Consider the following 110976-nt stretch of genomic DNA (forward strand, 5'->3'; position numbering starts at 1 on the left):
AGCTGGTTGGTTCCCAACTTCGAGGGGAGCCAGTACGAGTCGATTTTCCCGTTAAAACGGCTCGCCACAGAGAGCAACAGGCCTACGACGGTACAAATATTCACTCATAGCACTTCACTCATCGAAATTTAGATGGCAGCACTGAAAAAAAAATCAGACACAGCACTGGATACGTACTCTCAGACTGTTAGTCACATACACTCACACTTCCGGTTCATGCCCGTGGAACGGATTTGTGCTCGGTTTGAAAAAAAGAAAGTACATGGCCCCTCGTTATGGTGACCATCTGGTCCGTATTTTTCGGAATATTATCGAATTTTCCTGTAATTTTTTAGCCACCCCGACTCGTTTTTTTTCGACAAAGCCTACTTGAAATTCATCTCAAATATTTGTCATGTAATTTTTCTTTTGTGGAATACATTTTAATCCACTGTAATTAGTAGTAGCATTTCATTTACCACCATTGGCGATTTCGCAGTGATTTGAGTGAAAATAGGCAACTTCGCCAACATTTGACATCACTTTTTGCTAGAATTGTCATTTCCCGTAATTTATAGCCCAATTTATCGTATTTTTTTCGTGGAAATATAGAGATCCTGATCCTGAACCTCATAAACGTTGGTCTTTGGGGAATTTCTGACGAACTGGTGCAAGCCGGAAAGTGTGTGCGTATACGACCAGCACTTCCTAGAGAGATAGGATATAGCATCTGCTCTATCTCTAGGAGGTGCTGATACGACGGGGTCCCTAACGTATTTATGATGTCAGATTATTGATGATTTTTTTCAGGGATTTCAAAGTTTTGCATGTTTCGTCTCGCGCCATCTATCCACCGGAGTAGCAGTGAAGGTAGAAAATGCCTAAAACTTCGTGTTTTAAACTTTAGCTGACCACCACAGAACCGACAGCGGGCTACGAACGTGGATCATCTCGATGAGAGTCAATCACGATGGACCGTACAGTGGCAACAGTACAGTTGGAAATGTCAGATTCCTATATGGTCGATACGCACAGCAAGTAATCTTCGTTATGAAATCTGACAGCCCTGATATGACCGCAATGAATGCTCATCTCTATCCACAGCGTAGATGAGAACAGTGTGTTATTCTTACTCTTTCTTACTTTCAAACCGAACACCACTCTGATCTATCTCCAAGGACAATTTACTACCAAATGAGTTATACCGGAAGTATGCATGTGTACCTAACAATCTGAGTGCGTATTGTGTTGCGCGTGAATTTCAGTACTGCCTCCATCTATTTTTGGAACTGTACCACATGTAACTTAAGTGATGTGTAGCTGTACCGCAGGTCTCTTCAGTGATCTGTAAATATGCTGCAGTTTACGTGAAAGATCAGTGAATGTTCCGTCGGCCACCTAAGTGATATGGAACTACACCATGCCGCTCAAGTGCTCTCGGACTAAGTCGCATGTTTCTCAAGTGTAAGTATGTCACTTGCCACTCAAATGATGTGGAACTACGCTGGTCACATTAAGTAAATGTGCCGCTTAGTTGAGTTTTACAAAATTAGGTTTGAGGTCACGGGCCGCATCAGATGATTTCAAGGGCAATATTTGGCCCACGGGTCACGGTTTGAGCATGTATGCTCTAAGGCAGCGGTTCTCAACCTTCCTTGATCCGCGGAGCCTTTTTTGGTATATAATTTCTATGGCGGAGCCCCGGGTAGGCCTATTTTCTATTTATTCATCAAAGTTACTGACTTATTTTTTTTTTAATTCAAAAATATTTGTAATTATTTTTTTTTCAAATTTACTTTTTTTAAAATTTTCCTTAAGCGGCCGCGGAGCACCAGTTGAGAACCGCTGCTCTAAGGAAATATAGAATACAGCGAAGCCCATTTTTGAGTTTTTAAAAATTGCCAGTGATGAGAGGTTTTAATTCTGAAGTTCCAAAGGTACCAAAGAGCCACGGATTATAATACACAGGAAAAATGATGATTCAGAGCTTGAGAGAGAAGTTTTATTTTTCGAATATAGTATATATATACATCATATGCGGTGAGATGATATGAAGAACTTTATCGACTGACATTCGGGGATATGTCACTCTGGTATATCGATTAAACGGCTAATTACTTCGGCGGCAATGGCAAATGAGAGAGAGAGAGAGAGTTGTTGGTTGTAGGGCGATTAATTTATGATCTGAAGCACCTTGAAGCAGAAAATGACCTTCCGGAGAAGCTTTGCCATCATCGATTCGATATTTGAACCGTGATGAGAGCAAGGAAAAAAGAAAAATGAATACAGATGATCACAGAAATGTTTGTACATGCGTAACAAGTCCCTGTAAGATAGATAACCGGTTTCCGTAAATCGTCCGCGGGAAAATCTCTGTGGTTTCGATTAAAGTATATATAAGTTTCGGTATTCGTCTCAAGTTTTTCCAATAACTGTAGTATTAGAAAATCGTTCCAGTGTTGTCGCTAAGAATATACAGCAGGGGTGCACAACCTATTTGACCCGAATGGTTCCATCCGGTACGCGAAAGGTGCGGCTGTAGAAAAGTATCAGTAGTAAAAGCATGCTGATGTGAGATCGTGAGCGCATGGTGCTGGACTCTTATCGTGAAGACCCAGGTTCCAACCAGTGTGAGAGTATGTTAGTGCTGCTATTAATGAGCAAACATGTGAAAATAAAAAAAAGTGATTCGGAGTATGAAGGACCAGATCAGTGAACGACGAAAAGGGTCACGTAGAGAGTGTGTAAGCATGTAAGTGACCTACAGGTGTGTGAGCATAGGAGTGACCAAGAGAGCGAGGGATCAGGTCAGTGAATGACCAAAAGAGTCACTGAAAATATCCAAGAAAGTGTTCATGGAGCGACCAAAAGAGTTACTTGAAGACCGCGGCGTATTTGCAGGGATAAGCGAGTTTTCGCTCATGTCTGAAAATTTAAGAAATAAGTGGTCAAGAAAATTAGACTAGAATGGGAGAAGGGCGGCAAAATTTGTGTAGCCCGAAAGTGGCGAAACCATAGATAGATCCGTCTCTGGGACTTGTCACTATCAATGTCTTCCTAGAGAGAGAGAGAGAGAGAGAGAGAGCGAAAAAAAAAGATGGCGAATGTAATGGTGGTTAGACTGGAAACTGGGTCACAGTAAACGAGATAATCTCCTCATGAAAGAAAAAACAAAAACAAAACACAAATTTGGTATGAAATTGGGAAAAAACAAAAGCCCAAAACATCAACGTTCTTTTACAACTGGAGAAAATATTCGGTTTCATGCTAAACGGGGGAAAACTACACAAACATACGCCACGGGCGGGATTCCTTTTTATGCAGTTCCTATTTTTTCGTCTGTGTGCTTGTGTAACCCTTTCCAGGTTTTTCTTTTTTGTTTTCCGCTGGAGGTGTTGCCACCATAATCAAGTGAATACATTCACGCTGAGGAAAAAACTAGGACTGACATACACACAAACATAAAGGAAGTTTGCACGTATTTTATTTTCAGCATGTCGCGTCCAAACCGAAACAGCTGTTCAACGGACTTACATGCGAATGTGCAGACAGAATTTAATCCGCCTCAAGAAAGTAGAAAAAGAATTCGAATCCACAGGGGTAGAAAAAAATATCGATGTGGTGGTGGCTCTGACAGAAATATTTTGACTGTTCTGGAACACACGGAAGAAAGTTTTTCAACAGTGTAAAGCAATAATTGTGCATATGTGTGGAAGGAAGGAAACGTGGAAATTGATCTGGAGATGGATGGATTCGGTCTGTGTTTAAAACAAGTGAGCTTAACCTTCTGGAGAATGCGGGCCAATGAAGTGACATGGAACTGTGTCGCGAGTCATATTAATCAGGAACAGCACCGGTGGTCACTTAAGTGATCTAAAAATGTGCCGCAGACTGCTTAATCGTTCTGAAACTATGTCACGAAGCACTTGAGTGATATGTAAATGTGCCGAGGGTCACTTGGAACTGTACATACATACATACATACATACTATTCAATAGGTACACCACTTTTAGGTCCGCGAGCGACACTCATATCACACATCTGTCCCGTGGACTGAAAAGGTTGGCATCCCTTTTCTAGAGCATATAATTTACAGAAGAGCGTTAGGATTTATAGGGGAATTTGTCTATTAGGAGTATCACAAGCCATAAAATCTAAAAATTCATAATTTATGGTATATTCACGACAGTGTTCGCCATATAGCATCTGCATGCGTGATTCAAGCATCAAAATTCAATTTTGCTCCTCCGATATTCATTAAGCAGTGAACTCTCCTTCAAATTTTAGGTAACTTTTTTTAATAGAGTTATTTCTCACTGATAAAAAAATACCCTTTGAAATTTTTGAGAGGTGTGAAAATTCAAAAATCAACACAAACCATAAACTTTAGTTTTTTGGACATCTTCCTTGTGTGGAAAAAGTAGAGGGGTGCGTCCGGTGATTCTCGGCGATATTTTCTGAGAAAACATTATGAACATTAGTTGTTATATTAGGTGAGCACACTAATATGGCATCAGCGAAATTCTTTCATGAGTTTGAGACGTTTCCTGAATTTGCATCTTCTGCGACCATCTGCACAATCATCATTGAGTAATAATAATGCTTGAGCTATAAATGTTTGCATAAATCCTGAGCAGCTGAATGCTAGATCGAGATGCAGCTGAATGCTAGATGGAGATGCAGCTGAATGCTAGATGGAGATGCAGCTGAATGCTAGATGGAGATGCAGCTGAATGCTAGATGGTTCGGCCTCGTAGGAGGAGCATAGAGCATGGGTTTCTAACTGGTGTCCCGCAGAACCCTGGGGTGCCGTGACAACTTTTTCGGGGTTCCGCTTGATCAAACGCCACAGAACTCTTCAAAAACCTGAAACCCGGAGAGCTTTTTTTCAATGAAGACACCTTTCTGTTACTAACAGTCACAAAGCTGTAGATAACGTGGGGGAAAAAAATCAACATATATATTGAACGAACAGCACAAAACATGGGAAAGGAGCGTTATCCGTTAGTTTTTTTTAATGCTATTATTTTCCCAACTTTCCTCTGATTTTTGAATCATTTGATCGTTTTTTGTCACACGAGGGCTGATTAGACCAGGACCTACAATTTATTGCTGATTCCGAATGGCACCTTTTTTTTTTATACTCACCGAAAGGATGGCGCGCTAACCCTTCGATGTGGGACTTCTCCCTGGAGTAGCAATCTTTTCCTGTGGTCATGTCACTGATTGTACCCCTGTGTCAGGAACGTTTCTGACAAGGACGAATCGGATATCGAACTCGCGAAAGCTCTAAACATCCTTTGGTACTTCGGTATTTTAGGAGAGTATCTTATCGAGCTGGGCTACCGTGCGCCTAATTTTGGAATTTAAATATCTCTGCGGGCATGGCATTTAGAAACGTGGAAATTTTTTTTTGTTCGCATCAGGAGAGACGGGGCAACAACTTTTTAGTTGGATTTTCAAGGGCAGGGTGCTCGCATAAAAAATATTTTTTATTTTGATAACTATACAACTCCTTGCAATATGAATGACGTTATTTGAGTTTTACACGTTACTTGGATAACTTTTCTTATTGGAAGTATGTCTCTAGGATCAATGGTTCGCCGGTAAAGTGTGGCAAGGGGAATAAAGTAATCATCCTGTATATAGTATGTAATAAAAATCTCTGTGCTGCCGCCTATCAAATAAATAAAAAAACTATTGTGATACTTCGATTGAAATTGATGACCGGTTTTTAATTAATGTGCCGCATAGAAATGTCCATGTAGTATGTTATTAATAAATATTATTTAAACAATAATAGTAATTGAATTCTAAATTGTGTTTCAAAAATTTTAACAGTTAATGTTTGTGAACGGTAAAATAATATTAGTAGAATCACAAAATTAAAATTGATTGTTATCTATATTGCTCCTAATTGCAGTTTGAAAAGCCCAGTAGGATGTTTCGGACTACTCTTACGCATTTTACTAACGTTACCGCACGCAACCAAACAAACGAAAAAACAGCTGTTTCGAAGCAAACTTGAAAAATTCAACTAATTTTATTGCTCAGAAAATATTTGTCAATATCATACTATATCGTGTTTTCAATGTGGCACACTAATCAAAAACCAATCATCAATTTCATCGGAAGAAACAAAAAAGTAGCATTTTTTATTTCATAGGTGACAGCAGTGGTTCCAGTTCAATAACGCTTCATATTGATTTTTTGTGTGTGTATGTTCTCTATACAAATCTGCAATTTTAGATCGATCGTCACCAAATTTTACATATATACCAAACGGGACCCGACTTGAACGATAGGCTACTTTAAAAGTTCGTCAGAGCAGAACAAATGCCCGAAATGGGCGAAAACAGTCGGGCAACAATGGTTTCTGGACCTCAACAATCACTTTCGGAATGTTTATTTTAGCTTCCGTTGTTCCCTAGGAATGCGTTTCAAACGTGTATACCTTTACAGTGGTTTGCCACTTGTTCCAGACTCTGCCGCGAAGCTGGGTTGGAAGAGATCTCGGCAACGGGATAAGTCCAGTGGCAAAGTTCTTGCGTTCATTCATTCAGTGCTTTGCAACTTCTTCAGTGCTGCCAGTATATGTATGATATATTGGTAGCATTGGCGTACGCAGAGTTTTCTCAAGGGGGGGGGGGGTTCAATTTTTTTTCTTCTCAAGGAGGGGTTTACGTTTATTCCTGCTAAATAACATTATATTACCAGTAATGAGGCTTTTTGAAAATAGACGTCAGAATCATCATCAGCATCACTTTGAAGATCAGGCAAATGATGAACCTCATAGAAATCATTGTTAAAATTTCCGATTTTACTGTAGAAATGCGGATATTTAGTGGGGCTTTCTGCCACATCAATAATTTAAACAATTGTATTGAATGCTCGATTTTTGAATTTACGAAGCCCAAAAAAATTAAATATGAAGTAATTATCCGGACCTACTTTTGAGTTGAATATCCATGCAATAACATTGTGATTTCAACTTTCTAGTTCTATCTCCTCAATCATGAAAATTAATGTCTCCGTATTGCCTTTTAATATTCAACTGCATAAATTCATATAGTTTAGGATGTTTTAAAATTAATTATGGGCCCGTAATGTACATCGATGGGCACGGTAGCCCAGGTTGATAAGATACTCGCCTAAAGTACCAAAGGATGTTTAGAGGTGTCGCGAGTTCGATACCCGGTTCGTCCTTGTCAGAAAACTTTCCTGACACAGGTGTACAACAAAAATGGCAACATGACCGCAGAAAAAATAGCTACCGCCATATCGAGGGGTTAGCGCACCAACCTCTGGATGAGTATAAAAAAACAAGCCTTCCGTTCGGAATCGGCAGTAAATTGTAGATCCCGGTCTAAAAAAAAAATTAGCTCTCGTGTGCAGAGAATGACCGTGGTGCGACAAAAACGATCAATTAAAGTACACCGATGAAATTTCACAGCTTCAATTAGGCATTTTTTGAAGCGGAAACAGGCAGATGGATAACTTGAAGTTCAAGGGGGGGGGGGGAGGAGGAAATCGAAATACCTAGCGCCCCTTAAAAAATGAAAAAAAATACAGGGTGTTTCAAAAAGACCCGACGTATATTACGAAAAAAATATAACATAGATATTTAAGAATAATTTTATGGCTAATCATAAAGTTTTTTCAAACCAAATTAAAGGTGCTCAATATCCCACCTTGGGATGCACGCCATTTGTCTATACGTAGTCAAATCTGTCCCAAACTTTTGCGAGCATGTTTGCATCCACTGCTTCCACCGCTGCTGTTATATGCGTATCTTCAGTTCGGAAAATATAGCAGGACGGAGAGTCACACACACACACATAAACGTAGTTTTTTATAAACCCCCACACAAGAAGAAATCGCACACTCTTAGGTCCGGTGATCTTGGAGGCTAGTGATGTTTAACTGAATCATTAGGTTCCTTATGGCCGATCCATCATTTAGGAATGCGATTGTTCAAAAATTCTCGAACGTCCAAGTTCCAGTGTGGTGGTGGCCCGTCCTGCTGGAAAATGAAGTCATCCGAATCGGTTTCTAAATGTGGGAAAAGCCAATCTTAACAAACACTGAAGTGGCGGCCGAAGGAAGAGCGCTAGCGCTACCTGTCGACAACTGCGTGAAACTCGATATTTCCCTCTTTCTACTTATACATTATTCGATCAAAACGGATTAAAAGCTGAATAGTTATGATATTTATAAATCGGATGATTCTTTTTGAAACACCCTGTATATTCATTTCTACGTTTCTTTAAATCTAGATTTGTTTCTTTCATGAGTCGCGCAGGATTGGTTAACTTAAACACGGTTTGCATGTCCATCAAAGAAGAAAACCCGGGCAGCGCCGGGTATTATAGCTAGTGTAATATAATATATATACATGCACGGTACTCACTGTACACGTATTTTCGATATTTTCTAGAAGACGTATTTTTACTGATAAAATTTTATTTTTACCCATTTATTGGTTATGGACAAAAGTAGCAAAGAAAGACACAATTCTTTCATGCTGAATAAGTTTACAAAGTATGGACGTCTATTTTTAGAGCATGAAAGTGACTGAGAATGCTTTCCCGTATAGTGAGCGCTTTTGCTGAACAGAGGAAAATTCGATGACACTCACTCATTCCCCAACAACCTAGAGCCAGGATCCCTGGACTGAGATATTTTGTGGGCCTCCTCTTTAATGAAAATTTATAGTGTAAGAAAACAAAAGTAATAAGATTTGTCCCGGGTCCCCGTGCTAGAGCCCTGCCAGGCATACCCTTGATTGAGGGGTCATGGTGCTCACTTAAACCATTGAGTATGTATGCTTGATTTTGTACTCAGAAGATATTCAGCGATAACTCGGATGAACAGTCTATGATTCAATTATTAGCATCATAATTATTTCTGTTGAAGAATATGTCAGAGTTCTCGTACGGGAGCATTTGTTCTGTGGGGTGATGGTTGTAATCGAACCTCTTGATTCATTTTTTGGAAAGTTTTATCCACTAGAAGTGAAGTTCTGATTGCAGAATTTACGTGTATTTTACGGGACATCCAAAGCCACCTAAGTGACTGAGAATGCTTTCCTATTCACAGAGTTCTTTTGCTGAACAGCAAAAGAACTCTCGTCTGTGCACAGTACGGGGGAACCCATGGCCTCCACATCCTGCTGTCGGAGGAACCCTAGACTGAGATCTTCAGCGTGTCCCCAGGTCATACTATTAACGGGTTCATCTATTGTGAATTAGTAATGGGAAAAACAAAAAATGATGAGAGAGAGAGAATCATCTCGGTCATCCAGGCTGGACCCCTCCTCCACCTTGTGAGCGCAATGCTGGGTCCTCATAGCATAGGAGATTTCCACGATAGGATCTGGCACAATGATTTATGACAATAAATATGTTTTATTAGAGGTGGTGCCTAAGTCCTCTTTCAATATATATATTATATTATTATAACTATTATAAAGAGTTTCGCGAGGAACTTTAGGTTGGAAACCCCTGACATAGAGAACTTCACCACCACAATATTCAGGTGCGTATCCAGTATCCCAAAACCTTTAAATAAAACCATGTCAAGGCACCTTCAGACGTCTGAAAAAACACTGTTTAAACTAATCCAGGAAAAGTGTTTTCATAGTCCAAGATTTTCTATTATTTCTACAAAATACTGGGGGATCTGACTTATTTTGTCCCTTGAATGCTCGTAAATTTGCAGAGTTAAAAACGATGGTTATCGTATGCAAGTTGTGCAACATACAACTTCATAACTTTTTTATCGCAACCACAGAAGAACAGCATTTTCTACGTGAGAGAGGTGGATGTCGATGTACAGTTTTGGCTCCCACAGGTACAGCATCGCCTGACCGATGTTTGAGTTATTTTTTCTCGATACATCTGATTGTCCATTCATTGATGCAGTAAAAACAGGTAACCGCAGCAATCAAGCTAACCGTATATATAGTCGATATTTCGATTTCAAGTTTTTACATTTAGAAACATTTAGAATCAGAAAATGCCCATGCTAGAATCCATAATTTCGCTCGAGACAAGAATTGGATGCGAAATAACTTCACGCGTGCGAAAATAACAATTTTCATTATTATTTTTATCATTTACTCACAAAAAGATACACAAAAGAAAGAAAGATACGAATAGACATTTAAATGGGGACATAACAGCATATAGATACATTGGAGTTGACAAAGGGTGATGCAAAGTAAATAAGAAATGGATCCGACAATAGTAGTTTCGGCACTCAACGTTTTCAAGGAGACAATTGCAATTCACAAAAGAGTACCCGTGCTATATATGTTGTTCACTTGTAAATAGCTCTGACTCAGCATACTCTTACTCATTCTAACGCTATTTCCTCTTTGAAAACGGCACCCATGAGTACCGGAACAATCGCCCGATCTGAATTTATTCGGTATCATTTGTAAGTGTGTGATGTTGTTTTTTCAAGTCCATTCCCTTTTCCCCCTGTATTGGCACTGGCGGCAGCTTAATAGAAATGGCAGTTATGTACAAAAGTAACAGAAAGTTTTACTACACATTCTGTGTACAAATACAGTCAAACTCGGTTTTTACTACATCGAAGACTTCCTGAATGTTTGTCGTTATAACCAAGAGATGGCCGTTTTCGAGACCTTTTTGACGAAAAATGTAATCAAATGCTGTGCAAGAAGCTGTTATTTTGTTATGATTAGGGGTGACCATATTTGATCGAGAAAAGAACGATAATTTGGTGTCTTAAACACGAGATACAGTGGAACCTCCCAACTCCAGAATTTCCAACTTTATTTGGGAATTATGCATAATTGCTGGTGAAAGTGGTAAATGTAGTGAAATTTAATCAAACCTTCTTTATCGAGAAGATTGGTGATTGTGCATAACCACCGGTGTATCACTTTCACAGTAGCACACGCATAAGCAGTTTAATATTAAAATGTATTAGAACCAATTTCGACCGAAGCCAAACGTCGTATAAATGTGAAACTTGTATAAACGAGGTTCCACTGTGTATCGTTCCTCTCCGTTAACGGACAAAAGTTTTAGTCCTAGGGTGTCCGTTATCGAGTGTTTCTACTGTATCACTAATTCTTGCCAAAAATATTTCCAAATCTCAGAGAAATCGAGAAATCACCAAATTTTTGGCTAACGAATAACCCTTGAAGAGAAATATAGTAAGTTCTAGAAAAAAAAAATATGCAGTGATTTTTGAAATGTATTTCACATGGGAAAAAGTTAACATGGCAAATAAGTGAGCTGAATTTACAGTCATTAATTTTTACACAATTTATGAATTACGCGAAATACCATATCTGATTCGTCCGAAAAATTCGAGGAAAACGGGACATTTATATTATGAAATGGAAAATGTCGGAAAGGACGAAAATAACGTGAGAATACGGTAATGTCCCGTATACAGATCATGTTAACTAAGAGCACGTCGGAGCCCTGAACTTCTTCAAAATCCTTTGTTTTTCTATTGTTAAGTATCAAAAACGATATAAAGAGATGAAAAGATGTTTTTTTAAGCACCAAATATGGTAGCGCTAAAAAAAAGAAAAAAAAAAAAAACAGACCGATGACGAAAAATATGTCGTTATATCCGAGTTCATGGACATTTTCATTGACGTTATAAGCAGGGTCTATCAACAATATTCTCTATGGGGATCAACCTGGAAAGTCAATTATTGACGCTATAACCGAGACGTCGTTATAACCGAGTTTGACAGTACAACAAGTTTGAGTTGTTGTCGTTTTCGTATTTATTTTACAGGAGATAGAAAACAAAAATCTAACAAAAATCCAAAGTATATACCACGTACTTTGGTTCTTCCAAAGGATGGAAATGTGCTTTCTCATCGAAAAACAATGGTGTGCGTAGAAAAAAACACCGAGGAAAAAGTGGATTCGGACTGTGTTAAGGAAGAGAATCCTGAAGAGAGGAAAAATGACTGCAGGCCGAGAACTTGACGTGTCTGTCTTCTCCTTTTCAAGAAGATTCTGCCCTGATCGATCAGTTTAAAATAAGAAAACGAAGAACAAAAGCCCAGTCGATTGAGTTATGATTGGATAATGCCGATTCGAATGCCGTTGAAACAAAGATTAATTCACACATCGATCAAAATGCCATTTTCTTTTCCTTCATATGTCTTCAGTGATGAATGATGGTTCCATTGATGAATGAAAAATCAACCCCTTTGTAAAAATATCCCTGGATCTGTAACTACCAGTGGCATCTCAACGGGTGGGTACATGCGGGGCATTCGTGATTTTTCCCTTCTTACCTCTTAGAAAGGAAAAAACGAACATCACGAAGACCCCGGTACATGGCCCACAACCTCATAGATTATACTAGGTTATCTAGGACAGACGTTTCCAACGTTCTACCTCACGCGGAACCCTTGATAGTACCGAGACGGTTCCACGGAACGTTTTATGATTGCAGAACTGTACCACGGAACGTTTTATGAATACAGAACTGTACCACGGAACGTTTTATGAATACAGAACTGTACCACGGGATCCTCAATGATTACAAGCTTGCAAAAGGGAAACCTGGATGATGAAGAGACTGATCTATGAAACCCTGGATGAAGAAGAGACTGTTCTATAGAACCCTGGATGAAGAAGAGACTGTTCTATAGAACCCTGGATGATTACGGGACTGCTACGCGGGACCATAGATGATTACAGGATTATACCATGGAATTCTCGAAGATTACAGGATAAAACTGTAGCATGGAATCCTCGAAGATTACAGGATAAGACTGTAGAATGGAATCCTCGAAGATTACAGGATAACACTGTAGCATGGAATCCTCGATGATTACAAGACTGTTACAGGGAACCATGGATGGTAACGGGACTATTAGAGAGAATCATAGATGAATCATCTATGATTCTCAGTCTGTAACAGTCTCAAAATCATCTGAGACTGTTACAGGGAACCATGGTTGATTATGAGACTATTAGAGGAAACCATGAATGATTACGGGACTGTTACACAGCACCCTAGGCGATTACGAGACACGCGGAAAACAGGATGATTACAACACTGTACCACGGAATCCTCGATGATTATAAGGCTGTTACAAGAAATCCTGGATGATTATGAAACTGTTCCATGGAAATTTGTCTTAAAATATCAAGTATAGCTAATCAGAATATATTCTGAATCCAAAATCATTTAAATCAAAGTACGTCGCCTGATGTTTTTAGTTCACTACACAGAAAGAGCTGTTTAAAATACAGTGGGAAAAGTTTCATAAGAGATATTTTGAAAAATGCTTGAGAAATGAAGTGAAAAAGCGAAAAAACGCAAATATTTCGGGAAACGCATTCGAAGATGTCATTTTTAGATTAACAGCATTAAATTTGAATTAGTTTTACTTGATTCGCAAGAACTTTGCTTCTAGATACAAAGTTATAGATACAATATAACTTTGTATCAAGTTCTAGATACAATATTTAGGGAAGAAAATATTCAAAAAATTGATCGAAATTCAAAGCAATAATTCCCCAGAATATATTGATGAAAATTCAGAGAAAGAAATAATTTCAGAATTGATGTAAATTCAGAATTAACTCCAGAATGGACGGAAGTTCAGAATTTACAGTAGAAAAAAAATTCCAGAATTGATGGAAATTCAGATTTCAAGCAAGGAATAATTTCAGATTTTGGGAAAGCCTCCAATAATTTACCGTGAGTGTGGCGCCCGCTGCGACCTCACACAGGTAAGGACACTTCTGTTGTAATCCTTTTAAATAAAAAACATCTCGCAATTCATGACGTTTATGTAAAAAGATATTTCAATTAAATAAAAGATTTAAACAATGAGGATTCTCTCTCTCTCCGTTAAATGTAACAATACAATATGGTGCCCGCACACGTGTGAAAAATTCCCCATTTCTCGAACATCTTCCATCGCCGGAAATTTCGCCGAATATTCAAGACCGTTAAACGAACCAAAATCCGAGTGAAATCTCCATATAAATCCATTATTTCCGGTAAACAGAGGCGTATGCGTATATAAACACGCACGCAACAGCTGACCTGTTTGTATTGATAGTTCGTTGAACTTTATAGAATACGCCACTGAAAAGGGGAGAAAATAATAATAATAAAGAGTTAAAAACGCGCGAACCCCAGACAATGCAGAAAGATTATCCCCGGAATTCACTTTTCTTCTTTTCTCATCAACCCCGGGCACGAGCCCCGAAAAATCCCCAGCCAAAGATTGAGCTGCTTCTTCCAGTCCCAGACATAGCTGAGCGGGGGAAAAAGTCAGGGGGCCCACCTGTGATAGGGCCCCGGGAAAAAAAAACAACAACCACGCTTTACCGGGCACGGTATGAATCCCATCACTAGAGCATTCATTCCCCGTGACCATATGTTAATCGAATTTGCACCTTGGAGAAATTGATAAAAGTTATTCAGGGCACCAATTAGGGTCTTCTGATTGAGGAAGGTTACTTTACTGACTCTCTAATTTATTTTGAATAAAAACCGTGGGTGATTTCACGCACCATCTGGGTGCAGGCCCTGGAATTATGAAGTGTCGGGGGAGGCGGAAAAAATAATAATATAAAGAAAAAGTTGTAACTCTTATTATTTACTACGCCACTGTGTGTGTGTGCGTGCGTAGTAAGCATTGAGCGAGAGCAAGAGAAGCGGCGGCAGCGGCAGCAGTTTCGCCACTGTCACGGACAATTTCGGTGGGGGCGCTCCGTGGTGGGCGCTATAGGTGTGCGTGTTGTAGCTGGTGGGAGGAAAAGGGGGGTGGGGTGGATGTGCTGCTCGTCCAATGGAAACGCGGCGTAAAGGGTCTCTCTCTCTCTTCCTCCCACCCCCGCTCTCACATTGACGTCATCAGAGGAACGGATATGGCGGAAACAGCGGTCGTCGTCGTCGTGGTCGCTCGCTGCTGCTGGCTCTCGCTGCGGGTTTGTTCCTTCGCTGAGGGGCCGCCGAGTTTTTTGTTGTAACGGTGGTTGTTGTGTGTGTGTGTGTGTTTTTTAAAGGGGGGCTCTCACAACACCGGGATTACCATTGGTCTATAAGATAAATACGATCCTAATTATGTGATTGGATAATTAATCTTCACAGGTGTGCTTACATTTGTGTACGTGGTGTGTTGTGCGTGTGTGTATATGTGCTGGGCCGCCTTTTTCATTTTTGCCACTCTCTCCACCCAAACTGTGTGAAAAGATGTCCCTACTATGCGTGAGAGGTGAGTAAAATATATTTCATGATATTAACAAGAAAATCAATCATGTTGCGCAATGTTGACATGAGAAATTTCTATCCTTTAAGTTGTTTTTCTCCACCGAAGTGATATATATGTATGTTTTTTGTTTTGATCATGGTTTTGGTTTCATTGTCCTAACCGGCATTGTTTTTATACATGTGGTTATGTGTGTGTGTGGGGGGGGGGAAATATACCCCGGGGGGAGGAATGTTTGTGCCATGATTCATGATTATGCATGGTAATGTTTTTTCCCGCGTTGGCTCAACTCCCATGTTGAGGGAAGATAGATAGAGGGAGAGAGAGAGAGAGCACAATAGGTGTTGTGGGAATTCCTCCAGATGTGGAGTAAATGCAGTTGTGTAGATATTGCCGTATAAGAATTTTAGTTGATAAGATTGAGTAATGTTTACTTGCTTGCTGTGGATGTTCGTAACCCGGATGTAGTGCCGGTGGGTGCCGGGTTCGAATCCCGCCGAAGCGGCATCGTTATTAGCCCCGTGGCCTTTAGGGGGAACTGATTTCCCCATGGGCAAGTTGGGCATTTTCACAGGACTTTATAAATTTAGGGCTCTTAAAACTACGATCTGGATTCACTGATCAATCAAACACCTATGACCCTAGTTGCAAGGATCCCCGAAATCCTGCTTTGTGCAGGTCCCCCCCCCTCCTTCATGTCAGAGTCGTGCCCAGTTTCATGTGCGATGAAAGCATCTCAATCCCACAAAAATATTGATAGAAAAGTCCTCCTGAAACATGTTTCCTCATTTTTTGGCAAATTTCCACGCAAGATGTAAATAGAATGAAATTTGTCAGAACGATACTCTGAGGACCAAGAAAAAATATCTTTTGTAGAGGGATTATATTATTATATTGAGATGTAGCGTTATCATTGATAACCACCCAATCTATGCTGTTTTGTTGGCATCCCTTCTGAATTGCTGTTGTTAGAACCATTATAAAATTATAAGTGTTTATTCGCGGCAGTAAAATAGTTCAATTAATTAGTTGATAATGAAATTTAGTTAGTAGTAAGTCACGCAGTAAAGTAAGTTAATTCAGTAAAGTTGTTTACTGTGCAACACTATCATGTACTCTACACAGTAAACAACTCTATAAGTACTTCCCGAGGCTAGATAGTGCGCAACACTGTTGAAAGAATAGAAATTGCCAAGGAACTTTTTTCAAATTTTTCAGTCGTCAACTGATTACCTTGGCACTTTGGTTTTTCCGGAATTTTTCATTGGTAACAATAATGTTTTACAAGCCAACACGCTACCCTTTTTTGTGCTATTTTCATTTCTGTCACCAGCGTCGTTGTTATCACCAGCAACTTAAGGCTGCTATACATTACAGTCTGACATGATGTGGTCTTATGTCACGTTAGAGTAGTGTGTAGAAGACTTTAGGTATCGTTATAATATTCATTATCGTTGGAAATTTATTGAGCAATAGGTCAAAGCCCTGTCGATCCTTGTATTTAGAGGTGTTTAACATTAGACTGTAGGCAATTTCAAACTAAATCTTAAAAATATCATTGTAGAAGGATTTGTCATTATATGGAGTATTCAGGGTCAGAAAATTTTCAGCGTTCAGCGCCAATAAAATTTTATGGGTCACAAAACGTTTTTAACAAGGCGAAAAGTTTCTGTCCAAGGGTTCTAAAATTCAGACATAGAATCCTCTGGCCTAGGATTTTTGCAGAACCCCTACCCCCCATGCCAAGAGACTGATGCAGGTTGATCTTGTGGCCTGGGCACTGGACCAGAGGGGGTGTTAGATTCTTTTGCATTACTCAATATTACACGAGGGAGTCATAATGCATGTTCCCGCGGGGTACAATTGCAATTTTTTTGCTGGGCAGCGGACACTATCACCAAGATTTATTGTTGAATAGGTTTTTTATGACTATTAAATAATAGTTTGATATTCATTCTCGGATGCCAATGTAAACCTGCCATACACTAGGGTGATCACGGTTACTGTAAAACCCCATTTTAGAGGGCCACAAAGCTGTTTTTGCCACAATATATTCACACATTCATGACCACAAAATATTCAAGTCCGTCCTTGGAAGTATTGTTATAGCTAGATTTCACTATAATAATTTTTTTACTGATTTTTTTTAATACTATCAAAACCAATGTTTGCATATCATTAAAAAAACCATTTTTAAACATAATTAGCCTATTGATAGTTACTTGTTTCACCCGCGGAGATGGCGATTTGCTCAATGCAAGGCTTTTCGCATGCTTGTTCACGAACTTGAACAGTTCTTGTAGAGATGGAAGGCTGTCATCCTCCTGAGCAAGGCCATTGCGAGGGGGACTTAGAGGTCAGGTCCCCTTTTAGCTACTACTAAACCAGACATGCACCTCGTCCATGTTCCTCAGCGGAACTTCTGATGAATTGGTGAATGTGTGTGTATACGTATAGTGAACCTTTTGTGAAGTTTGTTTCTGTGTAATGCTTTTTATGTGTAGTGCTGCCATCTGCAATTAATTTTTTAACTATGAGTTTTTCTCAACTCATAGTGAGTAATGTGTAATGAATGAATAATTATACTGTTGTAGTCCCGTTGCTCTCTGCGGGGAAATCTGCTCAAATTCGGAACCTGCAGAAAATCAACTTCAGCTGACCACCACTGCGGTGAGGTCCTTTTTCGGTTACGGGCCTGCTTCTGAGACATCTCCCAACAGTTTCTTGTTGATGAATCCATCTTTTTTTTGTTCTGTGAATAGGATAATTGCATTGGCAATGTCAGAAACACACTGTCTTAGTGTCCCTAAAGACCAAACACATTCGGTTGCTGAATCAGTCAAACTCAAAATAGCTGTTGATGATTCACTCTGCACTTGTGGTAGACACATCAGCTTTCTCGAAATGGCAAATACAAGCTTTGTTTTGTTGAAATATCTCTCAAACACTATCCCGAACTGTCTGAAAATTTCCAACTAAATGAGCTGAATCACAGAAGCACTGAACTCATCAGAGAAAGACTGCTCTTTCCATTTTTTTCAACTTGCGCAAGAAGGTTGGCAGCATGAGCTTTGGTAACTTGATTTCAATTCTGCCTCTGTACAATTGATGAGAATCCTCCTAGTTATGATGTCTTCTCCTTTCTTCTATTGGCTTCACATTGAAGATAAAAAGCATCCATTCCACATTCCCCCAAGAACTAAAATAATAAAAGAATCGAGAGCATCGGGTGCTGGTGCAGAGCACCCAAAAAATAAAAAATATCATTTAATATGGCTCTGACCACAATATTTGTAAGTTCTAACGGATCATCTTCATCCATTGTTGCGAACGATATGAGCTTTAAAAAGAATGTCTCTGAATGCCAAGTACATAAAAAAAATGATTACTATTATTTTCCAGCAGGTTACGTCTCTCCCTCCATTGATTTGAATAGAGTGTAGCGTACATATGTCAGTTGGGCTTGCCTCCATAAAAATTACCCAATTAGCATCTATACTTAATCACTTATCGTGAGGACATTTTTTTGAACAATCAGTAACTTAAAATTTAGTTAAAACGTGTGTAAATGGGCCTTTATTATAAAACAAGCCAGTTTATTAGACATATTTGCTGTATCAACGCAAAATGAATAATGACAGATTCCCAGCTACGCAAAACGAGTACCCTGAAGTACACTCACACGTTCACATTGATGAAGAGCAGGCAATAACAAAAATAGCATATTTATTTATGCTTTAGTATGTGTTCTGTATTTCAGACGTATTTCTCTTAACATTTTTGTTGTCACCTACTCTTCATAGCAAATGTGTATGTGCTTAAACAGAAACACAGTAGTTATAAAAAATAGTTTTTTTCCTAACATAAATCTTTTTTTTCTAAACAATGTCTTGGTAGGCTCTAACATTACTATTGTATCAGGACTTGACAAATCCCAGGTCGCCATGGCGACTAAAAATATGGTATTGATGCTTGGGTACCTATATTTAATATACAGGCATCCCCCCCCCCCCCAGGGCATCATTTCAACTTTTTCCAGGGGGGAGAGGGGCAAAGAAAATATACTCAATGTGTGGATATATATATACCATTGCTAGTGTATTTTCTAAAGCCCGGGACTGACTCCCCAAATGACGGGCCTGCATCCCTCGCCTTATGCGATTTTGCTATAATACGATTTTGAAAAGTTAATTTTAGAAAATATGACACGCAAAATGTTTGATTCTACTCCTGAAAATGTGCTTGCAAATGATCAATATGACACAATTAAAATGACAAAATCTGTTGAATTTGCAGATGAGATAAATATGGGAGAACCGTTAAATCCATCTCGACCAGATCTTATTTATACAAATACAACGCCACAACAGGCAAAATGCCCAACGAGGTGGCCGAGAAAAAGATGCCCATAAAAATATGGATGTCATATATTTCAAAAATACAGCAACCCAATTGAAAATGCAATTAACAAAAATTATACACAAATATATACACATGACAAAATATTATACAATGCCCATAAAGAATACTTATGGTTGTCTGATTCTAAGTATGGATAGCTTCTCGATTTACCCCAACATGTTTATCGTATTTCTTTTTGAACGTGTCAATCGTGTTACAATTTACTACCTCGGGGGGTAAGCTATTCCATTTATTAACAACCCTATTAGAGAAAAATTCCCTGCAACACCATAACCTTGCATTGCCCCTCACCAATCGATACTGGTGTCCCCTTGTAAAAGCAGTCGATTGGCGGTGTACTAAAAGTTCATGGTCCATTCTATCCATCCCATTGAAAATTTTGAACACTTCGATCATATCTCCTCTACACCTGCGTTCATCCAATGTGAACATTCATTACTTATTTATGAGTATCTTTTGTTAACAAATTGACAAGGCTATCAGAATTTCAATCAATGAAAATTATCCTAATGAGTCTAGGATTGCCATATTTGAGAGGGATGTTCAGAATTCTCTAGCTACGCCTCTAAAGATTTTATAAAGAGACAAAGACTGCTGCCTGTCAGCTGGATCTTGACTGCTTTCATTAAAAAAGTTATGTGCCCCCATGATATCAGGCTTTTCACAATTAGAAGTAATGAAAAGCAGAAGTAAAAAAAATGAATAAATGTATTCATATAAAGCCTAAATTTATCCATTTGGAAAATTAAAAAAAAATAATTTGTTGCTGGAAGTTTAGTTTACCTTTCCTTATCCCCTTATCCTTCTGAAGAAAGCCCCATCCCTATGTTACCTATGTTAAATTTAATTCACTTTACGTGATGATTTTATGGAACTAATTAATAACCTAAAGCGAGGGTAATACTAGCATGTATGTAATTACTAGCTCGGGCAAAAGAAATAGTAGTAGTATAAAATATATTACTCCTAAAATACATTGGAACCTTGATAAGTCGACAACCCAAGGAGATAAAAAAATATGTTAAATTAAGTAGATGTCAAGTTCTTCATTTCATTAAAGTTTTCTTAGTCTTAATTTCATTTCACATTAAAATTTTGAATTGGTTATGTATGCATACGTGCCCGTATGTTGAACAATTCTATATTCCATCACCTACAAATTCATCAAATGTTTTGATCTGCAATTTTTATGAAAAGTTTTGTATGCAGAATAATATTGAATTAAGTGGAGAAAGCATATTTTGATTACGAAAGATCTGTTATTTGTGAATGAGGAGAACAATTGTCCGAAACAAGTTTTCTCTCTCTCACTTGAAACATTTCCATCTAGCTCTCTTGACCATCTGTTGCTCGAAAATTACAGAAATCATTTGCGTCAATCTGTGGCTGTCATAGGTTCAAAGGTTGAATTTTGAATTTTCAGGTTCCAAATAGAGGGGGGGGGGGAAGTAACCCTACCCAAAGATGTGGGGGAAAATCTTTGACGCATATCAGTCAACAAACAAACGGCAGAAACAATGAAACAAAATTTTTAAAACACACAAGAGTAATGTACTTTTTTTCAAACTGATTAACACATTGATGATTTAAATTGATTTATGATAACAGTATAAATCATACTCAACTTTAGTGGGATATGGTCATCATGTGCCAAGTTAGAGAGGTTCTTCCCCATTGAATTTAGTACTATGCCAACCATTGGAATAATAAAAGTCTTGATTTATATGTATCTCAAATTCATGATTTGCTTTTTAAACTAAAAAAAAATCTTGTTGTAATGTTTGATAAGATCCCGTTGAATATCAGAACTTTTGAGTGTTCAAACTACACTAATACATTGCTAGTGCATTAAATTAGAACACAATACTAGGATTACATGAGTTAAACCAAGATTCGATATAATGCTAAACGTGTTATAATGCCAAAATTCTGTGAAATAAAAGCAAGTGTTAAATCGGAGCTTGACCGTATTTTACAGTAGAGGCCATTTTTTACAGAGAGAGTTGTTAGAATCATAGATAATGTTATTATTTGGGTGTTGTTATTACTTTTGCAAAATACAGAACAGACCAGTATCCATTTAAATGGGGAAAAAATTGTTTGTAGTTATCAGGATTTTGGTTTATGTTATCAGTATTTTTTATGCTGAAATGATTTTTTCTTCATATTTTGAAGTTGAAGTTGAACCAGACTTATTTCCCCCCCCCCATAAATTATCGTTATCAACTTGCGAGACTGTAGAAGGTCAGAAGGTGTTTCCCATTTCTTGTTTGCAAATATTTATTACTTGGTTCATTATGTCGTAATCTGGCTGTCGTAGCGACTATGATCATATATGTATGGTGCTGCTCTGACAATGACCTTCTTATAATCAGTTTCTTTCGGTTGACCAGATCCACAGCTACTCGGTCAAACTACTTTCTCAAAGGCTGTATGGAACGCACTGTACATTAAAAAAAATTTTGTGATCCGTAATACACCCCATTGAACAGCTCCATTCTAACTCCTCACAATGGTTAAATAATGAATTTATAATAAATGTATAATTTTTAGCTGGGGGGGGGGGGGATATCCCTTGAGAGAAAAAAAAATGCCACAATTGAACATTCTTGCTACCAGTTATGTGAGAAAGAAAAAGGGATCATCTCAGTTTTTCATACATCCCACTCAATCAAAAGGGACATATGGTCATCATAAGTACTTGGATTGGTTTTGGGTCAATCAGTCATTCTTATCAGAAACCGCGAGTCCAAATGTAATCACATTAAGATCCATGTGCTGTATTATAAAAATTTGCACTCAAACTTTGATCAATTCAAGTGAGGATCCAGAGAGGGGCGATTGATCCTTCCTGGAGGTGGATAGCATGGGGAACAGTGACATGTTCTGTGAAATACATGATGACCCTATGAACATACATGATCATTCATCCCTCCCTATATTGCCTTGAATTTGTACCTGGAACAACTGAGGCAAGTTTTTAGATCAAGGTTGACCAAAATCACATTTTTGGGCTATTGAAATGCCAGTGCGTACTTCTACACCATACATCAAAATATCTAATTAAGCTTTGTATGAGGCGACAGATAATTTAGTGCTGAGTCGTCTATATATAAAATATGAGTCTGGCAAAAATCAGCTCCTTCACCCTCAACAGGGATGTACTATTAGATGATGATTGGTATTGAGACAAGAACTACAAGGAATGAGATGTGTCATGGTTGTTCCACCCAAATATCGAGCTACAAGAAAGACATGGGGAACGCTATCAGAGAATGGATAAGGGCCAACCAACCATACTAGTTAACTTATACAGATGGCTCCAAAAATTAAGTAGGCATAGCTGTGGTTATTGTGCAGTTTATCAGGGAGGTGAGGACATCATACACAAATGGAGCCCAAGGTTTGGACAAAATAACTCTATATTCCAAATGATGGCAATAGCCTTACTCAGAGCTACTAAGTAGCCCGAGCGTCTGGTCTATCAACAAGAATATTCACAGATAACCTGTCGGCACTGCTAGTGGTTAAAAATGTTGGGAGTCAGCATCGAATGGTGCGACCTATTAGATCTATTCTGTGTAAATGTAGCTTCATAAAGGTCTCTTGGATAAAGGCGCACATCAGAGTCAGCAGCTATGAAGAAGCTGATGAGTTAGCCAAAGAAGCCATACACAGTCTGCTCAAAACTATGATGGCGTTACCGAAAAGTCTCTCTCAAGGTGTATGAAATCTCAAGTCCTTATGGCAAGGCAGAATGAATCAGTTGCAGCACAAAGATGCATTCAAACATCAAAGGTGAGTCAAGCAAAGTATGAAAGTATGGCAGCGATGGAAGATAATAGTGCTAATTGAACATGGGCTTCTGCTGGCCTACTTATTCAGATTCACTGTCATCTAATGATACGTGCATGTGTGGGAATGTTGGAACTCTATTACACTATGTCACTGAGTGCCAAGTTTCATTTTGGTAAGATACAAGAATGAAACAAGCATATCTGCAAAAACAGGGCTATGCATAGCTCCATCAACTTGCAACGTCTGGCAAACCTCATTACATACTTAGAAGAAAATTTTCACAATCTTCACAACAAAGTGTTAGCGCAGCCGAGAACATGGACCTTACATGCTTACCATTGCCTCTTAATAGCAAGACACTCTCTGCCAGCGACAAGGTAAATGGCCAGGAAGGGTGACAGCACCTCAGTAAAGTCAACAAGTCAGAGACCACGACAAAAAATAAAGTAGCCGATGGCTCTGTGAACTGACTAACTGTGTACTGACGTGCACAATGGACTCTTTAAAAACGAATCCACGATTTCTGATTTTATCTAGACTTCTTATGTATGACATTGACCATTTTTTAATTTATGTATTCAAAATTTATTGCATTTGAAATTTATGTTTTATAATTGAAAAAAATTAATAAAAGTTCCAGACACACCCATCCTTTGGGACTGCTTTGATATCTCTTTAAGATGTGAAGCAGAGTGTGTCTGCTCGTTCAGTGTTGAAATGCTAACAAAAATGAAACTTTGCTTGTCATCAGCAGATCTGTGAATCCAAGAGCTTTGGAAGATTAAAACATCTCAATACTGTTTCAACACACATGATCAGTAGGCCTGTAGATGAATTTTATAGGCCAGCAAAAATACCTGCCACTGCCCGGGTTTTCTCCATATAAGGACTAATTGGAATATTCTGCACAATGTTTTGGAAAGCATTTTGCTATATTGTTTCTGCGATCCTCATAACCACATCAAATACATTATTGCTGGCAGTAAATGGTCTATCAGAGTTGTTTTGTTCTGGCCAGTTATGGGAATGATTCTTAGCTCAATTTAGAGAAGATTTTGATGGTAATTATTCTCCTACATGCTTGTGATTTAAGAGGGGTAGTGTTTCTTTTATTGCCAAAACATTCCACGTAAGGCTTGAGATTGGCGTTTTTCTAGGGAAAAACCCCTACAGGTTGTTTCTCTGCATATATTTCAAGATTTTTAGCAATAGTTTAAAATCTCTGCTAGTGGAATTTTTCACCTTATTTTTTTTTTGTAGTATATGTTGTCAAGATGAAATTTTCTTTTCAAATCCTTGTCACCATATGTTATATCAGTTGTTTCCTCAGTATAATTCCTATCTTTATTTTCTAATGTATCAGTGCTATCATGAAATAATATATTGTGAATATATTATATTCCATGCAAATAATATTATAGATATTGGAGTCGAGGGAGTGTTAACAAGATAAACAACATCAAAAGTCATCATATAGATGAAGCCAGAGTAAAAACTTATTACTGCCATTCATTTTACGGTTTATTAAATAAAGTAATACTGAAAATTAATTTTTGCAAATAAATTTTAATTTACACCTTCCAGTTGCCATAAATTTCACCATTGTTTAATCAAATTACCGGAAAAGGTGAAGTTATTTTAGATTCTAGCACTAAGCTTGTTTCAACAAGAATTTATCGGCTTGGTTGAAGTGTGCAGATGCTTCTGTAATGCTTACCCGTGGCATTGAAATGGCAGTAGAACTCTCTCACCATTGTTTAAAAAACATTTGGTGTTTGTGGGAGAGACAGGATAACGTATATATATGAGGAATGAGGACACACATAAAATATACCAAGAATAATTGAATTAAAGTACCGGTTATACACATCGTTTATACAATGCTTCCCTTTTATGTTGTTAAGATGTCACCAGGACTGCAACTAGAGACAAAAACATACTAATCGCCTAGGACAAATATCTATTTTAGTGTCTTGTAATTTTGAATGAGTAATTTCCCCAATTTTGATCCAGAATGCAGGTCACCAGTTTTAACTTCTTTACCCTTGTTACAGCCTGGCATGACATTAAACTTAGAGAAATAATAGGTAAATTTTCACAGGGAAATATTTATTGTCTATTAATATTTAATTTGTAGTATATTACAGTATTTTAACAATATACACTCATGTCCATAAATTAAGGATAATTCAGAATCACACGGAAATCAAAATCTAAAGTAAAAATTTCACCTGTAAAATTATCACACACATCTGCAAGAATGATATGCAAATTTCAGAAATCCACCAGATGATGCCGATAGTACGTCACAATGACGAGAGTGTAAGAGGGGGGGGGGGTATTTAAGGAATGGTGGCAAATTAGTAAAATTGTTCACAAGAGTTCTGTAAGGCGCTCAGTGCCATAAGCGAATAGTTATGACACAGAGGACGCATGTGGATGATTTTTTACGTGGTAGAATTATCGGTCGCCTGGAGTGTGGGCGTACTCAGATGGAAGTATCCGAGGAACTTGGAATTGCCCAAAGTGTCATCTCTAGGCTTTGGCAATGATTCCAAGATAACTGAAATGTCAGTAGACGTTACAGTACAGGTCGCCCCCGAGTTACAACGCAGAATGAAGACCGGTATTTGGCAGTAACTGCCAAAAGAAGCAGACAGAGCACAGCATCCGACCTGTCTCGTCAGCTATCTGCAGCCACGGATACCACAGTTTCAAGGCAAACCGTGTACAGACGTTTGGGAGATATTGGTCTATATGCTCGCAGGCCTGTCAGATGTGTTCCGCTCACGACAACTCACTGTCGGCAGCGATTAGCCTGGAGTAGAGAACATGCAATGTGGACATCGTCACAGTGGGCTTCTGTGATGTTTTCCGACGAGTCCGGGTTTAGCTAGCAGTCTGATTCACGTCCGACTTTCATATGGAGAACGCCAGGTACCCGTTACCACCCAGACACCGTTACGGTGGTGCAGCATTGCTCGTTTGGGGTGGAATTATACTGGGTTCCAGAACAGATCTGCATGTTCAAACCGGAACCATGAAAGTCCAAATTTATCGGGGCATCATTCTGGAACAACATGCACGTTTCTTTAGGGGTGCTGTGGGTGCAGAATTTGTGTTTATGGATGAAAACGCCCGTCCTCACCGAGCAAACATCGTAAACGAATGCCTTGAATCTGAGGATATAACCCGTATGGAATGGCCAGCATTCTCACCTGACTTGAATCCGATAGAGCATGTTTGGGACATGCTTGGCCGATGAGTTGCAGCCCGTCAACCACCTCCTACATGTGTACCGGAACTTCGGAGAGCATTGCTTGCTGAGTGGAGTGATCTTCCCCAAGATCAGATCGATAATTTGATACTCAGCATGCCTAGGTGTTGTACGGACTGTATTTCATCACATGGGAGGCATACAATGTATTAACCATCATACCAACCATGTAATAGTAAGTTTTTGTAAAGGAGATATTTTTTACAATTGCTCCAGGGAGCAAAAATCGTAGTTTTTATGAATGGTATCATACATACACCATCGTTTTTGTTCTTTATCTTTTGTTTAATAAATGGGCTTTATGAATAAGTAACGTTTGTTTTGTTTCTGAACCTTTATTTGCCGGAGCTGGCATTATCCTTAATTTATGGACATGAGTGTATATAAGGAATTGCCTGATTTATTGGGCTTAAAATTTTAAAAAATTGTATTTTAATAAAGATATTTGTTATTTTAAAATACAAAAAAAATATTTTTATTCATCGTAGAAACCATTAAATTCCTCATCACTGTCATACGATACATCTCAATCAGCTGCATCTTAATAGTTAGCTACTAGTTAATTATCATCATCAAAAGTCATTCTCATCATAAATTGCAAGGAATTGAATAATGTGTAAATACCCATAATTTTTGTTATAATCTGTGTGTTATATCTACAAAATATAAGAAACCCCTTTTTTTGGCAAAAATGGGTTCTTTATACATGTTAAACTATGATATTTGATTTTGTTACAAAACTTAGATTTGATTGTCGCAATTTTTTTTTCTGAAATAAATTTTATTTATTTTGTTTCAGTGAGGAGAGCTGCGTTGGTAGGACAAGCAAGTATGTATATATTGTAATTTTGTACTTTATATTAAGTTTTTTTTCTCGTAAATTTTTTCCCCTTCATATTGATTCATCTTTATTAATAGTTATAATAAAATATATTTTGTAGATGATGTCACTCTTAACCATTCATACAAGGGTTTAGACAACTAGCTAATGTGAAGATGAACTTAAGAAAGAAAATTCAACTGCCTTTCCTGGGAATTGAACCACTATCTCTTTCAGCATACTCATTCAAAATGTGAGAGGACAGTGGTTCAATTTCCCTCTACATAGGCAGTTGAATCTTCTTTCTAAAATTCATCTTCACCATAGCCATTTGTCTAAACTCTTGTAAAACTCGCCTTGAAAACAATACTTGATGAACGATGAAAATTCTTTTTCATTGAAATGGAAGGTTCATCAAGAAATTTTTTATTTTATTTTTTAATTTAATCAAATAATTAAAAAAAATTTGTTGTATTTGTCTTGATCCAGCTTGAACTTGTTCTTGAATGTTGGCCACCTTGCAATTTCCATTGGTGTGCAGTGAAAACAGATTGCAGGGTTGTTTTGTTTTTTTTTTGCTCGCCTTATGATATAACTTACGAAAAATTTTATTTGTAAGTCATTGATTAACTATACAGGAATGTTAATTTTTAATTTATTTAAAATTTAAGAAAATTATTGTAAGTAAAAGTATTTATATATGGATCAAGCAGAAACAAGAATTTTCAACTAATACAGTTGATTCCGCTTATAACATTTTTCAAAAAACCATCATAAAAATATTACAAGCAGGAAAATTCTTTAAATGGGAAACCTCAATGAATATTAGTAATAGTTTGGACCACGAAAGTGAATCATAAGTGGGAAAACATTCTAAATGGGAGCATAATAGTGAGATCCATTGCATTATATATTTAACTAATATTTAGCTCAAAATATGTATAAAACTGTAAATTGTGATCACAAATTGCCTTGATCGAGTGTAATATAAATTAACAGAATGTTTTAGTAAGTAATAACAATGATGAGAGAGAAATACTTATTCACAGATACTATGCATGTGATATTTCATTGAAGTGACTTCTACGCTATAATCAAAATTCTAAGTCAAATTCATGTTATAGATATTTCACTTTAAATAAGCATTGCTTTTTTGCGCTTTTCCATTTGTCATTAATGGAATAACATTTTACACAACGTTTCCTGTTTCCTTCCTGTAAATAACAACTTTTTTTTTATGAAAAGGTTTGAGTCATTTTCAAACTGTTCTTATTTCGTCCAAGTCATGGTTTGGGGACATTTTTTTGTCTAGCTACTTGATATTGCCTCCAGGCTGTGGGACTCCAGTTTCATATCATGATTAAAAATGTTAAATTCTCAGTGATAATCTTTTGGAGAATATTTGAGAATATTCTCCGGGCTGAAATAAGAAATAACTTCATTTTAAGGATTTTAACTTTGAACTAATGTCTAAAAAATGCTAATAGAATGCCACCTGTTTAGAGAATAAATTTAAAAAAAAAATCCATAGTAAATTGTAAAAAAAATAAATATCTTGCTTGGTTTGTTTGCAAGCAAAAGTGACTGTATAGCAAAAGTCTCCCTGGGCGGTCAGCGATCATGTCTGTCTGTCTGTATAGCAAAAGTGAATGATATTTAAGTTGAAGATTGCCATTCTCAAAGGAGACAGAATTGTTCTCAATGGGCAATCTGACTCTAATTACTATATTCACAATAGTAATTAATTCTTGTTTTCTAGATTAAGATATATTTTTGCCATGCGTCTAAAACAGTGGTTCTCAAACTTTTTTGACTCACAGAGCCCTTTCTGGTATATAATTTCTATGACGGAGGCCCAATGGCATGTTTTTTATTTATTCATCAAAGTTACTGATTTATTTTTATTAATTAAAAAGTATTTATAATTATTTTTTCTTCAAATTTACTTTTTTTTTATTTTCATCGAGCGGCCGCGAAGCCCTTGGGAAGTGCACACGGAGCACCGGTTGAGAACTAATGGTCTAAAACATTCATTATTTGTTGTCTAATTGTGAAATGTATTAGAATCTGCTAAACTGACAATCAATATGGTTGAGGAAGCATTTTTTTTTTAAAATCATCAAAAGCTTGGAAAGCTTCCACTAACTTCACTCCTGAAAAATAAAAATAAATAGTAAAAGAAAGTAAGAAAACAAAACCAACAAGATTCAGTTGAAAAGAGATTTGAGTAATACAGAATTTAAGCGTACATATATTGAAGAAAATAACAGCTTTGTATCTTAGAATTAAGGTGATTATATAAGAATTGGCTTCCTTTGTCAATCAATACTTTACTTTGAATTGATTTCCGAAAATTTATCTAATTTTAAAATAATTTTTTAAGGTTTTAATTTTTAAAGGCTTGCAAAATCTTTTGAAATCTCTCACCATGACCGAGAGAATACTCTGAGAATATTCTCACACTAAAAGTTGCCATTATGAGGTGATTATGCAAAAAATTGTTTTGCTTTAAATGTTCCAGGCAATGAAAACTGAATTATATTTTCATAATATAAAATAAATTAATAATTTGCTTTCATTGTATAAAAGAAAAAAAATATTATAGATTATTATCTGATTTTCGCATCCAGGAGAATATTCTCGTTATCAGAGTATGTCTAATGATGATATTGTAATGCATTAAATGGTTGATGAAAAAACATGAAAATGAAAGAAAACTGACTATTTTGTAAAACAATGCTTTTCTCCTTTACTCTGAAAATTTAAGAAAATTTCTATAATTTTACTAGAAATTTTCTTCCATGTTTGGAGATATTGGTGTAATAAATAACATGGAAACTCATGAAAATGTGATTTTTGTTGTGTATAAGTGCAGCATTAGGCAGTTTAAAATGATTGTATCTTAAAATGCGATGATGGATGTGTTCAAACAAGTACTTATTTTTCAGGTCAGTTCAACACTTATGTCACACTGAAGCTCCAAAATGTAAAGTCAACAACAGTATCAGTGAAAGGCAATAATCCAGTTTGGGAGCAGGATTATGTGTTGTAAGTTTTTTTTCTTACTCTGATGGCAACAGTTTTTTTACAATGATGGTTGCTGTCTTACTAATTACAGTGGTCTCTCACTTATACATCATCTCACCTATAAGTTTTTCTTAGTAATAAGATGGTTTTCTGCACTCCTCATCAAAATTTTATGTAAATAATGCTATTCAATTATACGCCTCTCTTTCACTTATGTATTTTTTCCCCTTATTCTCTTTCACCGATGCATAAGTGAGAGATCACTGTGTATGAATTGCAATACTGATAATTTAAGTATACAGTAGTATGCCTATTACCAGAGTTAAGGACTTATGCACTGATAATAGACGTTACAGAATTTTGAGGTCAAGTTAAATTAACAAAGCTATATTTATACAGAAGTTGGAAGTTCTGCAGACTCCATTGCTAAGTCAACTCATAGGATTCAGTGTTGTGCTGTTAGCTGCTACCCTGGTTTGTCCCGTTCCACTTTTGGAACTGGAACCTGCTTATGGAACTTTTCTTTACTGCAGCTGAGCTGAAACAAAGAGTGTTGCCAGACAATCTGCCACTCTGGATCATCAAAAATATATCGCAGGCATTTGAGAATTCTTATAATACTCAAACTATTTTTTCCAAAATTATTTTATGTGCATTTATTTATTCAGCTTTCCAGCTCTTTGACCTTTCTGGTCTCTCTGTGGAGAATAAAGGCAGACTTTCAACATGATACTAAGGCCCTCCTCACACGGGGAAACTAAAGTTCGGCAACTGATAAGAGAAACCGTTTCCTGACGACCAGTTCGTATATCGCTCTAGACGCCCTCACACGAGGAAATTAACGTCTTGGCAACGAAATATCGAACACGACTCAGTCACTTGGCGACTGGCATGCTAGTCGCCGCCAGCTTTTGCTGAAGAAACTAGAGAAACTGCCTTTAGCATTCCTTCATATTTTCGTCATGCGAGTTTGCACCCAATCCAGAGTATATATATAATAAATTATCACTTGAGAAAGGATATATTGAAATTTCGACTGAATTTCAGTTCACGGGTAAATACGATTTCTTTATTTAAATTGATATTTTGAAATTATAATGAAATCAGGGGCGTCAGAATTGTTTTTGAAACTGTGGGTGCTTGTCTTTAGTTTTATATTGGAAAAGTTTAATTTCTTAATCAATTCTGGGGTACTCGGATCCATGCCATAAATTACCGTGTGCGCTTGAGCTTGCGCCCCTGGCTCTGACGCCACTGAATGAAATGGTAAACCAGGACTGTCATTGCAACTTTTTTTGGGGGGGGGGTAAAGAACATATACTCACTGTATGTACATATATATATACTATTTCTAGTGTATTTTTGAAAGCCAGGGGCAATAGCCCCCTGATCCCCCTAGATGACGGGTCCGTGGTAAACACGTGGGCCCACCCGGGCACCCCCGCTGGGGCGATTTAAAAAGAAGATGGAGCGTCACGAAAATTAGATCTGGTAAAAATTTCAGTAATAACTGAATGAATTTGCCAAGTAGGGTCTCAGAAAAAAATACATGGCTGGGCCCCCCCCCCCCATAATGCTCTTAAGACTGCCCTGGATAAGAACCTGCAAAAAATTTCAAAATACTGTCTACTTTTACATGTACCTAAACAAGCACGTGTTCCATAGGGATGGTCCCTGATTTTCCCCCTTATTTGGAATGTCTGTAATCTAGGTCACGTACACGCACATCTGTGTGTGAAAGTATTCAGGGAAAATCATTCCCTGAAACATAAACAACAATTCATGTGTTGTTTGTCTCTAGTTTTGCCTATAGTTTATTTTTTGCCTCTGGGAACCAGCTTTCGTCGTTTCATCTCATGAAACTACTTGAAATTCTGCGTGACAATATTTTAAGTAATAAACAATAAAAATATATTAAATCTCACATATATAGGTACTGAAAGGCACATTTATAAATGAAAAACAGACATTTTATTGAGATTTTTTTTTTCCCAAATGAAACATGAAATTATACTAAAAATTATCTAATTTTTACCATTATATTTTGTCATTTCTCAAAATGATATCAATTTAAATAATGAAATTTTGTATATACCCGTGAGCTGAAATTCTGTACTGATTTCACGTATAATAGAAATTATTTTTCTTATTTGTTTGCTTCGATTTTTCCTAACCCGATTAACAAGATAGTACGGGAAGATAAGAAGGAAAACTATAGACTATGATGTTTTTATACTCAGTTTCCCGGGCTTTGAATATTTTTTTAGTAGCGCTGTGTGAGGGAGAACAAGCGACTCGACTCGTCCTAGTCAACTCAACTCTCAAGTTGAAGCAACTCAAGCTCGATTTTAGTTTCCCGGTGTGAGGAGGGCCTTACACAACACAAAAATTCAGACATCATCTGCTTTCACTTCTAATGAAATCAAGCAGTAGTAGTAGCAGCAGCAGGTCTTTTTTAGTCTACAGATCGTAAAAAAACAGCTTGCTCTCAAAATTCGTTAGGAAAAATTTCATGCTAATTGTGCTATTTATGCACATGTAATAATGATGATTACAAAAATAAACATAAACAAATTGACATTTTTTGTAACCCTCAAATGGAAACACTGAGAACACTGGAGAACAAAGTTTTTGTTTGCAATTATACAAAAATTTGATCTTACCTAATTTGAGTATGCTGATTTCAAATCAGAATTTAGTTTTCCCTGTAAGATATAGATTTTTACAAAACATAATTTTTAGTTTTTTCTGAATTTATTTTTTCTGGCTCTTTATAGGCAAGAATTTATGCTTTTAGCTCTAGCATTTGTGGACTTTATGAGGGCAATTTCGTTTGATGCTCTAGCAGTAGTCTGCTTCCGCTCTGGTGGTTGAGTGGTCATAGTGATGGACTCGCATCACGAGGATCCGGGTTCGAACCTCATTGTCGCCACAGTGGTGGTCGGCTGAAGCTTGTTTCCTGTGGTTCCCAACTTCGAGGCGCAAATGCGAGCCGATCTTCCCATCCACAGCGAGCAACAGGCCTAAAACATATACAATTATTCCATCATTACACTTCACTCATAGTTAGAAAAACTGGTGGAAGATGGCAGCACTACACATAACAAGCATTACACAGAAACAAACTTCACGTTAGGTTTCACTACACGCACATTTCAGCATGTACTGATTCGTTAGAGGTTCCGCAGACGAATATGGACGAGTTACATGTATGGTTTAGTAGTAGTAGTAGCAGCAGCAGTAATCTACCATCATATGTTTGTCTCAGTGGTCTTGGTATCACTCTTACATTGTCTTGAAATCTTGATGAAAGCGTTCTCCCTATTCATCACTTACAGCCCCAAGATTCTTGGGGAATTGGTCAAGGTGACTAGACAGGAAATGAAGCTTTACACGCATGTGATACCCGAACTCACAAAAAGCCAACAGCATTCTAATAACCAGAATTTCATAGTTACCTGTCTTTCTGCTACCAAAAAATTTTTGTATAATTCCTACTGACGACTTTTCATTCATCTTCGCGACAAATTCATGATCATGCATGACACAAATTTGAGGTCCATCGAACACACCTGCTTTGATCTTCTTGAAAGACAAAGCAGGAAAAGAAGAAACTATATATTGAAAACATTCAGCATCAATATTCAATGCCTTGACAAACTGCTTCATCAATCCAAGCTTGAGGTGAAGTGGAAGAAAAATGATCATCTCTTGGCTGACAATTAGATCACTCAAAATATTTGACATGCCTGCTTCCAGAGTTTTATGGATAAGCCACTTTTTCTGGATGCAGTGTTTGTCTCGAGCTCAGCTGTCCCACATACAAAGAAAGCATGGAAATTTTGTGAATCCTTTCTGTCGGCCAAGTAGCATGTTAACCATTTTCAGGTTTACACAAACAATTCTTGATATTTCAATAAGTCAATGGCCATTTTAATGTTGTCATGCACTTCTCGCAAATACACTGAAGGGCCTAGTAGTACTGTTCCATACACATTACCATTATTCAATAGTAAACATTTTAGGCTGCGCTTACTGCTATCCAAAAATAACTGCCACTCTGCTGCATTTTAGAAAGTGACACCTAATTTTTCAAGAAGACCTGGGATATTGTGGCGATAAGCAAACTATTTATCTTCTAAAAAGAAAGCCAGAAATCTTAGTTGAAAACTGGTGCAGAAAATAACTTTAAAGAGAAAGAAAAATGACATTTTCCTATCGCATTTGCACCTGAAAATATACTGTGGCCATCTTCCTGATGCCACGCCCTATATACTAGAGAAGTGCTGCTTTCTAGTAGCCACTGGAGTATAAAACTGTTGTTACAGACTAATAAATTGACATACTAGTGAATCGGTATAGTAATACACTTAAGCTAGCATAAGTTGTCAGTTGATAGCCTGGGACCTTTGGCCATGTAAGACTATATAATGTCAAACTGCATCAAAACTAGAGCTTGTAGAAAGAAATCAATTAAAAATTTGAAATCAGCAATAAGAAAATAACTTAGATTAATTGAAAAATCTTGTGCAACATAAAACCAAAAACATATACCCTATGTAACTTTTTTAAGGTTGTTGATTGTTTATTGATTTAGAGTATTTTGATTATCATGCAGTGAAACGAACAGAATGGATATAGGACTTGTGATTGAGGTTTGGAACAAAGGGATGCTGTGGGACAAGTTGCTTGGTACCCAGTGGATGCCGCTGACCAGGATAAAGTATACAAATGAGGTAAGCAACTTATTTTGTCATTAATTTAGCTTTTGTGATTATGAAATTTCCAATGAAAACACATGCCAGGAAGTATATCAGTTAACTAATTGGTGGTCTATATATCCAGCTTCAATTTTCTTTCTTCTGAATGAGTCTGCATGTAGGTACGAAAGGAGAAAGATTTGCATTTCGTAAAGGTCTAGTACTAAAACGTTAAACCACACAAAGCAAATTTTGGTATCTAGCATTTGTATAGGAAAAAGGAAGAAAAGAATTAAGAATTACTGGAGCCATTTTGAAGGATCCTTTACTCCAGCTATTCAAGGATATTTGTAACAATACATTACACTTTCTTTAACAAGGCTTTTATCAGAACTTTGAACTGCCAGTCAGTTAGTGAAAGTGAGGAAAGATGCCAATGTTATTGTTTATCCCTTTGTTACAGTTTTAATAGAATTTAAGAAAACCTTTTCCTGAAAGATTTTTTTTTTCATGAGATATTGTTATCAACAGTTTTAACCAGATGAACCTATTAGATTTTTCCATTTAAATTGATGAGGGAAATTTAAAGTAGGCCTATGTTTTTTTGTTAGGTCGTAAAACTTCAAATCATCACCTTAGCCAAAGTATTGAAAATTCTAGAAATGTTTTGAACATATTAGTAGGTGGTACTTTACGTATTAGTGAAAAGAAGGAACCCTGACCATCTATGATTCTGCGGTTTCAACGTCATCACAATAACGAGAAAATGATGAATTTCTTTCTTTGTTTTCTATCAATTTCAAGTATATAGGCTACTCTCTTACTTTTTTAATCATGACCAAAACAAATGGGCAACATGAGGCTCAAACTTTTCAGATTAAAGTTCTTCATTTGAAAAACATGATTTTTAGCGAAGTTTGGGCTTTTTTTATGGAGAAAAATGTGAAGCTTTGCTTCTATCTATGAATATTATTTTTATGATTTGATTTGGTTTAACTAGTTGCGGCATGACATTTTCTCCACCTGTCTTTCCCACCACCACCAACAATTATTGAATAAATACTGTGCATTCATATTTTTGACACTCTTTTTTCCACCCTGCACTGTATTGTGAGACAGATTTTTCTCAAGCCTTGAACTGTAATAAAGTGAAACTGTGTTTTAGGAGTGCAGTGTTATACTAGGGGAATAGCAAAGTATTGATAATTCGAGGTTCCATATAATCCTAAGGTGCTGGAATTTGTCAAAACTCTTCTTCTCAGATCCATACTTTCTCTGTTTTTCTCAAAGAACGTGCTTTATTTAATTTTTTCTATGAATGCCAGTAATTTTAATTTGAAGAGGTCTCTTCTTGCCAGGGACTGAAGGAGTCTTGATCCCTAGACTAGGTTTTCAGTGGGTTTAAATGAAAGTTTTTCAGAGGCTCATCTATAGTAAATTTGTAGTGTAAAAGAACAAAAAAAAATTATATTTTCATATCCGGTCTCCAGAGCTGGAGTCACTGTCAATCCTAGTTATAAAGAAGACGGGACTTGGAAGTCTAAATTCAGCGAATTAAGCCAATGAACCAAGAACTATAAATTAAAAAGTAAGAGCGAGTACAAACACGTAGGTCCAAAGAAAACAAGTTACAACATTTTCATCACATGCAAATGAGTTTCCCCAACTAACCCAATGGCCCAGAAATTGGTCTTGTATTTTCTTAATTTTCTACTACACATTATATACAGCATATTTATCATAACATAAATGTATAAGGAGATCTCCTCTACCCCCGAAAGTTATCATTGGTTATTTTGGATAATCAGAGTTTTCAGTAATCTGAGGTATTCTTGGTCCTGTTACCTCAGATTATCGAGACTACTGTACTGCGCTAAAAATGGCACAGGCATATATCTCTCAAATACTTATTCAAACATGTAACACTATTTTGACATGGTAGTTCAGGTCCATAACATACTCCCCTATTGTAACAAAGGATGTTCACATATGTTGCAAGTTTGATGCCTGATTATTCCTGGCCAGAACCTTTCCTGACCCTCTCACAACAGAAACAGCGATAAAATGACCATAGAAAGATCTTAGTGAGTAGCTGGTGTATCAGACTCTCAGCAGGACATAAGAAAAAAATCCAGTGCCAGTACCGCCATAACACATGGGCTCAGCCGGGCCACCTAGAGTGCATAGGGGTCCCATGAAAATGATATCTGGTCAACATTTTTGAGAGTAAGCATGCAAATTGAAAGGCACAAATTTATAGGAAAAATTAGTTTACCCTGGGCCCATGATGCTCTTAAGACGGCTCTATCAAATGTTGCCATTCAGAATCTGCAATGAACTGTAGAAATCGCTGTCTAATTAGCTCTCGTTTGTGGAAAATGACATTGGCACGACAAAAATGATCAATGATTTATTGCCATAAATTGAGAATAAAAAGTAATTAATCTGTATTCTTAAAATTTATTTCTGTTGCTGCAAAGTATAGTGTACAGCTAATTCATTTGAAATTCAATACTGCAGTCAGATTTAAAAAATGTTAAAAATGCGTTCTCATTAATTTTATTAATTTTTTATACATTTTATTAAAAGTTTTTTTATATTTAAATCTTGGTATGCTATATATAATTTTCAGCCTTATGCTTTTATATGCATATGAAATTTTAAATTTGTATTAATAAATGTGCCTTAAGTTGACATTCTTACCAAAACAATATGCATTTGTGTCTTACAGCACTCCTTCTATGATTGCAATCATGCAGAAGTAAGTTACTAACAGTGGATGTACTAGCATGATTATACACACTTTTCAGTTTCAGTACATTGAGTAGTTTGGTGTAGTCACAAAACTTTTTTTTTTTTGGCTAAAACAGTCACAAAGTTGCATCTAATTCTTATTCTTGGATGGGATTTTTTTTTGGCAGATATTACCGACAGAGTTGAACAATAAAGATTTTTTTTATTTTATTATTATTATTAGTATTTTATGCTCTAGGAAAGTGGCAAAGTTTCAAAAAAATTTGAAAATTATTTCTTAGCTTATCCTTTTCTGTTTCCCTGCTTGAAATGCATTTTTCTTGGAAAACTTTTAACACACAAAATTTTCACTGTATCGCTGCATGTTACACATTATGAGATAGAAATATTTGCTTATTTGAAGCATCTATAATCCGTTTTTTTTAAACCATTATTATATAAGGGTGGATCAAATGAAAATGCAACAGTTATAATTTGGTTTATTTTTGTATGAGTGTGGTGGCATTTTTGTGTAGACATAGAGCAACTTCTTTTACCAAAGTGTTTGTGATGACGAGGTGAAACTTTATTAGGCCACGTTTCGTCTTCACAGATTCCTCTCTCTCGTGGAAATACTCATGCCATTCCTGCATATGAGTCAATTACAGTACATATACTCCATACACTGTCTTCATTCATAAACTCAAACTACTTTGACCATTATAAAACAAATAATACCACGTTGCCCAATCTTTACCCTCCAACATTACACAGATGGAGGTGAAAAAACAACAGATTTCCTGTTAGACGATACTGTCAGCTGACCGCCTCACATGGTTCCACGCAACTACCTAAAGCAAGTCCATTCTGTAGTAGAGGGTTGCCTTCCTTATATCCCACTGTACTTTTACACAAAGTTTCGCCACACTCATGCAAAATTAAACCAAATTATAACAATTGTTCCATTTTCATTTGATCCATCCTTTAGCTTTGGATAGTAGCTTCCATATATATTTTTTAATCAACTATAGTTAACTTGCCTATTTTATATATTAATGTTGTAGACACTGTTATTGCTTCAAACTATGATTAAAGTAAAAAAAAGTCAAGTCCAAGTTATGAACTTAGAGCAAAATTTTGCGGTATGATGGCAAATTTTATCTTATCAAAATTTGATGCAATCATAAGGATAAAAAAAAGAGACGGGACTCTTCAGAAACTGATAAATAAATATGGGTGCCATTTGTTTCCCCTACATACGAACCAGCTCTGACCAGATTGTTGCAGCCTCTGGCCATATGAGATCCTGGAGATGTGGTGCTAATCTTTTTGATTCATCAGCCTCTAGGAACACAAGAAGTGTTTCATACTTGTGCAGTTGTGGGGGTTGTGTGCTCGGCTTGAGCTTTATGTAGAATATTTATATAGTCCCATGTGCTATTCTCATTTTCAGATGGTCTCGATTGAATACAACATACTTTGGTGATATTTTGCCCAACTGTTCATAATTGGCTCTGGACTGCAAGCCTTATAATTTTATTTTTATGTAATGCTCTTGAATTAACCTGCACTTCAGCTTACAAATTAGTTAAATTATAATTTTACATTTCTGAAAAAATCTTGTTTCTCCACTTAAATTGCTTGTGATTATGCATGAGCTCTCACATGAAATTTATTGCATTTTCTCACTTTTATACAGTTTTAATATGTGTATTTGTTGTTAATTTTTTTTTTGTAAAAAATGATTCTGAATAGAGTTTCTGCCATAATTTTCTTGTGTATAATCCATAAACTACAAATTAATTAAATAAACAAACAGAATTTCTTAGCACAGACTATATACATTTTCTTAGTTTTCTGTGACTTCTGCAGGTTTTTCCTTAGGTCAGAATGGAAATGAAGAAATGAATATACAGTGAAAATTCTATATAATGATAACAATAACAATATTAGGCCTTTGTGCAGTTGTGTGGGTATTGTCATGGACCCACATCGCAGAGAGATCCGCGTTCAAACCACAGAAACGACATGGTGGTTTTTGGCTAAAGTTGGTTTTCTCTGTAGTTCTCTAACTTTGAGGCGTGAATGCGAGCTGGTCACCCATTTGAAAAAAAAATCTTTCCACAAAGAGTTATCTGGCTATAATATTAAAAATTCAGGCATTATTTTGATTATTTTGTATTCTGCCTAAATTTTCAAATGAATTTAACCTATAATTCTGAATAACCTGTTGCATTGTTGCTTCCAAACTTGGGAGACAGATCACTGCATTATTTGAACATGTAGCAAGTATTTCTCTGACATAAACTTGAAATTAGGTACGCAGCATATTTAGACATGCATCAATTATTAGAAGTTGCTCAGAAAAATATGAGATGCATGTGCAGATTAGTAATAGTAGTATATAATGATATTACTCTGTGGTTCCTATGTATTTTTCATAGCGTTAATGAAAAAACTTTCACTGGGTAAAACAAACATCTGCTTATAAATAAAATTTTTAATATGACCCTAGAACCTTTTTAATTATGGGGTATTTTGATGAGTCAAACAAACAATAATATCAGAAATTTTTTGTCAGGCATTGTGCATTCACCTAATCAAGATTAGACTGCATGTAGATGCGAATAGAAAATAGATTTTTTTTCCTGATAGGAAAAATGAAATCAACAACTCCTTTTTCTTCAAGATTTCATTATTGGTGAATGAGATATTTGTATGTGAGGATTATATGCACCATTGCAAATTATAGGATGACATTGTTTCTTCAAAGTAATGAAATATGCATGTGTAGATTATATGATACCATGGATTTTAACCAGGAAATGGCACTGTAATTTAAATTCTTCCTCATGTGTAAAATATGCTTGGTGTACCTATCCTTTATGTGCTTGCTGACTGCATGTCTAATTTAAGTTCAGATATCTCATGTTATTCTCATTTGCTTTTGTCTAAATGTGAACCTGCCTGTAATTCAAATTCTGCTCATAGTGAATGATCTAACTGATGTTTATGTTATCAGTAATTGAGATTAAGGTTTTTACCTTTAGATCGGGGCACATAATATTTTTAGTCTGTAAACCTTGTGGCTAAAATTAGGAAAAAATTCAACAGGAATAGTTTTTCTTTATGAAAGTGTTTAAAATATCATTTATTCAGTCTTTTTGACATATTTTTGCAATAAACTTATTCACGTACCATTTTTTTTAAATTTTGGACAAAATGTCTAGTCATTATATAGACTATCCTCATGTTTTGTTAACGTAAAATGAGTTTTGATTGTAATTCTTTGAGCTTTTACTAAGGTGAAGAGAAATATGGAGGAGAAATTCACGAAGACAGTGCAATGTGTTTGAAATGAAAAATAGTGAATAGTCACACATGAAATCCTGAACATACACTGCTGGCCACCGTAAATGCAACACCCTGAAGGAAGCATGCAAATAATATGAAATTTACAACATGCATTAGCGGAGGGGAGATATGCAAATGATTAGAATTTCAGCGCAGACGCATATCACGCGCGCCTGTGGCACCACTTCAAAGCGCAATTTAAGGCTTGGAGATTTCGACGATTTGAAGTACGGCAATTGTGTTTTTCTTGTGGTTTTTTCAAAAAAAACGATCAATTATGCCTCGTAGAAAACAGCGATCATCTTTTGATCAAGTATCCAAGTTCGACAGAGAAAGGATAGTGGCCTACCGAGATTGTGGATTATCTTTCAGGGAAATCGGTAGTCGTGTTGGACGAAACCAAACAATTGTAATGCGGATATGTGATCGTTGGATGCAGGAGGGTACGACGGACCGACGTGTTCGATCGCATCCACCTCAGTGCACCACTTCACGTGATGACAGGCGTACTGTGCGCATGGCAGTGACGGATCGCTCAGCCACATCACGAACCATAGCACAGCACATTCAGTCTGTACTGCATCATCCAGTGTCTGCGCGTACCATTCGACGCCGTTTACAGCAGAGTGGTCTGTCCGCAAGACGTCCATTGCTTCGTCTACCCTTGACGCAGAACCACAGACGTCTCCGCCGCCAATGATGCGATGAAAGAAGGATGTGGACGGCACAATGGAATGAAATTGTCTTTACTGACGAGTCACGCTTCTGTCTGCAACACCACGATGGTCGGATTCGAGTCTGGAGACACCGTGGAGAGAGTATGCTGAACAGCTGCGTTATGCACCGCCACACTGGTCCTGCACCGGGTATTATGGTATGGGGCGGTATTGGATATCACTCTCGCACTCCTCTAGTACGCATTGCCGGTACTTTAAAAAGCCAGCGCTACATCTCCGAGGTGTTGGAGCCAGTTGTCCTTCCTTACCTTCAGGGCTTGCCCACAGCCATATTTCAACAGGATAATGCGCGACCACACGTGGCACGCATTGTCCAAAGGTTCTTCGTCAATCGCCAGATTGAATTGCTTCCCTGGCCAGCTCGCTCTCCGGATCTTTCGCCGATAGAAAACATGTGGTCCATGGTTGCTCAACGATTGACCCAGATTACATCCCCAGCTGCCACACCAGATCAACTTTGGCAACGCGTGGAAGCTGCTTGGTCTGCTGTACCTTAAGAACACATCCAAAGTCTCTTTGAATCAATGCCGAGGCGTGTGGCAGCGGTGATCTCCAACAATGGCGGCTACTCTGGCTACTGATTTTGGCAGGAACCACACTTCACAGAAGTCCATAAATTTAATCATTTGATGCTTGGTCAACATGTTATCTACAAAATAAATATTGTTGCGATATCTCTTGTCTTTCTTGGTGTTGCAATTTGGGTGGCCAGCAGTGTACATATACGTAAGACAGCTTTTTGGTACAGATCACTTTGTCAGCAGGTAATTTATTTGACTGAAAAAATCTGCGACACACATAGCAGAGAATTATAAAATTTCATAATTTTCGGACTGCAATTATTTTCCTTGTCTACCATTCCAACTCATGTGTGCCTAGTACCCAAGACACTCGGGTCGGCAAATTGGCAGCCAAGATGAATTTCAGCATTTTTCCCTATATTATTCACCATGTACTGAATAACTGGCAATATATCTTACCTGACAACAGTTGTATGAACAAGTATGATGCTCTCATCAATTGAAAAATAAACCTATGGTTTTCAAACAAATGATGGTGGTGATTCGGAAGCACCTTATTGGTAGGCAGAGTGGAAAAATGCCAATGCCTGGTAAAATCATGAAAAATGATGAAGCTCTTCATCATGTGAATGTATTTTAGATGTTCTCTGAAGAACGCAAAACTCCTGATACATCAATGAAATGAAAACCTTGAGATCCATATTAATTTCATGGATTGAATAAAGAGCTGATGAGTCTCCCTGCAAAGGTGCAGCATTTGAATGGTACAAAATGAATATTGGAAGAACAAAACAGTTATACAGCAAAACCATGGTAAAACATCTGTTCTTCCTATACTTACATTTGCAAAAAAGATTGTCCATTTCAGGATGTTTTGTAATTTTATTTATATAAAATTTTCCCCAGTGATCATTTTGACTGCAAACCATGGTTCTAGGTAGAGCTGAGCTTCTTTTTGATAACTTAGTTAAATAACCTAGAACATCCATCTGCTGAGACAGTAATGGGCAAACTTTTTTAGGAGTGGGCTAAAAGAATAAATTTTTTCCCAGGCCAATATAATTTATAAATTTCAATAAGGACTCAAAAAAATGGTTTTAACTCAAAAATGTTATTAAATAAATTTCTATTTTTATTTTCATGACCTGTATTTTGCATGTGCAAAAAATGGAAAATCCCCAATGATGATTTTTTCAAAATACTGAAATTGAGAATTTCAATAACATCATTTGAAAATCTGTGGCAGACAGGATAGAACCTCTAAGTGGGTCGTAGTTTGTCTATTTAGGATTTAAAAAACCACACAAAGATGAGGAAAGTCATTAAATTTCAATAACCTGAAGTCAATCGTTCAGGTGTAATTGCATGTCAAAGTAGCTTTATGGTCAAAATAACAGCATCCGTTGCTCTAGTGTTGAATATGGTTTCACTTTTTTTTTCAATTGGGAATTTGCACTTGTGTAAGATGCAGTTCATATCTAAATTCCAATGGCTTCACAGAGTTTACAGATTTAAACCAGTCTCATTATATATATATTTACACACATAAGAGTGGATTGGATTTTTCTAAAAGGTCTTCTATGAAAATGTTTAAGCACACAAAGAAGTGAATTCGTTATCCAGTTATATTTATGTACTGGCACAAAGGATGGAAAAATGGCAAGAACCATTTTAAAAATTCCTTTGCTTGAGCAGTTTTAGATAGTTGTATAACAACTCCTTAAACCTTTTTCAAGTATATCAGTTCCATGAATCATTTGTCGATAAATTAAAAAATGCATAAATTCAACAATGTTGTCGAAGGCAACTGTCTACCATAGTCTTGGCAACTGCTTTACAAGTCTTGCAAAAATAAATTGGGTCTCTTTTAGATATTCTTTGTGAGGAGTTCTCAGTCTTCAGTCGAGAATAAAAAAATTAATAACCAATGTACTTGTAATACTGTTATATTTTTATAAAGCCTTAGTTTTGGTAACGTGGAATGAAGTAAATTGCTGAAGAAAATCAATTGTGGAAATAGGTGTGATGATTTTTAAAATAATTTTAGAAATATGGAGATTAGCCTATGAAATTCATTTAATAGTGATTTGTTGAAAGGCCACAAATGTTTACTTCAATTGTGGCAACACTTTGTGCGACGTATGACGTCAGCCACCAAGAGTATATATATGGCTGTGTAATACTCGTTCTCCTGCTTGCAGCTCGTGACTGCTTAACAATCTTTGTTTATTTAATCTGGTTTCATGTGATTTTCATTTTGTCAACTCATCAGTTACAAAGTAACCTTTATATCACAGCAACATTAAACTAACTGTCTTTGTGTGTTTGAGTTCAGTATGTTAATAGGAATTTATGTATTGCATCCCCTGACTAATATTTGTACATCTGAAGTTCTTTCGATGACCCTAATTTTTTTTTATGTGACTGATTAGTTTTACTTCTTTTTTTCAGGTTGGGGAAGGTCAGTGGCTGTCACTGGATCAAGAACTTATGATGGAGAATGGTGAGATCGTTGGAACCAAAGTGCCTACTGGACACAGCCTCCTCCTTGAGGCTCATTTTGAACTTCCATGCGGTTAGTATATTTTGCTACATTTTAATGAATGAATTTCAAAGAATGCTTAGTGAAAGTTTATTTTTATTCCAGTCCGGGAACAAAATTTTAAATTTATTTTTAACGTAAGCTTTTCACTTAGTAATATGCATTGATGTTTTTTATACCCTTCACATTTAAGTAAATACCCACTCCCTTCACCCAAAAGTGTATCTGATATTTTTACAAAGGTGTATTTACCTTTACCCCTTTGACTATAGGGTTTAACATAAAAGTTATGAAGCACAATTGTTTTTTTTTTCATGAAACACTGATTTTTGTTGATGGTATTATTTTGATTTTTTTTTAAACATCATGATTGCCGCTGTGGTGGTCGAGTGGTTATAGTGCTGGACTCGTGATGCGAGGATCCGGGTTCGAACCCCACAGTGGTGGTCGGCTGAAGTTGGTTTTCTGTGGTTCCCAACTTCAAGGCGCAAATGCGAGCCGATCTCCCCGTTAAAAAGTCTCGCCACAGAGAGCAACAGTCCTACAACGGTAAATCATTCAACCATAACACTTCACTCATAGTTAGTAAAACTGGGGGCAGATGACAGCACTACACATAACAAGCATTACACAGAAACAAACTTTACGTCAGGTTGCACTATACACGTACACGCACATTCCCGCATGTACCGATTCGTTGGGTGGGGGGGTTCCGCGGGGGGGGGTGGGTGTTGCAGTAGTAGGGAGGGCTCGGGGATCCATGATGTGCTTAAGTCAGCCACCTCGTTGGGCAATTTGCCTGTTGTGGCGTTGTATTTGTATTTGACTGTTTCTTCACTTTTCTCAATCTTTTAGAGCACCATTTCATTGCATTTAAACAATGGTTATTGTTAAGTCCCTGATGATAGAGGTCATTGTCACAGATAAATCTGTTGTTGCCAGAGATGCACATTACACAGAGGGGCAACAAAATACATTTTCCACTTGTGAGAAGGAGGATGTCTTCACAAACATGTAGCTAGTGTTAAAACGTGTACCTCCTTATTAAAGGTTCAATTATGGTTTTTTACTTAATTTGGGAAAGTTTGCTAGCTATTCTTCAGTAAGTAGCTAACAAGCAAACCGGTTTCAACAAACTCAGCAAGTTTCAATTACATACGACTAGTAAAAATGCTCACCAGATGAGCAAGCATCTCCTTTTTCTCCCCTTCCTTTTCTTTAATATTGTGGTCTTTCTATTTTTTTTCTTTTTGCAAACCAAAACGAGTAGAAAGAAGAGTGAAACCACACCCATAGTGTACCTGGGAGATAGTAAACTGCTGGAGAGTAGCAGGAAAAAAGTAGACCACCCTTTAACTTTATTCGCACTAGCAGAGCGAGTGGTGAATTTACTTGCACGAGTGACTTTAGTAGCAGCAAGTAAAACTGCAAGCGATTGACTAGCAAACTTGCCCAATGTAATTGAGCTTTAAGTGCTTAAAAAAATACGTTGAGAAAATGGAGACGTGATTGTATGCCAATGTTTATCTGGTGCTTTGTAACAATAGATTTAGTGTCATGCATTCAAGCCATTAGCTCACGAGCCTCTTTGTGAGAGACATGGAAGAACAAAAATATCCTGAATCAGCTGTAAACTCATTATGATCTTGTGTGCAAAAAGCAATTAACCTTTGGTATATAGCAGTGTTTTGTTTCCCAAAGTGGCCAATATCGCCCCCTGGTGGGCGATAGAAACTATGAGTGTAGCATAGGAATCTGAGTTCATTTGAGTCAGGGGCGATGAGAGAAAAAAAATTCTGAAGAAGAGGATGATGGGACAAAAATTTGAGGAACTATGGTATATAGGATGATTACTTAATTCCCCTTGCCTCATTTTACTGACAAACCATTGATCCTAGGGGCATACTTCCAAGTAGAAAAAGTATCCAATTAATGTGTAGAACTCAGATGCATCATTCATGTGGCAAAGGGTTGTATAGTTATTAAAATAAAAATGTTAACTTTTTATATGGACACCCTTTCTTCTGAAATCCAGTTAGAAAGTTGCCCTGTTTCTTAAGACAACAAAAAAAAAAATTGGTCACGTTTCTAATTGCAATATTTGCTGAGACATTTGTCAAAAATTGGACAAAAGTTGGCAAAGAACAGCATAAGCATTGTCTGTTAGTTTTTGCTGTTCTTTCCCAATTTTTTCCTGACTTTTGAATTCCAATACATCTGCAAATATTGCACTTAAAAACGTGAATTTTTTTTTTTGTTGGCCTCAACAACTTTCTAATTGGATTTTTGAAGATAGGGTATCTGTACAAAAAAGCAACTTTCTTTTTATTTTAATAACTATAAAACTTCTTGCAACATGAATGATATATCTGAGTTCTACATGTTATTTGAATAATTTTTATAATTGACAGAATGCCTCTAGGATCAACGGTTTGCCAGGAAAATGCGGAAAGGGAATTAAGTAATTACCCTGTATAATGACAGCTTGTTGACTTGATAACTTCACAGGAGTGGCTTTGGACGAGATTGTCCTCTCACACACCTAAAAAAAAAAACATTCAAAAACGTAGTCAAAGTTTTTTATTGCCAATTTAACTGATCTACATTGTTCTCCTCTCTAAATTGTTTCAGTTTTGCAATTTATGACTAATTATTTATCACACAATACTGCCTAAAACATTAAAAGTTTCAAAAAAGGTTTTCTGAAGAATTAAAACAAAGTTGGCAGGTGATGAGCATTTGCCAAATGAATCCAATTAGCTCTCATAAAGCAAAGTTTGATCACGAAAGTCATTGATTGAAAAATTTTGAAGATCAGAAGTCTTGATCTCTTCTCTAAAAACCCCCAAGAACAAAAGAGGTTTTTAGGTAATTTTCAGGAAATAAAATTAATACTCAAGATTTAGGATTTCAATTAATAACATTGAAAATACTATATTTTATTACATTCACACTAAGATTAATTCCACAGCTCAGGTCCCTATTAAAATCTTTTGACTTCATTTTAATATTCTTTTTTTTAATCCTATTGTGATTCTTAATGAAATCTGTACCTCCTTATTGCTAAATTCAATATTAGCTTTTCTACTTACACTGTATCCCTGTATTTCCTAAGTATCAGCTACCTATAAGTGACAACATGCTTCAAGACAGTAAGGTAAAAATGCAATGATTTACTATTGAAAAAGCAGGAAATTTTTCTTTTCTTTGAGGTATGGAGGTTTCGGAGAGAAAGTTTCGAAATATTGCAGCTTCTCAGAAAAAAATTCATGTACAAAAATTATGCTTTATCATGAAACATTTCATTTTATTGTACTTCATAAATTCAATAAATATTTAGTGACATGTATGTACAGTATATTTGCATTTACAAATGTTGCATTTTTACCAATCATGATCTTGTGTGAGTACAAATTATCAGCATAGAACACTTCTATGCATACATATGATAAAAATTTCTTCCTCGCTGAAACTTGTGGTCGTTATTCACAATATTCTTAATTATTATTTTTTTGGTTTCGTAACCAATTTTGACTAGCCTATGAAGCGATGAAAAAGTTTGCTGCTCACAATCTTTTTTTGTTATGTGCATTCTTATCTTTATTATGGAAACTAGCTGTTTCCCGCGGCTTCACTCATGTGGATTTGGTAATCTGAAAATTCCCCCTTATGAACTTTAAATGTTGAATTTTGAAAAATCATTTCCTTTTGAGTCTATACATTACAAAATAAAAGTGCTGACCTAATTTCATATTTTTAGCTTCAGCATTTCTCCATATAACCTTATGACCCATTTAGGCCTAGATTGAATTTTGAAAAATCCCTTCTCTCAGTGGGTCTAAGAAAAAAAATGGGAATGCTTGGAAGAATGGAAGGAAAGGGGAGGAAGGGCAGACCTAGCACCAGATGGGTAGAGGTGGTGTTGCGAAGCACAGGAATGAATCTAGCACAACTGAGACATGCTGTGAATGACAGACCAGCTTGGAGAGCCATGATCTATAGAGTCACCAGGAGTCTGAATCGACCCGATGGTTTCTAACAACAACAAAGTAGGTCTTTACATTGAAAAAGTAAAACCGCTGACCAAAGGTTCATATTTATAGCTTCAGCGATTTCAGCTCGGTGATAGTGAATCAGTGAATCAGTCAGGACATATATGTGTAGATTAAATTAGAGCTTTTTCCACCTCTCTATTCATCAGGGAGAGGAAAAGTTCAGTTAGTAGATATTATCTATTAAAAATGAATAAAATATTTCATGTTTATCATTTGTTTTTGGAGCTATGATATAAAAAGCTTGTTCATTTATATTCTCTCAGATTTTCAAGATTTAGGAGAAGAGGAGCTCATGCGAAGACTAGAAATATTAAACCAAATTCTGGACCAAGAGGTGAGACATTAAAGATTATAGAATTCTTGTTTCAAATCAGTGCTTCCTGAAATAGAGTGATAAAAATGATTAGTGGGTTGGTCAATTTCATGCGCTCGAATAGCATGGTGGTAAGATGCTCGTCTACCACTGTGAAGGCTGCCATCAGGTCCCAGTGTTCAAACTAGGAGGAAGAATATAGATAACAAGCTATTTTCACTTAATGAGCTTGAGGCGACCATCGATAGGTAGCACCTTCATTGCCTACCCAACTCATTAATGGTGGTAAATTGCATATAGCAATATGGCTGAAGTAGGTGTGTGGTGAAGTAGTAATGGGTTGGTATGAGCTAAAGTTGGTATGATGCATAGTAGAAGGGGGGGGGGGCTACTGAAAACTTTTTTCCCTTTCAGAGATGGGAGGTGTGATAACACAAATAAATATGGAAGAATCTTCAATGATGTATTTATTTATATATCTTTCCTGTTGTTTTTCTTAATTTGTATACAAGTAAGAAAGGGTTTTTTAATACTGAAGGTTCCATGGGACATGTTGTTGAATAATACCACATTTTCTCAAAATAAATGCAGCATAGGGGTCATTCAAGTATTACGTCATCATCGATGGGGGGGGGAAGGGTTTCCGATTTGCTGACTTTTGATGACAAGGGGGGAGGGGGGTTTGGATAATGCTTACGTCATCGACCACCCTTTATGAAAATATGAGTTAGGATTCAGAGGGGCAGAGGTGATGACAAAATTTTGCTGACAAGGAGGGGGGGGGGGTCAAAAATGGCTAAAAATTTGCTTATGTAATACTTGAACAGCTCCATAGGTGTGTGCACCATGGTTAACAAAAAGCATTAAAATGTATTTGTGAGGTTAAGGTAGGCATTGCATCGACCTGTCCTCCACATTTTTCTCGGATAAAATTCGATTTCCACATAAATACTATTTCCTTGCATTCCACAAACATATATCTGCTATAAATACTTGCTATTGTTAGTGTTGTGTTTGAAGTTAGTGTTGCCATCAACCTCAAACATGAAAAATTGTCATAGATTTACAATATATCGTATTGCTCATCATTGAAATGTTTTAAAACATGCCATAAACTAGTCTCCTGAACTACTTCTACTAGTTCATGGTGCATGCACCTCATACACATTCCGTTGTGAACCTAACAAATTGGCACATGCAGGAACGTGTGGCCCTAACATATTTATATTGTCAGCATTGCACTTGTTTCGTGGATTTACTGGTGCTGCCATCTGGCTTTCATATTTGAAGTGAAGATGGTAAGATGGTAAATGCATGAATTTTCATGTTAGGAAAGTATTTCCTGAATTACTGTCACCCCCCCCCCCCCATCCCCACTGTAATGAACATCCAGTTTGGTTCGCTATATTCTATCTCATAAGCAAAGCATTGTACCACACATTCTTGAAAATCATTAGCATAGTTTTATATTTACTACAAACGCTCAATATTATCAAGTAATCACCAACAGTTCCTTAATTTTTATTTTATGAGCATGGACCTGCTTCTTTTGTGAAGCTCAGAATGACAATATCTACCTATGGTGTAGTCTATTTTGTGATTTTGCATGTGTTTTGTTGCTTTCAAATTTTGGGGGTAACCAGTATCTCCTTTTTTGTTCACATGAAATCCAATAACATGAAAGGTACAATGCTTACTGATGCTGTAGTTATATTGAACAATTTTCCTTTGTGTGATGCTATTCTGTAACTGCAGTACAGGCATTCCTCATTTTATGGGATTAATTGGTTCCACAAAATATTTGTGTAAAGCCAGCATTACACCATGGAAATTCTGTAAAAGTTCATTTATAAAATGAAATATGTAACCAATAAGAATATCGGTTACATTCGAGCAAATGTGACCAATTGGGTTCCATCTGGCCTGCCAAAGATGTTCCGGTAGAAAAGTATCAACACAAAAAAAATACCTAGGCTGACTATTTCCTTCATAAAAATACAGGAAACAGAAAATTGGGATACATACGTGTTCTCAAATTATCGCCAAAAATTGTCAAATCCAAGTTAAGTTGTTAATTATAGACAAAAAAAAAAAAATGTTGCTAACTATTGCTAGAATGGTTGAAAAATCGGCATGAAGTAGGGAGCTTCTACAAGATGCAATGGGTGAAAATTTGTGTAATTCACTAGACAAAACATAAATTGACAATAACTTTTTTTAAATGTTTTTGGGAAACATTTGACGAGTATGTGAGATGAATGTTTATATCACTATAATTAATTATGATATAAATTATACTATGATAATTATAACATAAACAAATCCAATGGGTTTAGTCATTTTAATCATGCCATGCCTCTAATTACCAAGCTCATTTTCATGATTAAAATCATACTACAGACCAAATTTTTTTTGTCGCAATTTTTGAAATCAACTTTTCATAATCATGATATAGCAAAATAGCATTTCTCATAATGTAGTTATTATTATCTTTGTAAACTCAAGGAAAATAATTCTCTGTTGCAGATCACAACCTTAAGGGAACAAGATAGGCGGCATAATTTTTCACTCAACTGTAAGTCTTTACTTGATGAATAAAGTTTTTCATGCTTTAGTTATCTAGCATTTGTTGTGTCTTAAAAATATTGTACTCTGTATGTTTATGTGAAGATTTAAGTTTGTTTTTTTCCATTATTCTTGCTCAAACCACTCATGATTTTGACAAAACTTTTACTAAAAGCTGTAGCGAAAGAGCTTGGAGCACTAGCAGGTTTTTAGCTGAAATAATGTATTTCTCACTTCACGTCTAATGGCATGAATTCAGTTCTTGTTACATTATTTTATAATGCTATTTTTGGCTAAAGAAATATGTAACATCACAACAGTTTAATTCTTACTAGAAATATATGAATAGCATTTATGAGTTGTAAATGCATTAATGAGTTGTAAAAATATTATATCACTATAAAAAGACTTATTTGGACAGTTTTGAATAGACATTGAAATAAAGAATATTTTTTATTAGCGTTTTCCTTATGGGTTCAATTGCCCACTCAAAATATTGTTCTTGAGCTACGATAAAATATAAAAATGATGTCTATACCATTTTTTTAGAAGACAACTTTTAGCTTGACAAGAAAATGTTATTTGTCTGATTATATCTTTAATGCCTTAAGATTTTTATAAAATGCTTTAATCAATTTTTGGATTCAAGCAGTAATTTTATTATCAGTTGAAAATACAGTTGTGGTATCTCGAGTCACAAGTTTAATTTGTTCATGTGAGATACATATTTCCTGAAAAACTGGAAGCTAACTTTCATATTTAAAATACTGAATGTTCAGTTCATTCCATATCCCCAAATAAGACTATGCTTGTTATACTGATCCTCCCTTCATTCCACAAAAAACAGACATTATATTAGGAGGTTGCGATATGAAAAGTTTTAAAAAAATCAATTTCATAAGAGAAGTTCTATTTGTATGGAATAAAAAGTTGTAATATACAATATGTATATATTCTTTCTGTTTTTATGTAAGCAGTTGCATTAGGTTGGAAAATAATGATGAAATTGCAATAATCAATTGTATGCTCTCACAATATGTCCCAAATTGTCCTATATCAAAGGTCGATTTCAAACACAATATTGGGAAATGAAAAACACACATGCATGCATTTTGTTTATTTCTCTGCAAAAAAAAGTCTAGACTGAGCTAAATTTGGACGTTCTATTTGATTGGATGGTATTGGTGAGTAGTTATATTGGATAAAAATAACATGGGGATGTATAGGAAAGCATTCCAGACTTGTACCAGTCATTATAATGCAGCATTTGCAATAATGTATGGTCATTATTGCAATCCCCCTTCTAGTTACGACCCTAGTCTTAATAATGAGCTTTGACTGCATAAACACTTATACAAAAGTCAATCAGGAGTCTGTGTCACACTATATAGATTGTTTTGTTTGCAAGACAAAGGTAGTTATAGACAAATACACATTACAGTACAACAATCACTGTTAGCTTTGACTTGCTCAAAGTGCCAATTATCCTTGCAAACTGGATAATAGAAAAAAGTATAGGTTTTGGATGGATGCCTTTTTAAGAAATCACTCCGTAACCCTATTTGCTGACTCATCATTCACGTGAAGCTTGTTATCTTTGTGCCTATACATACATATGGGAAAACAGAAGCACAGATGTTCAATGCATTTTGCAGTTTTTTCCCTTCAAATCAGTAGATGCTTCATGTTTCATCTGTTTATTTTCTAAAACTTATGATTTCGGGCTGAAAATTGCTGACACTATTACCTATGTTTTATGATGTGCTATTATTCTTTTCATATTGCAGTGATACCTTGGCTAATGAATGCCTTGGCTTATGAATTTTTTGGCTAACAAAGTTCTTTTCCGAGATATGTTTCTGCTTTTTCTAATGAATATGGATTCAGCTAACTAACATTTTTGTTGATATGGATGCACACACTAATGTAACACAGCCGAATTGTGCATTGAAATGTTAGGTAAATCAATCACCAGAATTACTGACATTTGAGCCTGATTAATTTATGTTCACCTCATAATCACTTTTTAGATGTATCTCCACTTCTCTTTTATAACATTTTTGAACCATTTCATGTAAAATAAAAGAATGAGCTCATTGATTTTCAAAATCAATAAAAGTTCTTCGATTTTTTGGAAGAGGATGCTATCACTGCTTCGTTGTCATCACCATTCCTCTTCCACTTTCTCTGCAGAAACTAATCCTTGAAAAGTTTTATAAAGAAACTTGATAAATTATTAAACTTCTGCTAATTCATTTTTTTTTCTCAATTCAGAAATATTTTCGGTATAGAGGCCCATCTGGGAATTCGACTTGCAGATGTGCAGACAGCCAAACAAAGCAGACCTTTGCGACTACTATCAATAACAAGGTTGCTTCATTTCAAATTCATTGTTTGGAGATGCTGTCTTTGATCTTTGAGTGACATCATTTTGTGCTTGATAGGATTATAGAAATCAGAGAAATCTACAATCAAAAGCAAATACTTTTGAGAAAAAACCAGACTTCTCTGTAGATTTTTTGCAATTCACCATAATTTCGTATTTTTTGGGAAATATCCGGGGAAACTGCTGACATTTCATAGTATTTGGCAAGTATGAAAGTTCTAATCGGTTATTTCAAACCAAATGGAGTTAATTTACAAACTTTATTGAGTAATTTGATTGATTGAGTCAATTAACTCAATTAAAATTTTTAACCAACAACTGGTCAGTTCAATTAATTGGACCATTCCTACTTTCCAAATCTAAGTGATTCGTCACACCAATTATGAATTGTTGATATGATGTAATGTTATTAATATATTATGTGGAATCGTTGTTTTTAAAAAAATAGTTTCCTCCTGAACAAATGAAGTAATTTTTCTTTTGTCTTTTCAAAACATGTCCTGTCCTTTCAGCCGGTGTGTCTGAAGACAGTGACTACACCAGTGATGTCAGTTACCCCGCTGGTCAACACCCAAGTGCCTCTGCTCATCATCCTAACAGCTCTGCATCTCAGTATGGTGGTGCTTCCGAACTCACACGTAGAGCGTCTGAGTATGATTCTAGAGATGCCAACAGCTCCGCGTATTACAACCAGGCCAATAGCTACGAGATTCCAATGGATGGTACCGTGGTGAATTATTCTGAGACTGATTATAATGGACGGACTGGTTCTATAGAAGAACCGCTGTATTATAACAGTAGGCCTAATTATCGTATGAGTTCCCACAGCACAGATAGGTAAGTTATTCTTAACACATAAGTATGCATTAAGTTTTATTGTTAAATTATATTGATGAGTTAAAGTTAATTTTTTATAGTGGTTATGATTTTATCATTTTATTTTAGTAGATTGTTCAACCCGCATTATCCAAATATTTTCAAAGTCTGCATTTTTGTGCTAAACTTAAATATTTTGGTTTGATTGTAGCGGGGGCATGTTCATTAAAAATAAAAAGACAATCGTCAAACTTGAGTTGAAGCTAACACATGTTTATCAAGTGTTGAAATCTGATATTGAAGAGCCAAAATATATATATATCTTGCATACTGTAAACTTCAGTATAATGTTACTTCTAAGGACAAAATGAAATTTACCTCAGAAGCAATATGACTTAACAACCAGTAAACCTGATTTTCCAATTATGTTGCTGGCAGGAACCTTGAGAAATTGACATTATTGGCAAGGTGCTATCAACAGTGATAGACCTCATACTGAGGTCTGACTGTATATATTGACTAAAAACAAATGATGAATAATTATTGAAGTATTATAGTTTGTATTTATTTTTTAATTGCTTTTACATTACCTAAAATTAAATTTCTATGTATTCAGAATTTTGTAAATTTTTGTATCAAATACTTTTTTGTGATATTTTTATACATGCTTTCTATTAACTCTTAATCTCAGTCATGCATAAGATTCAACTTCTTTCGAATTTCTTTCGAAAAAAAAAGAAAAAAGTTGTGCTTATAATCAACACATTATTTTAGAGAGTCATTCATGATTTCTGCTAAACATACATTATTTGAATGATTCAATAGATTTTTAACATAATATTATTCTGTTAATCTGTCAAATTTTTTTGGAGCTTTTTTTCGAAGATATTTTTGTTTCAGTTTTTAATTCGTGAAGTTGCATCACAGAGTTTTGTGCATGTTTTGGAACAAATTTTTGAAGTAACAAAGTTTTTTTTTGTAATGTCATAGCAAGCTTTTTCATCCCCCCTCAACCATGCATGCAAGAATTTTTTGTGCAGAACAAAAGGGATATTTTGCTTGATATTTTTTATTGCACAAGCTATTCGTTTTTTTTCGACGAGCAACTTTCACCCTTTTTCATGATCATTTTCACCTCAACATATCCTTGGCCAAACATTTCAATGAACATGAATTAATTTTTTTTTCTATTTTGATATGCTCTTCTTATAACCTAGGCCTGATAGATAAATTGAATAGTTTCATTGGGGTGTTAATTGTTTCTAAATTACACTTTCTCAGGTAAATGTATCTTGAGTGGTACATATATTAATTAAAATAATTAGTTTATCATAATTATTGTGAAATATTTTTCAGTTGGCTTTTTCTGCTTTTAGAAATGCATTTGTATAGTCAATTGCTTTTTTTTTCTCAGAAGTCTGGCCAATGAATAATGTCTTTTATTTTTTTAATTAGTGACATGAAGAGTTGCAACTTCATGTGCTAAATATAAGCAACATTTAGTTCAAGATTGTAAGCAATGTCGAAGCATAATATCAATTCCAATTTATTGCCCTCTTGTTTGGCATCTTTTTTTTTTCATGAGTATAGTCAATTATGAAAAGCTGTGTCTTCTCGTTTCTGTAAAAACAAATGTTTTCAAGTCTTTATTTATTGATTTATGGTAGCTTAACCATATCGTCTCATAGGTGTAGAAGTTTCCCAAACTTCTCGTTTCATCGTCCCCCTTCTTCAAAAAATATTTCTTCTCATCGCCCCCAACTCAAGTCAACCCATAGGATCCTGCACTAAATCCTAAGCTTCTCTCCCCCTGGACCCTTCCATCACCCCCAGTGGGTGATATTGCCCACTCTGGAGAAACACTGGTGTAGACTAACTATAAGGCTTTCCCGTGTTATTTTGTATAGGTTATATAGCTTATCTCCATTAAGAAAATATTGCTTACTGAAAGCTTTGATACATTAGTATTGTATGTGACATTTCAGCTGTGAGGGGCAAATGTAAGCTTTCTTTCAGTATTACATGACAGTAATCATGGCAGATCTTTTCTACATACAAAATGCACAACCCAAACCATGGCCCCACATCCTGGAGCAGGGGCCCTTAGCTGAGATCTTATGCAGGGCCCCCGATCAGACTTTTCACTGGCCCTTCTATAGTTAATTTATAGCGTGAAAAAACAAAAAAATGACGAGAATTGTCTAAGGCCCAGAGTGTAGTAAGGTGACCAGAGTTTATTGTCTGGAAAAGTTTTTTTGAGGCGTTATTTGATTGCTCAGAATAATGTAAATTCCCTCTCGGGATATTTTGTGTATAATAATTCATGTGTCATGCATGTGTACATAATATAAAAATTATCTTGTATTTAAATATTATATCTAATCGTACAGGGGTTCTCAGTGACCTAGAAAATCAGGGAAATGAAAAATGGTTGGGAAAGTCAATATATATATATATATATATAGTGCAGGGGAAAAAACCGTATCTCGAAAAGCATTTGGAAGGTTAAGATTTCAAATTATATTTATTTCTTCTGGAGTTTTGGTCAGGGAAAGTCAGGGGAAATTATCTAGCAGATTTTGCTGGGAACCTTGTGAGGAACTAGGCTGAGGAAAGTACTTTGCTTAGCAGGTTAACATGTGTGGCAATGGTAAAATTTTAAATTTTCCTTTCAATGCAAGCTATATTTGGTCACATTGAAGAACTTTCTGTTTAGGTTGCAATATGTTAGTTACATTTTGAACATTTTAACTGTATATAATCAATAATATCAAAAGGAATATATATATAGCCACCTCGTTGGGAATTTTGCCTGTTGTGGCTTTTGTATTTATTTGTATTAATGCAATTACATCTGACCCCTCACATAGCCTAGCAGGTTGACACAGATAACTTATGGGGAAAAAGTTAGTCTGGTTAGTTTCAAAATATCAAAAAAAAAAAAAAAAAAAAAAAAAAAATCTTTCATCAAAACAAAAATTTATAACAAAATCAGAAATCCTCATAAATATTTAAAAAAAAATTCCCCATGTCATGAAATTGGTGTGTTCCATAATTTGCAAACGTGATAACAATACCCCCGAATAATAGCATTATCCGTAATTCTAATAAGTGACATCTGCTGTATTTTATTTTGTGAAATAATCCTGTACCATTGGTCAGACTTCTACTGTTATTACTTTGTGCTTTGAGAAAAATGATGGCAAAAAGTGCATCTAATCCATTCTGTTGAAGGAAAAAAAAAGCTTTTTCATAAGCCTTCAGTTTATTCAATTAATGCATGTAATTTGAATTGCAACTTATGGCTTTTTCCTCCCTTAAAACTTGCCTCAGCTCTTGTTACATTCAGTCTTCCTTTAGGTGAGTAAAATAGCCTTGAATAAATTGTCTTGATGTGTGTGGTTGTGTGTGTGTTTTGAGTGCAATAAAAAACATGTTCAAATAGAAAAATAGCATGCAGCACGTTTTTCTTTGTATTTCATTCTAGGTAGATTTTCTCATACTTCTCTCAATGTTATTTGAACTTTTTAAAATTTGCAATTCTTTAATATAGTATTTACTCGAATCTAACATGCATATTTGTTGCCCTCTCTAAAATCAAATCTGTTAATATGCATTGGAATCAATGATGATATTAAAAAAAAGAAACATTTTTTGCAGTTACTACTACTATTAAATCCAACATACACCTAGTATACATTCCTCTGCAGAATTTCTAACAACGTGTTGTTAGAAATCCAGAACGTGTTGTGTGAGTGTATGTATATGCATGGCCCTAACATATGTACGTTGTCCGACATTTGCTTGTTTCAAGTACTTGCTAGTGCTGCCATCTGCTTTCCATATTTTTTAGTAAAGATGGTAAATGCTTGAATTTTTCATGTTATTCCAGTACTGTGTTGTAGGACTACCTGCTCTCTTCGGAGAGATTTTTTTTTTTAAATTTGAGACCGGCTCGTATTCACACTTCAAATTTGGAGAACCACAGAAAAGCAAATTCCGCCGACCACCATTATGGCAACGGGGTTCGAACTTGGATATTCACAATTGCAGCCCAGCATGATGCCCACATGACTGCACAGCTGCGAAAATTGTATGCACACTAGATTTAGGGGTGGGGTATTAGATTCGAGTAAATGCTATTCAATTTTTTTTTTGTAAAATATCAGTGGTGAAATTGGAATAAAAGTTGTCATTCCCTTTTGATGCAAATACATGAAAGTTAGACATATTTTTAATTGCTCAAAAGATAAACATTGCTAACTTACAAAAAATATATATAAATTTAGTTTCAAGACCACTGCAAATTGCAGAATAATATAACACATGTTTCTTTAACAAACTATCGATCCTGATTAGAGATTTTTCTGTGTGGGAAAGTTTAAAAAAAATTTAAATTTGAAAGTAAGCAGTTTGAAAGAGTTAAATCTTTTCAATTAATAGTTACTTTTTTGCCTTTCAATTGATAAAAAGGTTCCCGCAAGTGAATTTAACATCATGGACAAGGCTTATGAGTGAATACTATTAAGAAATCAATCTATTCACCATTTATAGAGTTACAACAATAGGAAACAACTTTTATTCCTTTAAATGCGCTAGAACATATCTGAATAAAGGGCATTCATAACGTAACAGGACTTGTGTTTTTTTGTTACAGAAAATCGCTTGCACTTGCTCAGTTGAAGTACTCTGAGCTTGTGGTGTGACCACCCCTAATGTATTCAAATACAGTTGAACTTGGTTAATTTGTCCAAAGTGACTGGGAAAAAAGTTAAAATTATCCAAAATTTTAATTCAATTGATCTCTCCTGGATTTGTAAAATGACTAAAAATTACAATTTATCATCACCATTCAGATAGGATAATTATTATTGATTATTAAAATTTTTATCATCAGTTCCAAAACTGTTTCCCAAATTTTAATAATTTATAATTATAATAATTGATCTTAGCTGGTGTGTCATTCCACTGTTCTGAAATCAGCATCAATGCAGAATTTTTTGACCACGCTCAAACCTGATTTACATAAATAGTTCATGATCATCTGTTACAAATGGTTTTCCAAATTTTGCTTATCATTCTAATGCTATTAAGGAAATATACTTTCATTAACATATTACATGTTTTACTTGCCAATAATTTTCATACTCTTAATGACGATGAAAAGATTCAGATTTTGAATGGTACAAATTAAATAGGAAGTTTTAACATTAAACTATAGATAAAAAACTCAAGGGGAGTTCGAAAAAGTATGAATTATCCAAAATTCAAATTAACCGAATTGTACTGTATATCATAGCAGAGCATAGGTGGAAATCTGAATATACTGTAATAATTTGTATTTGTTTATGGAAAATATTTTACTTGCGTCACTGAGGAGGAGAATGCCATACATGCACAACTAAAATATTTTTTACAATAACACATGAACATTATTGCACTACATTTAGATATCTGCATTAATTACAATCAATTGCTTTCCCTAACCACACCTAAAAAATTTGAAGAATATCACCTATGGGTGATTCTCATGAAATTGGCCTAAATAGTCTCCCCAGCAGTTTACATTAAATATATTTGACACAGAACTTTTTTTTTGGAGAACACGGAATTTTTTCATCAAAAGATTTTTAAAATTTGCTCAAACAAATTTTCATTTGTTAAGGAAATGTCCTTCTCCTGGCTGTTCCCAGCCCATTTTTCAGTCTTTTTTTTTTTTTTTTAGCTTTCTGTTCCAAAACAAAAATATATTCTTTTTTCAATAATATATATTTATAGGATCGGTATACTTTTTAATATTTCATCTTTTTCATAATTTTGAATATTTTTTATCAATAGTTTATAGCCAAATGAAAATTTTCCCCAGCTTTTTTTCCTCCATTTATGGCATTTGGAGCACTTTGGTTCAAATCCTACAATGAATGAATTAATGCCATAACTTTGCCACTGGACTCATCCCATTGCAGAGATAGATATCTTCCATCCCAGCTTCATGGCAGAGTCCGGAACACTTTATTTTGAGTCAAAAAAGAAAAAAAAAAACGTACACAATTTCTACAACATTTCAAATCCTACAACACAGTTGCCCCCTATCAAATTTTGTATTGAGAAGGTTAAGAATAATGCTTGAACTTTGTTTTAAATCAATTAGAATTGTAAATTGATTCACAAATTGGATTTATTCAGGGAAAAAAAAAGAGCTATTAACAAATATTCTCCTCCTGGCTATTTTTTTTTGTGAGAAATATATAGCCTAATTGAAAATTATTTTCACTTCACGTTTCAGTTCAGAGACTTTTTTTTTGTGATTGTTGCAAAACATGTAAAAATGTCTTTCTCCTGGCATTAGGTAACCAGAAGGAATGATTGATCAAAAATTGAAGGGGGGGGGGGGAAAGAAATGAAAAATACTGTAGCTTGATGTTGCATGCAACCAAGAAATTTGTAATGTTTCATCTAAAGACTTTGCTTTGAGAATGCAACTTGTGCTGTAGCAAAACAGAATCACATCAGAAATCAGTTGTTCCCATAAAAATTTGCACAAAAACAGGAGCGCAAAACAAACACACACACACACTCGCACACGAACTGCTGAAACAGGCAAAATGCCTCATCAGATTTGCCTATCTGTCAATATGGTTAAATTTAAATTAATTTTTTTCATCACAAATTTTTATCAAACTTTTCTGTTGACTATATTTCATTTATTAGTGCGTAAGAAAAGTGTCCCTAAGAATTTTTTTTATTTTTTGGTTGACATTTGTTTTTGATAAGTTATTTTTTCATTTTTTGTTTAATTTTGTTAGAATGACCTATATGCATTGAAAAATCACATTTACAAATCATATTAACCCATTGACGCCAGTTGGTAAGAAAATTTGCCATTCAAAATTTTAATTTTTTTCTTCGCCAATAAATGCTGGGAGTGGTTCCACTCAGTGTTTTTTTTTCTTTCTAAAAATCAAAGTCGCCTTTAATAGGTTAAAATTACAGTAATTTGCAAGATCCAACCAAACAAGTTTTGTGAGTTACTACTGCAAATTTGTATAGAGCAGCCATCCGTGATAACAGAAACAAATATTTGCATTTTTATGATACTTTATCATGCATTTTTAGTTGTTTTTTTGATGTATAAACATATATATTAGATGTAGGGTTTTGCTGTTGCATGTTTTGTTTTTCTTTTATGGTTTGCTTTCAAAAGTATTCATATAAATTTCTTGACAGTTTTTTTTACAATTTTTTTCACAAAGCTTACAGGCAAACACTGGACGGAAAAAAAAAATCATGCAGTTGAAGAGAAAACGAACAATTTCTCTTTAGCAACACAGACAATGAAGATTTGTATGGAGAACTTTAAAAAATATATACAGCGAAAATCCTGTATAATGATATCCACTTTTTATAATATTACACCAGGTCAAGATACACTTTGTACAATAATATTATATCAAGTCTAAATATGCCTTCCATATTATAGATATTGTTTGGGATAATGTCTCGCAAGTACTCGAGATGGCAAAGCACGAAGCAACTTCACAAACAACAGAGATTTATTGTACAGAAAGGCTATATACATGTATTCACAAGCAGCAAATTTTGACAAATAGAGCACGATCTACAAATAAGATCTTGTCTTCTGGCTAAAATTCAACAAACTGCTTTTATTTCCTCAGAAGCGGCACCATTATTAATCTAGATGGTTCTTGCATGATCTTTACACTTCTTGTCGTCAGTTTGGCGTGATTTACAGAGAAATGGATTAATGATTATTTACAAGCAAAAAATTACATAATATAGGATAAGAAATGACTATTTGTATAATTTTTGTAACAATTTACTCCATCTATAATGATAAATCTTGTGTAATAATTATTTTCTCGTGTCCCTTGAACATTGTTATATGGGAGTTTCACTGCATATGTAAAAATATATGCTTGTAGTAGTTAGAAACATTTTCACCCTCTAAAGTTGTAAATTCTACATTGCAACAGGCATTCCACTTCATTCCTATGCTGCTATCAATGTCACTTAGAGCCATTTCACTTTCATTTTTTATTAATTCCACTGACACAATTCATACACTCTAAAACGGTGTAAAATCATTTTCCTTACCTGTGCCACTATCAGTGCCTGAAATCGAAGTAAGACCATTTTTGACATGTATTAATGTTTCTATTTTTCACTCATTTTTTTATTATTGGGCCCACTTAGGGTTTCTGTACACACAATATACAGGGTGGTAACTATAGACCGCCCAATAACTACACACGATTCCTTGTGAAAAACTGACATGTAAAAGTGTTTTTAGTTTTTTGATTTGACCCTTAATTATCAGTTATAAAGCTTTAAAAATTGATGACGTCACTTCAAAATCTTGCCAAATTCACCAAATGTATAACTTGGCGTTTTTTTAAACTGAACAATGATATAACCCTAAAAAATCAAGAAAGCAAACCAGTTCCACCCCCCCCCCCATTGTGTGAGTGTGTGTGCACTTTCAAATTTTCACGCTGTTTTAATTATTACGTTTTTTTAAGAGATTGCAGTTTTTGAGCTCATTCATGAGATTGAGAAAAAAACTACTGCCGCCCCCGAAAATTCTGAAATTTTGCAGAAATGTTTACTGGCCATGTGTAAGTTAAATGAACCCCCAGATTTAGAAATTTACCCATGGGAAGTATGCATTATTATAGTGCATGTATTTAATATTTGCCCAATCCTAAAGCGGAAAACACTTTTTTTGTATTAGTTTTTCACAAGGAATCGTGTGTAATTATTAGGCAGTCAATAGTTACCACCCTGTATATACAGGGATTGTTTAAAAAAAATCTCTGTGTCCCAAAAAATGTAATTACATTAAAAAAATGTGAAATTTTTGAAAAAAAAAATCCCTTTAAAGTTTTTTGTCGTTAACTTACATGTACCGCAGGTTTGCCACCCTGTTCTAAAAAGATCACAACTAACTATGCTTTTACTAAATGAGTAGAGAGACAGTACACATAATACATTCCAATTACGTAAATTAATGGACTGACTTGAATTATTCACAGTATTTACTTGACTTTCTAATACCAAGCGTGTTCAGAAAATGTCCAGTATTATTTTTAAAACATCTTTGTTTGACAAATTTATTTACTAAAATTTATTCAGTAGTTCATGCATTTTTCTACATAATTACCACCATTATCCCAACTTTATTTGGTTTGGGTACTGATTTCTGTACCTTATTGTCATATAAATCTGTTTTGGCTACTTGAACCCATTTGTAACTTCATTTTTTGTGTCATCACCATAGATGTGTTGTCCTCCAAAAATATTTCTTCAGTTAAAGAAACAAAAGTGACTGAGCAAAAGGTCATGGCTGTTTAGTCGAAACATATCACTTGAAATCTTTTAAAAAAGTGGATTAATGGCATTCACTGTGTGAGTCCGAGCAGGTGGGCATCACATGTCAACATTCCCCTCCATTTGTTTTAAATGGCCAGTTGAAGGCATTGCAAGGGTTGGCAATATGTAGCAGCATCATCAATTCTGCTGCTTAGAAGTTCAAAGTCAATATGACGTCACTATCTTAGAAAACAAAAATTGTGTTTCAAAATTGATTTTTTTTCTTTCTAATATTCATGAGCACCAATCCTACCTCCAGGGAATTCACAACACCACATCATTACTTTTATAGATTTTGTTCTCGTAAACCAAGACAATTTCTTCATAAATATCCGCTTGGTTTTCACATTTAAGGAAACACATGACAGAGTGCACTTCACAATCGACAAAATTCTCAGTGTTTTCAGCCATATGCAATAAAACATACTTTTTCTGCCTATTCGTTATTTATCTTTACTTTCCGAACAATCCTTGTTCATAGTTATAAAATGCTTTGTTCTCAGGTATGCATATTTGTTAGTTCTTAGGACTTATTGGGCGGAAAGGAAGTTCTGTTCTATTTATTTCTGAAACATTATGCACTCAGCGAAATGAATTAAATGCTAAATAAATTGATATGGCTTACATAATTTAATTTTATTATTGAACTTTAATGTAAATTAATGCAAAATCATCTGATTTGGTGAGTAAAGGATTCAACAGGTATGTGCCATTATGATTTGTTTTGTCTTTTCAAAATATGTAACATATAAATTTATATTTCATATAGAATTAATCGAAAGTAATGATTGTGCTATAAATCATGCCATAAATCCATAGCACTGTAAAAGAAAGAAAAAACATCAATACTAAAAATAATTTTTCCTCTGTTGTGATGAGTACAGCATGTGAAACGGTAGAAAAAGTACAGTAATAATGGTAATAAATACAGTAAAGTAAATAGAAGTACAGTTTTATACAAAAGTTACAATATTGTTTCTAATACCATTTGTTTAGTATTTAATATTTATGTGTTTTTGCGCTCTAGAATTTTAGCTTAAGTGAGAAACTTAACTTACTGATATTATAAGAAACTTTATAATACAGTAACTATAAGCACTTGGAAGTTCAATTTTCCTTTCTAGCCTGTTTTATAAATGTCCAGGGTCATATGCAAAATAATTACTGCACTTTCCATTTCACTTAAGTTAAAGGCATTCATAAGCTGTGTGCAATGTTTTTTAAGCGAAACATACTGAGTTACCTTCCTAGTGGTTTATTTTTTTTTTTATAATTTAGATTCAGAGATTTTCACATGCCATTTCTATTGGATTTTTTTTGAAAATGAGTTTATTTGTCGCTTTTTATTCAGGTCTCAGTCAACAAGATCCACGTCTGGGTATAGCAATAGCCAAGAATACGAAGATAGCAGTGATGTCCGCTACTCATTTGACACAGATAAGAGCAGCCGACATTGCCACTGGGATGATGATGTCATAGACAATGAAACAGATCGTAAAACCATGGAGAGGTTTCAGAGTACAGCTGGCCGTAGAAGAAGTCTGGAACGACAGACAGGTTTTGAAGTTCTAGAAGACCACAATTTTATTAGCCGCTTGAATGAAGAGTTCGAGAGTAGGGACAGTACTGAATCCTACCCTCAGGAAAGTTTTGACAGCTACCAGAGCTACAGAGAGGAGAATAGCACCGAAACGAACTGGAAAGAAAACCCCCAGTTCAGTGGCGAAGGTTACTCAGAACAAGAAACTTATTATGCTGAGACCTGGAACAACGAACCGGCATCGACCGAACAACCCAGTGATTATGTGAATGGCAAGGCACAAAACCAATGGGTTGACGGAACCGCTAGGAACAATCATAGGAAACCCGAAGTCTCAGTTTCAGAATGGCAAAATAGTAGCACAAGTAGTGATTGGCAAAAAGGATCATTAGAAACGAACTGGAGCAAAGAGAGTCCAAAGACGGAGTGGCCCCGTGAGATACCCATCATAAATGAACCGGGCAGTGCTAAGAACAATTGGATGGAAGGAAACTCCAGACTCGATGAGGTAGTAGAGCTCCAAAAGAATGGCTGGAATGAAGAAGTCCCCACTGTTGAAACGTGGGATGAAGAACAAATGACAAACCAGCAGATAGACAATATTATAAGTGAATGGCAGAACGAGAATGTGCCTGAGGAAGAAGATGAAGGATGGGCTCCGGAAGCACAAGAAGAACCAAAAGATCTCTACAACAACAAAGAACTAATGGTGGAACCAGAATACCCTGAAAAAATGAGAAAGAACTCATTGGGCAGGAGAGAGTCAGTAGTTAGGAAAGACTCCATTGTCCGCAAAGAATCAATCGTTCGTAAAGAATCAATAGTGCGGAAAGAATCTGTGGTCAGAAAAAAATCTATTATACCCACTGATGTGCCACCAGAAATCAAACTCGAATCTCCACCAAAGGAAAATCATGACTCTCTCATTCCAATTAGCAATGAACTAGAGCCTCCTTTGTCACCTAGTTTGAGGCGTCCTAGTATACAGTCCATTACGAAGATCAGTCTGGAGATGCCGATCATTTCCAGTGAAGTTGAGTTGCCATTACGAAACCTTTCAGAAGGACTTGAGCTGACTGTCATCGAACAGGATCAAACAATGTCAAGAGCTAAACGACGGTGGATCAATGCATTCAACAAGATAGTTGCGCAATTGAATGAGGTAAGTCGACTTAATTTTTATGTTTTCTCTTGTGTCTGAACAACTGAAAGATCCTCAATCAGTTTATTCAGTCATTATTTTAGTCATACTTTTGAGTTTTAAACGCATTTGACAGCAATAATCAGATTGCAGTAACTTTATAACCAGATTCAATAACTCCCTCATCAATCGGAGTCGAGGCAGTTGAAAACCGGCTTGGAGAAAAGTTGTAGCGTATGCGATTTTGACGGCAATGGCTCAACATTGTGCATCACTCTCAGATTGAGGCGCTGAAAGTGGACTCGATGCCCATCTTTCAACAAAGGACAGGTTTGCCGCTCCTGTGATCAGAAATCAGGGAAAAAAAAAAGCAGGATAGGGAACAGGTATTAACTATAGTGATAGTTCTTATGAATGAATCAGCCAGGTATTTCAAGGAGCTCTAGCTCAGACGAACATGGTCCACTCAGCGTCGGTTACGTCAGAGAAATTTGCTCATTTGTGTGCTCTACACCATTCTTTCGCCTTGGCGCTGCACAATCCTGGTTTTAGAAAATATTACATTATTAAATTTTTGAGTTCTAAATCTCTTGAAATCACTTTTATTAGAGGCCAAATGTTAACCTGGGAATGCGAAATTAATATTGGGTTCATTTACAATCATCAGTTACCGTATTTCTTGGTTTAAACGCTGAACATCAAAACATATTTTCGAGCTTAACGTAAGGATAAAACATCTTTCTTGTTAATTTCTTCTTTCGATTTTTCATTCAGTAAACGAACATTTATCAGAAATTTCTAGGTAAATGCTTATTGAAAATTGTGGTTTTAAAGTATAAAATTAACGTGCACGTGAATCAGTTGAAGAAGAGCGCTAGACGCAAAAGGATCATCTCCTTCGTCCTAGGGATCACTACTAATGCAATCTTTGGCAGTAGACTTTATAATATACCTCTCATGATTTTATAAAGAGAATTCAGCAGTAAAATTAACTTAAGCTCCGCAAACCTTCAAATTTATGTTTTTGAAAGCATATGCGCCGTGGCAGAAAGGTCAAGAAATACGGTACGTGGGAAAATTTTTTTGCTTGACATTTTTTAGAAGGAATTATTACGTGAATTCAGTAATGGTAACGAACGGTCTGTTTAAATTGATCAATTGAGTTATAGTTACTGTAATTTCCTGTGCATAGCCCGTGCCAGAGCAAGATATTGCCAGAACTGTTATGTATCCCACATTTGCAGAGTTTTCTTTTTGTTTCTAAGTGTAATTTCCTCCCCAAATTCTTTCGCAGGAAAGTGATGGTGGGTTTGTGAAAACCTTATGAAATAACGATAAGACATCATTTCTTCCAAACCTTTCTCTTTAGGTAAGGGTACAAAGATGGAGTAGAAATTCAAAGCATTTTGAGGCTGAAATTTTTCGTCGGGTTTAGAATAAGAAATATCGTTATATTGCCCATAGAGTATTAAACAATTTTTTTCCCCTTGAGGAGCCCCGCTGGTTATACGCGGGAAATTACGGTATTTTTTGTTGTGTAGTGCTTATATAGAGGGTGCGTAGGAAAATCCCTTTATCTGGTGTAACTCGCAAACCGCTGATCCTAGAAGCTTACTTCCAATTAAGGAAAGCATCCAAATAACGTGTAGACCTCAGATGTGTCATTCATATTGCATAGTTATTAAAATATGGGGGGGGGGGAAACCTTTTTATTTGGTCACTCTGTCCTATAATAAAAAAAACAATCGGTGCTCCCACATCTCTCCTGAGCCCAATGAAAAAAAGCTCCATGTGTTTAAATGCGATATTCGCCGAGATATTTGAATTCAAAAATCTCTGGAAATGAGGGGAAAGAACAGCATATGAAGCATAGAACAAGTTAGTTTATGTGGTTCTGTCTTTCATTTCCAGTGATTTTTCGAATTCAAATATCTAAGCGAATATCGCACTTGAAACAATTTTTTTTGTTCGACTTAGGAGAGACAGGGTAACAACTTTCGAATTTGGTTTTGAGGGCAAGGTGACTAAATAAGCAGCTGATGCTTTTTATTTTAACAACACACACTATATAAAACTCCTTGAAATATGAATGACGTTTCTGAGGTCTACACTTTATTTGGATATTTTTTCCAACTGGAAGTATGCTTCTAGGACTAACGATTTGCGAGTTATTCTATAATGAAAGGACTTTTCCATGCAGCCTTTACATCTAGGGAGCGGGTGTATTATTTTTTGCCAATACAGTACATAATTTCTACCAATATGGATATTAAAGTTATTTGTTGATTACAGATCTTGTCTCATTTGAAGATTCGGAAGAAGTTTTCACCGACATATTACTTTTTAAATTAACATAAAAGCTTTCATAGAGGTTGATTAACACAATCTAACTGCATGAATCAGTAAAACTTCTTTTTCTCAATTCGTTGGAAAAAATATTCACTACCTACTGACAATACTAACTTATCTAATTGTTTAACGGACAATCAAACTAACTAACCCAATCATTTTTATTGAATCGAATAAAATTTTTTAGTATGGAAAAAATGAACTACTGTGCCATTTTTTTTTCAATTTTTATTTTGTTGAAACTGTTTCACAGATAACATTGCAGAATATATAAACCTTAATATCACTAAATTGGAGTAATCAAATAGTGAAATATTTCAATTCTACTATTTTAATCATAGAGCGTAATGATGTTTTCATATCAACTGCTAAAGAGATCGAAACTGTCGTTTAAAAAAAAAGTCTACAAATCCGTTTACGATCAACAACAATTCATTTGCGAGCGCACGAACTGCCGTGTCATCTGGTCCGTGGGTTCAGGAATAGGTTCTCGCACATTCATTAGTTCTTGTCACGAAATTATGGATTGGACGCCGATGGAATCGGCAATATTGTAGGCACACGAGCCGAGAATTATCTTGCAGCGAGGTCATGGCCTGCGACACTCGAAGCTTTGTCAACTCAGCACGATGCTTCCGAAATAATCGATAGACCATGGAAGCCACACGAGTAGGAACCCCCTTTTTATAGTCACGAGCACTGTTTATGTCTTACATAACAAGAAGAGCACCCATATGGCAACTCTGACATATGCTCAGATTAAGACTAGGTTCAACGACCTGGAAAGTCTGGGAAATGAAAAATTGTCAGGGAAAATATTAAATATTTGGCGGAAGTCGAGGAAATGTGAAATTACAGTGAAACCTCGATATAACAATGTTCTACGGACCAAGAAAAAAATATATATTTATCGTTACATCGAGTATCGTTGTAATCAGATTCATCTGTATTTGATATAAGTCGGGGGGGGGGGAATAAAAGAAATAGAAAGATTTTTTTTCTTGTTATGCTGATATACAAATCATAGGAAAAAAGTTAGCTGTCTCCTCGAACACGGGTTCTCTTATATGCGTAGGTTTGTGTTTCTGGGGCAAAGGTAGCGCACTTGCCCGGTATGCAAGAGAATTCAGGTTCCATGCGGAGGAGACAGCTAACTTTTCTTCCTTAACATTCGTTTCGGCATAACCAGAAAAATTTCTTTCACTATTTTCAGAGTCCCCCCCCCTCCCGACTTATGTAGTTAGAAATGTCCGATCAGTTAATTATTCGTTCTAATGACAATGCGAATACGAGTTTTCTCTTTTTCTGCCCGATTTTTCGCCCCTTCAAATACCAAAAATGAATAAATAATAAACGTAAAAGGTCTTTTCGCATTCACTTCCGCGCGGAAGTGCATACTTCCCGTGTTTATTTGATAGCATCCAGCAACTGAAAGCAAGACTACGATTTCTCATTTTATTTTATCGTATAATATTGTATTGAAAGCGTCCTCGTGATGGTGACGAGCTGCTTCATGCGTTGCAATTAACTTTCCATTATTTTCTTCTGGATTTGTTATTTCTTTTTCCTTCGGTTATTATCGATGTAATGGGAGTTTACTGTTTCTTTTATTATGTGCGAGATTCCATGAGTCTTGTGGTTTTCCCAGTGACAGTGGTGGTGAGTTCTAGTCATTTCGGGATGTAAGTTTCCATTATATTTTTTATTTTGTGATTTTTTTTAGTTTAGTTATTAACTAAATAGCCATCACTTCACGTTATATCACTAGTCTCCATCCCGGTGTCCGAGGGTGCCATGGTGCCCGAGAACTTATATAGTTCCTATGCTATAATTAATGAAGTAGCCGGGTTTTTTTTTTTTTACAATAAATTTGGACATTTGCGACTCCGCCCTCACGAAAAAATTGCACATCAAAGTTTCGTTGGAAGATCAGTACGTTGTATAGAATAAATATTGAATTCATATAGAATAATACATTCGGAAACTGAAAAGTAGTTCAGAGTGCTTTCTGGTCGAGAGTACCGAGTCTTATCTTCTGGAGGGAAGACGCAAAGTATTGGCCGTTTGGCCTTCACTCATGAACTCTAAAGGGTACCTACCAAATAGCAATGTAAAAATACTTCCCACAATACTGTTGTTTAACAATTATGGCTTTGTTATTATTGCATTATTTTCACGGTCAGTAGAGTCAACACCATCTGTAGCAGAAAGCTCGTTACGTCACTGAAGTAGGCCATTTCACTTATAGTCATTGATGATATACTGCAAGAAAAGGTAAAGACATCGCATGCGTCGGCCTGCTATATCCAGTGGTCCAGTAAAATGTAGAATCTTCACGAGCTTCGCGCGGAGGCCTTCTGCTATAGAAGGTGTTGATAGAGGCCTCTGGTTTCAAAAACAAACATACTAAAATCGGTAAACATAGATTCGAAAACTCAACCGGATTGAACATTAGGGGACGACTTATCCCACTGTTAAGTGCATCTATTAAATAGAATTAATCCATAGTTTAGTACCCTTTGTTGAATAACTTATTGTCTATAGTCCAGAGTTTCAGTTACCCGTGTCTTCTACCTCTTACCGGTCTGGTCCACCTTCGATACGATGTATCCCGATATGGGAGAAACACTGGCCCAAATTATCTTCTTTTGTCGGATTTCTGTTGTACATTCACTGTGATTTGTCGCCATTCTTCGAATGAAGTTTCTGCCGGAGTCAGAGAGCAGTTGGAAGTTTTTCTCAAGCACAGGTACGGCATTATAGCTTAGGAGCCCTAGCCACGATGCACACTTTTGAGAAACGCTCAGTTTGGTTCAAATCGTAAATGTGACTTTTGTTCTTGAAACTAGACCTCTATTGTCGTCGAAATATGGCGTGTTGTGAGGTCATATACGCGGTCAGAAACAGACCTGTTGGATGTACTTCCGCACTGAACGAAAAATGCGTGTATCCGTTGAAGTTTAAGGGTGGAGTTAAACGACCAACGTTTCCTGTAGAAACAGGCCCAGGCCATTACAAAGCCGAGTTTTTAAGATAATTCTTTTTGGCTGTGTAGTTTACTGTTACCCGGTCTCCCATTCGAACAATTACTTCCGTAGTAAGCAGGCAGACCTTCCACACGAAAAATCATGCATTTGCCATTTTCAATTCAAAATATGGTAGACAGATAGCAGCACCACTGTAACACGAAGCAAACGCAATTCTGAAAACATAAATAGATTAGGGACACTCACACTTACAGGTTGTCCCACAAAGGATTCCCGTGTTTTAAAAGTAAATAACTCGGAAACGGTGATCGATAGAACAATGAAACTAGTGTATTTATTTTGGAAGCAGTAAAAATCCGACATACAGAAGTTTCAGAATTAGTACAAATGTCACCGCCAGGTAGCGCTGCATTCTGTTGATTATATTAAGGTGTCCGAAAATTAGGCTACATAAAAGGCCCTTTTTGCAAGCAGTCGGTGCAATCATATCACGCACGAATGTGCACTTTTTGTGGCACAGGAGGGCACAAACGAAGAATGACATTCACAGGGCTCCCACTCGTCCTATATTTCCTACTTTTTGGTAAAATGTCCTACTTTTGTCCTACTTTTCCACCACAAATCCTATTGACAAAATTTGTGTAATTGATTTTAATTAAGCAGGAAATTATTGATATATTTCCAAATATTACAAATGTTGGAGAATGCAATTAATGATTCTACCAAAGCAGAAATTGTATCATTTTTATGGTAATTTGGGGGGGGGGGAGGGGAGTATGTGGACCATTTGATTGATTAATTTTTCATTTGCTTAGTTTGAGGGTTCAACAAGTATAGTAGTCATTAAAAACTTCTGTCTGGATGGAAAAATAATTTTGTATTTATTACTTCGTGGTCTTGGACAGTAACTTTAATCATTCAAAATTATGGTGCAAATAGGTGAAACAACAGTTTGCATTTCAAAGCAGTTGGATACATAGGCCTATTCTAGGTTTGGTGATTCTGATGCTACCCAATAGCATTCAGTTGTCTCCTGTATTTTTAAGGCATAAACAATATTTACAATGTGCTCAGCAAAGAGCTAGAAATGGAAGTGCTTCATTTGTCAAAAATGATTACACTGGCATTGAACAGTAAAATGTGAATAAAACAGAAAAATTTAAAAAATGATGAGCAACGCAGTAAAACTATTTGGTTCACCTTGCCTTATATACGTCGGATCTTGTAATTTACACATTTTTTTGCATTGTGCTTTCGAAAGTGGTCTCGAAGGTGCATCATTCTTAAAAAATGTATGTCTTTGAAATTTGCCGTGTCTTGTTGAAGAGAGTTGACAAGCTCGTCACTTTGGAAGACTCCAAAAAAGAATGTAATATATATGAGGAGAGACAGCAAAGAATTATCTGTGGTTGCTAGTGCACTGTTTTGGCCAAAAATTGGTTTTGTAACCAAGTCCTTTGTCATTTTGTTTTGGCTTGACTGAAATAGTGCTAGAGGGGAAAAAAAAGTTAATTCAAAATTAAAAAAAAAAATTTTTTTTTTTAGGGATTCTTTTCCATTATCCTATGATTATGTTGTCTAAGGGGATTACCCTCCCCCATCCTACTTTTTAGTCCTGCGTTTTCCTACTTTTTCTCATTTTTTGAGTGGGAGCCCTGCAATTTTCACTCACTCTCTGTAGTGCCTCAACCGAATGGAGGCACATGCCTTACGGATCAAATCTTGAAGCTCACCCAGTGTTGCAAGGTTGTTCCTGAAAACAGTGTCCTTCAATTTGCCCCGCAGAAAGTAGTTGCAGGGGATAAGATCGGGTGAATATGAAGGTCAATACACATGCCTGTTCCATGCAATGACTCTATTTCCGAAGTATTGCTCAAGAAATGCTAAAAACCGTTGTGGTACGGTGTGGTTGGGGCCCCCATCTTGCATGAATCACAAATTGCCTTGTCAGTCGTTCAATCCACGCGACAAATTGTTCCAAAATAGCAACGTACCGTTCAGTAGTGATCATTTGTGCTCTGTGCTGCGAAAGGTGCGCATTTTGAATCGATTGTGATGACATTGGAATTACTGCTTGCAAAGTATAGTTTATAGCCTATTTCTCGGACTCCGACTTCAGTGTATAGCGCCACCGTTGGCACCATTTGTAAGGGGCCGTTGAAGTATTACGCAAGCAAATTTTAGCCATTTTTGACCCCCACCCAGCAAAATTTCGTCATCAGCTCTGCCCCTCTGAATCCTAACTCATATTTTCATAAAGGGTGGTTGATGACATGAGCATTATCCAAACCCCCCTCCCCCGTCATCAAAAGTCAGCAAATCGGAAACACCCCTCCCCATCGATGATGACGTAATACTTGAACGGCCCCTAACTAATTTCGAAACATCAGATTTTTACGGCTTCCAAAATAAACATACCACTTATTTCATTGTTCTACTATCGATCACCGTTTCCGACTTGTTTCATTCTAAAATCAAAGAACTCTTTAAGGGACACCCTGTACCTGCATCCTCCAATTCGTTAGAAATTCCGCAGAGGAATATTTTAATATTATGCATGGACGGTTAAAAGTAGCAGTTTACTGTGAACAAACAATGAAGCGAACACTCTCTTAATTACTTCAATCTATAATGGAAGATATAATGCTTATTAGTGATATTGTAAAAGTTTTATATCGAACGAATAATCAAATTAGCAAGCTCAAGCTGCTGTTAACCCTGAGGTTTCGATCTGTTGGTTCTTTTTCTAGGGTAGGCAAAAATATTTTCATATCGACAAGGGTATTTTCTTCGTAAGTCATCACAGCTTAAATAAATTAAGCCATTCGATGTGCCTCTGGGGCCCGAGCCCTAATCCCACTAATTAGAGTTTAATCATCTCGCGGGAGAATCCGTGTTGAGTTGGTGCAAAGTTCTGGATCCAATCTGCTTATTAAAATGAGCTTTTCGGAACAGACATACACTCGTATCTGTGATCTTAGGTTGGTCTGAGAATACACATTGGCCAATACACGTTGGCCTATACGAAAGTGGGAATTGATAGGTATATTCCCTCCCGTCACCTTTTGGCTTGGTTTATGGCCTTGCTAAAATTAGTTTTAGGACGGCGGGAACCGTTAATTTGATTGATCCCCTCGGCCCGCGCTTTTACGTCGAGATTTACTTGGAATAATGCATCGACCGCTAATTATCTCCACGTGATTATTCACTTGATCAAATTAATCTGACCGACGCTTAATTGTGAGCGTGTCTTTAATACCTATATTCGTCAATTTCTATACATCGTGGAAGTCCGTTTTACCTTAATTCGTAAACCGTTGGCTATAGAAGCACAATTTCAATCAGAAAAGGTATTTAAACAATGTGCTTAAATTAATGTTTCTCTAAATAAAATATTACGTACAATGTTCCATTCTAATAGAGGTCGTTATCAAAATGATTTTCACTTTAATCTCAGCAAATTACATGTGGTTAAAATATTAATGTTTATACAGAGAAATCCCTCTCATGGTTTGAAATAAAAACTGGATCAAACCCGGAAAGCGCAGACGGAATTTCCTATCACCTTCATAAACCCAAGAAAACCATTTTCCAAGACCAGTTTCTTTTTCTCGCCCCCAGAAACTACTATAACTTAAACCGTGATTTAGAAAAATGATAAAAATTTAAACTCTTTTAGGAAATCCATTATCAACTATATGAATAGCCAATAACGGAAAATTTCTGTACTTTAAATGAAAAATAATTAGATTCGGAAAACATTTTAAAGAGAGAGTAACAATGGAATTGGCATGTGATTAGATTGATTTGGAAAATCATGTTTAAGGCGATTCACTCTGCTCTATATGTGTGTTTGCCATCAACATAGATACTCTATATAATTTGCCTATACTTAATTTTTCGTAAATTTTCAACAAAAAAAGCATTAAAAACAGCTTAGGTGCAGGATAAAATACCATGACATCAATGTAATTGAATAAAAAACGATTCAAAATAAAAAAAACTGTTCAGTTCATGCAAAAGTTTGAAATTTCATTGACTCAATCTTATTTCAAATTAAATTTTAGAATTTAAATTTGCAATTTCAAAAATCTTTAAATTTGAAATTCAATTTTGAATAAGATTGAATCAATGAAATCTCAATCTTTTGCTTCATTTCATGAACTGAACAGTTTCCTTCATTTTGAATCGTTTTTTATTCAATTACATTGATGTCATGGTATTTTATCCTGCACCCAAGTTGTTATTAATGCTTTTTTTTTTTTTGAAAATTAACGAAAAATTATCCAAGATATGCAAAACTTTTTACCAGCATAGGATAGCACATACAGTCAAGAGGATGAGTAAAAAAATTTGAAATAATTTTTCAAGACTATTTTTAATGATATACAGTCAAACCTCGTTATGTGCGTCAACCGGTTAACACGTCACTCCGCTTACCGGGTCCTTTTTGGAAGTCCCAATTGTCCCTCGGACAGGAATTGGCATAGCTATGGCTTCCTCCGTTTAACGAGTCACTCCGCTTACCAAGTCATATTTTTGCTCTCCCAAGAGTGACTCATTAACGAGGTTTGACTGTATATCTATTAGAGCACAGTGTTTCACCATGTTAAAGATACTGTCTCCTTAAATACTTTTCCTCATTGAAATTGTGTTTCTATAGCCAACAGTTCACGAGTTATTTGAGGTGAATGGAGTTGAATTTCCACCCTGTATATTGTTTCGTAGTCAAATCGACGTTTAATGGTGATTATTCTTATTAATTAGGTCTTGGATTTTTATGACCTAAAGATGAAACGTCGGTGCTGATATGTTAAAAAATCTGAATTTCAAGTTTTTTAACAGCAACGAGGTTAGGTGATAAAAATCCCTGAGTTCTACTTATATTTCCTCGACAAGATTCAAATTGTGCAAAAATAAATTCTGAATTTCATTAATTGAAATTCACTTTGTAATTTGTGACGCTTATTCAAAGATGAATCGTCGATAGATGTCGGGATTGGGAACCTCCCAGATGGGAACTATTCCTTGAAATGAGAAAAGCTTTTCCGGGTACAGCATATATTGCCTCCGTAAGAGAAGTGAAATTAGTCTGTCAGTGACATTCTCTTTTAGAGATAAAAGTGCTCTGGACATTTGCGTGGCTAGTTTTTGTTTTCTCTACTTCGTCTTGATTGGCTGGACATCATTGAGATTCTCTCTCGCCCAACACGGCAGAGTAGTGCACTAAAAAGAAAAAAAAAACCGAATTGCTCCGGAAACGTTGACCTTATAGATTTGTTTTTACGCTAACGGAAGCGATTCTCTTTGTTTTTTCTCTCTTTCGTTAACGACCGTGAAGACGAGCCAAAATGTTTTCTTTGGGCTCCCATGGCCTTCATAAAAAAATAAGAACAGAAGATATACGATAGAGAGAAATATATCCATATCATGATACGTGAGTCAAGGCAACACCACCTATAGAACAAGGCCTACGCACGAAGTTTGTGACGTCAATGAAGAAGACCGTTTCTCCTATTTCCATTGGATACACTGCATGAAAAAGGTAAAGCTATCGCATGCGTCGGGGCCTGCTATATCCAATGGCAATTGGTGAAATGGCCTTTTTCAGTGACGTCACGAGCTTTGTGCGGAGGCCTTGTTCTATAGGTGGTGTCGGTAATGGCCTCTCCACGCGTTCATATTCACCTGACAGGTATACCCGTGTAGACAAACCTAAACCTGCGTAAGTTCCATACGCGGTATACGCTCATAATATTCTGCACAGGCGACCTGAACGAATTGGTTTCTTCATTCGACGTCCATGTACAGATAAATCAATGGTATGGATGCCAAGGCGAACCTAAACGTGTGTAGCGAGTTTCATACGCATAAATTTGATGAAAAAGGCATCCCTTTGCAACGGTTTGGGATATAAATATTCAATCGTCATACGCTTCACACTCATAGTTTAAAAAATAGATGGCAGCACTATATAACAAGCATTACACAGAAACAAACTTCACGTTAATTTCACAACATATACACGCACATCCCAACATGCAACAATTCGTTAAAAGTTCCGCAGAGGAATACGAACGAGTTGCATGTGTGGTTTAGTAGTAGTAGTAGTCTTTTAATGTGCTACTGTCCAGTAATGTCAGCATCATGCTGGACTCTCGTGAGGATCCAAGTTCAAACCTCGGCGGCACAGTGTTGATCGTCTGAAGTTGGTTTTCTGATGTTTTCCAACTTCGAGGTGCATATTTGACATATTGGAAAGTATCTCCGCACAAAGCAGTCAGACTTTCAATACGGTGCTTACACCAAGGCATGACAAAGAAATAAATGAATAAGAAAAATAATTGAAGGCAGCGCGAAATTTCATAGGCACCAAGCATTTATCCTCAGACAAAATTATTTCAAAATAGTGTATTCTTTGACTTTTTCGGGCCACGGGGACACCCTTTCCACCCGACTTCAATTCAGTTATCATGCATAAAAAAAAATTAGGTGTAATGACTACCTACTACTACACCAACTCCGGTCATATATCGCCATACGGTAATTTCCAACCAGTGGAAGATGAAGGCTCCATCCGTCGGTAGTCACCCTAGGCTCGGTAGGTAAAGAACTTGCTTCGAATGTTCTATGCCCGGATCCGTACCCATGGACCTTGATGATAACCTTCATAGTGGAAGACGGGCGTCTTTGCCACTCGGGCACTGCAATGACTACCTGGCGCCTCAATTCCTAACTTATACAACGTAAGAACTTATGAATTTGCCATTTTCACTTGAAAATATGGAAATCAGATGGCAGCACCATTATAACACGAAACAAGCTTAACCCTGACAACACAAATACGTCGGAGCCACGCATATAACCGATTCGTTAGAAATTCCCCAGAGGAATGTTTACGGGGGGGGGGGGGTTGCACACATGTACCGTTAAGTAGAGTCGTATTCTGCATGCGTATCTTGTGTAGTGTGTGTGAAGTCAATTCTATACTACTACTTGAATTTACATGCGCCTGGTACAAATTTCCCTGAGGAAAGTGCAACGCTCGGTTTACATGCAAGAACGTGTCGTGTGTGTGTGTGTGTGTGTGTGTATGAGTATGCGAGTTTCTAACGTTATTGATGTCGGAGGTTTGTTTGTTTCGTGTTACTGGAGCTGCCGTCCGTCTTCCGGATTAAAGATGCTGCCATCTGCGTTTCGAATTGTGAGACAAATGTAGTGATTAAATATCTGCAGGGTTGTAGGGTCTATTGATCTAGTCATACAGTGTTTAAGAACTTTTACACAAAAAAGTTATCCTTTTTTCTCAAACACTATATTCACCATGTACTTCCTTCAGCATATCTTTTAATGTAATTTAACATTCATTAATTATGAATAATGCTTGTTTGCACGGTGTTTATTCATTAATCATGACTCTCCAGCGAGTCCGTGACTGAAAGAAGGCCATAAGGAAACATTATATCTAATCTTTCCGGCATATTTACGGTCCACTGAGGATTTTCCTTTGTTTAATGCTTTACAAATTGCTAAGAAATTAAAAGTTTATTGTTTCGCAGTTCCCCTACACCCCGTGTCTGGTATATTTCACTTCACTTGGTCCCTAAGAAATTTCGCCTGACGTCACAACACTTCTGATTAATGGTTCATTATATAATTATGGAACAATAATTTTTTTAATGCTGTTTTTATAATCAAAAAGGAAAAAAAGATCGACTAAAACGAGGCGGAGACAGTAAAGTGCTCGCGAGGGCTTCACCACATAATGGAGTGGATTTACTCTGGGGCCACCCAAGGCTATATTCAATTAAGCTGCGTAAGTGCTTGTTCAAGGTTAATTAATATAACGTGTACAGGTTTCAAGTTTTTATGGTCAGGGCTATATTATAACACTGTGAGTATGCCACCACCGCCTTCTACTTCTTTGTACCATTTATTATTTTATTTTTTGTGTGGAAGTTTTCAATGGTTTGAAGTACTGGGAACAAAAATGCCTGGGACATGAAGGGAATGGTGCCCTTGAGGAAGGAGCCTTTTCGTTCTTCAAGACGTGTCTAAGTGGCTTGGTTTTAGGCCCCACTCAAGGAGGAGAAGGTTGTTTAAGACGAGAGGAAAGTTCTCTTTCTCTCCATAGGAAATAAAAGCGTCTTATTTAGAATATTAACACATTTCAACGCGTTCTATTGATTTCGCAAATAGTGTGTGTGTGAGATCAGCGTTTTTTTAGCTTCGTGGGAAATAAATCACGAATCTATTGAATTAAGGCGTGGATTCCCTTTTTTTTAAATTCTTTAGTTGGGTCAGAAATGGTATTAGGCTGGAATTTGAAAATGGTACTCCGGTATCTTAAAACCGCTGGTCCGCCAAACATTTTGACGAATTCATATAAAGAAAAATAATCCGTTTCTAAACGCAATATTCGCTGAGATATCTGAATTCCAAAAACGGTGGAGAAAGTCGGGAAAGAACAGCCTAAACCAGGAGTCTTCGACCTTTCTCGGGTCGCGAGCACTGCCTAAGCCCATCATCAAACGAAGAGCACCCCCCTCCTCCTTATGTCGGAAATCAAAATCTCCAAATCCTAGGATCCCTTTTTACAGGGTGTTCAATTTAAGCGTTGATGAAGTGCCAGTGAGCACGAAATCGGGCACGAGCATTGAGAGCAACTCTTGGTTCTTTAAGGAGCACTTTAGTGCTCGCGTATATTGTAATTCAAATATCTCAGCGCGAAATGGTTTGAATAAAATATCTCCACTTGGAAACGTGGAATTCTTGCCCGGATGACAAGGGGGCATGAGTTCGCGTCCCGGTGGAGATCAGGTGACTTTTCTTTCCTAGTTCACCTCGCCATAAAATCTAGAAAATGTGTGTTTCTTGATGGCATTCTTTTGTTGGCCTCAGGGGAGCAGAGCGAAAACTTTCTAACAGGATGTTAGGAGACGGGGGGGGGGGGTACCGTACCGTTAAAAAATAAGATTTTTATTTCATGACAGTATTTTCACTCTAGAGAGATTCCTGAACACGTTTTAGCATTTTTTAAATTGGAGCCGTACCTATACAGCGAACGATTGATGAGATGAAGGCCGCATTAGGACATCCTATATAATCTGATTATCACACATCAGTTTAGATACACACACACAGGGTGCAACCGAACTGATGGTCAGAATGGTAAGACGTGATAGAACTCGCCAAAACAAACAATTTTCACTGTAAAATGTGGGGTCGGAAAGCAATCGGCGAGCCGCGAGAGGGTGCCTGGGTATTGAAAATGAAGAGCACAGTAAAGACGAATAATAAAGGACGAAGAATCTTTATAATCGAAAATTTTACAATAAATGCTCAAATGAGCAACCACTAGCTGCAGTACAGGCGTCACATCGGCGACGGAGTGAATCGCGTACACGCTAAAAGATTCCTAGCATTTCACGAACATCTGCAGTTGAGACGTTAATTCGGGAAACAAGATCCTCTGGTGATTCGTTGGCGTCTTAGCTGTTCCCAGAGAAAAAAAAAAAATCTAGGCAAGATAGATTGAAGATCTGGGAGGCCAAGCAGTTCCACTCAATTCTGAGGAAATGTGCTGGCGCTCCGTTGTGCTGGAACCATATAATCGCTCGAAGATTTGTTGGTACATTTTGTCGTAAATCAAGCAGCACCCACTGAAGGACGAATTGCCAACAGTAAAAAACTTTCAAGCAACAGTAGAGCGTAGCCTAGAAACAGGGCTTAAACGTATTCAGGGCTTAACATTATTCGTATGACCATACGTCCCATATTTTCGGAACATTCCTGAGAATTTCACATAATTTAATAATAGACTAGTACCCAGGAAATTTTTTTTAAAAAGACTAGAAAAACAACTAGCAAGTAGTTGGGTATTTCTTCCAACTAAATGGTCGGAAAAAGACAAGATCTAGTTCGAAAATAACCAAGCTGGCAACACTGCCTATGAATGACGGTTTCTGGGAAAGGCGACGTTCCATCCACTTCAGAGAAAGCGCCCTCTCATTGCTCTCCGCTTGCTTTCCGACTCCACATCGTATGGTGGAAGTCGTTTGTTTGTTTTGGAGAGTTCTCAGACCATCAGTTCAGTTACACCCTGTATATCTGACCCATAGACTGAAACGGTTGTGCAACCCTATTCAAAAATTGATAAATAAAAAAAAAAAACAGTTTCTTGGTAAGTTTCTCAAAAAGTTCTGAAACGAGTCGATAGACTGTCTTTTCTAATTTGACAAAACAGAAATTCCCCCCCCCCCCCTGTGTCTCTTACAAGTACTCACCTAATTAACAAGTTTAATTAATGGGGATCTTACCCGTAAGGACATCGAATCCATCACGGACACGAAACTGGTCATAAAAATATAACACTATAAAAATTCTAATTAAAAATAAAACTATATTGGCGTCGATGTAAGTCGTTAGGTATACTGTAAATGTACGCGCCTTTACCATAAAAATTCGAAAAGGAAATTTTCAGATCCTTTTGTAAGGGAAAAAGGATATATAAAGTCATTAGATTCACCGCTTAATTAACCGTCACGTTAATTTCACTTCTTGAGAATACGTTTCGCTTCTTTGGAAGATTTAGCTAAAATTTCGAGGAATATTCTAATTAGGTTTTCAAAACTGATCGAAATAATTTGAATTAATGCATCATCATCATTATTTTTTCATCATTGAGTTTACTTTCGATGATGCTCGAATTTAGAGATTTTAATTTAAATTTCCTATTTGTGTTGAGAGAGAGATAATATGGGAAAAAACAGATTAATATATAGTCTGTGAGGGAATTTTCGAAATCTTGTGAATTTGTTCCCAATTATTTAGTGGAGATAATTTTTATAGCTACTGAAGTTTGATTATCTTTTAAGAAATACAGAATATCCCGTAAATTCGTAAATGAATTGAAAATTTATGAAAATTCAACCAATTTACACATTTGAATGCTGTTTGTGAAAAAGGTATTCTGATGGGGGGGATTTTTTTTTGGAGTGCAGACAAAAACAGTTCAAATATTTTGGTCGATAGAGGGAGAGGGCGCTGCACACCAGACAGACGGGAATGGTGAGACCTGAACCTTTCTTCAATCTCTGCTGTGTCCGAAACTTTCGGGAAAATTCAGCCGGAGTGGCTGAGGCGAAACAACTTCGCCAATTGTTCTTTATCCGCCAATTTCAACACCACCTTATGTAAGTTTCAGTAACAGGAGAATGGCATATTCCCAGTGATTTGCTAAACGTGTAGTACACCCAATACGCGTGTGGGAGTTACTGATTAGTGATGGAATTCAAGTGATATCCGCATGATTTCTCTTCCATATCTATCATAATTACCAACTTCATTCGGGAATTATGAATTATCACTGGGTAAAAGAAAAAAATGTTGCAAAATTTATAAAACTTACTGAGACGATTGATGATTATGCATACTAATTGGCGATTATGGATAGTCACTGATACATACCATTTGCCGTAACGTATAAAAAAAATTGTGAAATTTAGTTACGAATCGGAAGAGGGGTCAAAAAAGCATTGTGTGGTGTAGCAGTAGTAGGTACGGCCTCCAAAAAATGGCTCGGGGATCAATGATGTTCTTAAGTCAGCCACCTCGTTGGGCAATTTGCCTGTTGTGGCGTTGTATTTGTATTTGTATAATAGCTAAGTGATTAGATTAGTAACCGTATGAGTGAGTGACTGTATAAACGACCGAGTGTGCGATTTACTGTATGAATGATTGAGTGGCCGAATGAGTAAGTAAATGCTAGTGACTGTATGGATGAGGGAACGACCATATGAGTGATCAAGTGTGGAATAAAACGAGTGGGTGAGTGAGTAGGTGACTGACCGTATTAGTGACCAAGTGAGTGTGAGTGAATGACTATATGAGTGACGGTATATGTGAGTGTGAGTGAATGACCATATGAGTGACGGTATAAGGGAGTGTGAGTGAATGACCATATGAATGACCGTTTTTTGTGTTCAAGTTAGTGACCGTATGAGTGATCAAGAGCGTCACCATGTGAATGACCAAGTGAGTAACCGTATGAATGACCGTATAAGTGATTAAGTTATTGATCGTATTAATGATCAACTTAGTGACCGCATGAGTGACCTCACTCACTCATACGGTCATTTAGGGTTCATTCAAGTATTACGTCAGCATCGAGGGGGGTAAGGGGTCAAAAATGGCTGAAAATCTGCTGAAAAAAATTAATAAAAATTAATGAAACCAAAAATAGATTATTATATTATTTAGGGCGCGGTAGCCCGGTCGATAAGATGCTCGCCTAAAGTACCAAAGGATGTTTAGAGGTGTCGCGAGTTCGATACCCGGTTCGTCCTTGTCAGAAAACTTTCCTGACACAGGGGTACAACAAAAAAACGGCGACTTGACCGCAGCAAAAAATTGCTACCGCAGGGAGTCCCCCATCGAGAGGCTAGCGCACCAACCTCTCGATGAGTATAAAAAAACAAGCCTGCCGTTCGGAATCGGCGATAAATTGTAGGTCCCGGTCTAATTAGCCCTCGTGTGCAGAAAATGACCGTGGTGCGACAAAAATGATCAAATTATATTATTTATATTACAAATTATATTACTCTCTCTAAAAAACACTAATATATAATTAAAAAAAATATAATAAAAATGCTAAAATATAACTATTGATAAAATTATCATTCAGAATGTTTTATAGTTTGATGAATCAATGGCACGTATACGCTTTTCTGAAACTATAGCCTTCTAATGTGAACATAGTGCTTTCGTTTATACTTACGTGTAAGACAAGAGAAAAAAGTAACAAAATTAAAGAATTTATGGGGAAAAAAAGGAAATATCTGCAAGAGAAAACACGCAGATTTTTTTTTTATTTATTTCTCTAATGGAAAAGATAATTTCGTTGTGTGTTTGAAGAAGAGATATTGTATATTTTCGTTCTACTAAGTACATATGTACGGTATATAAAAGCGCCGAAATTGAATTTATGGTATTTGCGAGAAGTTACTTGTTATACTAAAAATTTCGAAATCCGCTTTTCGTACTAATATGATGGAGAATGAAAGCCCCAAGTTTTTGTTTTTTGCTTTTAAGGGTCTGTTTTTTCTGCTTACAAAAATGATTTCTCAGTGGCGATATTCGTCATGATGATGATGATGTATCGAAACATTCGGCATTTTTTTCTTGATTGAATTTTCTTTTTTGTATTTTTATAAGATTACTTTGTACATCGATCATCCTCTCTGGTATTTTCTTATTTAAAACGCGTGGTTGTATTTATGAGTTTCATAAGATTCTTTGGGGTGGGGGGGGGGGGATCATTTTGTCCGTAAAGAAACCCTCTTGTCTTTCAGGATGGAAATTCATTATACTAATTCGTTGAAATTCCCCAAATAAATGTTTTCGGGGTTCACGGATATATAGTAGTCATATATCAAGATTATGCTTTTACGCGGTCATGTGGGCATCGTGATGGATTCTTATCCTGAGAACGCAGGCTCTAGCTCAAGGGGGTTCTTAACCTTTTTTTCTTTTTTTGCCGCGACCCAGAATAAACAACCAGATCAGCCTCGTGACCTAAAATAAACAAAATCAGCTTTGCGACCCATGGAACTGTTTGTTTTTTGCGAAATTAGGGAAACCAGTGACGCAATAAGTGTATTTATAACAGGACTGTAAGTGGATTTGAACGACCCATTTAGGATCAAGTTTGGGTACTGACCCGTAACTCAAGAATCCCTGGCTGTAAGAGGATTCGTACGACCCATTTCGGAAGCCCTGAGAATCAAGCTTGGGTTATGACCCGTGGCTCAAGAATGCCCAGCTGTAAGGAGGATTCGTACGACCACCAGACCAACCGTGACCCCCGCTCTGTCCCACCAGGGGATATAAGCTGGTCCGTCTCAGGAGACGTGGGCCACGGTGGTCGGAATCCATAGCTCAAAAGCCCCTGGCTGTTAATGGATTTGAACGACCTATCTCAAAAGCACTGCGACCCATAGGTTAAGAACCCCCTGATCTAGTTGAATTGACCGCATAGTGGTGGCAACTTTGCTTGTCTTTGACAAATTTTTTGCCTGTAATTGGCAGCATTGTTTGTCTTTGACATATAAAATGTTTTATATTAAAAGACATATTAAATGGTTTTTGCGATAAATGGCGATATCCCATATGGATTCCGATTTTCCGTATTTTTATGAAGGAAATGTGGTCAGCCATTATCGTGTTGTGTGTATTGATACTTTTTAACCGGAACACCTTTCGCTGGCCGGAGAGGTACGCATCCCTGCCTTAAAGCATTCAAATTGCACTCATAAGAAAATTCACTCATTGTCGGCTTTGTCTTTATCAGAAAGATGGCAACACCTGAACACATACACGCGTGAAACTCATATGAATGCGGAGTTAAGCTTCACGATAGTTAATTCAGACACAGCCACTTCAGAGGTAAAATGACCGTAAATTGTCTTTGCGAGCCTTTAGTGCTGTGTACGGTTTGTAAAGTAGTCTATAGTAGTATCAGGAAAAACCCTTCACGTGAATATCAGCAGCTGGTTTCGGAAACTGCGAGATGCTGAGCTCGTGCTACTAAAGTGTTTCTACGTGCTTTTAATCGACGTTTGGTTTTCGAAGTCGTACGATTTCTCGTTGTCGATGGCAATTAAAGAAGGTTGTTATCTCAAATAATTGTTATCTCATGGATAATAGCGGCGGCGATGACTTAGTAAATGAGCTTCCTATTACAATTGTTCGATTTTCTTGAATATTTCTAATCAGTTTAGTTGGAAATGTCTCAAGAAGAACCATAACTTCCATTGCATGACATTTCCATTTTAATCCTTGTTTTATTGCTCGTAGTTCTACTATCAAACGTACTGCCACCGTCCCCTCAGCCTCGATTATCATGCATTTCCACGGACCGCTATTGTATACATACAGGATATACATACATACGTACATACATGTCCATTTCACGAAGGAATTTATACCGTCGTATAATTATTATCATTGTTATTATTCCACTGCTGCGAGTTAGTGTCCTGATAATTAGAGATTCCGTTATTGCGTTACGTATAGTGACGTCCAACCACACGTTGATTACAAGTTTACTGTGTTATTACATCCCGGACTGTAAGCCTTGCATGTATTTACAGTATTTTGCGCTTTCGGTTTGGATCACGTCGCTTGATTTACTTGTGTTAAATGGAGATTAGTTGGCAGCTGTTTTTTGTGTAATATCAGTTAGGAGAAAGGAGTACAGACGCACTTGAGAGTGCACACGCTTTGTGGATTTATAATTATAAAACATGAAACTTGAAAAGATGAAACTTATGAAACTAGGAAAAAAAAGTTTATTGAATCAGGAATAAAAGTTCAAAAAAAGTGAAAGCATTTTCATCATAAACAAATGAGTTACAAATTTACTAAAAAGAAAATGGTTGGATGCGTACGTACTCTTTCCTACCCCGTCAAGTACGCACTCAAAAGTCTACCCCCACGAAGAGCAGGTAGATTTTCAACAAGATTCTCATATAGGAAAAAAATTCCGGCATTTGTTATTTTCATTCAAAACATGGCAGCACTAGTGTATAACACGAACCAAACATAGGGCGTGGTAGCCCAGGTCGATAAGATACTCGCGTAAAGTACCAAAGGATGTTCAGAGGTGTGACGAGTTAGATACCCGGTTCGTCCTTATCAGAAAAAGTTTCTGACACAGGGGGTACAACATAAACAGATATACAGGAGTAGTGTTGCTGAGGGTATCGTCCCAAGAGATTGGAAACTTGCTAATGTTGTTCCGATATTTAAGAAGGGTAGTAAAGAAGCGGTGTCTAATTATCGTCCAGTGAGTTGGACGAGCTCCCTTTCGAAAATTTTGGAAATTATCATCAAAAGGCAGTTTGTGAAGTGGATAGACGAGAATAATGTATTGTCGGATAATCAGCATGGGTTCAGGAAGGGGAAGTCATGTGTAACTAACCTCCTTTGCTTCTATGATCACGTGACTAAGGCTTTGGGTAAGAGCAAAAATGTCGACGTTGTTTACCTTGATTTCCAGAAGGCATTCGATCGAGTCCAACATGGCAAACTCTTGAAGCGTTTACACGAGATTGGAATAGGGGGCAACTTGCTGAATTGGATAGAATCGTGGTTAAGAGATAGGTCGCAACGAGTTATGGTGAACGGGGAATTCTCTGGTTGGACAGATGTCACAAGTGAAGTTCCTCAGGGAAGTGTCCTTGGCCCCATACTTTTTCACTTTTTATCGATAAACTCGATCAGGGTATCGACGGGATTACTAGCAAATTCGCAGATGATGTGAAGCTAATGGGGGTAATCGGGAATGAAAGCGATAGGGAGTTGCTCCAGACCAACTTAAACAGGATTGCAGCATGGGCAAATGAATGGAGCATGACGTTTAGCGTTGATAAGTGCATGGTCGCTCATTTTGGTTCGAACAACCCACGGTTCTCTTACGAGTTGAATGGTGTCACTATCCCGGATGCAACTAGGGTCACCGATTTGGGAATTCTCATTGACGAGCGACTTAGGTTTTCTGAACATTGTTCAGCGGTGGTCAAAAAAACGAATATTCTATTCGTTTGGTCTCATTTTCAAAAAGGTCTCTTCGCGTTCTCCTAAAGTCATTCTTCCGCTTTTTCGAGGCTTAGTTCGTCCTGGACTGGAGTATGCTGTAAGGTTTTGGAGACCATACCTACAGAGGGACATAGACTTGGTTGAAGGGGTGCAGAGAAGAGCTACGCATGTCCTTATTGGCACACAGGGCTTGAGTTATGAAGAGAGACTTCATTTTTTGAATATGTTTACATTGGATGAACGCAGGTGTCGAGGAGATATGATCGAAGTGTTGAAAATTTTCAATGGGATGGATAGGATGGACCATGAACTTTTAGTACACCGCCAATCGACTGCTTTTACTAGGGGACACCAGTATCGATTGGTAAGGGACAATGCAAGGTTATGGTGTCGCAGGGAATTTTTCTCTAATAGGGTTGTTAATAAATCGAATAGCTTACCCCCGGATGTAGTAAATTGTAACACAATTGACACGTTTAAAAAGAAATACGATAAACATGTTGGGGTAAATCAAGAAGCTATCCATTCTTAGAATAAGACAACCATAAGTATTCTTTATGGGCATTGTATAATATTTTATCATGTGTATATATTGTTTATAATTTCAGTTTTTAATAGGGTTGCTGTATTTTTGAAATATATGACATCCATATTTTTATGGGCATCTTTTTATCAGCCACCTCGTAGGGCATTTTGCCTGTTGTGGCGTGGTTTTTGTATTTGTATATAAACGGCGACATGACCACAGAAAAACACTGCTACCTCAGGGAGTCCCGCATCAAGGGGGTTAGCGCACCAAAATTTCGATGAGTATTAAAAAAAAGACTGCCGTTCGGAATCGGCAATAAATTGTAGGTTATGGTCTAATTAGCCCTCGTGTGCAGAAAACGACCGTGGTCTGGACAAAAAATTATCAAATAAACCAAACGTAACTCAGACTAAATAAATACGTTAAGCTAGTTACTTAAATAAATACGTCATACGTTAAGCTACACAGGTATAAACACACGACACATTCCTGAGCGAAACCAATTCTTTAGCGATTCCGCAGAGAAATGTGTACAGGAAAATAATAGTATTACGGTAAGTAATAGTATTGACATAATCCCCCCCCCCCACCATATTTCACTTAAACCTTTTTTAGCAATTTTTTAAATTTTCCTAATACGCATTATAACTGTGTGTTACAGTGTAAATCACTAAACCTTCTAGAAATTGCATTTTATTGTGAAGATGGATATTTTTTCCCGACTGTGCGCGGAGCTGATAAATGTTTCCCCCCCAACACCGAAAATGATGACAACAAGAAAACAAGGAAGAGAAAAACTCTTTCGTTTTCTATCATTTGTGGTATGTGCATAATTGTATACAGTACTTACCTCAAACCTAAAGAGAAAAACATCTCTCTTTCCTTCTGTTATCAGACGAAAGCTGACTCTACCCCATTGGCAGTTGATCAACCGGTTGGAAGAGGGGGGGGGAAGAGAATGGAAAACATGTTTAACTGTAAAAACTACTTCAACTCAGTAGCTGGGCTTGGGATCGCCAAAATGAAGGGGTTTTAAGGAGTCGAGATTATATATTTCGTGATTGCGAAATAAAGCGGATCAAGTCGGGCAAGATATCTCGTCATTGCCGCTGTGAGGGTTAAAAAGATGTATTTCTTCGTACCTGAATTTTTCCGAAATCTTGCTGGTGCCACCCCCCCCCCCCTCCTCAACCACCTACTTTCTTTCCTCTTGGCTTGCCTTTCTTTTGATTTTCATCCGTGGTCCCTTATAATATCCCAGAACCACAAGGAACCATATGGTCAGAGATTGAGAGAATCACTGCCTCACAATATTCCACGCTGAACCCAATCTTCTTCGGATTATTCACAGGCTGGACAAATGATTTCTCACTATATGGTTAAACTGGTTGAGAGAATCGCGCTCACGGCCCATGAGCCTCGAGTGCAGAAAAGTCTCATGAAAACGAGATTTGCGTGTAATTTTTGACAGCAAGTATGTAAATTGGTAGGCAAGTATTTTTAAGGTGAAGGGAATTCAAAAAATCCCCGGCCCGGGGGGCTATGACACTCTTAAGACAGCTCTGCTCAAGTCCTCCCTCATGCAGGGGAGAGGGTTGTGCTTTACATATATTGTACATTCATTAACTATTTTGGAGGCTTCAGCTCTCTCGTAAAATTTATTGGGGGGGGGGGATCAAGCAGCCTCAACCCTCCAGGTTTCGGAAACTACGATTCACAGTTGCTTCTATTTGCCCTGCTGCCAACAGCAAAAAACTTACATACGTACTCTTACCTTCTTTTCTCCTATAAATATAGTATGAGATACATTAGTTGATACTTGTGGATTATTAACTATGAAATGATTATGTATACAGTTTTGAAAAATTCCCATTTTAGACGCTCGCGATAATAATAAAGTAGAAAAACCGTTGTTGCTACTTCTTGCAAAAATTAAAATCTTAAAAATAATAATTCGCATTTTATTCACGATGGTTTATTATTAAAAGAAAAAAAATAGTTATGAATGGAATTTATGTATCACGGGCATGGATTATGGCTTAAAAAAAAAAGAAAGATACAAGCCATATTTTATGGATCACTAAAATGCGTCCATTAATGACGAAATAAAAGCATAAAAATATGTGACGAAAAAGCATCAGCGGACGAAGCATTATTATCCGTGTATAAAATGCCAATACGGCCCTCCCGAAATGGACGGCGGAGCCAAAAATCCACTCCGAAATAACACTTGGCTCAGCGCTTTTGGTGTTGCGGTTGTTATTTTATTCTCTGGTGCCCTCGCCGCCGATGCTTTTATGGGGTTCGTCTCAGCACCGAAACTGGAGCCAATCCTTTAGCTCCAACGCCATTAAAAACTAAAATAAAAATAATAAAAACATACGTTTTCTCTCTAGAAGCGATATGCGAGGAGCGAGCATTAAGACAAGAGATTCCCCCCCCCCTCCCCCACACTCTTTCTCAACAACTGGCGGCCATTATTAGCTAGTTTTGGGGGCGAACTGGGGAAAGCGAATATGTGTTTCTGGGGAGGGCTGACGCAAACACTTAAAAGTCTGGTAATAGCAAATCTTAACGAGACCCAGATAATTACGTAGCGATTACGTTATAAGAGCGAATGTTCCGAAAGGAGAAGAGGTTCGAGTCGAGGGAGGTAATTTGTTCGCACGACCGGGACCGCCCCACTCTCTTGGTTTTGCCACTCCCGGTCCATTTTATAAGAGAGGCAAAGAGCATATTATACTCAACTTTCCGGGCACATCAAGCGAGGCAGCCTTTCAAACTCCTGGCTAATAGCCCAGTTACCCGGGACGTTTTCCGAATCTTAATCCTCAAAATTTAATCTCGTATCCGCCGGGATCGACGCATTAAATCCAGTTTTCTTGATGATTCCACTCGGTTTTCAAGGGTGATATTAATCCTATGTGGAAGAGAGAAGGGGCGGCCGTTTCCTTTCAATTTTTCCTCTCTTGGTTTTAGTTCGGAATCTGTGCCGAAACGTGATGAACACCCCAACGTAGGAAAGCGGCGGAAAGTGGCGCATTTTCTGCTCCATTCTGCTTTAATGACTTTCAACCGGTAGCGACTTTATTTTCCTCTAGCCGTGGTGATATATTGCTTGAGGTGAAGTTCCATTTATCAGCACCGTGATCGAGGATGAACGGTGGCAACATTTGGCCAGTGTATTTTTGGGTAACGGGAAAATGCTACTTTTGAACTAGTGATCAACGAATGGTTTGTATATGTGTGATGTTTTTTGCGGTACAGAAGCATTCGATTCTAATAAAAGACAGTGTTTTAATTAAGTCGATTCTACGCCGTCTGGACTCAATTTTTTGTGGACTCGTTTGTTACGCCATCTACTAAACAACTCTTCTTCGGCCACCTGCTTATATCTCTTCATTGAGACAGAGAGGTATGGCATTATCTGGTTAGGAGGAGGAGGTATTGTTGCCAGTTTTGCAATGCCGAACGGACCAATATCATAGCATGGGAAAAATTCGTTTGTAGTTATCGGGACTTCGGATGATGTGACAATTTTTTCCCGTCTAAAGTTTTTTTCACACATTCTGAAGCTAAGGTTTAACCAAACTCATTTTTTTCTACGTAAGTTATCGTTATCAGGCTGCAAGACTGTGCAGGAGACAAAAAGGTTTTCTCTCTCCCCTTCCCCGTTGACATGCATTTCTGTACTCAATGTCGTAATCAATCCGTAGTACTTACTGTTATCAATGCACATGTGGAGGTGCTTTTTTCAATTTCTTCCCTATAGTAAAGGCAGATGCATGACAAAAAAAAAAGAAAAAAAGAGCCCTTTTCTTCAGTTCTTTCCGTTGACGAGATTCAAATTTTTTTTTTCCGAGAGACTTTCTGAAGAGATCTATGAAACGTATTGTGTACATGGAAAAAAATATCGTTATTCGTGATTTCAATTAGACAGCTTTCAATCTAACGCCTCAAAATGGCCGAAAAACAAAAATGAAAAATTTTTACTTATCGTGGAGGGGGTCCCGTTATAGAATAAAAAAAATCTAAAGATTGAAGATTTAGAGCATAGTTCCCCATCGCTCCCTTCTTCAGAAATTTTTTTCTGCCGGCCCCCCCCCCAACGCAATCTAACCCATAGAATCCTATGCTATACCCGTAGCTTATACCGCCCCCCCCCCGGAACATTCCATCACCCCCCCCCCCAGAAGGTGTTAACGCCCACGTTGGGAATCACTGATTTAGAGCCATCAATTATGTTTGAAAGAAAAACAGAGTTGTCCCGTTTCACCAATACCTCGTCCTGTTCGACGAAACGCGATATATGGTCACCGTACTTGCAAACGGGTCTTTTTTCGGTTATAGTTATCATTCGGTTGTTGTTATCAGAAACCCTCGTGTCTCGATGTGATCACTTCAAGCAGTGCGAACTGTATTTTGATGTTGAAAAGTTCCATGACATCTTGGGGTTTATATCTCTCTTCACTTACGTTGAAAACGTCTTCGAAGCAATTACGTGCATATTCGTGTGAAATGACCTTTTATATTGAAGAGCTACACCTTTTGGAGGGTGGAGGCCACTGAAATGATTTGGCAATCTTTCGTGGGCCACTTGAGTCGTTTTATAATGTCTAGTGGTTTGTACTCTGAGAAGCCGCTGTGCAATCATGTGGGCATCGTGCTGGACTCTCATCGGATTCATATTCTAACCCCGTTGGTGGCTGGCCTAGTCGTGGTCGGCTGAAGTCGGTTTTATGCGGTTTTTCAACTTTGAGTCGCGAATGTGCGAGCCTCTCTCATTTAAGTAAGTCCCTACGCAGAGAGCAGACAGGGAGAGACCTTCACACGCCTCATGCATGAAAATGTATCTTATTATAAAAATTCTGGCACGTCATATTTTCATTTCAAGATATGGAAGCCAGATGCCAGCACCCGTATAACACAAAACAACATAAATACGTAGTGATTCTCAAAGTGTGTGCCGTTGCTCTTTGGGTAGAGGGCCACCAACCATTGTCAGGGGTGCCGCGATGAGCAGTTTTTATTATTGTGTATTCAATACCATGGCGCGGTATTTTTTGATAAGCAGCGAATACATGTCCACTAGGGTGAGGTTGAGGAAGCCGCTGGTGATAAAAGTTTGAGTAGGTACTACAGCGTTAGGGCAATAAAGTGGGGAATGTATCTCATTGAGGTGCAATTAGCACTTTTGGTATTGTCGGCACGAACGCATTGCTACCCCGAATCCATAGAGAACAACAGTTACAAAAATCGCTGATAGACTGGCACCAGCATAGAAAATGTGTGCCCGAGTGGTAAAATGCTCGTCTTCCACTATGAAGGTTACCGTCAAGGTCCACGGGTTCGAATTCGGATATAAAGCGTCAGAAACAAGTTCTTTAGCTACCGATTTTGTGGGCGACCACCGATAGAGAGATGGCGTCTTCATCACCCAACTCCACTGGTTGGAAGTTGCCGTATGGCGATATATGATCGGAGTTGGTGTGAGGTAAAGTACAACAGAGAAAATGCATGCGAAAATATACAGCTAACATTGGGGAGGGGAGGGAAGGGGGGGGGGTCAAAAATGGCTGAAAATCTGCTTACGCAATACTTGAATGACCCCTTATATATAAATTCCAGGAGCGAATGCGAGCCGATTCCCATTTAAAAAAAAACTCGCTCCACGAGTACAACACAGAGTACATTTAAAAAAATTCACGCTTTATACAAACTGACAAAAAACAAAAATAACCAGCGCCTCTTGAATTTGGAAGCGAGATGGCAGTACTTCATGAAACATGATAGATGATATTCTTCAGAAACAAACTTCGACAGTTACGTGGGGAACAAACACAGACTGCATATTATCCTTCTTCTAACTATATCATGGCCCGCCGCCGCTCTGTCTCAATGAAGAGACATAAGCGGGTGATCGAAGAAAACCTGTCACATCAGACACGGCCCGTGCTCTGTCCCTCCTGGGATATAAGCCCTTAACCCGTGTAGGTTGAATCAAAGAAGACTTGTCCGTGCTGGAAGCTGTGAGTGTATGTATTGTGAACCCCTAACCTAACGTGAAGTTTGTTTCTGTGTAATGCTTTCTTTTATGTGCTGCCATCTTTTTTCCGAACTATGAGTGAAGTGTAATGACTGCAAACAGTGCCGTTAAACACTACGCGTCCCGGCACAATTCAATTCATTAGAGTTTCCCCGAGGAATATTTTTGCGAGGTGCATGTGCTATCAAAAAGTAGAGTAGCTATTGGTGGTGACGCCACCTATCGGCGATTTTGTAACTATTTATTTCTCTGTCAAAAAAAAAAAAAAAATAAATCATACACACAAATCCCATGTGCTGTCAATATCATCTGTGCTAGCCGCACCCAGTTCCATTATTTCAACTACTTTTTATGAATTTCCGACGTTTTTACGGGCTCTCTGAACACCCAGTATTTTTATTTAGATGACATAATGAAAACAAAAAATTAAAATTTGTCACAAGCGTGAATCCTTGAACTCGTCAGCCTCTTTTGAATACTAGATTTCCACTGCTACAACTGTGTGAAAAAATAAAATGCGCGTTTTGTTATGAGAAAACGATTACAACATACAGTGGCGTAAAAAAAAAAAAACGGCGCTCGAATTTTCTATTATTTTTCATTTCATTCCAACGAACACACGAAAGAACCATCTCCCTCCCCCCCCCCCCCAACGACGCCATTACCGTTATTATTATTATAAACGAAGAATAGACTGTATGTAATAACAGAAGACTTTGACAAGCGAATATTAAATGAAAAAAGCAATTTCCTGTACGTGATATGTCACAATAAAATAATAATTTCTCTCTCACACAATGGCGTACAGAAACATTCATACACACAGAAAAATTCTTTCAATGGCGTAAGGATGAGACGAGAAAAAAAAAAGGGACAAATTGTGGGTCTCGTGAAAAGCCGGGTTTTCTATTTTGAATAGAGTCTCGAATGGAGACAGTTTTTTTTTCATGGTAGTAATAATAATAATAATAATAAAGGGACATGCCCTCTGGGACCCAAACTGGAGGGGGGGGGGAAAGACGACGCATCTAGAAATGAACAATATACATATTTTGGGGTAAAAAAATAGCAAAAAAATGCATTTATCGAAGAGAAATGCGAGAAAATTCCATATTTTTCCATTATACAACAAAAAAATGAAGACTCCGAGAGATGAATAAGGAAATGTCCTCCGGGACACGAAACGTCCGAATAATAAGAGATCCAAACTTCTTTTTACTTTTTGTTAGTGGATCACTGTTATGGGATCGATGCGAGGATTCCTTGCTGGTTCCAATGTCTCGTTCTTTTTCTTATGAATACATCTAGTGCATTATCCTATTGTATGAGTTTTTTATCGGATATATTGTCTGGGCAGTTTGAGAGTTAATGACCGAGGCGAGCGGTTTGTGTTGCAGGAAGGAGGCAGCTTTACGTTTATAAATTTTTGGTAAATCAAATTTCAATATATATTTTCGCCATTTTTTTTTTTTTTTATGGTTTTTGTTATTATTCTCCACATGATTTTTGGCTATGTTGTTACCGTACAAAATGTATCTCCTGCGGTGGGAATTTTGGAGCTTTTTTTTATATGTGTGGTATTTTTTAACGCTTTCACGTGCAGACCTTTGCCAACAAATTTGGATGATCCCTATTTGGCGAATCGGCGATAAATCTGGTAAGGGGTCATTCAAGTATTACGTCAAGGTTTCGGATTTGCTGACTTTTTATGACAAGGGGGGGGGGGTTGAAGGTTGCTTACATACGTCATCAACTACCCCTTTTTGAAGATATGAAATATTCTAAGCTGCTGATGTAATTTTGCTGACGGGGGGGGGGGGGGTCAAAAATGGCTGAAAATCTGCTTACGTAATACCTGAATGGCCCCTAACTCTGTCCTAACTTAACCGCACATTAGAAAAAAGAACGGGGAAGAGAAAGAAAATAGAAGAAAAAAGAGAACAAAAATATAAAAGGAAAAACAGTATAATAGATAGGTAGGTAAAAGAATATACAGTAGAGTCCTCTCTTTCACCGTCACCCTTGTTGTGAAGTCACACAATTTCCCCGCCAACAAACCTGCATGCCGTCGCCAAGAGGCTGGTTTGGTGAAGAAAACCTGTTCCCGAAGGATGAGCAGGAAAGAGAAAAAAGACGAGTTTCCGGTCTTCTCCTCATCCTTCGGGAACAGGTTTTCTTCGAATTGTGTGACTTCAGAACACCCTACGTTTTCTCTATCGCTCTTACATGTATACAGTAGAAAGATACATTATATGTGGGGGGAAAATCACTAACAGGAGTATAGTATTTGTATTTGTATTTTTTTCTAAACAAATACAAATATTTGTATTTGTATAGAAAAAAACGAGGAAGGAAAAAAACAACAACTTTGGTTCAAAGGATTACAGTCAAGTTTCGCGATGGCAGGAAAGAAAACACAGAGAATTGGATTGAATTTATTTCACTGAACGAAATATTTCGTCAGTGATCGCGTATAAGGGGTTTTTTTTTTTTCAAACCGAGCACAACTCAGGTCTATCGCCATAGGCAATTTTCTACCTAGTGAGTTGTGCCGGAAGTGTAATTGTGTGTACCTAACAGTCTGAGTGCGTATCTAGTGTTGTGTATGATTTTTCAGTGCTGCCATCTATATCTCAGAAGTGAAGTGAGTGATGTGTCGTGACTGAATATTTGTACTGTTTGTAGGTCTGTTACTCTCTGTGGCGAGACTTTTTAACGGGGAGATCGGCTCGTATAAGGGGTTAAACTACTTTACTACACGCTAACTCTGGTCATACAACAATTCACTACCGAACGAGTAGGATTTGAAATGAAGGGACCATCTATTGGCCCTCGAGCTCGTTAGGGTCAAAAGAACTTGTTATTTACCGTCTTCCTCAAGATCGAACTTGCGGACTTGACGACAACCTTCACGGTGGTAGATTAGCATCTTACCACTGCATCACTGGGGCACTGTTTTTTTTAAATTTTTAAACTGAAAACGCGAAGTTGTGCGTTTTTTTTTTAAATTGCAAAATTATACTGTTTCCACTAGTCGAATTCGATCTTGGTGAGATCGGGTTCATGCGTCGTGTTGTCTGCTCTCAGTCCATTGTTAAATCACATTTTTTTCTGACGTGTTTTCGTTCCAATTTTGTCATAGTCTCAGGCTTTTTGGTCGCCAAAGAGAGCAATTGACAACCCTACAGAGGTACAAGTATTTACTCATATTTTTGAAATGTAGATGGCAGCACAAAACTACGCCACTGTGGTGGTCGAGTGATCATACTGACGGACTCGCATTGCGAGGTCCCGAGTTCGAACCCCACCGTCGCCACGGTGGTGGTCGGCTGAAGTTGGTTTTCTGTAGTTCCCAACTTCGAGATGCGAATGCAAGCCGATCTCCCCATTAAAAAGTCTCGCTGCAGAGAGCAACAGGCCTACAACGATAAAATCCTCAAACATTACACGTCACTCATAGTTTGAAAAATACGTGGCAGATGGCAGCACTATGCAAGCATTACACAGAAACAAGCTTCACGTTAGGTTTGCAACTTGGACACGCATATCCCAACATGTACCAATTCATTAGAAGTTCCGCAGAGGAATATGGATGAGGTGCATGTGTGGTTTCGTAGTAGTAGTAGCACAAAACTGCACACGCAAAACATCTAGATCAGTGATTCCCAACGTGGGCGATGGAATGCTCCAGGGGGCGGTAGAAGCTACGGATATAACAATTTTTAAACGACACTACCGTGTTAAAATTCGAAACAAAGAACAGCTTTGCGAGTATCAGTAACAAGAAAGTTTTCTTCTTCGAAAGGCTCTCTGGAATCCGGTGTTTTTAAGGGTTACTTGGCGTTTGATTTTATGCAACCTCAAAGAAGCTGTTACGGAACCCCTGTTGGAAATCCGTGATCTAGATACGCAAACAGACTGTTGTGCACGCGCGCACTCACGCACGCACACTTCCGGCACAACTCACTAACTCCTGAGGGGGGATACAGGCTATTAATTGCCCACAGTGTTGGTAGACCTTAGTAGTGATTGGTTTAGAGTAGGGCTCTCCAACCTTTTAGATATTGCTGGTCAAAATTAAGCTTCCCACGAAGCCCGTGGGCCACCAAATCCTACTATGGAATTATCGGTTATTAAACAATATTCCTTGAATTCTTGAACACTTTTTCTGAAATTATTTCTTTCATTAAATTTGAGTTTTTATTTATTTTCGAATTAAAATTTTAATTAATTAATTCTTCTTAATCAGTTGTTTCTTTTATTAAATCTGAAATTCATCGCTATGATTCTTAAATTACTTTTTTTATTAATTATGAAATTATTTCTTTCAAAAATTCTCAATTTTATTCATGAATTATTGTTAACAATTCTGAAATTACCTTTGCTAATTTTGAAATTAGTCTTGAGCATTATTTATTCGGTGACTATTTTTTTCCATTAATTATTAATTTTCATTTATTATGAAATTATCCTTTTTCAATAATTGCAAAATTATTTCTTTCATTAAGGTGTTTTTAGCATTTCTTTAAGTTCTGTAATTACGGCTACCTCTTTCGGATGCGTAATTTGGCCTCTCGAAATATGTAGCCTATATTTATATAAGAAGTCACATATGCTTCAGAAACTGCTTTAGCTCAGGGACCCCCCGAATTCGTTACGACGGCCCTTTTAATATATCAAATCCACAACATTACTATCGGTTCTGAGAAGTATCTCACAGTACAGTTGCACAGATTTCAGTGATCAGAGCTGTTTAACGATTTTTTTTAAAAATTTAATAGTTTTTATATGTAAAGTAGCTATTTCCTAATAATGGTCCGCTGGCCACAGCAAAGAAGCTCAGGAACCATGGGTTGAAGACCCCTGGTTTAGAAGGAGAAGCCGTTAGGGGTAAGAGGTGGGTTCTTTTGCCTTGCCAAGAAGGAATCAGCTCTTTGATCAGCCTTCTTCGCGATACACAGATGGACAAAATATTATAGTATTATAAGCCAATCTGTAACTGAAATATGGAATGTGCTGTTGTTCGGTTGATCAGCCAGCCAATGCATAAACCACGTCCATACATGCTAACCCACTTTGACCGTGGGGTGATAAATAAATACATATTCTCTTTCGATCACAGCGCCACAGGCTTTCAACATATAAATTCTTAGAGGAGCAACGCAAGTCTCTTTGATTTACTCACAGTGATTGGATCCATCCCTGTTTGACATTCATCTAGTGCTTGTTGCTTGGCTCGCAATGAAATATTTCGTGACATCCGTACACATTCATGCACAACAAACAAATTTGGTTCAATCAACCACGCTAGGACAACGCAGCGCATGCGGATGTAGACGAGCCTTTAGGATCCTTAAGGCATCGATATCTACTATCGCCACCTCTCCTCTTAAGGTCGTGATACCGCTTCCCCAAGTGTGGGTAAAATGTTGATTAATGTTGAATGTTGATCGATAGTGATGTGAACTCACGAATAATCTGTCCAATTTTAACATATTTTTGTAATTTAGAATTACAAAATAGAACATTATTCATGTTCTGTTTCGTTCAAACTAATACCAACTCTAAGTATAAGGTAGAAAGTACGTTTGCATTGAATAATTAATTAATTATTTCCCGACTACTTTGGAAACAAATACAATAATAACACACTTTTATACAAGAAAGAAGAAAAGAAATTATGTATCCATCGAAGAGCGATCGTTTCTTGTGAAAATATAAGCTGATAATGACATGAGGCTTCGTTCGAGCCACACGTGGCCCGACATAATTGGCGACGGCGGCTCGCATGGTAATCCCACTAATTAGAAAGAATTAACCGGAACCACCGGCGCGTCTCTCTCTCTCTCTCTCTTCTTTCTTTTTTCAGAAATATACACAAGCCAGACATTCCATACTGAATGGGGATCTCACTTCCATAATACCACCGTTATAGTTAAATACCAAAATAACATAATTATCACGAAATAATCAAATAACGGAACCAAGAGATGTATGTATACGATTATATAAAATAAACGGATTAGCTATCTCTATATAGGAAAACATTTGTGCCGAATTCTCAAATTAAACAGCGAATGACAATGGGATGATGATGATAATAACAGTAATTATTTTCTGTTATGATAACATGGTTCGAATCGGAACCGGAGCAAAATCGATCGGAAACGATAGCGAATATCAATTACGCCAAATAATATCTTGGGGATTTAATAGCAGAATCCGATTCTGATTACAGAACACTTGAGAGAATTATCGCTGTCTTGGAGGCATTGCTCTTCGAATGTCCCCCAACCTGGCATTCTCGGTTACTGTATTTGCTCCTTGAGGTAAGCGCTCCTGAAAAATCCGGATCAATACAGTGCCTAACTGAACTTTTGATTGGAGATTTGGCTGTTTGATTGGGGGAAATTAAATTTACCAGAGAAATATATGAGAATAGTCTTTTTTGAATTATATAGAAGGATTTTTCCGGATCAGCCTCAAAAATATTCATTCAACTTGTCGATTATTTTGCCTTTATCGTGTATAAACACTGATGTGTTGCTCTTTGAGGTGATTCAAGAAGTGAGTTAACAGGGGTGTGTTTCGTTTGATCATTTGATGATATTTTGTCACCTTACGGTAATTTTCCGCACATTAATTAGACAGGAACCCCGCAGGTTATTGCCGATTCTGAGCGTAGCGTTTGAGTTCCTTCGTTTAATTATTGTACGTCTCCCCGAGAGGTAGGTGCGCTAACCCATCTGCGGGGGATTTCCTGCAGTAAAAATCTTCATGGTCATGTTTTTTTTTTTGCTAGAACCTAATAGTGTGTGAGCGCGTGTGCTTTTGTCAAAGTTTGCTGTCCGTTGTTCTGTACGTGCTGGTTCTTGGATTCGGAAGCGGGAAATGAGACTGTTGACGATAAAACTGAATAAGATTTAGTTTAAAGACTGCTACTAAATCGCACGTGCACCTTATACTGGGAAATTTTTGATTTATTGGTGCGTGCGGGAATGTGTTTTGCATCCACCGTAAAGATGATAGTAGTGAAATCCATGTCATATGTTCAAGAAGTGATGCCACCTGTCTTTTGAATTCAGAAGCAACTCAGGAGGTTACGTTTGTTGCCTTCACGAATTATGCGTTAGTTTTAGAATGTTAAGGCTCGACTGCTCTTTGTGGAAAAATCTTTTTAAGCGGAGAACCGGCTCTCATTATGCATCTCGGAGTTGGAAAACTTGGGATCGAACCCGAGACTTCGCAATAAGGATAGAAACCGGTATTTAATTAAGCTACATATTTGTGTCTACTTTGATTGCCTTCAAATCTTATCGTTTTACAAGTTAAATTGGCCCAGTTGGAAATCGTGATTGATATTCGTCTTATTTATGATTGCCTAGTATTTGAGTAATGATGATGTGTGTGAAGAACTCCTTTAATACCAGCAAATATTTAACAGGTGGCTACAGTAGGGAGAGGAGAGTTTTCTCAGCATAAAACAAATTAAAGGAAGAGAGACTTTCTGGATATTATGCCGAGGTGTGAACTTGGAAAGAAGTCTACTAGTCTCTGTTGACAAGTTAATACACTATGGACTCCATTGAAAAATTATGCGATGCATATTTCAGAGCATGTCTCGCTTCGTTACAGAAAACTTACATTTTCTCGGAAAGAATTTCTATGAAAAACTAGCTTTTAAGAGTTGGCAACACACAAATGTTCATCCAATGGCAGAAAAATAAGACGACGATAATGGTGGGAAAACTATAATCTTGTAAGGAATCCACCAATAGCACCAGTTATATCCCGTCTGTGAATTTTACGTTATTGGCCTCATGAATATATTCATAGTTTTATGGAAATCAAAAGAAAATTATCGTCGATGTTCCTCCCTCATAATTTCGGTCATAAAAATCCGCTTCTTTTTTTTGTTACGCCGTCGAATCACCGCCACTGCATCTGTAAAAGAGAAAATATATTCATATATTCATAGGAACAGAATATATGGACATTCTATTACTTTATGCGATAAAACCCGCCTTAGGAACAAATAAAACAGGTAATTAGTGATAATATTATTGGTCATTAATGAAACATTACGTGAATGTGCAAATAACATTTATACAAATATTCATTAATGGTTATCATTTAGATAATGATAATTTTGTATGTGATGGTGGTTTTCAATAAAACCAATAATAAATACCTATATTGGATAATAATTAATGGGACACATTAATGCTCAACGGGTTGCTCTTGAATCTATCTGATGCGGTCCGCGGAGCTAAACCTATTACTATTGGATATAGCTGAATAATATGAATATTAAAACCCGCTAATACATTCCACAATTCTGTACTCTCTGTGTGTCAAAATCTAATTTGGGGAGGTTATTTCCACCGCGAAATGGTAATCCTAATCACGGCCTTCTTAACGAGTGCGGGGGCTTCCCGGAGAATTTCGGCGTCCCTTTTCTAAAAAGGGAAGTTATCCAGGATCTCGAGTCAAATGGTAGTAAATTGCCACATGGCAATATGACCGGAGTTGGTGAATAGTGGAAAAGGAAAAGTACATAAACATGCGCGAGCTGTTGCTTCAACCTAAATATAGACACTTCATAGTTAGAAGAACTGATGGCAGAGGGCAGCACTGTAACAAGCATTACACAGGAACAAACGTCGTGTTAGATTCACACCACTTACACGCACATTTCCCAGCATGTCTCGGGTCTTCTTCGACCACCTGCTTTTACTTCTTCATTGAGACGGATCAGCGGGCCACGACCTGGTTAGGAAGAGGAGCTAACTATTAGCCCCCCCCCCTCACCCAGAACATCACTTTGCCCAAGATCCCATATTGTTTAGGCAGCATGAATAGAAAGAAGCGCACTGCACTCTCAATTAGGGGACAACGCGGAGATTATACTACTTACTACTACGTTCCGAGACTTATTTTATTACGGAAGAATGAATTCAAGTAGAACCTGTTTATTTGGTGTTTCCTTCGAAGCAACTCTACCCTGGGTAATTATGCATTTTTGTCATTGTTCATTTACATCAAGTTTATTTTTCTGTCACATCCTTCATTTGCTTCAGGGGCAACGATTCTCTGGTTCCGAAGAAGTGCAGCGACGAAGGCGCTGGAGGACGGGACAAGAAAAAAAAATTCGATCCTCACTTACATCTTTTTTTACGAACAATTTGATCATTTTTGTCGCACCACGGTCATTTTCTGCAAACGAGGGCTAATTAGACTGGGACCTACAATTTATTGCCGATTCCGAACGGCAGGCTCGTTTTTTATACTCATCGAAAGGTTGGTGCACTAACCCCTCGATGGGGGACTCCCTGCGGTAGCAATTTTTTTGCTGCTGTCAAGTCGACGTTTTTTGTTGCACCCCTGTGTCACATGAAAGTTTTCTGACAAGGACGAACCGGGTATCGAACTCGCGACACCTCTGAACACCCTTTTGTACTTTCGGCGAGTATCGTATCGACCGAGCTACCGCGCCCTTGTATGAACAATGACAAAAATGCGTAATTGTGCACAGGGTAGAGTTGCTTCGAAGGAAACACCAAAAATAAACAGGTTCTACCGATATTCATTCCTCCCATAATTAAAGAAGTCTCGGAACTGTTTTGAAAGTAATAGTAATAATACTACTACTACTTAACTATACATGCAACTCGAACACATTCCTATGAGGAATTTCTAACGAATTGGTGCATGTCAGAAAGGGCTGTGTGTGTGTGTGTGAGTATGCGTGTTTATTTTGTCGCTATTATACGGGTTTCATTTTCTGGTAGTGCTGCCTTTTTTGAAGTGAAAATGCCAGGTACATGTTGAATTTTCGTGTTATTTAAGTATCGTGTTGAATGGCTGCCAGTTCTCTGTGGAAATCCTTTTTTACAAATGGAAGACCTGCTCGCCTTCGCGCCGCAAAGTTGCAAAATCACAGAAAAAAGAACCAACTTCAGCTGATCACAATGGTGTCATCAACGGGATTCGAACTAGAGCCAAGGATCGAACAAAGATTGCTCATCGCAAAGATCAAAATGCATCCTTGCGATGCGGGTCCAGGCACGATACTCTCACGACCACACAGGGAGGGCATACACTGACCTCACTTACAAAATTTTTGTTCACTATCTATTTACTCAAAAATAAAATTAAATAAGTAGACACACACAAAAGGGTCTTGCTTTTGGATAACGTTGAAAGGGGACAGAAAAAGACATGGGGGTGGGATAATTCGCGCGTAAAAAAAACACTGTTCACTGCCAGTGTTTCTTAACCTCTTTTTTCCGCTTATGGCACCTTTCGAACCATTTACTTTCTTCTTGTGCCCCCTCGTCTTATTCGGGGGCCCCTGATCCTCATCCAAAAGCGAGATTATTTCTAGTCGCTGGATTTAGTTCGCGTATAGTAAACAAACATTTTATAAATGAGGTCAGTCTCGGGACCCTCGCTGTGGTGGTCGAGTGGTCATAGTGACGGACTCGCATCGCCGGGTCCCGCGTTCGAGCCCCACCGTCACCACAGTGCTGGTCGGCTGAAGTTGGTTTTCTGTGGTTCCCAACTTCAAGGCGCAAATGCGAGCCGATCTCCCCGTTAAAAGTCTCGCCACAGAGAGCAACAGTCCTACAAACGGTACAAATATTCAGTCATTACACTTTACTCACTTCACTTCTGAGATGTAGATGGCAGCACTAAAAACCATACACAACACTAGACACGCACTCAGACTGTTAGGTACACTTCCGGCACAACTCACTAGGTAGTAAATTGCCCATGGCGATAGACCTGAGTTGTGCTCGGCTAGAAAAAAAAAGTCTCAGGATCCTAAGCTAGAGTTCATCTAGGGTTTTCCTGTGAGTGTTTTATGCAATGTAGTCTCAACATCATGGCGTCACGCAAAGTGATGTTCTTCCCCCCAACCCAGAATATTTTGACACTAACAGCTAATGAGATGAGATCAGCTGGATTATGTAGCTCCACTATGGTCGTGGGGACCCAACATCAAAATCGGCGTCCATGCAAATATAGTCTGGAGCTCTCCATACTCCGGGGCTGTATGTACCACTGGTACTACTAAACTACACATGCACCTCGTCCATATTCCTCTGCGAAACTTCTAACGAATTGACGCAATGTGCATGTACGAATATTGAACCCGACGTGAAGTTTGTTTCTGTGTAATGCAACAGATTTCTCTATCCTTCTTCCGAAGTCTTGGGCGATAAAGTTGCGAAATGATCTGTTGCAGAAATGGCAATCACCGTGGTCAAATGACGAGCATGGAGTGTGTCTATAGTTATTTCGCAGCTATGTGTGCATGGCCCCCACATAGGGGGGGGGCTGACAGGGCTCTAGCCCTGGGGCCCGGGACGATTATTATCATTTTTTTGCTTTTTCATGCTATAAATTAACTACAGAAGGGGCCCGCAAAAGAACCCAGTCTAGGGGCCCCGCTCCAGGATGTGGGGGGGGGCATGTATGTGTGTCCATAGTTATTTGTGCTTCCCCCCGCCCCCTCCCCCCCCCGAGCCCTGGTGGTGACGTTAGTATCTTGTGAGCACCTGTCCATGTAACCTCAATTTTGTTGCGCTGGTGGTCTTTTGGTGCTTAGTGCTCCGGTCTTTGCATCGCCCTTCCTTTTTTCGTGCCGGAGAAAATTCTGAAAGACAAGGAGGGAGACTGGGGGGCCCCAGAGAAAGAAACGTGAAAAATGTTTACGAAGAAAAGTACAATAAAAAATTAATTTACATTTTCTTTTCGATGATTATGAATGATACACACGCAAGTGGACTGAAAATTGGGATGACGAACTTTAATTCCGCTTGCGCGGGTGCACGCCAATAGCCATCCTCATCACAACTAGCCATGTTAGGGAGTCTACAAATTGTGTGGAACACCCCGGTCTAGAGAAAAATTCCAACTAACCCTCGGCGCAATACCATCAAGTAAACTTAACCCAGAGCCATTTCCCATAGAAATAATTGCCTGATGGTATTTCGCCCGTGATGCCATTTTTCTCATTTCGTCGTGTAATGAAGCAGATCAGTCTAGAAATGACTGCTCACAGCAGACTATAATAAGTTGGAGCCCACACGGGAACAGGCAGTGCTCGCGACTGCGAAAAAGGTTAAAGATCTCTGGTTTAAACCATGTTGGTGAATACAACCCTTACTTACTCACTTGCTCATCCGCTCACTCGCTATGTCACTTTGTCGATGAATTCTTTGTCGGCGGATTATTTCCTATAAGTGAACTGTCATGTGGGTGAATTGCGTGGCGATGAATTTTCTTTTCTGCGAAATGGTTGACAATGAATTTTCCTTTCTGTGAATTTCGTGGCGACGAATTTTCCTTTCTGTGAATTGATTGACGATGAATTTTCCCTTCTATGAATTGCGTGACGATGAATTTTCTTTTAAAGTTTTGTGAATTGAAGCGAAGATGAGTTTTCTTTTTCGTTGAATTGCGTGGCGATGAATTTTCTTTTCTGCGAAATGATTGACGATGAATTTTCCTTTCTATGAATTTCGTGTCGATGAATTTTTCTTTCTATGAATTGATTGGCGACGAATTTTCCTTTCTGTGAATTGATTGACGATGAATTTTCTTTTTCGGTGAACTGCGTGGCAATTAATCTTCTTTTGTGGCAGAGAAATTGTTGGCGAGAAATTTTCCGCACTCGGTGAAATGAACCATTTCGGGCTAATACACAAGAAAAATACAGGATTAGTAAATATATGGGAAAGTACGTCATCACATTTTATTACTAAATATATTTTGTGGGGGGGGGGGGGAAGGGGGTGGAAAGAGCGACTATAACACGTAAATATGGCTGGTGTACGTGTGTGTGTGACAAGTTTTACTCTCACAAATATTTTTCTTTTAGAAAAGAAAAAGAAGAAAAACTCGAATGAACAGGGCTAATGTCCCATTGCTATCTATATTTTTATTTAGAAAAAAAAACGGAAATTCTTCTGGAAAAACTCTACTCATCCATTGCGCAAATAATATCGTCGCGGTAATAGCCTCTAAGATTAATAGCCGCGGAAGGCGGGATTATCAAAAAAAAAGAAAGAGGCAAAATAAAAATGGCACTCACATATTTGCGGTTTTGGGAGAGCCCTAGCTTTCTAAAATACGCGATATATATATATTGTTATGTATGAATTTAGAAGCACACAAACATGAGAAGAAAAGCAGATACCGTTTTATGAACGTAAACTTTTACTCCAGAAAAGTGTTGCCACTGATAATAATTACATTTTGTACCATAATGTTATTTACGCCATTGTATTTCGTATGAATTTAGATCATCTCGCAAATATATTATTATGTTAGTGGTTATAATGTGCATAAATTTTGAGGTTTCAATGCGTACAAAAAAAAAAATTAACTTTTTTTCTGAAAATCTTTTTAACATTCGCAGCGCTCTTCGGACTGGAATTGCGATTTCGAATTATCGCATTTTCTTGAATATAATCCGCATTTGACAGACGTCATTCAATGTTGAAATATTATTAGTGCTGAAAAGTTTTTGAAGAAATAAATTGCCTTTTTTCCCTACTCTCATCTACAGGGTGTCCCATAAATTCGTCAATAGTTTGAAAATTCGGGAAAATTGAAGGAATTGGCAAATTCGAAGGTGGTTTGCGAACAAGTTATTCTCACGAACGGGAATTTTTCTTTTAGGGAAAGAAAGAAGTTTAGTTCAAGTTTTTGTTGATAGAGGACGTTACTACGACTACTAAACCATACGTGTGCACCTCGTTCACATTCCACTTTGAAACCTATAACGAACTGGTACATGTTAGACTGTGTGCATACGTGCTGTCAACCTAACGTGAAGTTCGTCTCTGTATAATGCTTGTTGCCATTATACACCATGCTACCATCTGTTTGTCGAACTGTGATGGGGTCGCTGCACGCCGATCCAAAAGGAGCAATTGGACCTGAATCTTTCTCAGTGGCGGCTCGTAATCAGATATTTAGGGGGCGAGGCACATTTCCAAAAATATACTGCCATCTATCGGTCATAATATGCAGTCAAGTACATGCAGGGCCGTAACTAGGATTTTTGCTGCCCCCACCAATTTAAAATTCGGTAATTTTATATAATGGTGTCCTTCGTTTCCCCTCCTTAAAACTTGTCGCTCATAAATTTTTCCGCCCGGGGCAATTACCCTCTTTGCCCACCCTAGTTCCGGCCCTGAGTATATGTACTATTTACAATTATTCAAGTATTGCGCTACACACATTCGATAACTTTTGTTTATGAAATAATTTTTCACTAATGCTCTATCAACACAACATTAACATAAATAATTTACGCAATGAGCCTTATCGATATCTTAACGTCAACGTTGGAAATCATTATTAAGGTAGATCATCGTTGCCATTGGCAATAGTTTTTTGCAAATAGTGAAAAAATTCAAACTCTTACTATTCTAATTTAAAAGATTTATTATATTTTAATGTAAAAGTGCTAAGCATATATTCTTTTTTAAAATTCAAATATATTATTTTTTTATATTCAAATATATTATTTTTTTATATTCAAATATATTGTAATTTGAAAAATACAAAAGAGGCAACAGATTTAAAAGATAGCTGATAGTTGGCAGCATCGACATCCGTGGCGCGTTTTTTTGCGCTGCCAAAACGAGCGCGTTTGGCCACAGGACGGAAAGTGCCTAAAGAGGAAAGAAGAACATGTATCTCTCCATAGAAAGCTCCGCCGAACCTTGACCATGTGACCTGTACTTTACGGGACACTTTTTTCTATCAGTGACTTTTGAAAATATTTCTTTTCTAATTTAAACAAAATCATTTGAAAAAAAAGAAAAGTAATCCAATGGTATATACTTGGTACCAAATTCATTTGAATTATTAAATTAATGACGTGAAATTTTCAAGGGAATCGTCGCGTCTCCTTCACGAGCCACCGCTTATCTTTGTTTAATGTCTTCTCCGTCCGAAACTTTCGTAAAGCTTTTAGCTTTGGCGGAAGTAATATAGTAATAATCACTTCTCCAATAGTGTTATTTATTCACCATTGGCAACATCACAATAAAAATCTTATTGTCGTGCCAGAAACAGGGAAGTTCAGAG

At 37.1% G+C, this 110976-nt stretch overlaps 1 protein-coding gene across 2 annotated transcripts; it reads left to right on the forward strand.

Moving 5' to 3' along the window:
• The first annotated feature begins 14862 nt into the window (after positions 1–14862).
• Positions 14863–69890, forward strand: LOC149069321 (uncharacterized). 2 transcript variants are annotated; one of them, XM_089249411.1, is made up of 11 exons: positions 14879–15224; positions 27515–27544; positions 30484–30583; positions 35181–35298; positions 45059–45182; positions 49468–49538; positions 52044–52092; positions 54981–55305; positions 58618–58644; positions 66026–67376; positions 69648–69890. In XM_089249411.1, exons 1-11 carry the CDS (start codon positions 15203–15205, stop codon positions 69705–69707), a joined length of 2277 nt encoding a protein of 758 aa, XP_089105537.1. In that variant the 5' UTR covers positions 14879–15202; the 3' UTR covers positions 69708–69890. The 2 variants fall into 2 exon arrangements, with proteins under 2 accessions (XP_089105538.1, XP_089105537.1); XM_089249412.1 differs by lacking the exon at positions 58618–58644 and having other exon boundaries at positions 14863–15224.
• The last annotated feature ends 41086 nt before the right edge of the window (positions 69891–110976 follow it).

Source organism: Pholcus phalangioides, unplaced genomic scaffold (assembly GCF_987345545.1).
Source record: "Pholcus phalangioides strain wild (caught in Gottingen) unplaced genomic scaffold, Ppha-v1.0 ptg000022l_1, whole genome shotgun sequence".
NCBI lineage: Eukaryota > Metazoa > Arthropoda > Arachnida > Araneae > Pholcidae > Pholcus > Pholcus phalangioides.

What these genes read in the sequence shown, in the direction of transcription:
- LOC149069321 (XM_089249411.1), top strand. Translation starts at nt 15,203, where the DNA reads ATGTCCCTACTATGCGTGAGAG. An exon ending in TCATTTTGAACTTCCATGCG is followed by an intron (nt 45,183 to 49,467) that starts GTTAGTATATTT and finishes ATATTCTCTCAG; the next exon opens with ATTTTCAAGATTTAGGAGAA. An exon ending in ACCAAATTCTGGACCAAGAG is followed by an intron (nt 49,539 to 52,043) that starts GTGAGACATTAA and finishes TCTCTGTTGCAG; the next exon opens with ATCACAACCTTAAGGGAACA.